The sequence below is a fragment of the Triticum urartu genome, chromosome 7A (assembly GCF_056163025.1).
Source record: "Triticum urartu cultivar PI428250 chromosome 7A, HENAU_Tu73, whole genome shotgun sequence".
NCBI lineage: Eukaryota > Viridiplantae > Streptophyta > Magnoliopsida > Poales > Poaceae > Triticum > Triticum urartu.
Window position 1 is genome coordinate 711102054 of NC_141879.1, and position 142537 is coordinate 711244590.

The 142537-nt window shown below is 46.9% G+C and overlaps 9 protein-coding genes, 1 long non-coding RNA gene and 3 pseudogenes across 10 annotated transcripts; 5 read left to right on the plus strand and 8 right to left on the minus strand.

Annotated features, from left to right (window-relative positions):
• Positions 1 to 2351: 2351 nt before the first annotated feature.
• LOC125532225 (F-box protein At1g80960-like) lies at positions 2352 to 3872 on the minus strand. The gene is made up of 3 exons (XM_087537490.1): positions 2964 to 3872; positions 2665 to 2862; positions 2352 to 2579 (listed from the first exon to the last, which is right to left on the minus strand). The coding sequence occupies exons 1-3, from the start codon at positions 3870 to 3872 to the stop codon at positions 2352 to 2354; spliced, it is 1335 nt and encodes a 444-aa protein (XP_087393616.1).
• Positions 3873 to 16219: 12347 nt separating this feature from the next.
• On the minus strand, positions 16220 to 18101 carry LOC147961939 (uncharacterized; annotated as a pseudogene).
• Positions 18102 to 21582: 3481 nt separating this feature from the next.
• LOC147961940 (uncharacterized) lies at positions 21583 to 23180 on the minus strand (annotated as a pseudogene).
• Positions 23181 to 24092: 912 nt separating this feature from the next.
• Positions 24093 to 29175, plus strand: LOC147961941 (uncharacterized). The gene is made up of 10 exons (XM_087533997.1): positions 24093 to 24103; positions 24673 to 24756; positions 24893 to 24983; positions 26324 to 26408; positions 26855 to 27133; positions 27229 to 27384; positions 27592 to 27666; positions 27741 to 27830; positions 27921 to 28844; positions 28940 to 29175. The coding sequence occupies exons 1-10, from the start codon at positions 24093 to 24095 to the stop codon at positions 29173 to 29175; spliced, it is 2031 nt and encodes a 676-aa protein (XP_087390123.1).
• A 1581-nt stretch (positions 29176 to 30756) lies between these two features.
• On the plus strand, positions 30757 to 32217 carry LOC147961942 (uncharacterized). The gene has a single exon (XM_087533998.1). The coding sequence runs from the start codon at positions 30757 to 30759 to the stop codon at positions 32215 to 32217; it is 1461 nt and encodes a 486-aa protein (XP_087390124.1).
• A 5844-nt stretch (positions 32218 to 38061) lies between these two features.
• LOC147961943 (uncharacterized) lies at positions 38062 to 39700 on the minus strand. The gene is made up of 3 exons (XM_087534000.1): positions 38732 to 39700; positions 38440 to 38640; positions 38062 to 38370 (listed from the first exon to the last, which is right to left on the minus strand). Exons 1-3 carry the CDS (start codon positions 39647 to 39649, stop codon positions 38062 to 38064), a joined length of 1428 nt encoding a protein of 475 aa, XP_087390126.1. The 5' UTR covers positions 39650 to 39700.
• A 3577-nt stretch (positions 39701 to 43277) lies between these two features.
• On the minus strand, positions 43278 to 47004 carry LOC147961944 (uncharacterized). Its single transcript, XR_015612058.1, has 3 exons — positions 46506 to 47004; positions 46157 to 46429; positions 43278 to 43844 (listed from the first exon to the last, which is right to left on the minus strand). It is a non-coding gene; the product is annotated as an uncharacterized LOC147961944 (long non-coding RNA).
• Positions 47005 to 48446: 1442 nt separating this feature from the next.
• LOC125530104 (protein S-acyltransferase 24) lies at positions 48447 to 54910 on the minus strand. The gene is made up of 13 exons (XM_087533673.1): positions 54405 to 54910; positions 53724 to 53864; positions 53313 to 53425; positions 53084 to 53163; positions 52821 to 52984; positions 51925 to 52063; positions 51747 to 51846; positions 51255 to 51312; positions 51051 to 51128; positions 50853 to 50951; positions 50340 to 50418; positions 50107 to 50255; positions 48447 to 49453 (listed from the first exon to the last, which is right to left on the minus strand). Exons 1-13 carry the CDS (start codon positions 54684 to 54686, stop codon positions 49025 to 49027), a joined length of 1911 nt encoding a protein of 636 aa, XP_087389799.1. The 5' UTR covers positions 54687 to 54910; the 3' UTR covers positions 48447 to 49024.
• Positions 54911 to 57575: 2665 nt separating this feature from the next.
• LOC147961945 (pyrophosphate-energized vacuolar membrane proton pump-like) lies at positions 57576 to 62428 on the minus strand. The gene is made up of 7 exons (XM_087536372.1): positions 62020 to 62428; positions 59934 to 60508; positions 59459 to 59838; positions 59282 to 59368; positions 58867 to 59197; positions 58290 to 58700; positions 57576 to 58179 (listed from the first exon to the last, which is right to left on the minus strand). The coding sequence occupies exons 1-7, from the start codon at positions 62294 to 62296 to the stop codon at positions 57913 to 57915; spliced, it is 2328 nt and encodes a 775-aa protein (XP_087392498.1). The 5' UTR covers positions 62297 to 62428; the 3' UTR covers positions 57576 to 57912.
• An 11532-nt stretch (positions 62429 to 73960) lies between these two features.
• LOC147961946 (ER membrane protein complex subunit 7 homolog) lies at positions 73961 to 77205 on the minus strand. Its single transcript, XM_087535701.1, has 7 exons — positions 76989 to 77205; positions 76845 to 76888; positions 75892 to 75994; positions 75493 to 75556; positions 75294 to 75410; positions 75087 to 75195; positions 73961 to 74339 (listed from the first exon to the last, which is right to left on the minus strand). The coding sequence occupies exons 1-7, from the start codon at positions 77066 to 77068 to the stop codon at positions 74251 to 74253; spliced, it is 606 nt and encodes a 201-aa protein (XP_087391827.1). The 5' UTR covers positions 77069 to 77205; the 3' UTR covers positions 73961 to 74250.
• A 24264-nt stretch (positions 77206 to 101469) lies between these two features.
• On the plus strand, positions 101470 to 104795 carry LOC125524388 (phosphoenolpyruvate phosphatase-like; annotated as a pseudogene).
• Positions 104796 to 108337: 3542 nt separating this feature from the next.
• LOC125519671 (phosphoenolpyruvate phosphatase) lies at positions 108338 to 113497 on the plus strand. The gene is made up of 10 exons (XM_048684402.2): positions 108338 to 108542; positions 109175 to 109389; positions 109471 to 109671; positions 110126 to 110237; positions 110608 to 110831; positions 111304 to 111442; positions 112170 to 112390; positions 112576 to 112697; positions 112798 to 112959; positions 113095 to 113497. The coding sequence occupies exons 2-10, from the start codon at positions 109219 to 109221 to the stop codon at positions 113174 to 113176; spliced, it is 1434 nt and encodes a 477-aa protein (XP_048540359.1). The 5' UTR covers positions 108338 to 108542; positions 109175 to 109218; the 3' UTR covers positions 113177 to 113497.
• Positions 113498 to 122331: 8834 nt separating this feature from the next.
• Positions 122332 to 124222, plus strand: LOC125524944 (cytochrome P450 93G2). Its single transcript, XM_048689972.2, has 2 exons — positions 122332 to 123325; positions 123413 to 124222. Exons 1-2 carry the CDS (start codon positions 122408 to 122410, stop codon positions 124034 to 124036), a joined length of 1542 nt encoding a protein of 513 aa, XP_048545929.1. The 5' UTR covers positions 122332 to 122407; the 3' UTR covers positions 124037 to 124222.
• The last annotated feature ends 18315 nt before the right edge of the window (positions 124223 to 142537 follow it).

A 142537-nucleotide genomic window follows, 5' to 3' on the forward strand; every position in this document is an offset into this window, starting at 1 on the left:
GATATCTGAATTTTTTGCCTGGTACCCAAAACCCTGGTCTCGACATTGTGTCAGTTTTCAATGCCTTGAGCGCATCATCAGTTTCTTCTTCAGAAAAACAGAGAGCAAGAACCTCTTTGTCCAAATAGGAAACCGAACGAGCAAAAATCCAAAAACTAGTAGCCAATACAACCCTTCTGGAATCCTCCACCCCAATGAGATCTTTGTAGAAGCTATATATATGTGTGTTTATTAAGATCCACAACAGAAGAAATTTCTCCCTGGTTGGTAAGGAGACGTGGGATCATTGTCCTTCTTTTGTGACCATTAGCAATGGCATGAAAGAACTTGGTGTTAGCATCTCCTTTGATGTGCGTCAAGTGGCGTAATCTTGGTTCCAATAAATCTCTTCTTCTTTGTAAAGATTGATGGTTTTATTCTCCAGCACGGAATGACCTTGGCAGTTTGCTTTCGAGAGGCCCTCCAAGCGCCGAAATGCCCCCCCCCCCCCCCGAGAGATGCCATGAATTGGATCTACCGACATTGCCTTGGAACGGTTGGCCTTGGGAAACTCATTAGAGGCCACCAGTGCCTCTTTCAGCTTGTCAGTTGAGCGAGGTTTGGAGCTTGGAGACCCATCTAGGTCACTACTACAGAATGGGGCTATGAAAACACACCTATCGCACACCCTTTGATCGAACTATGTATTGTGTAACATCAGACACAGTTCGAGAACAAATCGTATGTGTGATGTCGTAATATCACATACAATTCAATAACGCAACTATGCAACAGTTTTTATAAAAGATGTGTGTGCGATGTGGCAGAGCCCTTCCTCTGTGCAAGGAGAAAGCATGGTACATCATGAGAGCGGATCACATGGGAACGGAGGAGTGGTACCCACTAGAGAGGTGACATGCTTAGAAGATTGCTTTATTTCTTTTCAGGTATGGTTGGAGCGTGGTGATTTAGTTTAGGTCAAAATAAGATCCAACGGCTCTTGTTTATCAATTAACTGACGTGCACTCAATTATAGTTCATATATTCCTTTTTTTTCTTGGATTCTGTAGCATACTCGACAGATGATTTTTTTTATCTTCAAACCTTAATGTTAAGTCCTGGAATCAATCTCCTATTTGTTTGATAAATCTTGATCAGTCAAGAAGCGATCTATATCGAAGATAAAAAAATGCAATACACCTATAATTATTTCAGATATGTCTGCCTATATATATCCATGATTAATAGGTTCATATTGACAAAATAGTGCCCCTAGTGTTTTGGTACATTGAAATGCTTGATCATATACACATATACCCAAATGAAATACCAGAAAAAAAATGATACATTAGAAAAGAGAGTAAACAGGAAATAAATATCAGTTTCAGACCGGAGTGGCATGTGACCTTTCACTGCTGCTCAGTTTACTTCCGGTGAAAACATGTAGTCCATCGGCACAATGAAGGATCACAAGTAGAAATTGAAATAGTAGGCTTAACATAATTACTAGCTTACAGTAATTGACTGGAATAGGTAGAGTGCATTAACTTAAATGACTGAATGGAAAGAAACCATTCAAGGGTAACTAAGAGCACCTTATATATAGCTAAGCTACTCTACCAAAAGAACACATCAGATGATAGACAATCAAAGCAACCAAGCAAAGTCTTGAGACGAGATAATAGTGTTGGTCAGCATGGGAAAGGATGTTCTTGTTGATGCGCACCATGAATCCACATATGTAAGGATGAGTATCACGTGGACGAGCAATTCTGGCTGTCGTGCATTAACCTTGCAGAAGATACAAAATGAAGCAAGCTCCGGTCACCATCGCAACTAGAAAATGTGGAGTAGTTGTTATATGTGTTAAGAATGTTGCCACTGAAAATAAAACACAATATGCTAAGAGCAGAAAAAAAAACCCAGTGGACAATGAAATTCAGACGAGACAACTAACTTGATGCAGAGTTTAACTGAACTAATAATTTGCGTCAAACCCCAAGGCATATAAATTCAGATAAGACAACATTGGCTAACCTAGAAACTTGGATACCACTGCAAAACAAAAGGGTACAATCTCAACAGAGAAGATTGCAAAATGCAAAAGAGCAAATTAGGTAAGGAAAACCACGTAAAAATATTAAATTGTGCTTATTATCCACTCCCCCATTTGGTTATTTCCATGAAATATGGGGGATAAACACAAAAATTCGGGAATATAGCATGTTTAGTTAGATAATGATTGGCATACATGCACAACTAAACTCTATGACTATGCAACAGTGCTCATGCTAATAATGCATGCCAAACATATGCTCACCAGAGTTGTGGTAAACATTGTAATGCACAGACGAATATGCCTTGAAGATGTTCTATATCTTTGCGCATTCATCATTACTTGCTGTGGTCTCCTCTGACAACATCATTGTCGTCTTTTTAAGCATTGGTGCACATTGGGATATCAGTTTCAAGAAATCAATCTCCTGACCGTATCCTTGAAACCCGTTGACCTCCACTTCCTCGAGAGCAGACAGGGAGATGGTTTGAGATCTCCAGTTCCAAGGCTCACAAAAACAATCAAATGGGCATTCTTCTTTCACCTAAAACCAAATATTATTACACTTTGGTGAACCACTACACATTGCATTATTATTATTAAGGTATATAACTAAGGCAGAGAATTACCGTTGATCTCTCTAGGATGACCTTAAGCCTGCGTACAGAACCACAAATTCGAGCCATCTTAAGGAGATGAAACACGAGCGCTCCAAAAGCATGTCCATTTGTTGTGAGATGTAGTTCCAAAACAGAAAATCCAGCAATCATGTGCTTCTCTATCTCCTGTGCAAAGGTGTGCTCTTCGTTGCCTAAAACACGCGAGGTCTGGAAAAACAATTTGATGGGGTATATATCATGCATTCACAGATTTAGTTAGTTTGATCGAAATTTTGCAGTAAATAAATTGAGCGGGAGAAGAGACGCACGGTGCGGGAACAAATCTTCAGTGTAGGGACATGTCCTTGTCTCTCTCCCATCTGTAGTGTCACCCGCTCTAGCCTCCAAAGACCAAACACAATAGACACAATAGACGGATCGTGGTACCTGCAGTCCCATGAGACCTTCTCCACCATTGGTGCCAAGACGGAGATGCTGCCACCCGAGGAGACAAAGGACATGCTCAATTGCTTGAGCATGGGGGCGACGATGTCGATACGGTGCTTCCTTTGGTACAAGCGGGCGACGAAGAGCTCCTGCAGCCACGGCGAGCTGACCCTCAGGTCGCCCCCATGGATAACATTGCGCAGCCGGAGCGCCCGCAAGGGCGGGCAGCAGGAGAGCAACGGGTCGAGATCGGGGACCCTACCTGACAGAGACAGCGTCTCTAGCGCCGGGAAGTCGACGCCGTCCGGCACGCGGAGGAAGAGGAAAAAGTTGACCAGGACGATGGAGGTGGTGCGGGGGAAGCAAGGCAGGTCGACGACGAGGGAACGATCGGTTAAGTCTGACGGGAAGCGGAAGACGAACTCCTCCGGCGCGAGCCGCGCGGCAGCGCGCAGCAGCGAGTTGAAACCGAGGCTGCCGACGTGGGTTTTGGTGCTCGGCCGGTGCACATAGGGGACGCGGATTTCCAGGAGGGAAACCGCGGGAGCGTTGACGCGGCCGAGCGCCGCTTCGAGCGAGGGGAAGGTAACGTCGCGGAAGACGATCTCGTGGAGGCGGGTCCAGATGCCGCCGCTGCCGCTCCAGCGGCGGGAGAGGACGCTGGTGCGCACGGCGGTGGCGATGCATCGGAGGCGGGCGAGGATCAGGAGGAGCAGGTCGTCGGGGAGGGCGCTGATGTGGTCCTCAGTCTGGGAGGAACGGAGGCTACGATGCCCCGATCTCGACTCCATCGAAGCTCAAAAACCCTACGTGCGTATGTTCGTTCCCCTCGCAGGTTGCTAATTACGTAAGCTGCAGCCAATTACGTATCTCTACTACTATTAAACAAGCAAACATATTCATCGCTAAACGCACCCAGCCTAATCTATACATAACATCCCTGATCAATTATAGCCTCACGATCCAAATCACTTGATTTCATCTAGCCATCCAGATTACACTAGAGTGCGGACGAAAACTCTGCCGTCCCGCTACGACGCGCGGCCGCGACCCAACTATCACGCACGAAAAAAGGAGGCCGCGACCCAACTATCACACACGAAAAAAGGAAAGAGATCACAATCGGATCACCTCATCCTCAACCGGGCGCTGCACCTCCGGCTTGCCATCGCATGCCCTCCCAGTGGTGTGATCCTCCTCCCCCTCCTCGCCAGTTTTCGTCTTTGCCATCGAGAGGTGTTCAAGGGGGGCGACGGCGGTGGACAGCAGCGGCGCAATGGCGGACAGCAGCGCATGTGCGGCACACAGCGGCAGCGGCCGTAGGGCCACAACAGGCGAGTAGGTGGTGCGGCTGAGGGCAGGAGAAGGGAGGCCGGGCAGCGCCGAAGGCGGAGCTTGGCCACGAGCATGGCGCGCAGAGGCTGTTGCTGCTGCTAGCCCCATGTTGGCAGCCCCGTGCTAGCGCCCTGCAGCCGCATCACCGAGCGGCAACCCCGCCGCCACACCCCCGCACGAGCGCAGCGTCACCTCATCGCCAAGCCACAGCCCCGCCATACTCGACCGGAGGTCGCCGATGCCTTCCGCAACTTTTGGGTCAACACCCAGATTGGACACCTCCTTTTTAGCTTCTTGTTGTGTTTGGTTAACATGTCTCTATGAAATTGTAGATTTCAGTAAGGTTCTGCTGTGTGTTCACATTAATTCAGAAATTGTATATATGTATCAATCGCCTGCATCCGATGTTGTGCTTCTCATGTTCCCTTGAAAAGATTGCTGGATGGAAAGAAGGTTTTGCTTTCAGGATTTCTGGTGTGTGTACGACCCTGTAAATAACTCTCTTTCATCTCATGCAGCAGCAGAGGCTTAGAGGAAGGCAATGCAGCGTGGATACACATGGGATGCTGCAGGTTGTAGTCCTTTTAGTTTGTTGATAATTTCTCTGACATAGATTGTAAGTTATATATTAGAAATAGATTTTAATTTGTGTATGGTATGGATTCCAAAACTAAACTGCTTCTACTGAAAAGCTCCCTTGTACTAGAGTTTTCCTAAAGCTAATGGAATTCCCTTGTACATACATTTGCATGATGACTATTTTTTCAAGATACATGTAACAAAGAGGAGGAGCTCAGGGAGCTGAGTGTGAAAGGATAAAGGAGTCAGGAAGGAGAAATCATATGTTGGCTTAATTAATTCTTCCTAATCAGTATGCTTTTCATATTGCCGTTTATTGAACTAATATAGTTTGCTTTTGATTAAGGATCTTGACATGGCACCTAGCTGTTTTTTATTTTCTGTAGCTTTTGTTGATCTTCTCCTTGTTCGGCTTAAATTTCTCATTGTTTTTCCTATTCCTTTGCAGGAACATGAACCTGATGATGACCCATAATTGGATGTATGTGAGAGGTACATGTGTTAGCTCATAAGCATATCAGAAGACAATCATGATGTTTATAATTATTCAGTTATATTTTTTATCCATGCCTCAACAATCGACGAAATTAAGCGATAGGATGAACATTCAGACTTTCTTGATGATTGGGATTCTAGGAAGACCATTACATACTCGACCAGCCCACCTGCCATCGTGAGACAAGCTAAAAGTGAAGCAACATAAAAATGGTTAGCCTTCCCAAAGGCGAATTTCTGCACAACATTCTGGGAAATCACCTATTTGTATCCATACATTTTCACCTTCACTATAAGTGGAAAGGTTTGCTATATTTATTTAACTACAATTCAAAACATTTAAGTACTGCACTATATGTTAATGCTACTCAAACTCCATTATTTATAATCAAAATATGTTTACATCTACTTTGTTGTCTGCCTGATGGCCTTTTTCTGAGAGTTTTTTAATTTTCTTGGTGGTGCAGTGATACTTTTTTCTTCGCCTGTAATCCCGGCGTCCTCCTCGCATCATTCTGCCGTCACTGACCATCATTATTCAGCCTTAATCCAGTCGTCCTCCTCGCATCACCCTGCTGTTCCCCTGGCTGATTGCCTGGAGATGCCATCCAAGCGCGCGTGGCTGAAAAAGTGCTTCATCATGGTCAGGCGCAGGTAGATGACAACAAGCAGCACAACGATGAGCAGCTCGACAGAGGAGTACGATGTAACGCTCGTCATAGGGAATCAGGAAGGTACAGTGATGGGTACTTTATCTTCCTTGGTCATCACTTTTTTCAAACTATCTTCGCCACAGAATGATTCTTGATAGCAGTACCTCCCATTTATGTTTTCTATTCAGCATAATCATATCCAACTGTGTTGTATATTCTTTTCTCCATATGAGGGCCTGCTGCATGACCAATTCATTTCTCCCTTCTATCTGATTGCCAGTCTGGTGATGACTTCCTAATAATTTGTATGTATGTCTTTTTGGACTGGTCATTAGTTTCTGAAATTAAGGTACTGTGACTTGGGAGGAATATATGTGTATGCACTGTTGTTACATTGCAGGAGAGTGAACTGCGATCATTTCCTATTGTGTATTCTCTGTTCTACATAATCAGATTTTCCTTTAGCATCTTAAAGATATTTCTCCACTTCTTTCTTATAACTTTGTTTGCAGCCTGATTATATGTTATATGTGCTCTCCCATTAATGTCTTAAGCCTATTAATCCATAAATTAATTGTTCCTGATTTTCTGCGGGCTCCCCTGATCACCGTATTTACTGGGAAGGTTGGCACATGACAATCTTAGTTTGGGCTAGATGCAACAATAGGTCTCTGCATTTTAACCGTGTTTTGACTGTTCATTTTGAAGTGCAGTACAAATGTCTTGTTTCATATTTCTCCAATAGCTTAATAATCTTTAGAGGTTCCGTACTTAACTCTTGCATTTTGGTTACTGTAGAGAAGTATGTTGATATGATCAAGGATGTTATCATTGACCCAGTGAAAATGATCCAAACTGTACTTCAATGTGCAGCAAGGTACAAATTCAGTTCTCTAACCATGTACTCCCTCCGTCCGGAATTACTTGTCGCTAAAATGGATAAAAATGGGTGTATCTAGAACTAGAATACATCTAGGTACATCCATTTCTCCGACAAGTATTTCCGAACGGAGGGAGTACTTTTTTGAGGACAATGCTGCATTGTGTCTGCACTTTTTTGTGTGCATAGAATATAATGCATGTCCCATATGACTGGTTCAAAGAAATACAAGCATAGTTTGAGGTAAACTGGCCAGAAAACTAAGATTACTTTTAAGTAAGGATAGAGCCATGGATTACATGATTGCTTTTCAAAACACAACATCAAATGTAGTTGAGCACACCGCTTCGGTTGGTGGAAGTTTTGAACTTTGTATTCATAATAACCCATGTATATGTTTACTAACGGTAACTATTTCATCTGATGGTACTGCTATTGTGTCACAAAGAACAAGTACTCTGATGATGCCAAGAAGCATAATGTCGCAAGAACTTTTATGTCACTGTTTTCTGTTCAATGTATTTCATCAGCAGGTGAGAGAGCCTGCTGAAACTTTATTTTATTTCATCTTTTTTAACAGTAGAAACAGCTTGCTTTGCGTATGATCAAACCTTCAAACTGATTAGGTTCCATATCATAAACAAAGCAGATGTAGCTGGTTCTACTTTTGTTGAATTATTATGGTTACAAGGATCAACATATGTATTTTTTTGATTTAATGTTTTGTTTCTGCCCCTTTTTCGACCCATTCTCAAAGGTGTGTTGCCGTCGAAGGCGAAGACTAGATGTTCTGCTCTTGTGTCTGAACAATCTTAGTTGGCAGCAAGTTTTTTCTTAACAGTGTTCAGTAAACCTGCCCATGTTGTATATAAAATATATACAATTCCATTAAATTTTCTTCTATGTTTTTTGTCAAAATACATCAGCTCATGGTCACTGAATAAACTGATGTTGACTATTGTTGGGGCAGGTGAAGATGCAAATATCTTTTCACATAATGATCGTAAGTCGAGACGTGCGTTGCACGTGCATGCTTACTAGTATAGTATAAGACCAATTGACATGATGGGCCTCCCAGGAAAAACATTGCCATACCATGCAAGAAAAAAGAGAGAGAGGAAAAACATTGCCATCGATGGTTCGGTCAGGTTTGGGATACTTAACAACTCTAGTCGGTTCCCTAAAACCAGGAGTAAAGAATCCGGTTCTCTAAACCGGAACCAGCCCATCCCCTATAACCGTTAGGTGAGTATAAATTTTACTTCAAGCGGCCGCCGAGGAGTAAAAATACTCAACCTATGGGCCGCAGAGTAAATTTTCCTCAAACACCTACCATCATCACCACCGCCCAATACACATCGCCGTTGCACGCACGCGGCACGCCCACTCCGTCTCCTGTGCGCCGGCGACAATGGCTGGATCAGGCCACCGCCGGTCCCCACCATCCATACGTAACGCTCGGCTGGCGGATGCACACCGCAGAGGTACTTCCTCCTCCCGCGCCGGCGCCGCACCCGCCTTCCCCGACCTCCCGGTGCCGCTGCTGGTGCCGAAATACATCGGTGTGCGGTAGCGCAAGTGGGGGACATGGGTCGCCCAAATTTTCGACCCCGACATCGGAAAGACCTATTGGATAGGCTCCTTCCATACGACATCAAGTCGGTGCACCTGTACGACGCCTGCCGCTGTAACTTTCTCTTTGGCTGCCTGCCGCCATTGAAGTTGGTGGACCCTCAGGTGGCCACCCCATGCGAGAGATGGGAGGATTGGGAGGCCCGCGAGCATCTTGAGCCGGAGCACGCCGACGAGGCGTAAATGGCGGAGCTCCACCAACGCTATCCGGGCACGTCGAGGCGGATCATATGCGGAGTACGCGGCGAGGAGGACCGGTGTCAACGACCTCTCGAAGGATGAAGGAGGCGACGACGACAATGACTGCCCCAATCCAATGTTCGGCAGTTTGAGCAGAAGGGAGTGGAAGGAGCTCTTGGAAGAGTCGGACTAGGTTATATTTCGAATTTCTAGCCTAAATTTTGAATGTCATTTAGTATTTTTTATGTAATAGTTTGAACCTAATTTAGCACCAAATTTGCGTTCATGTGGCTTTCACTTTTTTACTCCGTTAAGTTTTGGGGTTCGGTTAAAAATGACATTTCTTTAGAGGAGCACTTGATCCTCTAAAGATTACTTAGCCGTTTACTCCTCTAAAATTTAGGAGATCGGCTAGAGTTGTTCTAACATGGCACACCAGCGAACAATACTCATGTTAGGAATAAACCTCATCAGGGCTTGTAGGATCGTTTAGAGCATCTCCACTAGCAGCCCTATTTTTGGACACGAAAATTGGGTGTTGTAAAATATTCTGGGCACGAAAACACCTTTTTTTGGCACGAGCAAGCATCGTGTCCGACCACATCCCTATAATAGGGCACGAAATAGGGCACAACTGCTCCAATGGCTTGCTTAAAATAGGGCAGTCGCACGGCAGCTGCACCACAATTTGCATATGCTTTTGAATCACAACTATTCGTATTTAACATACACATTTTTATACCACAACTATGCAATATCACTACACACAATAAATGAAACAACAACATATAAAATTCATCTTCAAATTCACATATCAAGTTCAAATGCAAATCTGAAGCATAGTGAACCAACACAAACAAAACTGCATGACCAACATAAAGAAAAGATACATAGTCTCTCAACCATCCTTGCCACATGTGGTTTCTTTCTCCTCACCGTTGGCTTCATTATGATCACCGTATTTTCCTTCCTCGACTTGCTTTGTGCTATTCATGTCGCCGCACATAGCTCCCATGCTACCATCCATACATCCAAAGCCACCTCCCATGGCATTCATCATACCTCCAAAGCCACATCCCATCATGCTCATCAAAACCACCAATTCAGCCACCCATGCCTCCCATGCCTCCCATGACGCCCACGCCGCCACTCATTCCTCCTTCCATGCCACCACCTATCAAGTTCATCAAACTCATGGACTTTTTTCGCCAACATTTGACCTTCGCACATCCCAACAAATTCCTTTACCATGTAGCCACACATGGCTCCCATGCCTCCCATGCCACCTATGCCTCCTTCCATGCCACCCATGCCTCCTCCCATGATGCCACTCATTTCTCCTTCCATGCCACCGCCCATCAAGCTCGTCAAACTCATGACGGAAGGTCTATGCCTCTTCCCACACCTTCATATTGGGTTTCATCAAATTCTTGAGAGACAAATTGTTCATTTGCAACATTTGTATATCTTAAAAATGCTTCATCATCAACGCTACATGCACACAATTGAACATAAAAATACATCACTACATGCTCCTTATCATTGCATCCATCAACTACAAGCACAATCAAAACGAAAAAAAGCAATTTTTTTACCTTTCGGACATATCGTTGAGCATGTTGTGGGCACCAGTGGCTGTGGCCACGGGCGCCAATGGATCGTCCTCCATGGACACCGACGGGAAGGAGGAGGAGGAGGCGGTTGTGATGGTAGAGCAGCCACGGTAGCCACATCAGTCGCCTTCTTGGCCGTCGCCATGGTCTTCTTCGTCGCGGCAACGACCGTCGGGTTACTGGTGGCCGCTTCATGCCTCCTCCTCGAGGCTTGGGTGTAGTGGTGGCCTTCTTTGGCCGCTGACGGCCATCCTTTCCAGCAACGGCACCCAGTCACGAAGCCGCAAAACCACCATGGCGGCCATGGGCGGTGGCGGCAGCAGGGCCTTTGCTGGTCGTGGAGAGGAGGACGGGAGTGGCGGTGAGTGTATCGGGGTCCGCGGCGCTGGCCATGGCGCGTGGCAACCGGTGGGGGCATCTGAGGGTTTTCGGTTGCGGGCGCGAAATAGATGGTAGTGCTAGGGCGTAAAGATGTACCCTCACATTTTTGCGACCGCAACCAAAGTACTGTATATTTGCAGCACTCTGCACTGCATTTTAGGGATGACTCGCAAAACATTTATGGTTGGGTGATACGTCTCCAATGTATCTATAATTTTTCATTGTTCCATGGTATTATAGTATCAATCTTGGATGCTTTATATGCAATTATATGTATCATTTTTTGGACTAACCTATTAACCTAGTGTCGAGTGCCAGTTGCTATTTTTTCTGCCTATTTTTAGTTTTCCGGAATATCAATATCAAACGAAGTCCAAATGCCACGAAACTATTTGGAGATTTGTTTTCTAGACAAAAGAGACCCTAGAAGGTTCGGAAGGAGACTAGAAGATGAAGGAGTAGCCCACAAGGCACCAGGGCTCGCCCAGGGGGGCTAGGTGCGGCCTGGTGTGTTGTGGGGCCCATGTTCAGGTTTTTTGACCTAATTCCGCCTCTATAAATTCTCTAAAATCAGGAAACCAATAGAGAGCCACCCGAAACCCTTTTTCCACCGCCGCAAGCTTCTGTTCTCGAGAGATCCCATCCGGGGGCCTTTTCTAACACTCTGCCGGAGGGGGAATCAACCACGGAGGGGTTCTACATCAACCTTGCCGCCCCTCTGATGATGCGTGAGTAGTTTACCGCAGACTTACGGGTCCATAGCTAGTAGGTAGATGACTTCTTCTCTCTCTTTGATCTTCAATACAATGTTCTTGGAGTTTTATTCGATGTAATCACTTGCGGTGTGTTTGTTGGGATCCGATAAATTGTGAGATTATGGTCAGATTATCCATATTATTATTTGAGTCTTCTCTGAACTCTTTTATGCATGACTATTATAGCTTTGTATTTCTCTCCGATCTATTGTTTTGGTTTGGCCAATTAGATTATTTTTTCTTGCAATGGGAGAGGTGCTTTGTAATGGGTTCGGTCTTGCGGTGCTCAATCCCAGTGACAGAAAGGGACATGACACGTATTCGTATCATTGCCATTAAGGATAAAAAGATGGGATTTATTAATGCACGAGTTTACTTTGTCTGCATCATGTCATTTTGCTTAAGGCATTACTACGTTCTTTATGAACTTAATACTCTAGATGCATGCTGGATAGCAGTTGATGCGTGGAGTAATAGTAGAAGATGCAAGCAAGAGCCGATCTACTTGTATCGGACGTGATGCTTATATACATGATCATTTCCTTGGATATCTTCATGATCATTCGCTTTTCTATCAATTGCCCAACAGTAATTTGTTTACCCACTTTATGCTATCTTCAAGAGAGAAGCCTCTAGTGAAAATTATGGCCCCTGGGTCTATTTAAATCATATATTAGAATCCAAAATTACCTTGCTGCAATTTTACTTATGTTATTTTATTTGTATTTTTGTTCTATCTATCTATCACTACAAGATTTGATCCTTGCAATTAACCGCCAAGGGATTGACAATCCCTTGTTTGCGTTCGGTGCAAGTATTTGTTATTTTGTGTGCAGGTGCTGCTAACGAGGTGTTATGTGATTTTCCTACAGGACTGATAACCTTGATTCTTAACTGAGGGAAATACTTGTCTTTACTGTACTACATCATCCTCTCCTCTTTGAAGAAATCCCAACGCGGCTCACAAGTAGCATTGGGCAGCTGTTGGAGCATGACTTTTGCCCCCTCATGCCTAAACATGCCCCGTGCTCAGAAAATAGAGCTGCTATTGGAGATGCTCTTAGGCTAAGTCATGCAATTGAGCTATTTCACAAAAGAGGTTTACTTCAACTACCTTAGGTCATCTCGCGAACCCTCCGCCCGCAACCATTCAGATCGTGCGGTCTGGACGTGTTTTGCCATCCATGGTGGCCCTGTATCCGTCCACCGACTGGTCCGGACTTCCATTTTCCCGCAAACTAGGGGGCTTTACGGGAGTCCAGATAGCAGTCACGTAGCACTCTGACACACCAGACCCACCCAAAACACCTCCCAAAGCACATCTGAAACCCCGCGCTTCCATCCTTCCATCTTTTCCTCCATTTGTTTTCTCTCTTCCCGACGCTGCTGCTCCACCACCCTGGCAACCCTGCTAAACCCTTACCAGAACTCCGCAACACCATCACCTCCATAGCTACACCCAGGCTCCACGCCGCTTGTCCTCCTTAGCCAATGCACAACTCACCTCTGTTCACCGCACAAGTACCATCTGCCCCAATGGTAATCACCACACTTGGCAATTGTTCGGTGAAATGCCAGTGCTAAATTTATTTGTCCCTTTTTCTTTGAAGCAATAGATTGGATATGGAGTACATATATAAGCACTATGGTGAGTCGTCTCACGACTCGTCAGATGTGGAGGACTACACGGATGAGATGGCGATGATGCAGGCAGTCCTTGTAGACGCGGAGCATGCGGAAGAGCATGTTCGCAATTTCAAGGGATCGATCAAGGGTCATTGAGTGTCATCGAGTGCTCAATCGCAATAGGGCATATGGCCATTTGACACTAATGGATGACTACTTTACCCCAGATGCCCTATTCGCTATCAATTTTTGTTGGTTCTTTCGGATGTGAAAAAATGTCTTTGGTTGTCTCTACCATATATGGTGTGCGGTCCTTCGATGACTACTTCTTATTGAAGAAGGATGCTATAGGAAGGATTGGATTCTTTGATTACCAGAAGTGCAGGTCATATGGCAGATGCTTGCATATGGTATGGCCGCTGATTCGTGGGACGAATATCTACGGATGTCTGAGAGCACATGAGAAGATGCCATGATCAGATTTGTTACTGATATGGTCTCAGTGTTTGGACCTCGCTACATGAGAGAACCAACTGTCGCGGACATTGAGAGGATCTTGGCAATATCAGAAGCAAGGCGGTGGCCAGGTTTGCTCAGATCTCTTGATTGCATGCATTGGAGATGGAAGAACTGCCCAAAAGCTCTACAAGAGCAATGTCAGTGGCATGTTAAGAAGCTCACCATCATTCTTGAAGCATTTGCATTGCCGGTTTCTTCGGCATGCCTCGGTCTCACAATGACATCAATGTGCTGCACCGATCACCATTGTTTGCTAGGATGACTGAAGGGCAAGCTCCTCCTTGCAACTATAATGCAATTGGGCATGAAAACAACATGGACTACTATCTGGTTGACGTTGTCGATCCTCCGTGGACTAAATTTGTCAAGACCATCTCCGAGCCACTTGATCAAAAAATGTCTCACTCCGCCCAAAGAGGAGAAGCAGTTAGAAAGGATGTTGATAGGGCATTTGAAGTTCTCCAGGCCCATTTTGCAGTTGTTCATGGACCTACTAAACAATGGGATCTGGAGACCTTGTGTAGATGATGACATGTTGTGTGATCATGCACAACATGATCGTGGAAGACCAAGGTGAGGGATGCTTAAATATTTGAGAATTTTTAGCTAAAGTAAAACTTGATATGTTGAGCGAGTGCGGAATTTTTAAGGGGGGGGATGTATGAGGCTACGATTGGATGGCCAGCTCCGCATCAGTGTCCGCTGACTGCTACCCCCCCTGCCGTAGAGGGATGCAATGTTCAATTTAGGGGTCAGCATTAGAGATGCCCTTACGTCTTCTGTCGAGCACACACAATCATACTTTAGCTCGGAAGTTTCTAGCAACATGCATGGAGCTTGTGGATCGTGAGCTACATTGTAATCGAGAACAAAAGGGGGGAGGGAAATCAGAAAATTTGCAAGTTGAGCACTGCACAAAGAACTCCTTTTTTTCTTATTCGATATCTATTCTTTGTTTATTTTATTCTGCAATTTGTTATGTTGAATGTATCTTTGAGCTTATTTATATATAGATGGTGATGCTATAGCTGTCAAGAAGGCATTGTTTGTGGTATCAACCATCAGTCGACTTTGAAAACATCAATGATGTGAGCCTATTACATCAAGCTATGTGTTCTTCCTGTGTTAATCGCCTCCTGGTTGTTGTGCGTGTGTAGATCTCGAGCTGATTTCCGACAAGGAATTTTTTGGTTCGTGGCAATCACAATTCTGGATATTCGATGGCACTAAAACTTCACAAATTCGGTCTGTGCCACTAGCGCCTGTGTAGAAATTAGCTACATGCCCTTGGACGCCGTCTCCGCTCGTTACCGTTAGGTAGCAATCTTCTTTGGACCGTTTCCACATCTTTGGAAACCGCGTCAATCACGACAACGAGGAGACCTGAGAGGCGGCCGATTTTCTCCTCACGTCAGCTGACTGGCACTTTTTTTAACCCTTGATTGTTATTTTGTGATCTCGTCGACACATGATGTGGCGGAGCCCTTCCCGTGTGCAAGGAGACTGTGTGGTAAAGCGGGAGAGTGGATAAAAGAGGAACGAAGGAGGCTGTGTACAATACAGAGGTGTCAAGCTGAGAAGATTGCTTTACTTCTTTTCTGGTGACAGTTGGAACGCGGGCGTTTAGCTTAGGTCAAAAGATGATCCAATGAGTGTTGTTTATCACTTCATTGAGATGAACTAATTATAGGCCAGACATTCCTAGTTTTTATGGGATTCTGTAGCATACTAGATAGATGGATTTTTTTTCTCTTCCAATCTTAGTGGTTAATTCCTGGAATCAATCTTCCATTTGTTTGATAAAGAAGCGATCTATACCGAAGATTTTTTCTGGTAATACTCCTATAATTATCTGAGATGCATGCTTTAATATGCGAGAATAACATGTGCATGTTGAAGAAAGTGCCACTGCTGTTTTGGTACATGCTTGATCATGTAAACATATACCCAAACCAAATATCAGCAAATAAATTATACATTTGAATGTGTGAGTTTGTTCAAGACAAACGTGGCGGAAACTTGCAAGGTGAATCTTACCACTCTGGCTTGACAAAGTGACACAATATTCTGCTACAACATAGTGACACAATATGCATCTTCTATTTATCTTATAGGGTGTAGTAAACAAAAGATAGTTCTTATTTTAAGACCGGCGTGGGCATGTGATCCTTCACTGCTATTCAGTTTACTTCTGGTGAAAACGTGCAATCAATCGACACAATGAAATATCACAAACAGAAATTGAAACCGTAGGCTTAACATAATAACTAGCTTACGGCAATTGACTAGAATATGTAGTGTGCGTTGACTTAAATAATTGAATACCAGAGGAACCATTCAAGATTTAATTAAGAGTGCCTTATATATATCTGCCCAAGAACATAGATGATCAGTTGAAGCAACCAATTAGTCCTAAGACAAGGTAATGGAGTTGGTCACATGTGAAAGGATGATCTTTTAGCACCACGAATCCAGATGCAAGGATGAGCATCATGTCGATGGGCACTTTGGGCTGCCGTGCATTATCCTTGCAGAGGAAAATCACAATGAGAAAATGTGGAGTTTTTATGTGTTAAGAATGTTGCAACTGGAAAATAAAACACAATATGCTGTGAGCACAAAGAAACCCAATGGCAAATGAAATTCAGACAAGACAACCAACATCATTTAGTCTAGAAACCGTCTGATCCAAAACATATAGTTGTCATTGGCAATAAAACATAATACATGCTAAGCAGAAAGAAATGGCAAAGCACTTGATGCAGAGTTTAACTGGAACTAATAATTTGTACAACTAAACTCTATGATTCGCATGTCAACGCCACATTTTCGACAAAACATAAACAAGAAATAAGAGTTACATTTATGTTTCATCCACGAACATGCTAATAATGCATGCCAAACATATACTCACTAGAGTTGTGGTAAATATTGCATTGCACAGAGGAATATGCCTTGAAGATGTCATATATCTTCGCGCATCCGTAATTATTTCCCGAGGCCTCCCGTGAAAGCTTCACAATCATTTTTTTAAGCATCGGCACACATTTGAGTATCAGTTTCAGGAAATCAATCTCATGGCCGCATCCTTCGAACCCGTTGATCTCTACCGCGTCAAGAGAAGATAAGGAGATTACTTGAGATCTCCAGTTTGAAGGCTCACAAGGACAACCAAATGGGCATTCTTGTTTCACCTAAAACCAAAAATTATATGTGAATCAATTACTTTACAAATGTATCATTAGGGTATATAACTAAAACATAGAATTACCGTTGATCTCTGTAGGATGACCTTAAGCCTTCGCGTAGAACCACAAATTTTAATCATCCCAAGGAGATGAAACAGGAGTGCTCCAAAAACATGTACATTTGTTGTAAGATTTAGCTCCAAAACAGAAAACTTTGCAATCATATGCTTCTCTATCTCCTGCACAAAGGTGTTCTCTTGGCCAAGTAAAAAATGCGAGCTCTATGAAAACAATTTGACATGATATATATATCATTCACGGATTTAATTATTTGATAAGGTCTGCAGTAAATTGAGCTGGAGAAGGGACGCACGGCACCGGCATAAATCTCCAGCGAAGGGAGCTGTCCTGCAGTCTGCAGTGTCACCTGTTGGAGTCGCCAAAGACCAAATGCCCTGTCATAGTTGAAGTACCAGCAGCGCCGAGCCGATAGACCTTCTCCACCATTGGTGCCAAGACAGATATGGTAACGTTCGTGGCGATAAATGACATAGTCAATTGCTTAAGCATCGGCGCGACGATGTTGATACGGTATGTCCGTTGGTTTGTGCGGCCAACGAAGAGCTCCTGCAGTGACGCCGATCTGACCCTCAGGTGGACCCCGTCGTGCACAACGCTGCAGAGCCGGAGCGTGCGCAAGCGCGGGCAGCAGGAGAGCAAGGGGTTGAGATCCGGGACCCTGCCCGACAGAGACAGCGTCTCGAGCGCGGGGAAGTCGACGCAGGCCGTCACGCCGAGGAAGAGGAGACATGAGTCCAACTCGCGGCGGCGCACAGCAGCGAGTTGAGGCCGGCGGGAACGGGGACGGGGCTGGGACTCCAGTGGTAGGGGACGCGGATTTCCAAGAGGGAAACCGCGAGAGAGTCGACGCTGCCGAGCGCCGGTTCGAGCGACGGGAACGGAACGTCGCGGAAGACGATCTCGCCGAGGCGGGTCCAAAGGCCGGCGCTCCAGCGGCGCGAGAGGACGCTGGTGCGCGCGGCGGTGGCGATGCATCGGAGGCGGGCGAGGATCAGGAGGAGGAGGTCGTCGGGGAGGCCGCCGATGCGATCCTGTCCGCCGCCGCATGGGCTACCTTGCTGATGTTGGGAGGAACGGAGGCAGCGACCCGATCTCAACTCCATCTTCGGGAACCCTACGTATACGTGGGCTACGTGCATTCCCCTCCCAGCTTCCCATTTGATTGTCCCGACTCACGAGGGACGTTTCCAACAAAAGATTGGCATGATGGTTCGGTCAGGTTGGGACACTGAAGCAGCACGGATCATCCCGGGATCCAACTGGTGAAACCGTGAAAGAGTGGTTTCCTAAAACCCTAGACCTCATGTCCTTTCCGATGTCGTGACAAGCCTGGTTTCCTCTGCCCCGGCCTAAATGCCTCTCGATGTCCTCCTCCCTTGTCGGTGCCGGCGGCTGTCACGGTAGCACCATGGCTTACCTCCATGATGGCTTCCCAGCGGTGGCATGTGGATTTGCGGGACGCACACTTACGGCTTTGTCAGTCGGCGGGTATAGGACCTCGACAGTGCAGAGGCAGGAAGTCATGATTGTTTTTTAGAACAACTTTCTTCTTCTAAACTTGCACTTCCTCCGTTTGGAATTTGTTGTCGCTCAGACAGATGTATCTAGCACTGAATAGACGGAGGGGGTACTTATTAAGTGACCACTCGGCAATATAATGAACGGATGCATCACAGAAGACAACAGCGTAGAAAAGACAATACCTTTTGTTGTTTAATGTTTATTATTATCTGATACAATATATCAGGAAACATGGACAAAGGCGTGATTCGCACCATTTCAAATGATTTCATACCCAAATTATTGTTTCAGAGCGAAGCGAACATCTCATGGGTGCATTGAGCTTTGGTGTAGCCACAACTTTTCCAAAGTCTCAAATCTATACTCAAGATCGGATAATGCAATGCTTCAGCAGTTAATTGAGATGCCTCCATACAACAAACAAAATTCATGCTATGGTTTTGGTAAATTAAAGTGTTGAAAAAGACTTTCGCCTCGTTTTATGTATAAAGGAACACAACCGAACCGATACATGGTGATGAGGAGATCCTCTTACAAAGCAGATCAAAGAAAAAGAACATGAATATAGAGGAATCCACACCCTACCACAATAAAACCTAGACTACACACAAGGAGACTCGCTGCCAAGAGAGATTGCAAGACCTCGTTGCACAGCTCACTCCAAATTGCCTCCGAGAGGGCCCCTTGCCCTCGCGCTCTGGAGCATGGATCCCGAGCCTGCCTGCAGAAAACAAGGATTGCGAGGAGCAACAACGTGGGCCATGTAAATAATAGGAGGCAAGTGAGACCGCCCACACAAGAGCGAGGAAGCTTCATGCGAGGATTCGAAAATGTCCACCGATGACGACACGACATACTGGAAGAGACCTGGCCTCCATGACAATGCCCTTAGGAGGGAAACAACACTACACGTAGCCACTGTCGATACCGAGGAGACGATCAAGGGTTTTCACCTGAGGCCCTGGCTCGGCAACAGGGCCACAACAATGCCCTCAAGATCAAAAGATGCATCCATCACCGCCGCCACACGCTTGATGACAAGGCAATCTGAGTGAACGCCACCTGGAGCCGTTGCCCCGGCGTCCCGGATCACACCCTCGCCCCACAAAACGACACCAACCCCCAACGACCTATCTTGCCGGTGGGATAGAAAGGCTCCTCCTTTTCAGTCCCACGGCATACCATGATGAAGGCGCACACCACGCGGTGCCCTAATATAGTGCAGTGACCAGCGAACCCAAATCGGTCAACGGGGACAAAATTTGGCCAGTAGCAGCCGTCCACATCCTGCCCCACCCTGCAAAGACGGGCACGGTTGTCCACCCTGACGGTGCCCAGACCATCGAGGAAGACGAAGCAGTCCCGCCCCTGTCCATGGTCGCAAACTCCCAGGAGGATGAGCCCACACAAGTAAGAGGATCCACACACCGGATACCATCAAGCTCCACGGGCTGATGTGGAAGCATCCGGCGTTGCCATTCTCTGGCACGGCCGAAACTGTAGCTAGGCCAGCTAGAGCCATGCAGGAACTTGAGGAAGACACTTCGGAAGCGAGGGGAGGAGGGTAGGATCACCTAGGCCGCACAGTCGTCGTAGACCATTGCCCGACCACACCGCCATCGCCCCGGAACGCCGCCCCGCTGCCATGCCCTGAGCTAGAGTGAGACACCCCCATCGATATGTCGCGCCTGCGTCGCCACGAACCAGACAAGGTTCAAGACACCAACGCCGGTCGAACTTCACCTGGTAGCACCAAAGGGAATGGGGGAGATGGGGGAACGGAGGTTGGCAGCGCTAAAGGTTTCACCCGGTCTCTCGCGGGAGAGACACAGACGAAACGGGCTCCTACCAACACAAACATCAGCAAATTACTAGTACAATTGCATGCATGAGTTTGTACAATACAATCATGGTGGGAATTTGAGAGGATGCACCTTCTCTTCATCATATAGGGCCAACTAGTTAGAAAAGGAGAAGAAACGAAAAGTAATTCTCAGTTCAAGGCACTGAGCTACTACATCATAGAGGTCATTTGGCTCATCTAACCAGAAATACAAGCATAAAGAGATGTAAGGTGAAGAACATTCACCGTTGCCCAATTTACATCCGGTGAAAACATGTCGGGCATCATCAAATAAAAACAACACAAATAGAAATTGATACCATAGGCTTGCCAATAACTAGCTTAGAGTAATCACTGGCATACGTAGAGTGCATTAACTTCAATAATTAAATGGTGTAGAAACCATTTGAGATTTAGCTAAGAGCACCCTATATATAGCTACATTACACTAGCAAAAGAGCAAGTCAGAGGATCGGTTGAAGCAAGCAAGCAAGCAAAGTCCTAACTCTCCTCGGACCAGGTAATAGAGTTGGTCGGCATGGGGAAGTATGATCTCATCAATTCAAACCATGAATCCACGGACGTAAGGATGAGAATCATGTCGACGGGCAATTTAGTTGGCGTGCATCAGCCCTGCAGAGGAACAAATTCAAACAAGCTTCGGTCACTGTTGCAATTAGAAGCTGTAATATGTGTTAAGAATGTTGTCACTCGCAAATAAAACACTATATGTTGAGACTAGAAAGAAGCCCAACTGCCAATAATATTCAGATGAGATAATTAACTTCAAGTAGTCTAGAATCTGTCTTTTTGCTACAAGATACATACGGGTGCAAAACAGATTGTTGTTGTTGCCAGGTAAAACATAATGCATGCTGACAGCAGAAAGAAACAACAAAGTAAATAATTTAACAACTAAAAATTTGTGCCAAACCACAAGGCCAATAAATTCAGATGAGACAACTTCAGTTAACTTACAAACTCGAATACATATGCAATGCAGAAGGGCATGATGTCAATAGAGAAGATTGCAAAATGTAAAGTAGAGCAATTTATTAGGTAAGGAAGCTCGTGTAAAATATTGAATTTCACTGAAATTCTTCAGAAATAAAGTATATCTAATTAGCTAATAAATGGATATATGCACAACTAAACGCTATAATTGGCATGCCATCACCACAGTTTTGACCAATATTAGACAAGGATTATTTGTGTGTCATCTAGGAGTATGTTGATAATGCCTGCCAAACAGTATACTCACGGGAGTTGTGATAAACATTGCATTCCACGGAAGAATATGCATTGAAGATGTTGTATATCTTTGTGCTTGCAGAGGCCTTCCGTGACAACTTCACTGTCATCTTTTTAAGTAGTGGCGCACATTTGAATACCAGTTTCAATAAATCAAACTCATGGTTCTCTCCTTCGAACCCGTTGATCTCCACTTCCTCCAGAGCAGACAAGGAGATTGTTTGGGATCTCCAGTAGGAAGGCTCACAAGGACAACCAAATGGGCATTCTTCTTTCACCTAAAACCCAAATTGTATGTGAATTACTACACATTGTATCATTAGGGTATATAAGTAAAGCAAAGAATTGCCTGTGATCTATTTAGGATAACCTTCAGCCTCTGCATGGACCTACAAATCTGAATCACCCCTAAGAGATGAAACATGAGTGCTCCGAAAACATGTCCATTTGCTATGAGATGTAGCTCCAAAACAGAAAACTCGGCAATCATATGCTTCTCTATCTCCTGCGCAAAGGTGTCCCCTTCACTGTGTAAAGCATGCGAGCTCTGGAAAACAATTTGACGGGATGTATATATATCATTCACAGATTTAATTTGGTGGAAGCTTTGCAGTAATATAAATTGAGTTGTAGAAGGGACACACGACGCGGGCACAAATCTCGAGCTGTCCTTGTCTCTCTGCCGTTTGTAGTGTCACCTGCTCGAGTCGCCAAAGACCAAACACAATAGACGCCCTGTCATAGGTGCAGTACGAGCAGTCCCACCGAACCTTCTCCACCATCGGTGCCATGACGGAAATGGTGACATTCGAGGCGACAAATGAGGAAGTCAATTGCTTAAGCACGGGGGCGACGATGTTGACATGGCGATGGCGTGTCCAGTTGCGCGAGAGGTCCACGACGAGCTCGTGCAGCGATGCCGAGTTGACCCTCAGCTCGTCCCTGTCATCTGCAACCGCAATGCTCCCGAGCCGAAGTGTGCGCAAGCGCGGGCAGCCGGAGAGCAAGGGGTCGAGATCCGGGACCATGCCCGACAGAGAAAGCGTCTCGAGCGCGGGGAAGTCGATGCCCGCCGGCACGCGGAGGAAGAGGAGACGTGAGTCCAGCTCGATGGAGGTGGCCCCCTGGAAGCAAGACAGGTTGACGTCGATGGAACTGCTGTTTAAATGTCCGGGGAGGGCGAAGACTAACTTCTCTGGCGCGAGCCGCGCGGCGGCGTTCAGCAGCGAGCTGACGCCGGCGGGGTCGGGGCTGGGCATTCGCTGACGGGGGACACGGATTTCTAGGAGGGAAACCGCGGAATTGTCGACGTGGCCGAGCGCCGCTTCGAGCCAGCCGAACGGGACGTCGCGGAAGACGATCTGGCCAAGGCGGCACCGGAGGCCGCGCCACCAGCGGGCGAGGACGCTGGTGCGCGCTGCTAAGCGGGCGCAGCGGAGGCGAGCGACGACAAGGAGGAGCAGGTCGTCGGGGAGGGCGCTGATGCGGTCCAGTCCGGTCCACCGCCGCATGAGCTACCTAGCTGCTGCCCAGAGGAACGGTGGCGGCGCCCCGATCTCAACCCCATTGTTGAGGACGAAGCTTTGCAAAATAAAAACCCTACGTAGCTGCGAGCGTCGTTCCTTTCCCAGCGAATCTACTACCCCTATAAAAGCACGAGAGGGCGGAGAACCAAATCATCCTACCCAGGGCCGAGCCGGCAAAATCCGAGGCCCTGTGCCAAACTCAAAAAATGGGCCTTACCTCACTAAATTCTTGATTTTTTTTGTTTCTTTCTACGCTTTTTGTAACCAGATTCATGTTTTCTAATCAAAGACATGATTTGGATCTTGCAATACGAGACGCCTAATAGATGAAAAAAATAAATAGCTAGAAGATTTTTGCAGAACTAAATAGCGGACATAAATCGCAACTCACAATCAAGGCCTCACGTGATCGCCGGTTATCAAAGCGACGACGCTTAAGAAATTGGAGATCGGAAGATGGCTTGAACCTTCCATTCCTTCATGTCTTCCCTGCCGCGCTGCCGTTCGTGGTCCTGCTCTCCTGATGTAAGGAGGAGAACGAAGAATGGATATAACCCGCAATTTAGCTTAACTCGGCCGCCGGAGGAGAAAATCAAGAGTTGCCTTTGTTCGTCTCAATGGATCGTTGGATTTTTTTTTCTTAGGCAGATCGATCGCTTTTTTGGAGAGAAGGCAGATCGATCGCTGGACGAGGCGCACGTCCCAATCGGGGCCTGTTTCACCCAGAGGAAAGACGGAAGGAGGCCCGTGTACAAAGGATAAAAGACCCAGCCAATTGGACTTTGCCTAGCCGTGCGTACAAAATCTGAGGCCCCTAAAAACTGGGGGCCCTGTGCCGGCGCACAGGTTGCATCCCCATGGGCTCGGGCCTGATTCTACCCATCGAAACCTCCAATCTGATGGTCTACGTCCCTCCAGCTTACTAAACGTATTTTATACTTTAATTACCCACCATGCCATTACGGTAATTACTTACCCACCATTGCCATTGGGTTAACACCCCGTTCAAAAGAAAAAACCTCACTATCACGTCGCTGCCCCGACGGCGTGTGCAGTTTTTGCCCCATCTCTTCCCCAGATCCTCCCCGCCAGCCACCGCCCTCGACCTAGGCCTCCGTCTGCACGCCGCCGCCGGACCGCCCCGTCCACGCGCCTCCGTCTACACGCCGGCGCCGGACCGCCCTGTTCACGCGCCACCGCCCGGACCGCCCCGTTCACGCACCGCCGCCCGGGCCGCCCCGTTCACGCGCCCGCCGCCCGGGCCGACCCATCCACGACGCCGTTGACATCGTTCTCTCCTCGCACGGCCGCCTACAAAGGTCCATCTTCAATTCCTTCACCGGGTCTGCATGGCTACTCCAGGATGCGTTGTTTGTCCTTCTCTTCATGTCTCCTTTTAATGTGGATGCCCATGTCGTCGGGATCGATAAGTCTGGCCGTGAGCCGGCCGGCCTGCTGTACGTACGAATCATGTCCATACTCCCCTCATACCTGCTTCACGATCAACGAGATGTTTTTTGCTCTTTTTTTCAGAATCCCTGTTGTTATGCAGCAGCTGGCCATTGCTAAAATTCATTCTATCCATGTGCTGAAAGGAGCTGAGCTTAATTTACATATGTATCTGCAGGAGCACTAGCTAGAACTATGTATCTGACATGCATACACACAATGGTTGATTTCATACCTGCTTACATTCTGCACCTTTTCACTAACAATAAATTAGCTATGATATTCTATTCATTTTTGTTATCAGGAACTACAGCTACGACATAGTATACAACAACTTGACCGGGTCGCCGCGTCCACGCGCCGCCAGGACACAGCCCACGCTGGACCTCCACGCTGTAGGTGCTTTACCCTCACATTCTTCCTGCTTGCTGTCGCAATTTTTGGTTTAATTGTACCATGTTCAATACCTTCTAATCTTTGTTGGTGTTTCTGCTGCTCTCAGTTCTAGGCATTGTTTGAGCCGGGTCAGATTAATCACATACGTACATGAGCTAAGTTAAATATGGAGAATCGATCTGTTCTTCACCAGATGCAAATTCGTCGATGCTTGAGTTGGATCATGAATTTGCTTCAGTTGCATATTTTTGTAGTAGTATACTCCTTTCTGACAATCAAGTACTCCCTCCGTTCGAAAATACTTGTCATCAAGATGGATAAAAACAGATGTATCTAAAACTAAAATACGTCTTGATACATTCCTTTTTATCCATTTTGATGACAAGTATTTACGGACGGAGGGAGTATATACTAATCGTATTGCCAGTATCATAGGTATATACTCCATATGGTACTATATACTCTGAGATTTGTTGTATACACCCTCATTTGTAAAATAATGTAAGTATATACTTCTTGATAATTAGCATAGTGGGTTAAATATTTTTTGGTCTTCTAACTCTCTAGGATAATTAACATCTCTGCGGTAAGGCCTTTTCATTTTAAAATAACCTATTCATTTGATCAATACAACAGCTCTCTTTTTAAATAGTGGTAGTTTATCTGAAGTTCTACTTATTTAATTCATTATTTTGGTGTCCAGATCCAATAGCCTTGCTGTTAATTAAAGCTTTGTTTATATCTTCTTCTAATAAATCAATTTACAGTGCAAATATATGTATTGCTCGACTTTCAGTCCTGCACTTTATCTATGTTGCTTGCTCCGAACTCTGTAGTCGCACATTGCACATGATGTTCCAGCATCTGGTTATTGCATTTGCTTCTTCACCTCTTTCTGTACTTTGTTGATTCTTCTTAATATTTGTGTTTTTCCTATAAGATGTCGTAGAGTAATTCAGACAAAGTTCCACAAATGACTACGCATCGTTCGCCATTTACAGACATAACGAACTCGTCTACCATTGAGAATGAAAGTGTCACTACTAATAGTCAACAAGCAAAAAAGAATACATGGTATGCCCGACTGTCTGATGAGAAGAAAGCAGCATTCCTCGAAAAACGTCGTATGTCCCGACAAGAAAAGAAGGCTCAGACTCTGAATATTGTTAGTGGTCAACTAGCACCTGAGGCACATGCTTCGTTAGGATCCAAGGAATGTACCCCTTTGAGCAACATAACCAACACACACACAAATGGTATGTTCATACTCTGCATATCATAATTATTGAATGACCATTTACTCATTTTGCTTGTACGTCTGACTCCTTCGTTATGTCAGATGCAAGATGTACAGGGGACTCCACGACTACTGTTCGACATTCCGAAGATGCTAATGTTGGGCGAAAAAGGAGTGCCCATAATTGGTATGCTCGACTAACAGACGAACAAAGAGCAGAACACTTACATAAGCTGCGGTTGGCTCGCCTGCAAAAAAAGCTGTAGCTGACAGTGTTACTGTCGAATTACCTCATAGCTCGTACTCGCGGTCTTCACCTTGTAATACCACCTTCAAATACCACTGTATTAATGACACATCTTCATCAGGGTTTATGAGTTTGTCTGCTCTTCTTCAAAACAGGTTCAGCCATTACGGTACAAATCTCCGAGGGTACTTGTCTTCCCGTGGCATGACACAAAGCGACAACTGCAACCGGTGCTGCGAGTGTCAAACAGCGCCAACCATCTGCCGAGGAAGCGTCACCTGGTCAGAGCGCCAACATTTGTTTTTAGTTCATACTTGCAATGTCACATAAATTGTGGACTGAAGCTGGAATGCTTATCATCCCACAAGTTTCTACATCAACTGTAGGTATCACACATTATGGATTGGCACATTCCAGTATCACCCATCTGGGACACACGCTGGTTGGAGAGCCAAAGACAAAGGAGGACGATTCTGATGATTGGTTGCACAGGAATCCAACTTACGTACGGGGAGCGAGGTCGACTGAACACAATAGTAACGTCTTACGGACTGGATCAAGGTCGGCTGAACACAATAGTAACGTCTTACAGGCAGGAGGAGAGCACGGACAACATGACTTTGTGCCCACGAGTTTTATCTTCAGTCCGTCTATTGAACCACAAGGTATGCTGAAACTTACCAGCAATTATTCATTCTGTTATATTACAGCACAATGTCCTTTCGATATGACATGGAGACTTCTACCTTACGTTATATAGATCCAGCTGCCCGCTACGAGAAGGAGCGCATTCGTAAGAGAACGAAATACTCGGAAATGAGCACGGACCAGAGAGATGCCTTATTATATCGGGTTCGCGAGTACAAGAAAAGAAAGTGGACGACTTGTGCCTCATCCGACCAGTACGACCATGCTGGTAAGACATCTGGATCCGTATGCCAGTCACCATGCACACCTGCCATACAAAACAACCATCTATGTATTTAACCGTCTGATTGAATTGCATAGTATGGTTTGATGGGGATCTTAAACGCATAAGCCGCTTGATATTCACACTGAGAATGCTATTATACATTTGACAACTTTGTTTACTCTCTTGGGTTGGTTTTCCTATGTCTTCCAGGAGTCAGCAACATTGACGAGGACTTTGATGTAGCCGGAATTTTCGAGCCAATGAGACCGGATGCTCAAATTGAAGGTGTGTTGTCTTCCCTTCCATAATGGTACCCACATTTATTATATTTAGCTGATTCAATCATTGTGTTCCCATAGAAAACATGGGCACCTCCCAGGAGGGAGAGACTGTGTATGATGATGATGATGATGAGGAGGAGGAGGAGAGTAGACGCTTCAGCGCACAAGGTTACTTATACCATGAGATTATAATTCATTACTGCTGTGAGTCACTATTCTTTGCAACCCCGGATTTAATTCTTGCTCGTGACTTTCCAGGTAATGACTTCGAATCGTACAGAGTGACAACTGATGGTTCGTATGCTTTTGAGACTCATGATCCTTACGACTACGTCTACCACAATATACCCACCAAGCATCATGTTTTGAAGCGAGTAAAAGATTGTATCCATTGTGGAGCAATTAGGTTCCAGTACGAAGGTCCAGCCTTCTGTTGCAGAAAAGGTAAGGTCAAGGTATTTATCCCAGAGGTTCCTCAAGAGCTGCAACGATTATTTTCAAGTCAGGTAGATGAGGATGCAAAGTACTTTAGGCAGCACATTCGATATTTCAACTCCCACTTCTCCTTCACAAGCCTTGGAGTTACCCTGGACAAACGGGTCAACACCGCGGCAAGAACCGGTGTATACACCTTCCGTGCTCATGGTCAGTTGTACCACCGTCTAGACCATCTTGTACCAGGTGATCACGGCCCCAGGCATTTGCAGCTATACATTTATGATACAGATGAAGCCTTAGAACATAGGGTGAAGCGCTCTCCAGATCTAGATATCAACCTTACACAGAAGATTCTGCGTATACTGGAGAACAACCCATATGTCGAGACTTTTAAGAGCCTTGGTTCAGTTCCAGACCTAGCGGAATATAAAATTACACTAAACACAAATATAAAATTGGACCAGCGGAGGTACAATGCCCCTACAGCTTCACAGGTGGCTGCAATATGGGTTGAAGGTACTGACCCTCAACACACTTTTGAGAGAAGTGTTATTGTGCATGCAAAAGGGGACCGTCCTTTGTACATCAGAGCCTACTATGGATGCTATGATCCTTTAGCGTACCCATTATTTAACCCAGCTGGGAAGACAGGATGGAACCGTTGCCTGCCATATGAGGGACCAACACCGGCTCAGGCAGGCAATAACGATGACGATGACAACCAAGACGATGAACGAGAAGCAGGTAATGGTATCGTAACAATTGGTGACCCATCCATGAATTCCTCTAATCTTTAGTAGTAGCATTATTCATAATTCTTTGCCGCAACCATCTTGTAGATGACAACGAAGAACAAGATGATGATGAAGCCACTGAGTCTAAAAAATATGTTAGTGTGAGGGAGTATTACTGTTTCAAATTGCAGATCAGGGAAGGAATTTTTAACATCCTATTGTTTGGGGGGCGTCTTCTCCAACAGTGGCTTGTTGACATGTACATCAAAATGGAGACTATGAGGCTTGATTTCTACTCGAAGCCTCAGAATCAAAAACTCATACGTGCTGAGCTATACTAGGTAACAAAAATCTCCCCAGTCTCATCAACATACTATGACAACTTGACACACACTGGTATGTTAGTGAATTACTATAATTAAACGTGAACCAAATATGAGCCTAATGTATAGTCTTGTTGGTTATCGGCATGCTTGTATTCTAAAAGCAAGAACCAATTATGAGCCTTATTCATTTGTTTCATAGGGTGTTGTTGACACCATTGCTTCTGGAGAGACGCGTGCTGCTCAGATTGGAAAAAGAATCGTGCTCCCTCGGACTTTTCCGGGAGGTGATCGAGACATGCAGCGAAGATTCCTTGATGCGATAGCCGTTGTTCAGAGATACGTGAAGCCTGATTACTTAATCACTATGACTTGCAACCCTTACTGGGAGGAGATAACTTCCAGACTTGCACCCGGACAAACACCACAAGACCGTCCTGACCTGGTGGCCAGAGTATGCAGGGCCAAGATGCGGAGTCTGAAAGATCTTATGATAAAAAGGAAGTACTTTGGTCCGGTTGCGGCGTATGCTCATGTTACCGAGTTCCAAAAAAGGGGTCTACCGCATGAGCACTTCCTATTGATCATGGCCTCAGATAGTAAGCTGACAAATCCAGACGCCTATGATAGGGTAATCTCGGCAGAGATCCCTAGCCGTGACAAGTACCCTGTGTTGCATGGACTGGTTATCAAGCATATACTCCACGGCCCATGTGGTACTCTCCAGAAGAATTGTCCTTGCATGATAGATGGAAATTGTCGTTTTCGTTACCCTCGACAGTTTTGCCTGCAACACAACAAGGAAAGGACTCATACCTTATATATAGGAGACGAGATGATGGCCGCCGAGTTAAAGTTAGGAATGCGGTGTTGGACAACAGATGGGTTGTCCTGTACAACCCCGGACTGCTTATGAGATATAATTGTCACATTAATGTTGAAGCTTGCTCGAGCATAAAATCAGTCAAATATTTGTACAAGTACATATACAAGGGGCATGATCGTGCTTCCTTCTCAGTTGACCCGGCGGCAAATGATGGTGTTGTGAAAAATGAGATTCGGCAATACAGGGATGCAAGGTTTGTAACACCCCCAGAGTCTATGTACAGGGTATGTGCTTTCCGTATGTTTGGTGTCTCTCATGCTGTATTGCAACTACAGCTGCATTTGCCCAACATGCATATTGTTGCATTCAATGGTACTGATAACCTAGAGGATGTTATGAACCGACCGTCCTCTTCCCAAACCATGCTCACAGAATACTTTAGGACGAATGAGGTGGACCCTTATGCACGAAACTTCTTGTATAAAGAGTTCCCAGAATTCTTTCGATGGATTAAGGGTAAGAAAAAGTGGCAGAAAAGAAGCCAAAGGGGGCGCGGGCAAGTTGGAAGGATTGTTTATGCACATGCTGCTGATGGTGAAAGGTACTTTCTGAGAGTGCTTCTGAATCATAGAAGTGGTGCCACTTCATATGAGGATTTGAGAACTGTAAATGGAAGGCTTTGCTCGACTTTCAGCGAAGCGTGTGAGCTCATGGGCCTAATAGAGACTGACAAATCTCTTGACGACTGCTTGACCGAGTCTGCTACTTTCCAGATGCCATGTGCTCTAAGAAGGCTTTTTGCAACTATTCTTGTATTCTGTGAGGCGACCAACATCCGTGCATTGTGGGAGAAGCACCTGGAGTCAATGTCTGAGGATTACCGTCGTACCCAGTCCAACCAGGCTGCGCTGGAACAGATGGTCCTTAGAGACATCTGGGATTTGGTGCATTCGATGGGCACATATATTAAAAGCTATGGCCTCCCGGAGCTGGTTGAGACCGGTGATGGTTCCGGCGACCTCCTAAGGGAGGTTCGAGAGGAGTTGTCGGTCGGTGTGGATCAAGAGCATTTAGATCTATATACATCCCTGAACATTGAGCAGAGGGCTGGGTTTGAGGAAATCTTGGATCACGTGGTGAACAATAGGAAACAGGTTTTCTTTGTTGATGGTCCTGGTGGCACGGGTAAGACTTATCTCTACAAGGCGCTTCTTGCTAAAGTGCGTTCATTGGGTAAAATAGCTATTGCAACCACGACATCCGGAATAGCCGCATCAATCATGCCCGGTGGACGTACCGCCCACTCCAGGTTCAAAATTCCGGTTAAGCTCATGGATAATAGCATCTGCAGCTTCACCAAGCAGAGTGGTACTGCGGAGTTGCTTCGGAGAGCATCTCTCATAATTTGGGATGAGGTTGCCATGACGAAGCGTCAAGCAGTTGAGGCACTTGATAGGTCACTACAGGATATCATGGGATGTGTTATGCCATTTGGGGGGAAGGTTGTGGTGTTTGGAGGGGATTTTAGGCAGGTCCTTCCCGTGGTCCCGCGTGGGACAAGAGCACAAATCACTGACGCCACACTGCAAAGATCATATCTATGGGAGAGAATTAGACAAATACGCCTCACGCGTAATATGAGAGCACAGACTGACCCGTGGTTCTCCAAATACCTCTTGAGAATTGGCAATGGAACGGAGGAGACGATCGGTGATGATTATGTGCGTCTGCCTGATGACATTGTGATAGGTTACACACCTGGTGACGCACCAGTCATGAAGCTTATTGAACACGTGTTCCCATCTCTTCATGAGAACGCATCATCCGATGCCTACATGAGCACACGTGCTATTCTGTCTACCAAGAATGAGCACGTGGACAACCTAAATGCAAAGATGATTGGCAGATTTCCCGGCCAAGAAAAGGTATACTATAGCTTTGATTCTGTCGATGATGATACATGCAATAACTACCCAATTGACTATCTAAACAACCTCACTCCAAATGGCTTGCCTCCCCATATTTTGAAAGTTAAAGTTAATTGTCCTGTCATTCTGCTCCGGAATCTCGATCCTAATAATGGACTTTGCAATGGAACGAGATTGATGATTAGAGCTTTCCAAAATAACGCAATCGACGCGGAGATTGTTGGTGGACAACATGCTGGAAAGAGAGTGTTCATCCCTAGGATCCCGATGGCACCCTCGGAGGATATTTCACTTCTTTCAAGTTGAAGAGGAAGCAATTCCCTATTCGTTTGAGTTTTGCAATGACCATAAACAAAGCCCAGGGGCAAACCATCCCAACTGCTGGCATTTACCTTCCGGAGCCTGTATTCTCTCACGGTCAGCTTTATGTTGCACTGTCAAGGGGTGTTTCAAGGCAGACAACTCGGGTTCTGGCAAAGCCAAATAAAGAAATAGATCAAATTGGTAAAAGCACCAAAAACATTGTGTATAGAGATGTCTTGGAGGGATGAAGCAGGTTTGTCATCCATAAATATTGCTGTGGATTTCTACTATTGGGCGTGTATTTATAATGTTTCTTAGAACTAACATCATATGTTTCTAAATGCAGATTTTCATCAGTACACATCCTGTTGGCAGGATACAGAAGCCATCTTCTGTAAGTTGCATTGCGAAACATTTTATCGTTCAAAGTTAGCTCTTAACTATTTGTTGGTGTACCTAGCAGTCTCATTTATTCATGGTTGAAAACCTTTGTTGTGATCACACATGCTCCATCCTACATGATTATCATTCCTGAATTAATCATTAACTATCCTGTTATGACGAACGCTTGTCTCAGTAACACTTATTATTTGCTCTAGCAGCATTGCCAAGTTGTTTTTTTATATGCAAATTTGTACTTTCGCTCTTGTCAGTCCAACATTTTTTAAATCTACCTCTACATACATATTTAAAAGGTTCATCTTATCTTATGTCCAGTTTGCACTATACAGAGCAGTTGCACACATGACTCCTTGGGGAAGTTTAGAATTTTTGAATTCATATTGCTGGAGTGTAGATGTAAGTTTCAGTGTGATATGGTGCTTCTAATTACTGTATTGGACTGACAAGACCTGACGGTCTGTGTTGCGACTAATGAAGATGTACATCATGTGGTGGGGAGATGCACAAGAGTTCAAGCATTGTGTATGACTATTATAATTTCTCGGCACTACAAGATCTGCAGCATTTTATCTATTCTGGTCCTCATTGGCTTCTTTGTGATGACATTATTTTTTAGAAAGCCCAGGCTTCTATTGATTCCTCTGTTCAGTTCTTTTTTATAGGAGAAGGTTAATTTTTCAGATTTGTCCCTGCTTGCGTGCAGGGGACTTTGTTTTCTTATTTAAGAATTATGGTTAATATTTAATTTCATTGGCAGAGAAACTTTGTTATATAAATGTACATGTATCGATGTAGTAAGTATTGGAATATTGCTCTTTTCCTCTGTCAGAAGTGAATAACCCCAAAGAAAGAAGATTACCCCCAGCACGACATTTGTATCTACATATTTTACATATATATTGTTCGAGCATGATTTTGAGGCTCTGGCTAGCATCCTGATTGCCAATTTTGGTACATTATTGCCAATTTCTCCAAGCCAGACCTGATATCAGCCAAGTGATGGAGAAATGTGCTCCAGATGTCATCCTGGTGGAGAAAACAGTTTCGCGGGGCATACAGGAGCTTCTACTGAAACAAGGTGTCACTCTGGTGCTTCATATGAAGCTCGACCGGCTGCAGAGAATTGCACGCTGCTCTGGATCTCCTATAGTCTTCTATCTCTAAATAAAAAAAGGCTATATATGCAAAGGCAGGCTTGTTTGTCTTTTCTTGATTTGTAATATTTTCTGATGCAACCAAACTATCTTTATATGCATATTATTCTCACATATATACTTGTATATTAGTCGAGACGTGCATTTGCACGTGCACGCTTACTAGTTACGTAAGCTGAACATGTAAAAAAACAAACAATTATACGTAAGACAAATTGTCATGACTGACAAGGGACCATCCCATGTAAAGACGATTGTCACAAGGATTCCGTCAGGTTGGAAAACCTGAAGATAGTCGCTTTTTTTTGCAACGAGGTGGTCCAAGTAGTGAAACAGTGTCTTCGTAAAACCCTACACCTCATGAAAGCCCAATTCCTCTGCCTGCCCTAATGGCTCCGATTTCCTCCTCTGTCCTCGGTGCCGCCGACGGGCAGCACCGTGGCTTATTGATGTCAATAAGATTTTGGAGAGTTTGTTGGCGAATTTGTCTGTGTAAGGGTGATTATTGATGTCAATAAGATTTTGTAAAGATTTGTGTGGATCACCAAGAGTCGGAAGACAAAATACTAGGTAGCATGTGCAAGTTGAGAAGCTCCTGACTTTTTTCTTTTCTTTTGTTGGTTGTTGGGAACCTCCGAGAGACTGATCCGGCACATCATCTTGAGATTGATGAAGTCACATAGATGTCCTTGTAGTCGACGGAAATGTCTCCTACCACGGAACACACATCGCCAACAGACCTGGAATAAATTCAAGAAAATGTGAGCATCAATGTCAAGTCTGGGACTTGAACTCTGGTGGGCAGGGGATACCACTGTCCTCCTAACCATCCACCACAGGTAGGTTCGTGCATTAGAGAGATATTGATGAGTGTATTTTATACCCATATTTTGCTTGAGTTTAACCCTAATATTCTTCGGATTATAACACTAATTGTTACCATGTTAGTTCATTTCCTTTGTTTCACATTTTGTAGGGTTTTTAGGTTGATTATATCTTTCATGGACTTCTCCTGATAATTTGACCCATTCGTGGCATAGAACGAAGAGGAACCAAGAGCGGATTTCACCTAGAGGAGGGGGGGGGGGTCAGTGAGAGATTAGTCCCGAGCCATTGTCAATGCAACTTGGGCCACTAAATCTCCTTTAATGCCGATAATAAATTAAGCAACACATACACTTTGGTCACCGCCCCCTTATGTTGGGCACAAATTACAATGACGGGATTCAGTTCACACGATCCACCGGTGGGAGCCAGTTTGAGGCAGCCGTCTCGATGATCATCAGTGAGGCATGTAATCATGCAAAGTTGGTCGGGCACACCCTTGGTTGATTGCACTCGCAATGTTCATGTTGAACTCCATACATGGGTCCACAAGTTTCTCAGTAGCACAAATCGACATATTGACAATTCAGAAAGAAGCTTGAGAAGGTGCGCTCTAGGCCATACACGATTGAGCACGAGCAAATTTGATATAATTCCATATTTCTTACTTTTTGTGGGTAAAAATAAAAAAGTTAAGAAGAGATATATTGGCTAGAGAGCAAATTCGTTCTCCTTTTCCCCACAATGCAACAACACCATCTTGAAACCAACTCAAATTAAGAAACTTCTTGATGATTCTGATGTTTCGCGTGAAGGTATGGAACAACTGAAAAGTCATACCACTTGTTATTTTACTAAATTGTTCTCTTCTGATTAACCCATTCTCTTTTAAATTGATTGATCTAGATCAAAGTGTTTTATCTCGAGTTAAACGGTCCATGACATCACGATTTGAATGACGCCTTACTGGCACCATGCTCCACTGAGGAGATTCTTGAAGCTCTATTTGATGTTGGTGATTTGAACGCACCATAATAGGGTGGTTTACACACATTGTTTTCCATAAAAGGGTTTGTCCTATGTTGGCAGAGGATCTAACTGAAGAAGTATTGGAGTGGGATTCTTGTTCAATTCTCGAGGGATGAAACACCAAAACAAATTGTCATGACTGACATGGGTCGACCATCCCAAGTAAAGATTGTCATGATGATTCCGTCAGGTTGGGAAACCTAAAGATAGTCGCATGTTTTCTTTTTGCAACGAGCGGGGTCCCAGCCCATCCTGATCGCGCAGTTGTGCGTGCGTACGCCCACACCCTCCCCTCGCCGTCCCCGTCGACGCCACTACCAACCGTGAACGCCGACAGGAGGAGGAGCTCATGAGGAAGGTGCTCCAGGAGTTGAAGATCGAGTACGAATGCAGCCAGTGAGACAGCCTTGAGGAGCAGCTCGCACTATCGGCCACCGGTGATATGGCCATCCCGGAGCCACAGGAGGACTAGGGATGGTTTTGGAGCCTCCGGTCGCGCCCTGGGATCCGGCATTGGGGGCAGTCATGGACATGGACGTCCACTCTGCCCTACACGCTAGACATCATTTATGCCCTGGCCTCGTGGGTGGGCGCCGAGCAGTGGTGCAGGCGCTGCCCGCTCAACCATGGTAGCCACCACAGGCTCCGCCCGCGCACCTTTCGTAGCCGCCACAGGGACCGCCCACCCACTTTTGGCAAGCACCGCCGTACGTCGACCTCACCATGGACGATGATGACGAGGACCTCGGCGAGGATATGAACTAAAGAAGGCCCGCACGGCGACGACGGCCGATCTAGGGTTTCTTTTTTTAGTTATTTTATGTCTTATTAGTTCGAGTCTAATTTTAATGTTCCGGGACTTGGACTTTTTGATGTAGTATAAGTTATCGTTTTTAATTATTTTGTGCCTTTTTGTTTAAATTTAAGTCACGACGGGCAGACACAATTTGAAATGTGCCGGCCGGTTGGGTGCACTGACGGATGGATGACCGCAAACGGACGCTCGTGTTCGTTTTGATTGATGCAAACGGACAAAAACCACGTCTGTTTGTGGTCATGCGATTGAAGTTGGCCTAATAAACTTGCTTCACAGGAGTGAAAGACATCAGCTTGGCGGTGCTGAACTCAGCGTCATCCTGCTCCATCCTCGTGTGCTGGAGGGTGGGGATTTAGTATAGATCAAAAGAAGATCCAATGGTTGTTGTTTCTTGGTTAACTAAGGATGCACTAAATTACTGGTAGACATTCATATTTTTATCTTCAAATCTTAATGGTTAATTCCTGGAATCAAACTCCTCCTTCTCTCATAAATCTTGATCAGTAAAGAAGCGATCTATACCAAAGATAAACAAATGTAATACTCCTATAATTATTTGAGATGTCTGCCTATATCCAATATTAGCAGGTTTGTATTTAAAAAAGTGCCGCTGGTGTTTTGGGACATTGAAATGTTTGATGGAAACTTGAGAGGACATTCTCATCACTGACTTTACAAAGTGGTACAAGATTTTGCTACAACAAAGTGACACAGTATGTTCTTCTATTCATCATATAGGGTGCAGTAGTAAGAAAAGAGAGTAAACAAATTATAAATCTCAGTTTAAGACCGGACTGGCATGTTATCTTTCACTGGTGCTCCGTTTGCTTCTGGTGAAAACATGCAGTCCATCGGCACAATGAAGGATCACAAATAGAAATAGAAATTGTAGGCTTAACATAATAACTAGCTTACAGTAATTGACTGGAATAGATAGAGTGCATTAACTTAAATAATTGAATTGCAAAGAACCATTCAAGATTTAACTAAGAGTGTCTTATATATAGCTACATTGCACTGCCAAGAGAACACATCAGGTGGTCAGTTGGAGCAACCAAGCAAGTCCTGAGACTAGGTAGTGGAGTTGGTCAGCATGGAAAAGGATGGTCTTGTCGATGTGCACCATGAATCCACAAACATAAGGATGAGTATCGTGTAGACGGACAATTTTGCCTGTCCTGGATTAACCTTGCAGAGGATACAAAATGAAACAAAGCTCTGGTAACGATCACAATGAGCAAATGTGGAGTTGCTATATGTTTTAGGAATGTTCTCACCAGCAAATAAAACACAAGTTGAAATTGCACAAATGCGCAAGTTTTGGGGCTAAGGTAACATAGAAGCACAACTCTAGGGGATTTTGACAAGGAAGCCTACGTAAAATATTGACTTATTATTCGCTCCACCATTTGGTTTCTATTTCCAGAAAAAATATGTGGGTGGAGCACACAAATTTGGAAATATAACATGCTTAATTAGCTAATAAATGGGACGCATGGACAACTAAACTCTATAGTTGGCATGTCAACGCCACATTTTCAACAAATCTTCCACATGAAATAACAATGGGACGCATGCACAAATAAACTCTATGATGCTTAAGTTTCATCTGGGAGCATGCTAATAGCACATGCCAAAGATATACTCACCATAGTTATGATCCACATTGCATTGGATGGAGCAATATGACCCGAAGATGTTGTATATCTTTAAGCATCCATCATTACTTGTTGATACCTCCTGTGACAGCTTCACAGTCATTTTTTTAAGCATCGGCACACATTTGAATATCAGTTTCAAGAAATCAATCTCATGATCATATCCTTCAAACCCGTTGATCTCCACTTCCTCGAGAGCAGACAAGGAGATTGTTTGGGATCTCCAGTTTGAAGGCTCACACTGACAATCAAATGGACATTCTTCTTTCACCTACACCCGAAAGTTATATGTGAATTACTACACACATCATTAGGTTATATAATTAAAGCAAAGAATTACCATTGATCCCTCTAGGATGACCTTAAGCTTCCGCACAGAACCACAAATTCGGATCATCCCTAGGAGATGGAACACGAGTGCTCTGAAAGCGTGTCCATTTGTTGTGAGATATAACTCCAAAATAGAAAACTCGGTAATCATATGCTTCTCTATCTCTTGTGCAAAGGTGTCCTCCTCTTTACTGCTGAAAACATGCGAGCTCTGGAAAAACAATTTGACAGGATATACGTGTCATTCACAGATTTAGTCAGGTCTAAGCTTTGCAGTAAATTGAGCCGAAGAAGGGACGCACGGCGTGGGCACAAATCTCCAAGCAAGGGAGCTGTCCTTGTCTCTCTGCCATCTGTAATGTCACCTGCTCTAGTCGCCAAATACCAAACACAATAGATGCCCTGTCATAGGTGGGGTACCAGCAGTTCCACCGGACTTTCTCCACCATGGGTGCCCAGACGGAAATGATGACATCTGAGGTGATAAAGGACATGGTCAATTTCTTAAGCACGGGGGCGACGATGTTGACGCGGCATGTCCGCTTGCTTGAGCGGTCCACGACGAGCTCCTGCAGCGACGCCGAGCTGACGCTCAGGTCGCTCGTGTCGTCTGCAATGCTTCTGAGCTCGAGTGTGCGCAAGCGCGGGCAGCAGGAGAGCAAGGGGTCGAGATCTGGGATCCTGCCCGACAAGGTCAGTGTCTCGAGCGCGGGGAAGTCGACGCCGGTCGGCACACGGAGGAAGAGGAGACATGAGTCCAGCTCGATGGAGGTGGTGCGGTGGAAGCAAGACAGGTCGACGTCGACGGAAGGGCTGCATAAGTGCCCGGGGAGGACCAAGACGAACTCCTCCGGCGCGAGCCGCGCGGCGGCACGCAGCAGCGAGTCGACGCTGGCGGGGTCGGGGAAAGGGTTGGGCATGCACTCGTAGGGGACGTGGATTTCCAGGATCGAAACCGCGGGAGAGTCGACGCGGCTGAGCGCCGCTTCGAGCGAGGAGAACAGGACGTCGCGGAAGATGATCTGGCGGAGGCATGCCCAGAAACCGCGCCACCTGCGGGAGAGGACGCGGGTGCGCGCGGCGGCGCTGGCGCAGGGGAGGCGGGCGAGGAGGAGGAGGAGCAGGTCGTCGGGGAGGGCGGTGATGTGGTCCGGTCCGCCACCTCCTGGAGGTGGCTGCTGCTGGGAGGAACGGAGGCGGCGCCGCGATCGCAACTCCATCGGAGCTCTTATACAAAACAAAACAAAAACCCTATTTTTTGACAATCTACGTTCCCCTCCCACTTTTTTTTTTGACAATCTATGTTCTTCTCCCAGCTATTTGGAGTTTGTACGACACAAATTGACGTCATGGACATTTTTTTCACGAGAAAAAGGTTCGCTCCAGGTTTTTGGAGCTATATATTGTAACGTTTTCACGTTCGATCACGCAACACCGTATGTCATCACGTCGCGGCTTCGACAGTCAGCGGGTATGGAAGCGTGGTAGTTGATGTGGGGAAGGGAAGATAAGACTTTTTTGCAAGAAAAAAAAACTCCGCACTGGACGCATATACTGGCAACCAGGGTTTTTTTTGGATGTGTCTAGGGCACATCTAGATGTGCTCTAGTTATTGCACATCTAAGTGAGTGAATCAAGTATAAAGAGAAAAAAAAGAGAAAGAAAATATTCATACGAATCTTAATGTAAGATCAATGACATATGACTTAAATGTGCAATACTTATGACACATCTAGATATGCTTTAGCAAAACTGTTTTTTATTTCGGGTAACAGATCGGTTATCGGGGTCCATGGAAGCGGTCGATTGACTTGTGCTGGATCATGTGCATGGACAAGCTAGTTCGTGTGGATCTATATTGTTTTGTCCCCATCATCGCCGGCGTGTGGAGGGTTTGGCGGTGTGCAGGAGTGTCAGTGCGGTAGCAGGGCTAGCCTGCTGCAGCTCGTCTCTTGGCGAGACGCAGGCTAGCTTGGCTTCTCGGATTTGGGGTGATGGCTTCGGGTGGTGGGCCGTGGGCGTGGCTGTGTTGGTGCTAATCTTGTTACAAGGTCTCTGCCAAATATTGTATTAGACTTCAGCTCCATGCATTAGTTCATTATAGGCTAGTAGTTTGTACGCATGTGTTTGTACGTGCATGCATTGGTTTTTCCATTTAATTAGGTTGTATGTACATCTAGATACATCCATTTCTGCAACAAGTAATTTAGAACGGAGGGAGTAGCAAATAACTGAGTAGGACCAGTCACGTGTGTGTGCATGCACATGATTAGATCGAGTCGTAGATGAATTGATCAGCCTCCTGGCGATCCTCCGTGGGATGGCACGGGTGAATAGAATAGTGCGGAGACTTAGCATGTAATGGCCACGTGTTGTTGGGCGTGCAGCCGAAAGAATAAAGGAAGGAAAAGAGAAAAGACGCAGAAGTTGCGCATCGCAAAACGCTCTCCGTGTGACTGTGTTGCTCCTCTCCTACCTCATGTGCGTGTGTTGAGTTTCAGCAAGAAAATTCACAGAGAGAGAGAGTAGATCATAGCCTTAAAACTATCAGGCAGTATACCCGGGCATACCTCGGGCCCGGCCGGGCTTCGGGCCAGGACAAAAAAAGCCCGGTGCTGAAAACCCAGCCCTGAGCCCGGCCCGGCCTGACCGTTGAGCCTACTAAATCAGGCCCTAGCCTGGCCCAAGCCCAAAAAAGCCCGAGATGGCCCGATCGGCCTGGCCCAACTATGGCTAAAATCCTGTTTCGTGCAAGCCTGGGCCCGGCCCGACCTGTCCGGCAGGCTCGATTTTCAGGCCTAAGCCCGGCCCGATGGCACGCTCGGGCTCAGCCCGGCCCGAGATTTTCGGGCCGGATCGGGTCGAGCCGTCCGGGCCGGGCTGCCCATGGCCAGGTATACATGGCAGTCACTGCCGGCTGCTGCTTTTTTTTTTGCCAAGGCAGGGCATCGTCTTCATCACTCCTTGAGTGCCTATGTGCGGATGTCGTTGGTTTATAGGCTGTGAGGGCGGCTAGGTTTCTTGCGTGAGGGCACTCGTGTGGCCGGCGTTGGCATCAAGGCAACTCTGGCCAGGGCAGGGCGCCGTCCTCATCACTCCCCTTCTACCGAGCCTCTCTGCTGGCCCTTTGGGTTGCATTTGAGGTCCATCCATCTGCTCTATCTAGATGTCTAACCGTTTTTCTGCAATTAAACTACCCTTGGGTGCAGAGGCAGCAAGGCATGACTTTAGTCTTCACATCAATCTTCCTTCTCCAAACGTATGCTTTACCAAGTCACTACCCAGCAATATAATGAACATAACATGTCACGCGTGCATCACAAAAAAATGCAACGGCGATTCGGAGCATTTCAAATGATTTCATAGTTCATATATACCCACTCGGACGCAGCACCAAGCATGTAAGCAGTACACATACATCAAATTGTTGTCTCACAGCGAAGCGGACATCTCAAATCTGTACCCTGATTCAAGATCGGATAATGCAATGCCCCTACAATTAATTTGAGATGCCCGCATACACCAAACAGAACTGATGCTGCGGTTGCTTGATTATATATATCAACATGAATATTAGCAAGTTAACAGTACAACTAAATTTGTTGGTGTGCGCAACACAATCATGGCAGAAACTTGCGAGGAGAATCTTTTGTTCATCATATAGGGTGCACTAGTTAGAAAAGAGAGGAAACGGGAGATAATTCTCAGTCCAAGGCACTGAGCAAGCATAAAGAGCTGCATGGTGAAGAACATTTACCGCCGCCTTATTTGGCTCTTTTTTAAAATCCGGTTCCCTATTTGGCCCTAAAAATTTTATTTTTTCCTTTTTGACACCACAAATTCATTTCATTTCTTCCATGACACTACCGTCACTTTTTGTTGTTAACATCATCAAATGTGACTTGAAAAATCTTATTTACCCTTACTGTAGCAGGTTAAAAAAACAGAAAAATCTAGTTTGACCGAACCGTACATATCCTCTCCCGATTCCCCTTAACCCTACCGCGCAGCGCGAGGCATGGAGGAGCGTGTGGCCGACGCTGCTACGGATGGCGCAGGGAAAGGCGATGGTGGGGAGGCGGTGGGCGGCCAAGCAGTGAAGGACGGGTGATGGCGCTGCGCAGGGCAAGTCGCGGTGCCGGAGGTCCGTTGGTGGCAGGGGCGAAGCGGTGACCAAGAGCGGCCGTCGCTGGCCTTCTCACACTGCCGGCTGGACGACCACGTGGTGCGCCCCCGCCTTGCCCGACCAGCGTCCCCCAGCCGTGGTGCAAGTGAGTGCTTGACCGGCTTCCCACATGATACTCGTGCTTGCCGTGCCTCAGTGATGGGCGTGCTAGCTGGGTCGCTGTGGGTGCGTGCTTTCCATGCTTTAGTGTGTGCGTGATGTGATGTGTGTGTTGTGTGCAAAGACAAAAAAATTGAGACATGGATTTCTTCTGTGCGATGTGCGTGAAAAGAGAAGCCGTGAGATTGTTGTGCGTGTGTGTACTGTTCGTACATGTTAGTGCAGTGGTTAACATGGGTTTCTCAGTACAATCTTGTAATAGTATAATTTTGTTGCAACTCCAATGCGCTGACACATTGTGTCCGCGTGCCGCCGTCGGCATTGCTTTTGACTTTCAGTTCATAATTTTGGTTCCCAAATACATCAGGGGTAAAATGGACTTTTCATGTTGTATTTAACGGTGTTAGTTGCCAAAACTGATGGAAATGTCATAAAGGTAACAAAATTAAGTTTGAGTGTCAAAACAGGAAGAAACCTTTTACTAGGGCCAAAAAGGGAATCAAATTTCAAGGAAAGGCCAAATAAGAAATTCTCTCGATTTACTTCCAGTGAAAACATACAGGGTGTCGTCAAAATAAAACAGTGCAAATAGTCATTGATACCATAGGCTTGACATAATTAGCTTAGAGTAATTGACTGACATAGGTAGAGTGTATCAACTTTAATAACTGACAGGCGTAAAAACCATTCAAATGTACTCCCTCCGTTTTTATTTACTCTGCATATTAGAGTTGACTGAAGTCAAACTTCATAAAGTTTGACCAAGTTTATAGAAAATAATATAAACACTTACCATAACAAATTTATACTATGTGAAAGTACATTCAATAATAAATCTAATGATGTTGATTTGTTATTGTATATGTTAATATTTTTATTTATAAAATTGATTAAAGTTTACAAAGCTTGACTTTGATCAAAGCTAATATGCGAACTAAATAAAAACGGAGGGAGTAACTAAGAGCGCCTTTGTATATAGCTACTACAGTACACTGGCATAAGAACACGTTAGATGATCAGCACAATGAAGCAAAGCCATGAGACCAGGTCATGGAGTCGGTCAGCATGGAAATGGAATCAAAGGATGTGAATCACGTCCGCCAGCACTTTTGGCTGTTTGTGCATTAACCCTGCAGAAGAAACAAGTCGAAATAAGCAAATGTGGAGTTGCTAAGGTGGCACGACGAAGTATGTGTTAAGAATGTTGTCAAATTCAGATGAGACAACATGGGAAAACAGATTGTTGTCATTGGAAAATAAAACAGAATACATGCTGACAGCAGAAAGAAATAACAAAGCACGTATTTTAACTATAACTAATAACTTGTGCCAAAACCCAAGGCAAATCAATTCAGATGAGTAGCTTATAAACTCGAATACAAATGCAAGTCAAAAGGGCATGATTCCAATAGAGAAGACTGCAAAATGCAAAAGAGCAATTTAGGCAATGAAGCCTGTGTAAAAATACTGAATTTCTCGTATTGTCCACTCCACCATCCAGTTTCTATTTCTATGAAAAGATGACGGTGTGAGCACACAAATACGGCAGAAATATAGCATGTTTATTAGCGGATGCCTGCAGCATTCCTTGCCCGGTTCTACAGTACGCTGACGACACTCTTATCATTCTACAAGCTGACCATGAACAACTTCAAACTCTAAAATCTATCCTTCTTGATTTCTCAAACGCCACGGGTCTGGTGATTAATTTCCACAAAAGCACTTTTGCTCCGATTCATGTTGATCCGGAACTTGCATCTCAACTTGCAACTAGTTTTGGCTGCACGGTTGCATCGTTCCCTCAATCCTACCTTGGCCTTCCCCTCTCCACTCACAAAATAAACCTAAAAAATTTCTTCTTTATCATTGACAAGATTGATCGTCATCTCGCGGGTTGGCGAGGGGTTCTCCTCACCCTAGCAGGTCGTGCTGTTTTGGTTAGGGCAGTGCTTCGAGCCTTACCAATCTATGCCATGATCGCTCTCCTGCTACCTATGGGTATTGTCCAGGAAATTGATAAACGTTGTAGGGCCTTTTTCTGGGCGGGTCAAGATAAAGTTTCGGGCGGACAGTGTAAAGTGGCTTGGGAATTTGTGTGTGCGCCGTTCTCTCGAGGGGGTCTAGGTTTTTCTTCTCTGCATCACTTAAACTCTTGCCTACTGCTTTCCCACCTAAATAAGCTTCACTCAACTTTTGATACTGGGGCTCGCTCCCACCTCGCTGTCAAGTATGGATGGTTTGATAACCGGGACCTTGATACTCCTCACCCCTTTGAATCTAATGTTTGGCACGACATCGCCAAGGGGCTTCAATTTTTCCGATCAATAACCAAGGTGCATATTGGCAATGGTATGACCACCGCCTTTTGGCTGGACCTTTGGGTTCATAACTCCACCCAAAATCTCGCAACAATTTTCCCTGCCATTTTCTCCCATTCGCTCAAACCCTCGGCCACAGTTGCCCGGGTTCTAAGCATTCCTACTTTTAATCTAGATTTGGCTCCGCGCCTTTCTCATGTCGCTGAGCTGGAACTAGAAAACCTACGCGCTATGCTAGCGACTGTCTCCTTGAATGTGCAGGTACATGACAAACGAATTGGACGTATCGACGGCAAGCCGCTGACTTGCAACTCGGCTTACAAGGCTATTTGGAGCGACAAGCCTATCGACTACTTCGCTCCGTCCATTTAGAAAAATTATGCACCCAACAAATGCAGAATTTTTCTATGGCTCGCAAGTAAAAATCGACTCTTCACCAACGAAAGACGCTTCAACAGGGGCCTATCTGACTCCAACCGCTGCCCGTTCTGCCCAGCCTCTGAATCAACGAGTCATCTATTCCTTCAATGCCCCGATCTCCGCCCTCTTTGGCAGGAACTGAGCTCTCTTTCTGCTACAGTACCGTCGGACTTTCAGCATCTTTGGGGCATGCACCTGGCAAACAGACCACGATCAACGGTCATCGTTGCTATTCTCTGGAGTATCTGGAAAAGAAGAAATGCAAAAGTTCTTAGGCAGGATGTGCAACCTATCCACCTCATCACCCGCTCAGCTGCTGACGACCTCATGCTTTGGTCCAACAGATGCTCCAACGAGCAGGCCGTGAACCTTCTGCGTGATTGGTGTACTATGTTGTTCCACTTATCTATGAGATTGTAACCCAACTATTTTTGTAATCTCATCCTCACCCCCAACTCTCACCTTTGTAAATGTACTCTATCTTATAATGAAATGGTTCAGGCCAGTGTAAGCCCGCCGTAGCTCCGTCAAATATAGCATGTTTATAATTAGCTAATAAATGTAAGGATACATGCACAGCCAAACTATATCAACCATTAGCATGTCAACACAAGATCTTCGAAAAATCCTACAGGAGAATTAACAATTACATCTCTGTTTCGTCTAGCAGCATTGCAAATTATGCAGTCCAATCATATACTCACCAGAGCTCTGATAAACATCACATTCCACAGAAGAATGCACCTTGAAGGCGTTGCATATCTTTGTGCATCCATCATTACTTGCCGAGGCCTCCGGTGAGAGCTTCACGATGATTCCTTCAAGCATCGCTTTAACATCAGTTTCAAGAAATCAATCCCATTTTCCTCTCCTTCGAAGCCGCCGATCTCTGCTTCTTCAAGAGCAGGCAATGAGATAGTTTGGGATCTCCGGTTCAGAGACTCGCAAGAAGAAGGTGGCGGGCATCCTCCTTTCAACTAAAACCAAAAATGTACACCTGAATAACTAAACAATGTAGTACTATTGAGGTACACAATCAGAGCAGAGAATTACCCGCTGATCTCTGCAGGACGACCTTAAGCCTATGCACGCAGCGGATGACAGAGGAAAGGTTCAGCACCAATGCACGGCGAAGGTGGCGCGGCGGAAGCAAGACCAGTCGGGGACGAGGGAGCCGTCGATTAAGCCGGAGTGGAGTTCGAGGACGAGCTCCTCCGGCTCGAGCCGCGCGGCGGCGCGGAGCAGCGAGCTGACGCGGGCGTTGTCCACCCGGTGCTCCTCGGGGACGCGCCCGCACCCATGGTTGCCGGTGACGCAGATGTGGAGGAGGGAAACCGTGGGCGGGAGGCGAGCGCCGCTTCGACCGAGGGGAGCGCGACCTCGCGGAAGACAAGCCGGCGGAGGCGGGCCTAGAGGCCGCGCCACCGGCGGGAGAGGACATTAATTTTTTAGTTTCGGGAAAGAAATTGGTGTTGGATGTTAATTTACTAAATATTTTACAATGTTCTGTAAATAAATTATATATTTTTTTTCTTGTTATTGTTTTCTCCGCTTTTGCGATCTATAAAGATACACTATTTATACTACCGTTGTTTCTAAATGTGAAACATTTTGACAGTTTAAATTAAATTGTCGAAACGTGTTATATTTAGAAACAAAGGGTGTGATCAGTTGTATGATTTTTTATTTTTTACTTTAAGTCATCAAATGCACATTTGACCGAGAGAGGACAACCATGTATCGAGGAACTTCTATCTCCTAGATTAACTCTATGATTATGAATAAAACTATTGTATCCTCGCAAAATGAAAACTTGCACACACAAAATGTATTTCAAAGTTTCAAGCAACTGAAAATGATAAACAATACCTTTAGGATTGGCCGTTAGTCTTCCACCTCGAGAGCATTCCCCCACACATCTTTAAGTTCTCATTTCCTTTCTCCTATATAATTTTCCTCCTACTGATGTCTCGCCTCTACTCCCCGTTCCTATCACACTTTACAAGACGCATAGCTTGTTCTCGATGCAACGATGGCGGCGACCGATTCACCGGGGAATGGGGATGGTTGGACATGACATGATGGGACTGTTGGAATATGGTATCAGTTCGGACTTTTGAAGCAACTATCTGATGTATGAATTCAATATGGTATCCAAGCCAAAACGTTTTGAATTCAAGACCTTGCCAACGCAATATTAAGAAAAGATTTCATGACCTACATCGATCCTGCGTCTAAGAACTAAAATAGCATAGACTTGAGAGGGAGGGGGAGGGGGGGTTGAGATATATTGCCCGCCTCACTCAAGCATGAATTCAATAGAGACAGGAGCCCAATGAAGCTACTTCCTGTCATCGAAAGAATGTACAGGTTAGTGATGGCAATACAAAGGCGGGGAAGGCAATAACCCAATTGTTGATGGCGGGACAAACTCGGGGAATATACATGGGAGGCCAAGTCATTTGTCACGTTGAAGCAGCAACGGTGCCCCTAGCCGGTGGCTGATGACTTTTTCTAACAATATGCGATCCTCAAGGCGATATTTCAACTATCATACTCACTGAAAAATATTGTTTCAAATAGAACTAATTTCACAATGCAAGAGTTACATTTCACAAACGAATGAATATTTATTTTAAATCCGGCTTGGTGTTATCGACGTCTCGACATTATTTTTCTTCTCCAACAGCAATAAAATCTAGAAACATTTGACTTGTTGAATTCTAAAACGACCTACATTGCGGTGCAAAATGTTTGGCTGGCTGATTTATTTTTGTGTGTGTTATCCCTCTTTCGGTTGGACGGTCTTTTAGCTTTGGCAGGCAACACAGCTATTACATAACTCGGCGTTTTCATGTACAGCAGAAAAAAAACATAGTCGCGTGAACATATATCTGAATGTAAGCAAAGGATGATAAGACAAAAGAAAAGGAAAAAAACAAATGTACAGCCCATGAATAGCACCTCAAAAGAAAAAGAAAAAAAATGCAGAAGTGGAAATATTTTCTTACAGCCAGTCAGCTTCCTTCATCACCACTCCAGAATACAGTTTATACAAACACCAGTGCATCAGAAAATACCAAATGGGTGTCATATAAGGCAACACCCGCAAAACCTCTTGTCGTCCCGTATAACGATATCCTCCGCAAAATGAATGAGAAATGAAGAAGAATGCAGCTTAAGCCACAGTGAAGCTACTAATCAATTTACAATTTCCCTGAAATTTACAAATTACAGCTACATTTTCCCAAGTGTGTATATGATGCCGAATAGCTCGATTGTACTCCCGCCGATCCTGACGGGTACAGGAATGTTGAAGACTGTCACGCCACTGCACGCCTGCATATGCAAAGAATTTGCTATCCTGTTCTACATAGTAACATTTTCGAAATGCAGACTAGCGGATATCCGTGAGCCCATTGTTACAACCCATCTCCTGTATAATATGAACACCTAGCGCCCAAAGATATGAGCATGTCCGAACATGTCCACAGTAGGCTAAATGGACGATGGAGCCTGAGCAGTGAGCGTGTACGATCTACTGCGACAACTCACAATCTCCAAGCGACGAATCATAGTGGAAGAAGATTCCGGATATACTGCCGGGAAGCACTGTTTCGTCCAAGGCCGAGCCCTAGGCCGAATGGTGTCCTCTCATTCTTCTTGCTGTGGTCGCAACACTGAGAGGAACCACCTTGACTGTGAGAGTTTGAGTTGGCATGTGAATCAGCACAAGCATGGTCATCGCAATTACCATGATGGGAATGGCCCTCGCCATTCTGTGAGACTGCACTTGTCATCTGTATCATTCCTATTTCTTCGTCAGTGCGCGATGCATGCTCGAGCCGCTCAACGTCCTCATTGTACCCGTTTACCAAGAAGTCTGAGCAGTTCTTGCGCACCCCATGGTCGAACGGATTTCTGAATCTGCCAGCTGGACCTCTTAGATAAGTGTATCTCATGGAATTGGCCATCTCGTTGGTTGTGATGTTCTTTGCTATCTACAAGGGAGAGAAATAAGGCATGAAGAAGAATACATGGTACAGATCAACATGTCCCTCCTGTAGTCCAGCGAGGCTATAACTACTGGACGGAAAACATGGTCCCACACACAAACCTCACAGATAGCTTCATAAATCAAATAAGCAGACAATGATGTTTCGCATCTGGCCTTGATTTTAGCTCTGTTCAGTAATTGCATTCTTGACTTTGCTATTGAATTCCAAACATGATCCAGTTTTATTGACAAATGTTTAACTATATTGCCTGACCTATAATGTTGTCTTCATACTTAATAGGTCATTACTCATGAATGAACTGACAACGACATGCCAATCTGACATATCCAGAAATTTCCATTAAAAAATGATCCAGCAAGGCACAAATATCTGGGAAAACTCTAGTAAAGGTGTTACCACAGTAGCGTACTCTCCGTAAAAAAAAGATACAGCAAGGCACAAATAACGTTATGTTCAGGATGTTTTATGCAAGTTCATGCCTTAGTTTAGTTAGCAATCAAACAATGTTGAAGATTGTGCTTGTGCACACAATGCACAAGCCTATCAGTGGCTTCACGATTTTAGAATAAAATAACAAATAACTTGGTTTTCTTAGGTAAAAACATCAAGATTTATAACATTAAAACTTTAAATACCTGGTATGCTTGAACTCCAGTTAGACATGCAACACCAAAGAAAATGAAAAGGTCCATCATGAAAAAAGAAACAGCTCCAGTATGGTAAACAACAGAATAGCCAAGCCAATCACCAAAGGATGCTGGAGAAGCTGGGTCACTGACAGTCCCTGCCAACAAACACAGTAATGAATCATACGGAACATTTCCAGTCCATGTTGCAAGGAAAAGCCACAGAAGACTTAAGACTATACTTATGATGGCAGCAGAACCAGTAATGATCATTGCAATTACTTCTAGAGTGATGAACATGAAGAATTCCCATTTGTTCTTCTGCAGTTACATTCCACTATAGATCAGACTGAAGAACAAGCAGATATGAAGAGAATAACAAAATTCAAACAAAAAGTAAAGAAAGAATCAGCAAGTGATAAGCACGGGCTCTTCATAGCGTTACTTTCTTAAAAGTAAGGTGGTATCATAACCTTCTGTCTACATAATATTCATCAAGCAACATAAACTGTCCAGTACATCTTCAGAATAGGTGATAAGTTTTTTTTCTTTTTCGAGAAAACGCAAGAGACCTTTGCGTTTCATTGCATTGAGAAGAGAGAGTTTGTTGTTACAATCCTCCTAGGAGGGAGGTTACGGAGCACAAGAAAGAAACTAATGCACATCCCAGGTCAAACGCAGAATGGCAAGAGGTGATAAGTTGATAGCTACATTTGATCACATGTAGGCACATATGACATGACTGAAAAGCCTACCTTGCCGACGCAATTAGATACCCAGGGGCAGTGATGGTCAAACTGCTCAACACAGCGATCACATGTAGAACAATGTTTCGAACGAACAGGTCTGACAATCTGTAGAACGACACGTTCAGAAATCAGAGACCTAAGAATATAATTCTAGGACAGAGACAACTAATTCATCACTGTATAATGTAGTAATGTACCACTTACTTTGCAGGTTATACAAAGCTGTGACCAGTTACCAGTCAGAAGTGCAGGATTGTCTAACTCCATCTTCAACAAGGGTTCCTAAAGCAAAATGGGATTGCAACATTTTGGAATATGCTTAAACCTTAAATTTGGTAACGCGTCTAGAATAGCAAATGACCATAAAGGTGCTTGCAGCAAACCAAATTACTAATCTTTCAAACTTACATCATCCCTTTGATTATGTGAGTCTCTTGTATTCGCACTGATGTAGCCAGGGTCTTTCCTGCAGAAAGTAAAAGCAAATTTTAGATCATAGTGGTGTTGCTTAATGATAATTAGGTCGCTTGTCTCTAACTGGGTGGTAATAGGGAAGTAACACTGTATTTTAATAGAGAAAATTTGCAACACATATATACGTTGCAATGGCAAAAGAATAATGTTTAAATAATTTGCCATGTACGTAACACATACAAGAGTAATCTAAACAGGATGTCATATATGAGTGCAAATATGCAAGCAGACACATAATGAACTCTGCCACTGTCTGAAAGTATTGTCAAGAAAAGTGGTAACTGACAAGAACCAACATGCTTGGTGGATTCAACTTTTTCATAACTACTCCCTCCATTCCAAAATATTTGCCGTGGTTTTAGCTCAGAACTAAAACCACGACAAGTATTTTGGAACAGAGGGAGTACTAACCAAATGCTTCAGTACCTGCTACATTTATAGAACATGACCAAGCCAGCAGTTGCAACGAAAACTCCGGACCATGCAAATAGCCCAAATGCTGGTGTCATACCCATGTTATATTGTCCTGGTAAAAAGGAAATATAGTAAGCACCGCAGTACGGAAGAACAGGGCGAGTGAAAAGACATTAGAAACGCTACTTACCTGCTATAACAGAATGTATATATGTAGCAAGCAATACAACAGCAATACACCAAAGAAGAGGAGCAAGCCCTACTTTTGATAGCTTTGCAAATGTCGGATTCCCATTACATCCACTGTCATGTACCCTTCTAGCATTGTCCTGTAAGTAATCAAGCAAATCAAGTCTTCAGATTCTTCTTGGAAACAAGAAAATACATTTCCCCAGTTCAAATATCAGCAATACAAGCCCTTTCAACTCAAGATCAACATGATCGCTTTTTTGCACATAATATACATTGAGGGATAACTGAAACGGTTAATCTACAAGGCATCATAAATAATTAAAGTGAAGAAGTCTTAATCCATGAGTGCAATCAGCCAACCACATGTAAATACTAAACAGTTAATCATTTCAATTCCTAAGTTCAAATGGAATCTGCAAAATATCTGTGAGACAGTAAGAGGATAGGTCACAAAGAAGAAAATACATTTTTCTCCTCGGTTGCATCTATGCACATACAAGTACCAGTTTCTGGTATTTTCCAGCCAAACCAGTATCTGCTTTTTGTTGTAAATATAGCCAATTAGACATGTCATTTGACTGTACTTTTATCAAGTCTACACATAAAATTACCAGGTCCCAAAAGCATGTGCACCATTCAACAAATTCGCCAACAATACCTCATCATGAAACTCAGCCTTCCTTAACGATTTTAAACAATTAGAAAGCAGGCATACAAAATCTATAATGATGCAAATTAATATTGCTTATAGTTTTTGTCTTTATGCAAATCAAAATAATTACTAGACAGAATCTCTATTAGATGATAGTGCTTGTGCATTGAGCCTCCGAGGTGCTGGAAAATAGTAGCTCAAGTAGACTATAGAACAGAAATGACACGGTCCATGTTACTCACAAGAAAAAATGCAACTTGTCGATGATTCTTATCAGCAGCAAGCTGCGCTGGAGTTAAACCAGTTTTGTCTTTCACCATCAAGTCATCCTTTTTCCCAGCCTGAACTAGCACAGTGCATGCCTCTAGATTACCCCGGATAGCAGCCCAATGTAAAGGAGTACAACCTACGGCAGCATTTGTCATAAAGAAATAAAAGTCAAGCTCCATGGCTAAGTTGCTGTGTTCTATTTAACGGCAGATCAGTGAATAAATTTAGCACATGCCTTCCTTATCCTGCCGCACCCTATGAGCATCCAAATACAAAAGAAGACGTATCGAATCTGCGAACCCCTTGTAAGCAGCCCTACAAGGTAAGCAATACATAAGAAAACAGAAATGTAAATGTAAAAGCGGGTGCTGAAGTTCTGTTCAGACATATATTACATAATGTACCAGCAGAAATAATTGGTAGGCTAATGAGTTACTCAAGACTCAAGAGCATAAGGTACGAACCAGTGCAATGGGCTTCTTCCATCGTTGTCAGGGACATCTGGATCGGCATTCCATTTTGCAACAATGTGATAAATAAATGCTGTCTGACCATACTGCGCTGCAACATGTGTGGCCTGCAAACAACAGTATATATTGATTTAAAGAGTTGTAATTAATTCAATGCCACATGTGAATGCGTTGATTCTTGCCTTTCTTTTCATGTAGAAAAAATCTTATAGCCAAAGTTTTGTTTGTCTATTACAAATCTCTTATTGTGTATTGCAGACAGACAATATGAGAATAGTTGATTGATTTGGCCGGCAAATATCCAACGATTAGTTGTCTATCAGTTGTGAATGAACATTTGACACCCAAAACCAAACGCAAAGGCAAAACAAGGGCCAAAGACGCGGAAGAAATCAATATGCAGACCTGATAGCCATATAAATCAGCAGCATCCACCTTAGCTCCTTCTTTCAGAAGTAGTTCAGCAACTTGTATGTGACCACGTACGGAACTCCAGTGAAGTGCTGTCTGCCCAGTGTGATCCACGGCATTTACATCTCCACCATGCTGTCCAAAGACCACAAAATCGTCACCCAGCCAAATAAAGCACATTCAGGCAACTTCAACTACCAGGAACAAGCACTGCGTAGAAAGCCCGTTCACGCACTCAAGTACAAAACAGACATATTATCGATCGCCATGGGGTACACTACATTCTACAAGCAGACTATCTCGAGCCCACCATGCGCTCATTCGCTTATACGTACTTGAAACTGTGGAGGAATTAAAACGGAAACAAATGGCGAATGCGACAATGAACAGGCTGGTGCCCTCGAACGAATCCACGAGCCACAAATCCATGCGGTTAACCAACTCAAATATACGGCCTTGGGAAAATTCCCCTCGTTGCAAGCATGGCTGCCCAAACCTACCCAGCCACAGCACTAGGACATTCAATTATCCCCTCAACTGAGACACCAAATGAGCAGCTAAAGAAACTCCCGCCGCCGCATTCAAAGTTCACACATGCTCCATACAATCCTACTAAGGCGCATGTCCAATTCCAAGCGTGGTATCGCGGAAGTAAAGCTGGGAGGGTGCTGGCACCTCGAGGATGTACTGCGCGGCGGCGACGCGGTTGTTGAGGACGGCCCACTGGAGCGCGTAGTAGCCGGAGGCGTCGGTGCCGCCGACGGGGCGGCCCTCCGCCTCCACCAGCCGCTGCAGCTTCTCCAGATCGCCGTACGCCGCCGCCGTGTACACGTCGTCCTTGAGCGCCTCCTCCGCCGCCGCCGCGGCCGCCTCCAACGGCGCCTCCGCCGCGGCGGGCGCCACGGCGGAGGAGGCGGCGGCGGTGGTGTCCTCGAGCACCTCGATCTCCGACGCCATGGGTGGGATCGGGGCGGGGGTTTTGGGGAATTGCGAGGCCGGTGGGACGAGGGGAGCTTGGCCCGGGCTGCTGCGGTGGTTGGGGAGAGCGTGCGTGCGTGCGTTTGACTGGGCGTTGGCGGCGAGGTGACGGCCTCCGGCGACGCGGGCGGGCGGGCTGGTCTCTGGTGGTGGGCCGGAGGCGGAGAACGCGAGAGGGGGCGGGGGAGGGGAGACCCGGACCGGAGAAGGGGGACGAATGTGGGGAACTTTTGCGTGCCAGGACCTCTGTTTTTTCCTTATTTCCTAACCGGGCTACGAGATTTCAATTATTTTTTGAAAAGGATGAAATTCAAATTAATTTACAGCCTCAACGCTACATGTCTGATTTTCAAATCAATTTACAACTTCAATTAGTGATTGTTAGAGCTAGATTTACGCATAGGTGGAGACAAAAGCGTTTACCAAAGTGGGTTGCGCCGCGTTGATTTTGTGGTTTGGGTTTTTCCTTATACCTCTCGAACCACCTGTATTATTTGAATTTGAAATAAACTCGTCCGAGTTTAGATAGCGAATGCGTAAAGATGGGCATAGCGCCATCGCCTATGGACACTCTGCCCATATCCCTTTGCCATTCTCGTTTTTTCCAATGTTACCTATTCGCTGCAGCTTTTATTTACATGTCCACTCCATAGGTACAATTGGCTGAGACGTGGCCATAGCTGGCCAAATGGGCCGGGCCTGGCATGCCGACCCACAAGCACGCTGGCACAGCACGTGATGGGACAGGCCCGACACGCTCTAATCGGGCCGTGCCAGGCACGCGGCCCGCCTTGGGCCATGCCTGGGCCTGAAGGCTGGGCACACGGGCCGGCACGGCACGGCCCGTTTATCTTTTTTTATTTTTTTATCCAGATTTTTTATATATATAACACATAAAAGCAGCCCAGCGGGCCAAAATCAGCCCAAGAAACAACCTAGTAGGCCATCAGGCTAGTGGGCCAGCGTGCCTGGCGTGCCATCGGGTCGGCCCGTTTGGCTCCTGGGCCGTGCTTGGGCCGGAGGGGGCAGAACACGGGCCGGCACGGCACGGCCCGTTTATCTTTTTTTATTTTTTTATCCAGATTTTTTATATATATAACACATAAAAGCAGCCCAGCGGGCCAAAATCAGCCCAAGAAACAACCTAGCAGGCCATCAGGCTAGTGGGCCAGCGTGCCTGGCGTGCCATCGGGTCGGCCCGTTTGGCTCCTGGGCCGTGCTTGGGCCGGAGGGGGCAGAACACGGGCCGGCACGGCACGGCCCGACTAATAATCGTGCCATGGCGGGCCGGGCCGTGCCAGGCACGATTAAGATGGGTCGTGTCGTGCCGGGCCGGGCCGGCCCGTTTGGCTAGCTATGGACGTGGCCTTTTCGATAACTCGGCCTACTTGAACAAGGAGTGTTTTCTATATGCTCCACCTCAAAGTACATAAAAATTGCACTTGATCTAAGCATGGCCTAATTATCGCTGCCGGTTCTCCATGTTAAATTCGTGGTACATTTTTCCTTTTTTGAGAAGCACACCTCTTTTTTCTTGATTATCTTAGTTATGTAGTGTTTTTTCTTGATAATCTTAGTTGTGCAGTGATTTTCTAATAACGCTTTTTCGATGCAGTAACTGCTATTAATGTGAGATGAAGATATTGATATCATACTTTGTTTGGTTTCTAACTTGTTAGATGATGCTATTGAAAATTTGAAATGACATTACGATCCAGTTAAGCCTTAAAGGATCCTGATAAACAACTATACTCGGATGCCTATCCTTTTGTTTACTCCATTGACCCTGGGAAACAACACATGCTTTGACGCTTATCCTTTTGTTATACTCCAGTCATCAGTGACCCTGTGTGATGGCCTGGCTTATTAGGGATGATAGACTACTCATATTAATAAGGAATTCCTTCTTTTCCGGAAGCCCGTTCGGACAGAACTCCAAAGTTAAGCGTGCTCAGCTTGGAGTAGTGTCAGGATGGGTGACCATGCGCACGAGTGAGGGTTCACCACACCTCAATTGGAGCAATTTGACACAAAAACATAGACCACAATAAGTCTGCATTGCATCCACCCAATCATCTACACAATGATAAGAGTAACTCCCACTGAAAATTCAAGACATGAAGGTCCAAACAATTTCGCTTGGCCCGTGTGTCGTGGACATTTGAGGTGTCCGTTTTGATGTACCGTGTTGGAGTTGTGATTGATTGTTTGGCATGCATGCTTGGATTGGGGGTATTTCCTATACCTCCGCTCAAAGTAGACAAAAATCACACTCAACCCAAGCATGGCCTAATCATTGCTGCCAGTTGTCGGCTGTATAGTTTTCCATGTGTAAATGCACGCCTCGCACACCTTTTTCTTGATTGTCTTACTCGTGCAGTGTTTTTCATTAAGACGTTGCTCTCATTCCCAACTAACTAGGTGATGCCATTGAAATGACATTACGATCCAGTTAACTAAGGACCCTGGGAAACAAGATGGATTCTGAATCATGTCCTTTTGTTTTACTCCAGTCACCAGTGACCCTGACCAGACATTGTACCATCCTAGTCCCTGAAGCAGCTACTTTTCACGAAAGTGCTTTTCTAAGCTCGAGCGTTTGTGAGCTCGGGTGAACAGTAAAATAGAAAGAAAAAAAATGCAAAATTTCATCACGAAATGACATTCGTGAAAAACATGAGGGAAAATTTGAAGAAAAAATATATTATTTTACTGTTCACTCGAGCTCACATAAGCTCAGTTTACCCTCGTCCCTACTTTTATGCTTTCCGAGAAATTCAACACAAAAACATTCCCTCAAGAAAGAAATTCGACGCAAAAACATAGTCCGCACAAAGTCATATTGCATCCATCCAGTCACCCACAAAATGATAAGAGTAGCTCCCATTGAATTCAAAACATGAAATCTGCAATGTGCATACAAGATTCATCATCATCGTCATCATCATCATCATCCATCTACAGGCACAATAGAACCCCCAAGACACTCTAGTCCAAACCTGTCGAATGGCCATTCATTTCGCTACCCTCTGCTACCACTACTACATCTACCGGAACAAAAACTAGACAAGTTCAACATGATGGTGAAAGACCAGGAACAACGGAATGTAAAACACAAGAGGGCCATCATCTGAAGGAGCTCCATGACATGTAGATGAAGTAGCACGCTCCCCACTGGCAAAACTAGATAGTCAATCTTCTCGCTCTAAAGATACTTGAAGAGGATGCCTCCATAGGTGGCGAAGAAGGGGGCGAACACAAGGGACTCGACCGCCATGAGCTTGATGAGGATGTTGAGCGAGGGGCCCGAGGTGTCCTTGAGAGGGTCCCCGATGGTGTCGCCGATCACAGCAGCCTTGTGGCAGTCTGAGCCTTTTGGGCCCAGGCTCTTTGCGTGCTCAGATGCGCCAGCCTCAATGTATTTCTTCGCGTTGTCCCAGGCACCACCAGTGTTTGATGCTGAAATGGCAATCTGAATAAAAACAACACAGTTTTGAGTGGAACGTCAACATAGTTATGAATGCAACATGCTCCAAAAATACAATGCTAAGTATACTCCTGAAAACAGAATGTTCCACCAACCTGAACACCAGAAACCAGAGCACCGGCAAGGACACCAGAGAGGGTCTCAACACCGAAGAAGGTCCCGACGATAAGAGGTGTCAGCATGACAAGAGCACCCGGGGGGATCATCTCCTTGATGGACGCATCGGTGGAGATCTTCACACATGTCGCATAGTCAGGCTTGGCGGTGCCCTCCATGAGCCCAGGGATCGTGTTGAACTGCCTCCGCACTTCCTCCACCATCTTGAGAGCCGCGCTTCCAACACTCTTCATGGTCATCGCAGAGAACCAGTACGGGAGCATAGCGCCAACAAGGAGGCCAATGAAAACGTTTGGTGTCAGAACATCAACAGTTGTGATCCCAGCACGGCTCACAAAAGCACCGAAGAGAGCAAGGGACACCAAGGCAGCTGAGCCAATTGCGAATCCCTACAGGTAAAAAATTATGGTAAACAGAATTTAGTAGTCTGACATGAAATTTGTGGAAAGAAATTATAACTGAAGAAAGTATTTTAGTTACAATGGATTGGTAGTTCCTTGAATGTGATCTAGGTCATTCAGCTAGCAAATTGAAGTGGTAAGATAGGCATTGTACCTTTCCAATGGCAGCAGTTGTGTTTCCTGCAGCATCCAGAGCATCAGTTCTTTCACGAATTCTGTGGCTCATGCCAGCCATTTCAGCAATGCCTCCAGCGTTGTCACTGATAGGGCCATAGGCATCAATGGCAAGACCGGTCGCAATTGTGCTGAGCATTCCAAGAGCAGCCACAGCAACACCATACATCGCGGCAAGGCTGAAGCTGAGGAAAATACTGAAGGCAATGGCAAAGATAGGGATAATAACTGATTTGTATCCCAGAGCAAGACCAAAGATGACATTGGTTGCAGCTCCAGTTCTGCAGGAATCAGCGACATCCTGCACAGGACTGAAAGGGTCGAAGTGTCAGGAACTTGAAACTCATGACGTAGATCACAATCATTATTAATTATATGACCAAAATTGCAAGTACCTGTATGCATTGCTTGTGTAGTACTCTGTGATAAATCCAATGACTAGGCCAGCCCAGAGACCAACCGCCACACATAGAAATAGTTGCCTGTAAAATTTAAGGTGAAGTGAGATCATGAATTTAATGAGCAAGGTCTGAACAAAATTATATAAATTCGAATTGAAAAGATGGCAATACCAGCTATGCACCGTCTTCTGGGCACCAAAGTTGAATATTGTGAAGGTATATGGGAGACCTAACCAACTGACTAGTGCAATGCCAACGGTCATCACGGCAGTGGAGATAATAAGCTGTTTTTTAAGGGCAGGCTCTATTTGATCTACCTCCTTCACCTCAAAGAAATCGGTTGCAAAAAGAGTTGTTATCAAACAGGCTATTATGCCCACTGAGCTAATTAGGAGTGGGTACATCATGGGAGTGAATTCACGGTTGATTCCAAAGGAAGAGATTGAGGCAACAACAAGAGCAGCACAAGATGACTCGGCGTAGGAACCAAAGAGATCTGAACCCATTCCAGCAATATCTCCAACATTGTCACCAACATTGTCTGCAATGACCTGCATGAAGGAAGGAATGGTCATTCTCACATGTAGATAAAAAATACCTATGAAAATTTTAATAGTCTGTTCAACAACAGAGGATGGACACTTACGGCCGGGTTCCTCGGGTCGTCTTCAGGGATGTTCCTTTCTACTTTCCCAACAAGATCAGCACCAACATCAGCAGCTTTGGTGTAAATCCCACCGCCTACACGGCCGAAAAGAGCCATGGAAGAACCGCCAAGACCATAACCGGTGATAGCCTCGAAAAGACCCTCCCAGTCATCGCCATAATAAAGCCCAAACAAGTTGATTGCGACGTAAAGAACAAAAAGGCCACTTGCAGCAAGAAGGAAGCCCATCACAGCACCAGAGCGGAAAGCAACGATAAACGCCTTCCCAACACCCTTCCTTGCCTCGAGAGTTGTCCTGGCATTCGCGTAAGTCGCGATCTTCATTCCAAGGAAACCAGACACCAGAGAGGTGACCGCACCCAGCACAAAGGCAATTGTGCTGAACGCGGCATTAGCAAGAGCCGGCTTGCATGTCTTGCCCACGCTGTAATGGCAAGGCTGACTCTTTGTGCTGAACCCCTCGATGGAGCCAAGGAAGACGAAGATCAGGACCGCGAAAACGGTCATGAACCCTCCGGCATACTTGTATTCAGTGAAAAGGAAGGAGGTTGCCCCTGTTTACAAGAGAGCACGAGTGTTCAGATCACAAATGCATATAGAACAAAGGTAGATACACATTTTCAGGAGGGAGTTTATCAATAATAAAACATCGAGGCAAATACAAAATGCCAAAGGTGGGAGTAATGACAATGTACTGTGGCACACATCAACTCATCAGATCCAAGGTATTGTCAGCCATACAGCAATCTGTCGGCTTTTATCCAAAAAAAACACCGACCCGACACATATTGTAGATTATATTTAACCCTGTCAATCCCTCATTTTTATTTTACACCGGCAAGCTCTTAAAACAAACTTATATATCACTAATCATTAAGAATATAGTCTGCTAACAACAACCCAGGAGCCTTGTGCAAAAACAGAGCACTGAAATCAGCAACACCTAACATTCCTCCCCAACTGCCTTGCATGAAAACACTCATCAACAGGACACAAAGATCCGGCCCATCCATGTGCGCTCCTAGGATTCCTTCCAAGTTAACAAGCATGAATATGCATGTGCGGGAGCTAACTACAGCCTGCTGCTATAATGCAGGTACACAGAAAATTTGTCGCCGTGTCTTACTAAGATGGCAGCTGGGAGGACCACGGTTGCAATAACTTGTCCTCTTCTTCATGCGGTTAGCTTATCCTATCTATCCCTGCAGGCCAGCGTGGTCGCTGCTGGGCTTTGTTGGGTCCGGGGACCTCACTTCTCAAGCAAGAACAAATCACTTCCACTAGTTTTTTTTCCTAAGTTGAACCAAGAAAAAACACTTCTGATTTACTGTCAAGTGTCAACCATCCCCACAGGTCTGCATCCCCACTCGTTCCCACAAGAAATATCTCCAGGAAGAAAAATCTTGTCGGGAGCGACGGATGGTTAATTAATTTAACCACGATTAGCGCACGCTGAAGCAAGAACTGCTATTATAACGCGTGCTGCGCAAAGCGGGGACATCGATATTATAATGTCTGCTACTACTCCTAGTAGATAGATCACCTAAAGCGCAGGACTAATACTTTAACAGTTGGTACAAGTACATAACCAAGCACAGAACAAATTCAGAAACAACAGTAAGACTCGGTAAAACAGTACAGAATTACGAATCCATGTATCAAAATATGAACAAATTACTGCTACAGAACACACCAAAAATATGAAATTACCGCTACACGACACATCAAAATATGAAATTACCGCTGCAGAACACACCAGTATTATGCTGGATTATGATGCTACACGCTACGCGCCGCGGCGGATTCAGACGGGAAAAGTCTCTGACGGGTTCACGCCGCAAGCGAACAGAAAGCAGTCAAACCGGCAGAGAAACTACTCCTGGCGCCCGGTTCCTGCGCGCTCGGAAGGCCAGAGCCACCGCCGAAATGGCCGAGATCTACCTACCCACCCAGCCTCGGAAGTCGGATCGATCCACGGCCGCCGCCGACCGGAGCGCGAACTACTACTACCAGCTACGGCCGCCGAGCCGAACCATCTGTGTGTGTGTGGGCGGGCGTGGCTCACCTTCGGAGATGGCGGTCTGGATCTCGGCGCACTTGAGGACGACGTTGTGGTCGTTGAGGCCCTCCTCCTCCTCGATGAGGTACTCGCTGGCGCCGTCCTTGCCCCCGGCGCCGGCTCCTCCTCCGGCCGACCCGCCCTCACCGCGCGGCTCGGGGGCGACCTTGACCTTGGAGACGAGCACCCACTGCAGCACCGCGAACGCGATGCCGACCGCCGCCGCCACCGGCACCACCAGCTGCGTGGCCAGCTCCGGCAGGATCGCCGCCGCCACCACCATCTCCGCCGGCGAGATCAGGACGCGCGCAAGACCGGTTATTTTCCGTTCCGTTCCCCCACCTTCAGCGGAGGATTAGGTAGTGCGAGAGCGAGGGAGGGAAGGGAGAGCGGAGAGGAGCGCAGGTGCGGGGAGCGGCGGGTTTTATAGGCGGGGAGGAGAGGAGAGGAGAGGGAGGCCGGGACTGGGGAGAGGAAGAGGATGGAGTTAGAGTGTAGGAGGTGACGTGGAGGGCCGGAGTGGCAGTTCCGTGATTTGCGGGGTCTTTGGGCTACCGCTCTGTTCCGTTTCACCTCCCTCCCTGGTCAAGAGGGTGAAAAAAAATCGCCTCCGAGTCTTACCCTATCCTGGTCAAGAGGGTGAAAAAAAATCGCCTCCGAGTCTTATCCTATCCTGGTCAAGAGGAAGTGTGAGCATTCTTCTGGATAATATGGCGGTAAAAATATTAACATGAATATTTTACGGTTTTGCGGGGTTGTTGGCGGTTGAAAGTCAGGTTGTTGTTGCTTTGGATTTCTGAAGGTTAACAGCGGTGGTTATGCGCCGTTCGCCAAAGGGTCAAAGTCTTTTGGCTTGGTGTCTCGGGTGCTTCGCGATGAGCTGGATTTTCTTGCATGGCGGACAAGGGGAAGGTGGGGTGACTTCGTCGGTCTTCGGACCTCGCGACTCCCGAGAGTGGGTGGGCGGCGGATGTCGTGTATGCGCTATACTTGGCAGTTGGGAAAGCGGTAATGAATGATAGCTGCGAGGCCGTGGTAACGTCGGATAGTTGTTGACAGTTGTTGGCACGATGCGCGTAGAAGATGTTTCTGACTTTCATGGAAGGAACCGAGAGCAAGCACAACCATATAGGTTGATCCGGTGTTCTTTGCGGTTAAAAACATGAGATCGGTCAGGTGCTCAGTATCGGTGATTATCATTGTTCACTCAAGGGTCAAAGTCTTGGCTTTGACATCTCGAGTGCCTCACAATGTGCTAAAATTTTCTTCAATGATGGACGACGCGTTGTTGGCAACAGGAAGTTGTGGGGACTCCATCAGTCTTTAGACCTTACAACTCCCGAGAGTGGGAGAGCGGCGGACGGCGTGTATGTGTTTACTTAGTGGTTGTGAAAGCAATAATGAATGCCAGCTGCAAGACCTTAGTAACGTCGGGGTTTTCTTTGTCGTGACACTTTAAATAGTTGCTAACAGTTGTTGGCATGATGCACATAGTAGATGTTTTGACTTTCGTGAAAGGAACCAAGAGCAAACACAACCATATTAGTTGATCTCGTGTTGTTCGCGGTTAAAAACCACGATATCAGTCCTGCGCTTACCTATGATTATGTGTCGTTCGCTCAAGGGTCAAAGTCTTGGCTTTGACATCTCCAGTGTCTCACAATGAGCTAGAATTTTCTTCCATGATGGACGACGCGTTGTTGGCAACAAAAAGTTGTGGAGACGCCGTCAATCTTCAGACCTCACAACTCCCGAGAATGGGAGAGCAGCGGATGGCGTGTATGCGCTTACTCGGCGGTTGTGAAAGGCTTTTCTTTGTGGTGACCCTTAGGATAGTTGTTTACAGTTGTTGGCATATGATGCACATAGAAAATGTTTTGGCTTTCGTGAAAGGAACCAAGAGCAAACACAACCATATTAGTTGATCTCGTGTTGTTCGCGGTTATAAACCACGATATTGGTCCAGTGCTTATCGGTGATTATGCGTAATTCACTAAAGAGCCAAAAGTCTTGGCTTGACGCCTTCGAGTGTCTCACAATGAGCACGATTTTTCCCCATGGTAAATGGCGCGTTGTTGGCAACGGGAAGATGTGGTGACTGAGTCAGTCTCCAGCCCTCACGACTCCCGAGAGTGGGATGACGTAGATGGCATGCGCATGCTATACTTGACGGTTGTGGAATCAATAATGAATGTGAGCTGCGACACCGTAGTGACATTGGGATTTTCTTTGTCGTGACCTTTAGGATAGTTGTTAAGAGTTGTTGGCATGACGTACAAGAGAAAATGTTTTGACTTTTGTGGAAGGAACTAAGAGCAAACACTAATACATTTTAAGTTGATCCGATGTTGTTAGTGAAGGAAATATGCCCTAAAGGCAATAATAAAGTTGTTATTTATATTTCCTTATATCATGATAAATGTTTATTATTCATGCTAGAATTGTATTAACCGAAAACTTAGTACGTGTGTGAATACATAGATAAAATGAGTGTCACTAGTATGCCTCTACTTGACTAGCTCGTTAATCAAAGATGGTTAAGTTTCCTAGCCATGGACAAGAGTTGTCATTTGTGAACGGGATCACATCATTAGAGAATGATGTGATTGACTTGACCCATCCGTTAGCTTAGCACTTTGATCGTTTAGTTTACTGCTATTGCTTTCTCCATAACTTATATATGTTCCTATGACTATGAGATTATGCAACTCCCGAATATCGGAGGAACACGTAGTGTGCTATCAAACGTCACAACGTAACTGGGTGACTATAAAGATGCTCTACAGGTGTCTCCGATGGTGTTTGTTGAGTTGGCATAGATCGAGATTAGGATTTGTCACTCCGTGTATCGGAGAGGTATCTCTGGGCCCTCTCGGTAATGTATATCACTATAAGCCTTGCAAGCAATGTGACTAATGAGTTAGTTACGGGATGTTGCATTACGGAGCGAGTAGAGAGACTTGCCGGTAACGAGATTGAACTAGGTATTGAGATACCAACGATCGAATCTCGGGCAATTAACATACCGATGACAAAGGGAACAACGTATGTTGTTATGCGGTTTGACCGATAAAGATCTTCATAGAATATGTAGGAACCAATATGAGCATCCAGGTTCCGCTATTGGTTATTGACCAAAGATGAGTCTCGGTCATGTCTACATAGTTCTCGAACCCGTAGGGTCCGCACGCTTAACGTTCGGTGACGATCGATATTATGAGTTTATGTGTTTTGATGTACCGAAGGTAGTTTGGAGTCTCGGATATGATCACGGACATGACGAGGAGTCTCGAAATGGTCAAGACATGAAGATCGATATATTGGAAGGCTATGTTTGGACATCGGAATGGTTTCGGGTGAGTTCGGACATTTACCGGAGTACCGGGGGGTTACCGGAACCCCCCGGGGAGTGTATGGGCCTTAGTGGGAGAGAGGAGGAGGCGGCCAAGGTGGAGGGCGCGCCCCCCTAGCCCAATCCGAATTGGGTGGGGGGATGGCCCCCCTTCCTTCCCTCTCTCTCCCCCTTCCTTTCTCTCCTACTCCAATAAGGGAAGGGGGAATCCTACTCCCACCAAGAGTAGGACTCCCCCCTTGGGGCGCGCCATAGAGGGCCAGCCCTCCCCTCCTCCACTCCTTTATATACGGGGGAGGGGGGCACCCCATAGACACACAAGTTGATTGTTTAGCCATGTGTGGTGTCCCCCTCCACAGATTTCCATCTTGGTCATATCGTTGTAGAGCTTAGGAGAAGCCCTACGTCGGTAACTTCATTATCACCGTCATCACACCGTCGTGCTGACGAAACTCTCCCTCGACCTCAGCTGGATCTAGAGTTCGTGGGACGTCACCGAGCTGAACGTGTGCAGGTCGCGGAGGTGCCATACCTTCGGTGCTAGGATCGGTCGGATCGTGAAGACGTACGACTACATCAACCGCATTGTCACGCTTCCGCTTACGGTCTACGCGGGTACGTGGACAACACTCTCCCCTCTCGTTGCTATGCATCACCTAGATGGCGTAGGAAATTTTTTGAAACTACTGCGTTCCCCAACCGTTAGCAGTTAAAACCACGAGATTGATCGGGTGCTTAGTATCGGTGATTATGTGTCGTTCATTAAAGGGTCAAAGTCTTGGCTTGACGTATCAAAGTGTCTCACAATGAGCTGAAGTTTTCTTCCATCGTGGACGGCGTGTTGTTGGCAACGGGAAGATACGGTGACTTCGTCAGTCTTCGAACCTCGTGACTCCCGGGAGTGGGATGAGTTAGATGACGTGTATGTGTTATACTCGATGGTCGTGGAATCTATAATGAACGCCAGCCACGAGACTCTACATCGGGCTTTTCTTTGTTGCGACCCTTAGGATAGTTGTTGACAATTGTTGGCATGAAGTACAAGAGAAGATGTTTGACTTTTGGGGAAGGAACTAAGAGCAAACACCAACACATTTAGTTGATCCACTATTCCTATTCTTACCAGGTTAAAACCACGAGACTGGTCTGGTGCTTAGTACCGGTGATTATACGTCATTCACTAAAGGGTCAAAGTCTTGGCTTGACATCTCGAGTGTCTCACAATGAGTTAGAATTTTTTTTCTATGTTGTCGGCGTGTTGTTGGCAATGAGAAGATGTGGTGACTCCATTAGTCTTTGGACCTCATGACTCCTGAGAGTGGGAGAGCGGTGGATGGTGTGTATGCGTTATACTTGGCGGTTGTGAAAGCAATAGTGAACGCCAGCCGCAAGACCGTAGTAACATGAGGTGTTTCTTTTTTGTACTAAGAGCAAATACCAACACATTTAGTTGGTCTCATGTTGTTAGCGCTTAAAAACCACAAGATTGGTCCGGTGCTTCGTACCGGTGATTAAGTGTCATTCACTAAAGGGTCAAAGTCTTAGCTTGACGTCTCGAGTGTCTCGCAATGGGCTAGAATTTTCTTCCATGGTGGACGGTTGTTGTTGGCAACAAGAAGATGCGGTGACTTCTTTGGTCTTCGGACCTCACGAATCCCGAGAGTGGGATGAGGTAGATGGGGTGTGCATGCTATACTTGGTGGTTGTTGAATCAATAATGAACGACAGCTGCAAGACTGTAGTGACATCCGACTTTTCTTTGTCATGGCCCTTAGGATAGTTGTTGACCGTCGTGGCATGACGTACAAGAGAAGATGTTTTTACTTTTGTGGAAAGAACTGGAAGCAAACACCAACCATGATTTGGTTTTGATAGCAGTTAAAAACCACAAGACTGGTCTGGTGCTTAGTCCCTTGATTATGCGCCGTTCACCATAGGGTCAAAGTCTTAGCTTGACATCTCGAGTGTCTCACAATGAGCTGGAATTTTCTTCCACAGAGGACGGTGCATTGTTGGCAATGGAGAGATATGGTGACTTCGCAAGCCTTCAGACCTCACAACTCTCAAGAGTGCGATGAGGTAGATGGCGTGTACATGTTATACTCGATAGTGGTGGAATCAATAATGCATGCCAGCTGCGAGACCGTAGTGACATTGGGCTTTTATTTGTTGTCACACTTAGGCCTTGTTTGGTTCAGCTTTTATCGACGGATTCCGCTACCGCGCAGCAGAATCTGAACCAAAGGACGAACCTAGCAGAATCCGATTTCAGAAATCCGCTGCCAAAATCTGAACAAAAAACGGAAGCAGCTCAGGATATGCTTTCCAAAATCTGATTCCGCTGCGAGCCAAAATCTGAAAAAGTTGTATCAGCTGGTTTGTCAAATGACCTACATTTTTTTCACATCAGATTTTCCACAGCTGTTTTTTCACAGCAGATTTTTCACAGCTGCTTTTAGAAATCCACAGCCGAAGCAAACAGGGCCTTAGATAGTTCTCTACAGTTGTTGACATGGCGTACACAAAAGATGATTTGACTTTCGTGTAAGGAGCCAAGAGCAAACTCAATCATATTAGCCGATACATGAGAAAATAGCATTATACAGAATGGTAATATTTAACGTAATTTTACAGAAGACAATCACATCTCCCACTATAATGCCATGGCATTGCATATATTGTGATTAATCTTGTACTTTGCAACGAGCTGGACTTTTCTTTCATGGAAGACAGTCTTCAGAACATACGATTTTCGAGTGGGAGGGGAATAGTGTGCACATGCTATACTCAACGGTTGTGAAAACAATAATGGATGACAACTGCGAGACTGTAGTGACGTCGAGCTTTTCTTTGTCGTGACACTCATGATAGTTGTTGACATGATGCACATATAAGATGTTTCGATATTCGTGGAAGGAACCGGGAGCAAACACAACCATATTAGCTAGTACATGAGAAAATAACATTTTGCAAATGGTAATATTTGGCATGAGTTTCAATCCTTGTAATATTTGGCGTGAGTTTCAATCGCCTCTCCCACTACGATACCATGACATTCCATGGATTGTTATTAATCTTGAAGAAGATAATTCTCCCATTGAAATCTCGGACTAATGCGGTAAGAATAGCTAACATACAATGAGTGATATCCATCAGCATGCGTTCCAATTGAATCCAGCTATACAGCTTCTAATGCATGTTTAAGTGATCAAAGAAATTATTTTGTAACATATATAGTACACATAAAAGGCAAATAATTAATATGGCAACTGGGCAATTGAATGGCAATTGAATAATATGTAGCTCGTGCTTGAAAGCCAAGCAACTCCTATGATACTTAGTCAAGAGATGGCCGTACGCCATCCACCCATGATCAAAAGTACCGATTTGACAGTGAGCTAGATAGTTGTGATTACAAGTCAAATCGATGGATATTAGGTATGAGCCTATATCATTTGCCCCGTATTACATACTAATTATTTTCTCTCGGATAAAAAGCAAGTACAAGTATAAACCAGTATTAAATAAGAATCTATGGCATCCAAGAAACAAGATAATATACGTATAGTAACAAAGTTCTTTAGTGAAAGCTCAACTATACAACTATACAATGCATTTTATTATATCAACCGAAGGGCACATCAGTATCTCTGAAACATCATCAATCTCTAATCAGATGACTCATCGCTGACTCATGTTAATGGAGAATCGGCAAGAAGCTATCTCAAATCGTTTGGATAAAGGTTCTCCTGACCGGTAAGAATTATAAATTTGAACAACATAGTTGACCCATACCGTGTTTATGCAGGGAGAGGAAATATGAAGAAAAAACTTAACAAAAGGGGGAAATGAAAATAACTGTAACACAATTATGTTTAGTTAGGATTAACATTTTCTATAAAAAGAATAGAGTAAACCCTTGATACATTACACATAGTAACTAACTCCTTCAACAATCCCGGAAAAAAAACTAACTCCTTCAGCAAAAGGGTTAAGCAGACATCAAAATCAAATGATGTTAACATTTCGTGGAGTGACGGGGCAGTGGCGAAGCAGGCATCCGAATCATACTTCGACCCGTTGGATGAACACGAGCAAAAAGCATGGAAATATACTTTTTAGCTAAAGAAAAGGCAGGAGAAAGGTATATGAACGAAAGACGGACGAGGTGAGCCGCCACATGACACTCCCCTCTTCCATAATTCTGTTTGCTAGATCACGCTTTTGCGTAACTAATTTAATTAGTCACGGTGTTAAGAAAATGAGTACGTGTGGTACATGGTCACATTCTATATTAATCACTCTTGTAAGCTTATTAAATGAGAGTTGTTGGTGGCTCATGTGTACATCACCTTGCTCTTATCTTTCTAAACACTTCTAAAAATAACAAATGAACTAACGGAAACACTCCTAAGCTCTTTCAACAAAAACAATTTAATCACTTACTTAAAATTCTCTAAGAAAACTAGGCATAACAAATGGGGGAAAAAATGCCTGCTACTCAACTCAAAAGAAAGCGACGCGAGAACTGAGATATTGAAAATGATTTAACATGAATGGTTGTGTATGTTTTTTCTAGCATAACATGGATTCTTAGTTTATTGGGCTTAGGTGATATCTGTTTAATTATGATTAGGCGTAGGTGATCTCTCTCTTAGTAGCATTCTTTTTTCCCTCTTTTTTTACGTTTTTCTTGGGGGGATTTACATCACTGTTCCAGCTAGATATGCATGGTCCTGGCTAGCCTAGCAGCCTGCATTATGGCTTCATCTGCATGTGTTTTGCTTCTGTTATGTCTATATTGTTTGCACCTGGCAATAGGTCACAAATCGATGTCGGTGCCACCTTGTGCAGTACCTAAAATCTGTCTGTATTTGCAGCATTTTGGAATGCACATGCATGCATATTTTTAAGCCAATTAGAACTGGATCTAGCATGATGCTATTTCAGCATTTCTCATAGCAGTGTCCATGTCTTTGTTTCAATCAAGAAAAGAAAAAGGCAGTGTCCATGTCAACAATAAATTAGTTGCATCATATCGAATCAAATGTTGCCTGTGCTTTAAACGCTCTTATATTTCTTTACGGTGGGAGTAGTATACATCATAGTTAAGTACAGTAGTTAACTATATTATGTATGGGCAACTGCATGTGGCCTGTGCTTAGTAAAGAGTAAGACAGTACAGTGGACAACGATTTAATAGGTAGCCGGTCACACAGCGCAGTGGTGGTGATCACTGTCTGTCAAATGAGTTAATTAGTTGAGAGTGGCTGCCACTGGTGGGTCTAGAGGAGACATCAGCTGCATCACTGGAATAGAAACACTTGTCCTAACATTAGGTGGGGATCTAGATCCAGATATGTGGCCAATCTGTTTAGATCATAACTGAAGTCAGGAACATATGTCTGCTGCCCAGTGATCTTGCCAAAGCAAAAAAAGATGGATATCAAGCATTTCTGATAACTATAAAGAGCAGTGAAAATGCTAAGGGTATGCCTGGCTTTAATATTTGTGGCCCTGTTGATAAGTAAGCAAATGTGGTGGGAGAAATATGTAACTCTGGAACAACTATTGGGAACTTGAACTTTAAAAAAAAAAGCATTGCTCAGTCAAACTACACCTTTATATTTTTCCCCGCAAAGGGAAAAAAACTCCACCTTATATTTTGAAACAGATGTAATGAGTAATAACGGTGCAACATTTGCACAATAAATACACCCAGGAAGAAATGGGATCAAGAAGATTGATCCCGTTGCAATCTAGTGCCCCTTGAAGGTTTTGGAGATTGTTGGGCAGACGCTACTGAACATGTGAATGTCCAACTCACATTAACATGTGGGCAGAGGCTACTCAACATGTGAATATCCAACTCACATTAACACAGAGTAATTAATCCTAGGCCATGCTAATTCATCTATAAATTCATATGGTGCACACATGTCCAAATCAAGGTGGTTCCTCACACACCCCACCATGATGGATGGTATGGTAGACAGGTCCACAAGATATTTTCCCCCTTAATTTCATCAAATGTTAATCTTTTTCTTGTCTTGACTTAATGGTAGGTGAGACCCTTGATGCTGATGTTCTGTCTACTTTCTAGATTCATGGGAGCAACACATTTCCATCACGGTACTGGAGACACTTTTTCTTCTCTGCAATGAACAATAAACAAAGATACAGAGGGGAGGGTAGATACAGCTCAGAATGACAGAAGTTTGCTAGATTTGGACACTGGAGGAAGGCCTAACTGCAATAGTTTAGGTTAAATAAGATCTGCATCTCCATGACCCAACAGTTACCAGGCAGCTTCCATATGCAGCTTAAAATATATAACCAATTCCAGCTATTACTGCCATGTTGTCTGTTACTAGTAAGCAGCCAAGAGGCAATACAAGTGACATGTCCAACTCACAGTGATAGAGGAAAATAACAAATGAATTACTGCTATTGATGTGCATTGTCAGTAGTGCAGCAAGTGGCCTGCTGCTGGTGCAGCTAAAATACAGATTGCCCCAATTACTCCATCTCCGTATCATAGACTTCACTGCCGCAAGTGGGCTTCGATTTTGATATATTCCTCTTTATCTTCCCAAGAACATATTCCAACAGAAAAAGAAGAGTGGGTAGTTTGGGATGCGAAAAAGAAGGACGAAAAATTCCAAAAATCTCTAGCTTGTGGGACGCGTTGTATCGAAGAAGACGATATCCCGCAGCTCGCAGCGGCTAGCACCGGACCACCGGAAAAGATCACGGTCCCGGGCATCATGGCTCGCCTTAACTCCGAGATCCGACAAAAAAAGGGCGAAAACAAACCGGTTTCCGCGCTCGAGAAACATGAAAAATTTGACAACCCACACACACCCACACAAAATATCCTAATGCCAGGAGGCCAATGATCTAGAACCCCAAACAATGGAGTTTACAGTAACATACACATATATCATGCATTATCCAGCAGGAAAAAGTGTGTGATTCTGAGGGTGGAACATATCACCTCAGGCTTTCAGGCTCACCCTCCCAAGGTGTGATCTGGTTCAGGCATTTCCTGCCCCCCATTGACAGGCCTTATCCTTCCCCAGGCCAATGGAGGACACAGATTCCCATCCCCTCTTATTAGGTGGTGAGTGTGACCAGCTGTGTGCAGTTATAGTGAGAGGGATGCAAAGTTTGTAATCTAGCATAACATGTTATGTGGCTCTATCTGGTGACCACATGGTGCCCAACTGTCAAACCAAGGAGGGTTTTCAGCAAATAATTCGGTTTCTAGCTTACTTCCAGCTTGCCATTTAGAGGAGACTTTAGTCCTAGGCGTATATTTCCGGGGTTATTATGCTATGGACTTCGGTCGGGGATGGCTGCAAAAAATATGATAAATTTCCCCGGTTGAAATTGATTTTCGCCGCAGGTTCAGAGCACGTGTCAGGATTGATATATTCAGGTCCATTTCATAGGAGTAATATACTATTCATGTCAAATTCAGCCTACTCCTATATGACTAGACTACACCAGATGGACACCAAGTCATGGTGATCTACTTAATAATACTTAAAAAAATGGGGAGATACTAAGAAGGGTATTCACATTCAGAAAGTCTCTCTTATGATTAGATAATTTACCGAATTCGCAGTCCAAATTGATTTTTACTACAGGTTTTAAGGCACGTGTCACGAGACTGATCCAGGTCCATTTCATGATAATTCTATACTTACTTTTCATGTCAAGATCTACTTACTCCTGCATGACTAGACTACAAAAGTATAGGTGTGTTGCTTGTAGTCTCTAGATGATGGACACCAAGTCAAGGGTAATCTACCTAAACAAAAGCAAAATGAGGAGGCATCAAGAAGGGTGATCACATTTACACACTGTGTACAACAGATAAATTATAGTAAGCACTAGGAGAGGCGTGGACGTCTGGATCTTAAAAAACCTCTTCATGCCTATCTGTCTTGCCTCCAAAGTATGTGGTCATTTTCAGTATCCAGAAAAGAGGTGCAGATATCCAATGGAGCTGGTGGCAGACCAACCTTTATTCTCTCTCTCTGGGAGAGATGCACACATGTCCTAAAATTACGGTCATCCGAAGTCTCTCTTATGATTAGACAAAAGGTTTTACAGAACTACCAGGAATCAGTTTCTAGTCACTTTCGTACTTTGCAATTTGCAAAATAGGTTCCATATCATGCTATCAAACTACTAGGGTGCACCAAGAACCAACCAAGGTGAGGCGCAATCATGCCCTGCGAGTGAGACACGTCATCTTCCCGAACTAAAAATAATAGCTTCTGGAATGCATCATCATAACAGATTGAAGTTTTCAAAAAGGAAAAGAGAATGACAGATCCATAACATATTGACAAGGTTGGATGTGGACTCTACTTTGTCTGACTGACCACACAGCTAGTATCATCCATAAATGAAGAGGGTCAAATTCGTACCCACGAAATGTTATCAGGAAACCGAGTCCTACATAGCCCTGGAGAAGAGTTCAACCTCATGCCTGCCATAGTATCAGTTAACATATCTGCTTTTCTTTTCATATTCTGGCGGTGTTTGTGATCAACCAAAGGTCAGCATCAGGATCTGTGCCGATAGTCAATGACTCACCAAGGCATTCATTCAATATTCAAATGGTTAACAAGTTGACACACTGTACTCGACGTGAGCTATAAATCAAATATTTCATGACTAGTTCAGCCAGGTGTTTCAGACGGTTCTCCATTACAAACCTATTACATCTTAGAATACAGTAGAATACATTAAAAGTGGGCAAAAGAGTTTCCACCTTATCCCAGCCTCCCATGACTCGAGTGTGAAGCAGTTTGGCAAGGATGTTTGTCGCATCATAAACTTAAGCGACGTATTGTCCACATGTTCTACATCTAGCTGTTTGCTCTGGCTAGCAAGCCAGAAAAGGATGGAACAGGTGAGTTCCTCATTTGCTCTTGAGCTTGCTTTATCTCCTCGGGATCTTCAAGAATAAAACAGACGGGATGTGAGGAAGGTATACGAGTGAAATCGACAGAAAATCATTGCCAGGAAGTATCGTTGAAGCATATATATTACAGATATTAATAAACTACTCCCTCCGTTCCAAATTACTCGTCATAGAAATGGATGTATCTCGAACTAAAATACATATAGATACATCCATATCTGCGACAAGTAATTCGGAACGGAGGGAGTAGATAACATCTCTTAGTTTCTGTCAGTATGTATTTTGCATAAAGTAAAACTGATTAGAGAAACAAACAGCTATGATTGTAAGTGTCACTGCTACAAAACCATATATAGTATTAAAACGAAACAAACAGCCTGACACAAAAAGTATTTAGCAGCAAGCAATGTACTGTAGATAGATCAGCTGAAAAGGCAGGTACCGTGTAGTGCACATATATTATAACAACATAGATTCAGACACACTAAATACAAATCAGCACAGGTTACTTCTTTCTATTTTGAAAACATTATTACCAAACATGTCATTTAATGTTGCTATTAACTCTGAATGGGCTCAAACTATAACAAATGGAACATGCACAGCAAAGTTGAATTTTATATCTTGGCTTGTACGTTTATAACAGTTATATGTGGTGTATAGAACTCATTAAGCATGGGCCTTGATCTGCTAAGCTTCTACTTGCTTAATATACAAACATGAAGCTTTCTAGTTTTTTCTTGGATGTAAAAGGTTTGAAATGTGTTTATTGCCACTTACCTATGTTCTCCATCATCTTGGGCATAACGACGACCATTAGGACCATAAAACCGACCATCATACCCATGGGGCTCTTCAAAAGGGACAAAATGTTGAAAGGCTCCCTCGGCTGGGGAAAATAGATAGACACATAGGTTGGTTAAGAAAGGATTTAATAACAGCAAGCAGCGAGGAAATAGGTTAACAAAAAACTATAGCATTAGACACCTCATAGTATTGCTCTTCTTTCAGAGGTTCCAAAACAAGCTCATTTAGAACTCTTCTGTTTTCAGTCAATGCTGCTTGAATGTGCCCTGGATTCCTGGCACTGATGTCCACTCGAACCTATCACACAACAGAATAGAGAATCAACTGTTTAGTGCCCATTCTGCTCATATTACAATGAAATTTTCTAATGAATACTCACTGGTGAAAAGAAGTAGCCAAGTGAGGAGACTTCTATCAAATGTGTCCCAGCAGGCACGTTGTGGCTTAAGGATATTAGGTCAAGGGGTAACAATAAGCACAGGAAGATCTGCTAACATTGCACATAAGCTGCCAACAGTGAAACATTTATACAAACACAATAAACTATAATTAGACACATAATGACATCAACAAATTCTTCACATATCACTCTCGCAAGATTCTCTTGTATCTTTTTTTCAAAAAGAAAAGTATTCTTAGAAAAATGGACAATTTTAAAACAATGATGCATGAAAGAACAGACTAAATTGATTAAATTAAAATAAAAGTAATTTACCCCTCATAAGAGAAGTCGAAGTAGTTTGGAAGGGCATGGTATAACATGTTTTTCGTAGGATACAAGGCAAAGTAGCCGTCTGGCCTGGCGAATGTAACTTTCTGACCACCATTAAGTATCACTTTCGTGTTTGATGTCTTGGCTGGAAGACCAAAGCCCCTTGCAGCTATAAGCACAACAGATAAAAACAACATCAGGTGGACCTCACGGGAGAACATTAGTATGTATCGGCTCCACAAACATTGAGAACTTATAATCTCTAAGTGCACTTAAAAAGCAAGATGCATGACAAGATCTGACTGAAATCCTAATCAATTATCCAAATGCAAGGAAACCAACATAGTAACCCGCCTTAGCAATTTACAATGAGCTGAAATAACACGGCGCCAAAATCCGATGGTTATACACATGCCAAGAATGCTCTTAGTAAGACAATACTTCCAAAGAAACGCCATGCAGCATTCATTCCTTTGTGCGCTTTCAGATACCCCAAATCCTGGCCAAGAAGCATTGGCTTTGAACACTTGCGGCAGCACGTTTATCAACAGACATGTATTCTAGCAGACAGGCATTTTGATGTGCCTGTGTGGATCTGGACAATTCGTCAATTCCCCTCTCTCTAAGACAAGCTACTGAATAAACATGTTCCTACATCTGTCGATTGGTTTTGATACTCAGAACAAAAGGATGCAGCACATAAACAAACAGTAGCCACAGCGCAGCTCCAACGCGGCTCAGATTTCAAAGATGAAGTTGGATAAAATCAGCTACTGTGATGTGCCTGTAGCATGCTGCCTAAGCAACGGCGGTGCATGGTGGTGTAGCAGAGAGATCAGTAGCATCGACACGCTTGGCCCTACTTAGATCACGCGCCCATCCATGTACAGGCCCCAGAGACAATTCCACCAAATTGGCCAGGTTCGAGCCGAGCACGAAGCTGGATCCCGCCCGCCTACCCACGCACGCACAAGTTACCAGATGCATCTAATTCGAACCATGGGGGCGAGGGCACTGACCGTCGATCTTGATGCGGCCGGCGATGGTGTATCCCTCGACGGATCTGCATCCACAGGGCGAGGCGAGAGAGGGGGTCAGCTACAGCCTCCTGCCGATCGGATCGGAGAGGAGAGGAAAAACGGGCGGGGACGAGGGGGGCCTACCCGGGCTGGTCCGCGGCCGCGGGGCCGAGGCACGCCGCGAGGACGGCGGCGAGGACGAGGAGGGCGCGGAGGGGGCTCATCGTCGCCGCGGCCGGGGTCGTCGTCGTCGTCGTCGCGCGAGCACGGGAGCTTCGCTTTCTCTTCTCTCCTCCGTCTGCTGTGCCGTCCGTCTGCTCTCGGCCGTGGGCTTCTGAGGAAGGAGCCGCCCACTTCGATCGGGCCTGGACTCATCGGGCTTCATTCGAGCCGGCCCGCTCTCTCCCGAGCTCCCGGCCCACCACAGAATCTACTACGTGGGTCAGGCCATCAGATGGGGCCCACCACCAACGGGTCCAACAGCTCAAGAGGTGCCACCGAGCCCATCTTCAAAACAGGAGCAGAAAAGAAACAAACCAAGCTTGACTACTAATGAGAAGAACAACGGAAAGAACATGGTTGCAAACAAACACTCTGATGCGCGTTTGGCAGGCTCCCTAGGGGTGTCCCGCCCAGTGCAATGAGTCTCTTATGTTGGAACTGCCGCGGTGCTGGCAAACCCGCGACAATTCGAGAGCTTCGTGATCTAACGAAGCAGTTTGCCCCTTCTGTACTATGTATCTTGGAAACTCAAATAGAGGGAACTAGAGTCGAGAACATGGCTAGTTCTTTAGGTTTTAATAAAAGTTTTGCTGTTAGTAGTTCTGGTAGAAGTGGTGGTTTGGGAGTTTTTTGGAATGAAGAAATAAAGTTGGAGATTGTTGGTTATTCTCAGTACCATATTGATGCCGTGATTGATGATCTAGCAGATGTGAAAATAAGGGTTACCTTCGTCTACGGAGAAGCACAAGTAAGCGCAAGACATAAGACTTGGGACATGCTTAGGGGAATCGTGGGCGCTAGCGATATACCCTGGCTTGTTCTAGGAGATTTCAATGAAGTTCTGCATGCCCACGAACACGATGGAGTTGGAAACAGGAGCCAAGCTCAGATGGATGCTTTTAGGGACGCGCTTGATACTTGCGGTCTTATGGATATAGGCTATTCTGGCATAGGATGGACCTTTGAGAAGAAAGTGACTGGAGGCACATATACGCGTGTTCGACTTGACCGGGGAGTGGCGAACCCGGTCTGGACCATCGTGTTTCCATCAACCATAGTCGAGCACAAAACAGCGGCCACAAGCGATCACTTACCCGTCTACGTGAGGCTGGTGCATGGCGCATGCAGGAGGGCCCCTCGCTCTTTTAAATATGAAATCGCTTGGGAGCGCGATCCGGGGCTGCAGCCCGTGGTCCAGGGTGCATGGGCGAATGGAGCGGGGGATTCTGTTCTCTCAATCAGCGACAAGCTCCAGTCCTTGTCTTCCGATTTGTCTGCATGGGATAGGACCCACTTCGGGAATGTTCGGCGCGAGATCCAACGCATGAAAAGAGAGCTACAGGAGTTGCGCGAATCCCCAAATAGATCTGGCCCTGTGCATATTGAGCTCAAAATAATAGAAAGGCTCACCGAACTATATCACAGAGAAGAAATTTTATGGCGCCAACGAGCACGTGTTGAATGGTTAATGCATGGAGATAAGAACACGTACTTTTTTCATCTAAGGGCGAGTCGCGGAAGAAGGAAGAACCAGATCAAGGCCCTTCAGAGACCCAATGGCGAGCTCACAGAAAATGTTTCAGAGATGGAAAACTTGACTAACACTTTCTATAGGGACTTGTACACCTCGGAGGGAGTGCATGATATGGAACGGGTTCTTGAAACAGTTCCTACCAAAGTCACCGCAGCGATGAACGAGTCTCTGAATGCTCCATATAGCCAAGAGGAAGTCAAGGTAGCTCTGTTTCAGATGTATCCCACTAAGGCTCCAGGTCCGGATGGTTTCCCGGCGCATTTCTTTCAGCACCATTGGGACACGTGTGGGGGAGATGTCACCTCGGCAGTCCTCCGGATTGTTGAAGGAACGGAATCAGCAGAGTGTATTAATGATACTATTTTGGTCTTGATCCCAAAGGTAAAAAACCCCACGCTACTTTCCCAATTTCGTCCAATTAGTTTGTGCAACGTCTTGTATAAGATTGCGTCAAAGGTGATCGCCAACAGATTGAAGCTAGTCCTTCCTGAAATTATATCTGAGGAGCAGTCAGCTTTTGTCCCGGGACGTCTGATAACAGACAACATCATCACAGCATACGAGTGCTTGCATTTCATGAAGAGGAATAAGGCCAAGAAACACCAGTCCTGTGCGCTCAAATTGGATATGATAAAAGCATATGACAGGGTGGAATGGCCGTACTTGCAAGCTATAATGCTTAAACTGGGCTTCAGTTCCAGGTGGGTTGATATAGTAATGAGCCTGGTATCCACAGTTACTTTCTCGGTGATGTTCAATGGAAAGAAACTTCAAAGTTTTAAACCTTCACGTGGTATCCGACAAGGGGATCCGATTTCTCCATACTTGTTCTTGCTTGCAGCAGAGGGCCTTTCGTGCTTGTTAAAATCCAAAAGTGAGTCATCCAACTTGAGTGGTCTACAGGTTGCTCCTACGGTGCCGCCAGTGAGCCATCTCCTATTCGCTGATGACAACCTGCTGTTCTTCAAGGCAAACAGTGTGGGGGCTAACGAGGTGTACCATGTTCTGGATACTTACTGTCAGGCGACGGGGCAACGGATAAACAATGCAAAATCATCCATATATTTCAGCAAGGGTGTTCCTGACTCGGTAAGACAAGAGGTTAAAGATATACTTCAAGTCCCAAATGAGACTCTCAATGAGAAATACTTGGGGATGCCTTCTGACATAGGGTGTTCAAAGAATGGAGCTTTTAAGTACCTTAAAGATCGACTGTGGAGCAAGGTCCAGGGCTGGATTGAACGCACGATCTCCTCGGCCGGAAAGGAAGTGCTAGTCAAGTCTGTGGCCTAAGGAGTGCCGGTTTTCTCTATGTCCTGTTTTAAGCTTCCCAGAGATTTATGTGAACATCTCAATATGCTTATCAGGAAGTTCCGGTGGGGAAGTAAGGAAGGAAAACGAAAGCCTCATTGGGTGTCATGGAAAACGATGACACAACCCAAGGGCATGGGGGGCTTAGGATTCAAAGATTTTGAGCTCTTTAACCCAGCAATGTTGGCAAAACAAGCATGGGGACTATTGCAGAATCCCGAGACCTTGAGTGCACGTATTCTCAAGAGTATTTATTATCCCAACTCGGACATTCTCGAGGCTGCGCTGGGTGGTCACCCTAGCCAAGTGTGGCGCGCCATCATTGAAGGCAGGGACACCCTTCGGCAGGGGTTGATTAAAAGAATCGGGAACGGGGAAGCAACCGATATATGGAACCAGAACTGGCTCCCTAGAGAGGGAATGTTCCGCCCATATGGTAGTACAACACCGAATCCACCGGTCAGAGTTTCCGAGCTCATCATAAGCGCTACGGCCTCCTGGAATAGACAGGTTATTCAAGATAATTTCATGCCAATCGATGCACCTTGCGATTCCATTGTGTACTCGTAACATACCTGACTTCTGGGCGTGGCATTATGAGAAGCACGGAGTCTTTTCGGTTAAGTCAGCTTACAAGATGCTGGTCACAACAAAGTTAAGAAGGGAAGCATGGCTTGAGGGAGCGGCCGGAACCTCAAATGCAGTTGCAGAAGAGGGATCTTGGAAAAGATTGTGGAAGACGGAAGTTCCGGGGAAGATTCGAATGTTTTTATGGCGCCTATCAAAACACTTTTGCCAACAAATGATGTGAGGGCACATCGCCACATGGCTGACTCCGATCAGTGTAGCTTATGTGGAGCGCGGGACTCTTGGCGCCATTCTGTGACGCCCCCGATTTAATCGTACACTAATCATACACGCAAATGTGTACGATCAAGATCAGGGACTCACGGGAAGATATCACAACACAACTCTACAAATAAAATAAGTCATACAAGCATCATATTACAAGCCAGGGGCCTCGAGGGCTCGAATACAAGAGCTCGATCATAGACGAGTCAGCGGAAGCAACAATATCTGAGTATAGACATAAGTTAAACAAGTTTGCCTTAAGAAGGCTAGCACAAACTGGGATACAGATCGAAAGAGGCGCAGGCCTCCTGCCTGGGATCCTCCTAACTACTCCTGGTCGTCGTCAGCGGGCAACACGTAGTAGTAGGCACCTCCGGTGTAGTAGGAGTCGTCGTCGACGGTGGCGTCTGGATCCTGGGCTCCAACATCTGGTTGCGACAACCAGGTAGAAGGGATAGGGGGAAAAGAGGGAGAAAGCAACCGTGAGTACTCATCCAAAGTACTCGCAAGCAAGGAGCTACACTACATATGCATGGGTATATGTGTAAAGGCCATATCGGTGGACTGAACTGCAGAATGCTAGAAAAAGAGGGGGATAGCTAATCCTGTCGAAGACTACGCTTCTGGCAGCCTCCGTCTTGCAGCATGTAGAAGAGAGTAGACTGAAGTCCTCCAAGTAACATCGCATAGCATAAACCTAACCGATGATCCTCCCCTCGTCGCCCTGTGAGAGAGCGATCACCGGTTGTATCTGGCACTTGGAAGGGTGTGTTTTATTAAGTATCCGGTTCTAGTTGTCATAAGGTCAAGGTACAACTCCAAGTCGTCCTGTTACCGAAGATCACGGCTATTTGAATAGATTAACTTCCCTGCAGGGGTGCACCACATAACCCAACACGCTCGATCCCATTTGGCCGGACACACTTTCCTGGGTCATGCCCGGCCGCGGAAGATCAACACGTCGCAGCCCCACCTAGGCACAACAGAGAGGCCAGCACGCCGGTCTAAACCTAAGCGCACAGGGGTCTGGGCCCATCGCCCATAGCACACCTGCACGTTGTTGGAAATATGCCCTAGAGGCAATAATAAATTGGTTATTATTATATTTCCTTGTTCATGATAATCGTTTATTATCCATGCTATAATTGTATTGATAGGAAACTCAGATACATGTGTGGATACATAGACAACACCATGTCCCTAGTAAGCCTCTAGTTGACTAGCTCGTTGATCAATAGATGGTTACGGTTTCCTGACCATGGACATTGAATGTCATTGATAACGGGATCACATCATTAGGAGAATGATGTGATGGACAAGACCCAATCCTAAGCATAGCACTAGATCGTGTAGTTCATATGCTATAGCTTTTCTAGTGTCAAGTATCATTTCCTTAGACCATGAGATTGTGCAACTCCCGGATACCGTAGGAATGCTTTGGGTGTATCAAACGTCACAACGTAACTGGGTGGCTATAAAGGTACACTACGGGTATCTCCGAAAGTGTCTGTTGGGTTGGCACGAATCGAGACTGGGATTTGTCACTCCGTGTAAGCGGAGAGGTATCTCTGGGCCCACTCGGTAGGACATCATCATATGCGCAATGTGACCAAGGAGTTGATCACGGGATGATGTGTTACGGAACGAGTAAAAGAGACTTGCCGGTAACGAGATTGAACAAGGTATCGGGATACCGACGATCGAATCTCGGGCAAGTACAATACCGCTAGACAAAGGGAATTGAATACGGGATTGATTAAGTCCTTGACATCGTGGTTCATCCGATGAGATCATCGTGGAACATGTGGGAGTCATCATGGGTATCCAGATCCCGCTGTTGGTTATTGACCGGAGAACGTCTCGGTCATGTCTGCATGTCTCCCGAACCCGTAGGGTCTACACACTTAAGGTTCGGTGACGCTAGGGTTGTAGAGATGTTAGTATGCGGTAACCCGAATGTTGTTCGGAGTCCCGGATGAGATCCCGGACGTCACGAGGAGTTCCGGAATGGTCCGGAGGTAAAGAATTATATATAGGAAGTGCTATTTCGGCCATCGGGACAAGTTTCGGGGTCACCGGTATTGTACCGGGACCACCGGAAGGGTCCCGGGGGTCCACCGGGTGGGGCCACCTGCCCCGGGGGGCCACATGGGCTGTAGGGGTTGTGCCTTGGCCTATATGGGCCAAGGGCACCAGCCCCAAGAGGCCCATGCGCCAAGAGAAGAGAAAAAGGGGAGAGTCCTAAAAGGGGAAGGCACCTCCGAGGTGCCTTGGGGAGGATGGACTCCTCCCCCCCCCTTGGCCGCACCCTTCCTTGGATGAAGGGGCAAGGGCTGCGCCTCCCCCTCTCCCTTGGCCCTATATATAGTGGGGAAAAGGAGGAGCAAACCAATCTAAGGCCTGGCGCCTCCCTCTCCCTCCCGTGACACATCTTCCTCCTCCCGCAGCGCTTCGCGAAGCCCTGTTGGAATCCCGCTACTTCCACCACGCCGTCGTGCTGCTGGATCTCCATCAACCTCTCCCTCCTCCTTGCTGGATCAAGGCATGGGAGACGTCTCCGTTCCGTACGTGTGTTGAACGCGGAGGTGCCGTCCGTTCGGCGCTAGGATCATCGGTGATTTGAATCACGACGAGTACGACTCCATCAACCCCGTTCTCTTGAACGCTTCCGCGCGCGATCTACAAGGGTATGTAGATCCAATCCTCCCTCGTTGCTAGATGAATCCATAGATTGATCTTGGTGATACGTAGGAAAATTTTGAATTTATGCTACGTTCCCCAACAGTGGCATAATGAGCTAGGTCTATTGCGTAGATTCTATGCACGAGTAGAACACAAAGTAGTTGTGGGCGTTGATTTTGTTCAATATGCTTGCCGTTACTAGTCTTATCTTGATTCGGCGGCATCGTGGGATGAAGCGGCCCGGACCAACCTTACACGTACTCTTACGTGAGACCGGTTCCACCGACAAACATGCACTAGTTGCATAAGGTGGCTAGCGGGTGTCTGTCTCTCCTACTTTAGTCGGATCGGATTCGATGAAAAGGGTCCTTATGAAGGGTAAATAGCAATTGGCATATCACGTTGTGGTTTTGCGTAGGTAAGAAACGTTCTTGCCAGAAACCCATAGCAGCCACGTAAAACATGCAAACAACAATTAGAGGACGTCTAACTTGTTTTTGCAGGGTATGCTATGTGATGTGATATGGCCAAAAGGATGTGATGAATGATATATGTAATGTATGAGATTGATCATGTTCTTGTAATAGATGATCATGGAGCCCCAAGATGGAGATCAAAGGAGCTACATGATATTGGCCATATCATGTCACTATTTGATTGCATATGATGTTTATCATGTTATGCATCTTGTTTACTTAGTACGACGGTAGTAAATAATATGATCCCTTACAACAATTTCAAGAAGTGTTCTCCCCTAACTGTGCACCGTTGCGACAGTTCGTGTTTCGAAGCACCACGTGATGATCGGGTGTTAGATTCTAACGTTCACATACAACGGGTGTAAGACAGATTTACACACGCGAAACACTTAGGGTTAACTTGACGAGCCTAGCATGTACAGACATGGCCTCGGAACACAGAAGACCGAAAGGTCGAGCATGAGTCGTATAGAAGATACGATCAACATAAAGATGTTCACCGACGTTGACTAGTCCGTCTCACGTGATGATCGGACACGGCCTAGTTCACTCGGATCATGTAATCACTTAGATGACTAGAGGGATGTCTATTTAAGTGGGAGTTCATAAGATGAACTTAATTATTCTGAACATAGTCAAAAGGATTTTGCAAATTATGTCGTAGCTCACGCTATAGTTTTACTGTTTAGATATGTTCCTAGAGAAAAATTAGTTGAAAGTTGATAGTAGCAATTATGTGGACTAGGTCCGTAAACTGAGGATTGTCCTCATTGCTTCTTAGAAGGCTTATGTCCTTAATGCACCGCTCAGTGTGCTGAACCTCGAACGTTGTCTGTGGATGTTGCGAACATCTGACATACATGTTTTGATAACTACGTGATAGTTCAGTTAAACGGTTTAGAGTTGAGGCACCGAAGACGGTTTTGAAACGTCACGAAACATATGAGATGTTTTGAGGGCTGAAATTGGGATTTCAGGCTCGTGCCCACGTCAAGAGGTATGAGACCTCCGACAATTTTCTTAGCCTGCAAACTAAGGAGAAAAGCTCAATTGTTGAGCTTGTGCTCAGATTGTCTGAGTACAACAATCACTTGAATCAAGTGGGAGTTAATCTTCCAGATGAGATAGTGATGTTTCTCCGAAGTCATTACCACCAAGCTGCTAGAGCTTCGTGATGAACTATAATATATCAGGAACATATATGATGATCCTTGAGATATTCGCGATGTTTGACACCGCGAAAGTAGAAATCAAGAAGGAGCATCAATTGTTGATGGTTGGTGAAACCACTAGTTTCAAGAAGGGTAAGGGCAAGAAGGGATACTTCATAAAACGGCAATTCAGCTGCTGCTCTAGTGAAGAAACCCAAGGTTGAACCCAAACCCGAGACTAAGTGCTTCTGTAATAAGGGGAACAGCCACTGGAGCAGAATTACCCTAGATACTTGGTAGATGAGAAGGCTGGCAAGGTCGATAGAAGTATATTGGATATACATTGTGTTGATGTGTACTTTACTAGTACTCCTAGTAGCACCAGGGTATTAGATACCGGTTCGGTTGCTAAATGTTAGTAACTCAAAATAAAAGCTACGGAATAAACGGAGACTAGCTAAAGGTGAGCTGACGATATGTGTTGGAAGTGTTTCCAATGTTGATATGATCAAGCATCGCACGCTCCCTCTACCATCGAGATTGGTGTTTGCGTTGAGCATAGACATGATTGGATTATGTCTATCGCAATACGGTTATTCATTTAAGGAGAATAATGGTTACTCTGTTTGTTTGAATAATACCTTCAATGGTCTTACACCTAAAATGAATGGTTTATTGAATCTCGATCGTAGTGATACACATGTTCATGCCAAAAGATAGTAATGATAGTACCACCTACTTGTGGCACAGCCACGTAAGTCATATCGGTATAAAACGCATGAAGAAGCTCCATGTTGATGGATCTTTGGACTCACTCATTTTTGAAAGTTTGAGACATGTGAACCATGTCTATTGGTGTGTATGCATGAAGAAACTCCATGCAAATGGACCGTTTTGTACTCACTTGATTTTGAATCACTTGAGACATGCAAATCATACCACATGGGCAAGATGACTGAAAGCCTCGTTTTCAGTAAAATGGAACAAGAAAGCAACTTGTTGGAAGAAATACATTTTTGATGTGTGCAGTCCAATGAGTGCTGAGGCATGTAGTGGATATCGTTATGTTCTTACTTCACAGATGATTTGAGTAGATGTTGAGTATATTTACTTGATAAATCACGAGTCTGAATTATTGAAAGGTTCAAGTAATTTCAGGGTGAAGTTGAAAGATCATCGTGACAAGAGGATAAAATATCTATGATATGATCATAGAGATGAATATCTGAATTACGAGTTTGGCACAGAATTAAGACATTGTGGAAATTGTTTCACAACTAATACAGCCTGGAACACCATAGTGTGATGGTGTGTCCGAACATCATAACTGCACCCTATTGGATATGATGCATACCATGATGTCTCTTATCAAATTACCACGATAGTTTATGGGTTAGGCATTAGAGACAACCACATTCACTTTAAAAGGGGCACTACGTAATTCCGATGAGATGACACCGTATGAACTATGGTTTAGAGAAACCTAAGCTGTCATTTCTTAAAAGTTTGGGACTGCGACGCTTATGTGAAAAAGTTTCAGGCTGATAAGCTCGAACCTAAAGCGGATAAATGCATCTTCATAGGACACCCGAAACAGTTGGGTATACCTCCTGTCTCAGATTCGAAAGCAATAAGGGATTGTTTCTAGAATCGGGTCCTTTCTCGAGGAAAAGTTTCTCTCGAAAGAATTGAGTGGGAGGATGGTGGAGACTTGATGAGGTTATTGAACCGTCACTTCAACTAGTGTATAGCAGGGCACAAAGAGTTGTTCCTGTGGCACCTACACCAATTGAAGTGGAAGCTTATGATATTGATCATGAGACTTCGGATCAAGTCACTCCCAAACCTCGTGGGATGACAAGGATACGTACTACTTCAGAGTGGTACGTAATCCTGTCTTGGAAGTCATGTTGCTAGACAACAATGAACCTACGAGCTATGGAGAAGCGATGGTGGGCCTGGATTCCGATAAATGGCTTGAGGCCATATAATCCGAGAGAGGATCCATGTATGAAAACAAAGTGTAGACTTTGGAAGAACTACTTGATGGTCGTAAGGCTGTTGAGTGTAGATGGATTTTAAAAGGAAGACGGACAATGATGGTAAATGTCACCATTAAGAAAGCTCGACTTGTCATTAAGATGTTTTCTGACAAGTTCAAGGAGTTGACTACGGTGAGACTTTCTCACTCGTAGCGATGCTAAGAGTCTGGTGGAATTATATTAGCGATTACTGCATTATTTATGAAATCTTGCAGATAGGATATCAAAACATTGTTTCCTCGACGATTTTCTTGAGGAAAGGTTGTATGTGATACAACCGAAAGGTTTTGTCAATCCTGAAAGATGCTAATAAGTATGCAAAGCTCCAGCAATCCTTCTGAGGACTGGAGTAAGCATCTCGGAGTTGGAATGTACGCTTTGATGAGATGATCAAAGATTTTGGGTTTATACAAAGTTCATGAGAAACTTGTATTTCCAAAGAAGTGAGTGGGAGCACTATAGAATTTCTGATGAGTATATGTTGTTAACATATTATGGATCAGAAATGACGTAGGATTTCTGGAAAGCATATAGGGTTATTTGGAAAGTGTTTTCAATGGAAAGCCTGGATTAAGCTACTTGAGCATTGAGCATCAAGATCTATAAGGATAGATCAAAATGCTTAATAGTACTTTCAAATGAGCACATACCTTGACATGATCTTGAAGTTGTTCAAGATGGATCAGTCAAAGAAGGAGTTCTTGCCTGAGTTGTAAGGTATGAAGTTAAGACTTAAAGCTCGACCACGGCAGAATAGAGAGAAAGGACGAAGGTCGTCCCCTATGCTTTTGTCATAGGCTCTCTACAGTATGCTATGCTATGTGTCGCACCTGAAGTGTGCCTTGCCATGAGTCAGTCAAGAGGTACAAGAGTGATCCATGAATGGATCACAGGACAGCGGTCAAAGTTATCCTTAGTAACTAGCGGACTAAGGAAGTTTCTCGGTTATGGAGGTGGTAAAAGAGTTCGTCGTAAAGGGTTACGTCGATGCAAGCTTAACACCTATGCGGATAGCTCTGAGTAGAGATGCCGGATACGTATAATGGAGCAACAATTTGGAATAGCTCCAAGTAGAACAGTTATTTGGAATAGCTCCAAATAGAACGTGGTAGCTACATCTAGGAGATGACATAGAGATTTGTAAAGCACACACGGATCTGAAAGATTCAGACCCGTTGACTAAAACCTCTCTCACAAGCAACATGATCAAACCTAGAACTCATTGAGTGTTAATCACATAGTGATGTGAACTAGACTACTGACTCTAGTAAACTCTTGGGTGTTAGTCACATGGCGATGTGACCTATGAATGTTAATCACATGGCGATGTGAACTAGATTATTGACTCTAGTGCAAGTGGGAGACTGTTGGAAATATGCCCTAGAGGCAATAATAAATTGGTTATTATTATATTTCCTTGTTCATGATAATCGTTTATTATCCATGCTATAATTGTATTGATAGGAAACTCAGATACATGTGTGGATACATAGACAACACCATGTCCCTAGTAAGCCTCTAGTTGACTAGCTCGTTGATCAATAGATGGTTACGGTTTCCTGACCATGGACATTGAATGTCATTGATAACGGGATCACATCATTAGGAGAATGATGTGATGGACAAGACCCAATCCTAAGCATAGCACTAGATCGTGTAGTTCATATGCTATAGCTTTTCTAATGTCAAGTATCATTTCCTTAGACCATGAGATTGTGCAACTCTCGGATACCGTAGGAATGCTTTGGGTGTATCAAACGTCACAACGTAACTGGGTGGCTATAAAGGTACACTACGGGTATCTCCGAAAGTGTCTGTTGGGTTGGCACGAATCGAGACTGGGATTTGTCACTCCGTGTAAGCGGAGAGGTATCTCTGGGCCCACTTGGTAGGACATCATCATATGCGCAATGTGACCAAGGAGTTGATCACGGGATGATGTGTTACGGAACGAGTAAAAGAGACTTGCCAGTAATGAGATTGAACAAGGTATCGGGATACCGACGATCGAATCTCGGGCAAGTACAATACCGCTAGACAAAGGGAATTGAATACGGGATTGATTAAGTCCTTGACATCGTGGTTCATCCGATGAGATCATCGTGGAACATGTGGGATTCATCATGGGTATCCAGATCCCGCTGTTGGTTATTGACCGGAGAACGTCTCGGTCATGTCTGCATGTCTCCCGAACCCGTAGGGTCTACACACTTAAGGTTCGGTGACGCTAGGGTTGTAGAGATGTTAGTATGCGGTAACCCGAATGTTGTTCGGAGTCCCGGATGAGATCCCGGACGTCACGAGGAGTTCCGGAATGGTCCGGAGGTAAAGAATTATATATAGGAAGTGCTATTTCGGCCATCGGGACAAGTTTCGGGGTCACCGGTATTGTACCGGGACCACCAGACGGGTCCCGAGGGTCCACCGGGTGGGGCCACCTGCCCCGGGGGGCCACATGGGCTGTAGGGGTTGTGCCTTGGCCTATATGGGCCAAGGGCACCAGCCCCAAGAGGCCCATGCGCCAAGAGAAGAGAAAAAGGGGAGAGTCCTAAAAGGGGAAGGCACCTCCGAGGTGCCTTGGGGAGGATGGACTCCTCCCCCCCCTTGGCCGCACCCTTCCTTGGATGAAGGGGCAAGGGCTGCGCCTCCCCCTCTCCCTTGGCCCTATATATAGTGGGGAAAAGGAGGAGCAAACCAATCTAAGGCCTGGCGCCTCCCTCTCCCTCCCGTGACACATCTTCCTCCTCCCGCAGCGCTTCGCGAAGCCCTGTTGGAATCCCGCTACTTCCACCACGCCGTCGTGCTGCTGGATCTCCATCAACCTCTCCCTCCTCCTTGCTGGATCAAGGCATGGGAGACGTCTCCGTTCCGTACGTGTGTTGAACGCGGAGGTGCCGTCCGTTCGGCGCTAGGATCATCGGTGATTTGAATCACGACGAGTACGACTCCATCAACCCCGTTCTCTTGAACGCTTCCGCGCGCGATCTACAAGGGTATGTAGATCCAATCCTCTCTCGTTGCTAGATGACTCCATAGATTGATCTTGGTGATACGTAGGAAAATTTTGAATTTATGCTACGTTCCCCAACACACGTTGCGTACGCGGCCGGAGAGCAGACCTAGCAACCTCCATTACAAAGGAAGTCACGTTACGCGGTCCAACCCGGCGCGCGCCGCTCAGTCGCTGGCGTCACGAAGTGCTTCGGCTGATACCACGACGTCGAGTGCCCATAACTGTCCCCGCGTAGATGGTTAGTGCGTATAGGCCAGTAGCCAGACTCAGATCAAATACCAAGATCTCGTTAAATGTGTTAAGTATCCGTGAACATCGACCAGGGCCAGGCCCACCTCTCTCCTAGGTGGTCTCAACCTTCCCTGTCGCTCCGCCTCAAAGTAACCGTCGGGGGCCGTCGGGAACCCAGGCCCATCTCTACCGGGATGGAGCCACCTGCCCCTTCAGCCCCCATCTCCGAACAGTATCACAGGTAATGTAACTGTGTAAAGTACATTGTATATGCCCGTGATCACCTCCCGAAGTGATCACGGCCCAGTAGTATAGCATGGCAGACGGACAAGAGTGTAGGGCCACTGATGGAACACTAGCATCCTATACTAAGCAGTAGGATAGCAGGTAATGGTAACAACAGTAGTAGCAAGGACAGGCTATGCATCAGGATAGGAATAACGGAAAGCAGTAACATGCTACACTACTCTAATGCAAGCAGTATAGAGAAGAGTAGGCGATATCTGGTGATCAAAAGGGGGGGGGGCTTGCCTGGTTGCTCTGGCACGAGAGAGGGGTCGTCAACACCGTAGTCGTACTGGGTAGCGGTCAGAAATTAATTTAATTCGAAAACGTTTATTGCATCATCATGACGTCAGCGGTCAGCGTTGACTGTTGACTGGTCAAACAAGGCAGTGGGGCCCAACTGTCATTCACTGTTTACCTAATCAAATAATTAAGGCTAATTAATATAGTTAATTAGATTAACTAACAGGATTAACTAAGTTAATTAATTATCTTAACTAATTAATTATTATTTTTACTATTATTTTTATTCTTTTTTTTAAAGTTCCAGGGGGTGGGGCCTGCCTGTCATTGGCCCCAGGGGGCCTAGCGGGTTCGGGCGCTGGAGCGGACAACCGGTCAGGGCGACCGGGAGCCCCGCCTAGAAGGGCGCGGCCGCGCTGGCGGGTGCCTGGCGCGCCGGCGGGTGCCGGCCGCGGCGGCAGGCGGCGAGCAGTGGCTGCGGTGGCGGCACGGGCCGGTGCACGCGGAAGGGCGCAGACCACGCTGAGGAATGGCGAGGCGCAGGTGAGGGGCGCAGCCGGCGCGAGCGGTGCCCGGGGCGAGGCCGTGGCCGGAGCGGTGCGCTGCCCGCGGTGAAGCGGCGAGTAGGGGCCGTGGCAGGGGAGCCTAGTGGCGTGGAGCGTGAGACGGATGAGGCCACTGAGGGCGGGCGGCGCGAGCTACGGCGCGGGCGTGCGAGTGCGACGAGCGGCCGGAGTGGGCGGGCACGGCGTCGGTCGCGCGGACGAGGCCGTGGCGCACGGGGCAAAGGGAGGAGGAGGGCACGGCCCTCACCGGCGTTGGAGAGCAGAGGGGTCGGCGAGGCTCGTTGGAGCCGTCGTGGTGGAGGCGAGGCAACGACGGTGGAGCGGCGCCGGGCGACGAGGTCCTCGGGCAGCAGCGCGTGGCGGCGCTGGGAGCAGAGCGCCGTCCAGATTGAGTCGAGCGAGGAGTCGAGGAAGGGGCTGCGGGGACGAGGCAGGGCGGCGGGGTCTGGCGACGGCGTGGTCGGGGCTCAATCCAGAATCGGGTGAGGGAGAGGGAGCGGAGTGGATCGAGAGGTGGGGAAGTGGGGATCGTGGGTTAGGGTTTGGTCGCCCAGGGGATAAGGGAGTGAGGGTCCGGGCGCAGCTGGGCCGGCCTGGTTGCTAGGCCAACTGGACCGTGGCCCGGGGGGTTCTTTGATTTCTTTTCTTTTTATTTACCCTTTTCTGTTTTACTTTTAGTCTCATCTTATTTAAGTTTTAAAAAAAACCTAAAAGTTATACCAAAATCAGTATTACTAATTATACCTTTGTTACAAAAGTTTAAACCCCTAAATAAAATACTTTAACATTTTATAAATAATAAAGGCATTTATTATATTGGTTATGTTGCTGTTTCATTCACATTTAAGCATCTAAACATTTTATAAAAGTGTGGTTTCTTTACCATAATTACCTATGCATTATTTGGCTCACTCCGAACATTTTTAGTTTTAATATTTAAAAACTTTTATTGTTTGCTTGACTTTGAATTTGAATTCGAACCGGTTTTGAACTAACGTGAGATTAGCAACAGTAACCGAGGTGACGTGGCATCGTTAACATGGATTACTGTAGGTTAATTATCCGGGCGTCACAATTCTCCTCCGCTACAAGAAATCTCGTCCCGAGATTTAAGAGGGAAGTAAATGGGAAAGGTTCGGGTTACGAAACTCCAGGGAGTGTTCTTGGTCTTGGTTGTTCTTTTCAAAGAGGTTGATCCATTACATTGTTGTCTTCATTTTGCTGTTTCGGTCATCATGATGAAGTCGGGGTTCCATCGTACTAATGAGAGAATAAGGGGGGGTATTCCGGGAGAACGAACCTCTACAAGGTTGACTATCTGGTCGATAACATCGGGGAAGGTGGCGGAAAGTAACTCTCGAATTGAAACTTAAGTAAATATCGAGAGCAAGTAATGAGGTTTCATGGGAAGTTTCGAGCGAGCAGGCAACCGTTCGATGCCTGAAACGGGGCTTGAAAGGGGCTCAAAGCAATCGGGATTAAGTATTGCGTCCGGTAACAGATTTGATGATCTCTCGAAAGGTGGCTCGTGAATTACATACAAGGCCACACGCGAGGAAGAACCTTGGGAACAGGGGGTGCAGGAGAGTCAAGTTTCGATCCTGTGGAACTGTGGGTTATGGGCCCACCATGTGGTTTTTTTTAGAGTAGTGACATCTGGCACGGTCATGATAGCAAGGCATGTCAGGGAGTACCATGTCAGCTATGTCGGCAACAACGTTGGTACCAAGGGCGAGGGACGAAGAGAACCATTTTCCTGCTCGTTGCAACGAGGCGGACCAATAGGCAAAGTTCTCGTCCATCAGTGGTTATCGGAATGTCATCAACAAAGGTAACAGGGTCTTACTGACAGAATTGTACACCGAGGGGTTTACATAAGCAGGGAGTTAATATTGCTTAGACCATAATGATCACCAGAAAGGTTAAACCAAAAAAAATGAAAGGAAATTATGATTATCAGATATTCCAGGGGTATATCCTTCCCAAGAGCAAGCAGAGCATGATATCCATGACGGGATATAACGTAGAAAACCCTTTAGGAAAAGGGAGAGAAATTTCATGCCATTACCCATACAACGGTGTTTGGATAATTGATAAAGAAAATTTGGCATTGTGCTTCAAATGTTCTTATTGCAATTCGGAGTACCACAGTCATGTTTCGAGATAGCATTGACATGGTCACTGGGTAAAGATCCGACTTTGGATACTCTAAGGATCCATCAGGAACAACTTACATAATAAGTCTTACAATTTCCTCATGGAAAAATGGCTAACCTTGCCAAAAAGGAAACTATAAAAATAGGTCCTCCAGCCAGGTGTGCTAGGCATGACATCACCTTACCAGGTCACATGTAGACCAATGTTATAACACTTGGAAAATGTTCCAACCATCATACATGACCGAGGTTCAGATCTGATTGGTGTCAGGATACCTCAGACTTAGGATGCCTGAGAAGAAAAGGTGCAACACAATTTGACAAGATGACATTATATCGGGGAATGAACTATAGAAGCAAGTTCCGAAACAAGAGTTCATCATTAAATCAAGGAGAGGGTTAGGAGGTGGCTGAGGGACTCAGCGAAAATTCATTGAGATCACAAAAGATGGATTTCCACGATCATGCGGACAAGGAGATAACATTTGTCAGATCAAATGATATAATGAGGTATGCTTGAGGAAAACATACCCAATTAAGCATTGGTTGACAGGTGCACCCGAAATATGGCTGGGTCGCACAAATAATGTTAGAATGGTGACTTAATGAACAAAAGAATTAGAATGAAACTATCAATCATTCACTTCAAAGCATTAGGGTTGCTAGAAGTTTTGAATTCACACCTCAAAGTTCAATTGTCGGTATTCTGATTCGAATCAACACGGGGACCAAGAAAGGAACGAAGATGGCGAGAAGTACTAATATAACAAGAATCCTGAAGAGGTGGGGGATTCCCATGACATTCTCGACATAACAGATGGTAATACTCCAAGATAGAACACAACATAAGCTGGATGGCAAGGAACCCAAGGTGTAATACAAAACACGAACAAGTTTGTGTTGGAGAGAAGGCAAGGATGTTGTCGATGGTAGCTCAAATTACCAAGGAACAAGGGTGGTACTTATCATCATGAACTCGATTGGTATCCTGGAAGGATTCAAAATGTTGATGATGACCACGACAATGTTTGTCGAGAGATTTTATGAGGATGTAATCGATGAGCGATGACATCAAGTCAAAGGGATGATGAAGCAAGAGGTCAATGGAAGCACAGGTACGACACAAACTTGAAATCAAGCTTGTTGTTCAAGGTGAAATGATATGAGAAGGAAAATCGACGTAAGCTTAGCTCATCGTCGAAAATTGTGCTCCGGGAAGGACCAGGTAGTATAGCTAAAATTGGCACAATAATGATGTAGCCGATCAGGCTAGGAATGAGTTGAAAGATTATTAAATCATAAGCAACGAAAATTACTTAGATTCATTGAATTGGAGTGCGGAATCGATTCACTTAACGGTGTTCTCGAGTGACTATTAACTCAGAACCCGGGGGAAATTGGAATTGGCGAGAATAATAGTTGATGAAGAACTCATAAGAAGTTATGTAGTTCCATGGTATTCTTGCGGTACCAGAGGGTATACTCAAGGGTAGAGCGGGATAGAGGTGGACAAGTGAAATCATTTGCAGAAGGCAAGCACTTAAACTTGTCCAAGAAATGGGATCAAATAAGAACAATATGGTCGAATCCACGGTCGCAAAAGACCAAGCATAGATAAGAGAAGAAGCTATAACAAGGGGATTATTATTACTACGAGAAGCTTCCATGATAAGTTCCACCTCGGGTCCATGGGCATGAACACAAAGTTCAAGGTCGACTCCCACTTCTCCAAAGCATAACCTTACATTCACTTCTCGTTTTGATAATGGCATTAGTGTTGAAAGTTTTACCTGGTGAAATACCAGATGAGTATGACCCGTGAAAACTTCCGAGTTCACACATAGTAAGGAAGGCATAGGTTCAACCCATCAGGGCATCTTATGAACATATACCACAAACTTCGAGGTAAATAATACAAGCTCGACAGTAGAGCATTGTTCAAAAGAAGATGATACAATTTACCAAAGGCATTATATACCCATGGAAAGGCTCTCAAGGTTATTCAATATGAAGGACACTGTCGGATAAAATCCAAAAAAGGAACCGATGGTCCACAAGGGATCTGAGGTGAGCATCGGTACTCAACCAGAGGAAGAAGAATGCACGGGCATCATATTATAGAACATCTGAATAATTCGATGCTTATATAACAAAGGAATTCCGATTTCCAAAACAAAGGATCAGAAGCAGTCGCTCTGATCAAGGATGGATAAGTTCAATAGGCTTAGGGGCAAAATCGACGACAATTAAATTGGCGAGAACCAGCTCATGTTCAAAAATGATGTCTGAGCCAGAAGGATAATTTAAAAGGATCAACTGACGATTGCGTGCATTCGCACTCATGTTGAATCAATAGGATCAAAATCACGGTGTCTAAGGATACTAACGAATATTACCAGACTTATGGAAAGCATCCATCATGCGATCAGACAAGTATTGCAGAGCAATAAGCTACTAAGGATTTTTGGGGGATCGAATAATATTTTGAAGACCATTGTGAAACACATGAACAACTAGGGGATGAGCGGATACTCGATAAGTGCGAGAATTATCCGTAGGGGTATTCAGGTGACAAAGAACAACAAGGCAGTAAGCTCAAAGGATTATCGAAACAACGACGAGTATTTCGGGGTATCTTGTAATAACAAGACCAACTGGGATGAATGTAAGAATAACAACTGCAAGTAGTTATCCATAAGGGTTGACGGTGGAAGGGGAATTGCAAACGCGATTGGCACAAGGTCTCAAGAGAATATCGGAAGGTATCTTCAGAATCCTTCGGTGCACCAAGTAATCGTCCGGACTGAAGAGGCTCTCCGGGAGAAAGTATTATCGAGAACCTAGAGTCAGGGTTAGTAAAAATCGTTTAACCCGAGTAGAAGAGAGTTCAGAGTCCCAGAGTAAAGATCGAGGAGTAAAAGATCCTAATACCACCCAATGGCGACGTGGGCCCGTAAGCCACACAGCCACGCAAGTAAAAGTTTTGCAATTAACTAGACTCGACTTCGGCCAAGGAGTTTGGAAGGGGGGATTCCTACAGGCAGTCGGCTCTGATACCAACTTGTGACGCCCCCGATTTAATCATACACTAATCATACACGCAAACGTGTACGATCAAGATCAGGGACTCACGGGAAGATATCACAACACAACTCTACAAATAAAATAAGTCATACAAGCATCATATTATAAGCCAGGGGCCTCGAGGGCTCGAATACAAGAGCTCGATCATAGACGAGTCAGCGGAAGCAACAATATCTGAGTATAGACATAAGTTAAACAAGTTTGCCTTAAGAAGGCTAGCACAAACTGGGATACAGATCGAAAGAGGCGCAGGCCTCCTGCCTGGGATCCTCCTAACTACTCCTGGTCGTCGTCAGCGGGCAACACGTAGTAGTAGGCACCTCCGGTGTAGTAGGAGTCGTCGTCGACGGTGGCATCTGGATCCTGGGCTCCAACATCTGGTTGCGACAACCAGGTAGAAGGGATAGGGGGAAAAGAGGGAGAAAGCAACCGTGAGTACTCATCCAAAGTACTCGCAAGCAAGGAGCTACACTACATATGCATGGGTATATGTGTAAAGGCCATATCGGTGGACTGAACTGCAGAATGCTAGAAAAAGAGGGGGATAGCTAATCCTGTCGAAGACTACGCTTCTGGCAGCCTCCGTCTTGCAGCATGTAGAAGAGAGTAGACTGAAGTCCTCCAAGTAACATCGCATAGCATAAACCTAACCGATGATCCTCCCCTCGTCGCCCTGTGAGAGAGCGATCACCGGTTGTATCTGGCACTTGGAAGGGTGTGTTTTATTAAGTATCCGGTTCTAGTTGTCATAAGGTCAAGGTACAACTCCAAGTCGTCCTGTTACCGAAGATCACGGCTATTTGAATAGATTAACTTCCCTGCAGGGGTGCACCACATAACCCAACACGCTCGATCCCATTTGGCCGGACACACTTTCCTGGGTCATGCCCGGCCGCGGAAGATCAACACGTCGCAGCCCCACCTAGGCACAACAGAGAGGCCAGCACGCCGGTCTAAACCTAAGCGCACAGGGGTCTGGGCCCATCGCCCATAGCACACCTGCACGTTGCGTACGCGGCCGGAGAGCAGACCTAGCAACCTCCATTACAAAGGAAGTCACGTTACGCGGTCCAACCCGGCGCGCGCCGCTCAGTCACTGGTGTCACGAAGTGCTTAGGCTGATACCACGACGTCGAGTGCCCATAACTGTCCCCGCGTAGATGGTTAGTGCGTATAGGCCAGTAGCCAGACTCAGATCAAATACCAAGATCTCGTTAAATGTGTTAAGTATCCGCGAACATCGACCAGGGCCAGGCCCACCTCTCTCCTAGGTGGTCTCAACCTGCCCTGTCGCTCCGCCTCAAAGTAACCGTCGGGGGCCGTAGGGAACCCAGGCCCACCTCTACCGGGATGGAGCCACCTGCCCCTTCAGCCCCCATCTCCGAACAGTATCACAGGTAATGTAACTGTGTAAAGTACATTGTATATGCCCGTGATCACCTCCCGAAGTGATCACGGCCCAGTAGTATAGCATGGCAGACGGACAAGAGTGTAGGGCCACTGATGGAACACTAGCATCCTATACTAAGCAGTAGGATAGCAGGTAATGGTAACAACAGTAGTAGCAAGGACAGGCTATGCATCAGGATAGGAATAACGGAAAGCAGTAACATGCTACACTACTCTAATGCAAGCTGTATAGAGAAGAGTAGGCGATATCTGGTGATCAAAAGGGGGGGGGCTTGCCTGGTTGCTCTGGCACGAGAGAGGGGTCGTCAACACCGTAGTCGTACTGGGTAGCAGCGACGTCGGTCTCGGTGTCTAGCGGAAGAAGAGGGAGGAAGAAACAACGAATATAATGCAAACAGATGCATAATGATACATGACAAGACAAGTAATGGTGCTAGGGGTGCCCTAACGCGGTATTAGGTGATACCGGTGAAGGGGGATAACATCCGGGAAAGTATCCTCGATGTTTCGCGTTTTCGGACAGATGAACCGGAGGTGAAATGTTGCAGGTTCACTATGCTAGGGACGCGTGGCCGACGAACGGGCTGCGTATCCGAATTCGTCTCGTCGTTCTGAGCAACTTTCATGTACAAAGTTTTTCCATCTGAGCTACGGTTTATTTTATATTAATTTTAAAAGATTTAATCATTTTTAGATTTATCAGAAATTAATTTAATTCGAAAACGTTTATTGCATCATCATGACGTCAGCGGTCAGCGTTGACCGTTGACTGGTCAAACAAGGCAGTGGGGCCCAACTGTCATTCACTGTTTACCTAATCAAATAATTAAGGCTAATTAATATAGTTAATTAGATTAACTAACAGGATTAACTAAGTTAATTAATTATCTTAACTAATTAATTATTATTTTTACTATTATTTTTATTCTTTTTTTTTAAGTTCCAGGGGGTGGGGCCTGCCTGTCATTGGCCCCAGGGGGCCTAGCGGGTTCGGGCGCTGGAGCGGACAACCGGTCAGGGCGACCGGGAGCCCCGCCTAGAAGGGCGCGGCCGCGCTGGCGGGTGCCTGGCGCGCCGGCGGGTGCCGGCCGCGGCGGCAGGCGGCGAGCAGTGGCTGCGGTGGCGGCACGGGCCGGTGCACGCGGAAGGGCGCAGACCACGCTGAGGAATGGCGAGGCGCAGGTGAGGGGCGCAGCCGGCGCGAGCGGTGCCCGGGGCGAGGCCGTGGCCGGAGCGGTGCGCTGCCCGCGGTGAAGCGGCGAGTAGGGGCCGTGGCAGGGGAGCCTAGTGGCGTGGAGCGTGAGACGGATGAGGCCACTGAGGGCGGGCGGCGCGAGCTACGGCGCGGGCGTGCGAGTGCGACGAGCGGCCGGAGTGGGCGGGCACGGCGTCGGTCGCGCGGACGAGGCCGTGGCGCACGGGGCAAAGGGAGGAGGAGGGCACGGCCCTCACCGGCGTTGGAGAGCAGAGGGGTCGGCGAGGCTCGTTGGAGCCGTCGTGGTGGAGGCGAGGCAACGACGGTGGAGCGGCGCCGGGCGACGAGGTCCTCGGGCAGCAGCGCGTGGCGGCGCTGGGAGCAGAGCGCCGTCCAGATTGAGTCGAGCGAGGAGTCGAGGAAGGGGCTGCGGGGACGAGGCAGGGCGGCGGGGTCTGGCGACGGCGTGGTCGGGGCTCAATCCAGAATCGGGTGAGGGAGAGGGAGCGGAGTGGATCGAGAGGTGGGGAAGTGGGGATCGTGGGTTAGGGTTTGGTCGCCCAGGGGATAAGGGAGTGAGGGTCCGGGCGCAGCTGGGCCGGCCTGGTTGCTAGGCCAACTGGACCGTGGCCCGGGGGGTTCTTTGATTTCTTTTCTTTTTATTTACCCTTTTCTGTTTTACTTTTAGTCTCATCTTATTTAAGTTTTAAAAAAAACCTAAAAGTTATACCAAAATCAGTATTACTAATTATACCTTTGTTACAAAAGTTTAAACCCCTAAATAAAATACTTTAACATTTTATAAATAATAAAAGGCATTTATTATATTGGTTATGTTGCTGTTTCATTCACATTTAAGCATCTAAACATTTTATAAAAGTGTGGTTTCTTTACCATAATTACCTATGCATTATTTGGCTCACTCCGAACATTTTTAGTTTTAATATTTAAAAACTTTTATTGTTTGCTTGACTTTGAATTTGTATTCGAACCGGTTTTGAACTAACGTGAGATTAGCAACAGTAACCGAGGTGACGTGGCATCGTTAACATGGATTACTGTAGGTTAATTATCCGGGCGTCACACATTCTCTGTTGGAATGCTCATCTTCAAGAAGTGTGTGGGCTCTAATGGAGGAGGATATCACACATAAAATCATAGAGAACAAGGAACCAAGCGCAAGACAATGGTTGTTTTCACTGATGCAATTGTTATCACATGAGCACTTCGTCCTTACTGCTGTCACTCTTTGGGCAATCTGGCACGCACGTCGTAAGGCTATCCATGAGTCCATCTTTCAGAGTCCCCAAGCTACCCACGGTTTCGTCATCAGTTTCATTGCTGAACTAGATGCACTGAAGCCCAATGATAAGGGGAGGGCAAACGCTCCGGGATCAGGCCACCCTGGCCAACGTCGGCCTAAGAGGCCACCAGCGGGAAGTTGCAAAATTCACGTGGATGCTGGAGTATTGACAAGACGAGGAGGATCAGCAGCGGCTGTATGCAGGGACGAGTGGGGAAACTTTATGGGCAGCTCTGCCTTGGTTATTGAAGGGGTGGTAGACCCGGCCACCCTTGAGGCAGTGGCATGTCGGGAAGCACTATCCTTGGCTGAAGATTTGGGCATAACGAGCTTTGTTATGGCGTCGGACTGCAGCCAAGTTGTATCGGATATCAACAAGAGATCACACGGGATTTACGGAGCGATTATTGAGGAGATAACCATTAGATCATCCAATTTTCAATGTAATTTTACATTTGAGAGTCGTGCTGTGAATTATGAAGCACATAGATTAGCCAAGTTCTCACTTGCTAAAAGTCCGGGGCGCCATGTGTGGTTTGGAGTGCCTCATGACCAAAGTTGTATCCCACATCATGTGGATTTTCATGAATAAATCTTGGCTTTACCCCTAAAAAAACCAACGGGTGAGTAGAGTATACCGACGGGAACGAGCCGGCTTGCCAGTGTGTGACAGTCCCGCATGCCCCCCGCCCCCCCCCCCCCCCCCCCCCCCCCACGCCACGCCACCTCCTATTTAGCCCCGGTCGGTCTCTGCCTCTCCGCCGTCACTCCATCGCTCCAACGTCCGCCCGCCCCTCTCGCACATCTTCTGTTTGGTACAATTTCCAGGGGCAAGGGGGTGTTGGCGGCGCCATCATTCTTCCCAAATGAGGAGCCGGGGCTCGCTGGTGCTGCTGACGCACGTCCTGCTCTGCCTAGTAAGCGGCGTCTACTCTGGCCGCATGAGCTCCTACGTGCGTGATGAGTTCCCGTCCGACGACATGCATTCCTCTAGATCACGAGTCCCTTACGGTTTCGAAAGGCCACAACGCTCCACAACAAGTCCGTCCATCATTTTAACAAATTTGGGGCGATGTACTCGGTGTTTGTAATCGCTGCCTATTTGGCCGTCAGGTTCATATCGCTCAAGGTGACTACGACGGGAAAGCCGTCATAATCTCATGGGTTACCGCGTTGGAACCCACACGGAGCGAGGTGTTTTACGGTAAAGAGGAGAAACGGTATGATCGGAAAGCCAAAGGGAGGATGACGAATTATACGTTTTACAACTATCGATCTGGATGCATACACCACTGCCTTGTTGATGGCCTTGAGGTAATATACCTCTTTTTTTCTGTTGTGTCCTTAAGGTTTCCATTGTATTCTTATGCAATTTTATCTTCTTTGCTGTTGTCATAATTTACATGGCCAAACATTGTGGCTCAAAATGCAATATTTTGACATGTTTTATTTATGTAAAGTTGGAGTGATGTCATATGCAAAATCACCAAATCTCAAATATATACAGTCAATTCTTTTTTTCAAGGGGAGTATTAGGTTTATTCTATTGGGACATGATGTCCACTACACAAATTGTTTCATCCATTTCCTAGTGTACGTGGAGTGTAGACGCAGAGTTTGTTTATATTCCGGTGAATGAAGACGATACTATGTTTTGTACCCAATCTTGTACTACTAGTTAGTTCCAACATAAAATTCTCTACTTTATTGGTTTGCAGTATAACACTAAGTATTACTACAAGATTGGAATAGGAGATCCCGCTCGAGAATTTTGGTTTCGAACACCTCCAGCTATTGATCTAGATGCACCCTACACATTTGGCATCATAGGTTTGTGTTCTCTTCTTTAATTACTTTCTATTTATAAAAATCAGGACATGTTGTCCTTACACTATTTTAGATCTCTACAACATTTTTCTAAGACCTAATGGGAAAAAGTATGAAAAAGGTTACGAGACTACGCAGTAGGTTTTCTTAAGTAATACTTCCTTTGTCCGGAATTAGTTGACGCTCAAGCGGATGTATCTATAGAGTCTCAACTAATCCCCGGCGGAGGCTACTAAGGAACTGGAAAAACAGTTTGGAAAAATAGCACAGAACCTTGGGTACATGAGCCGGTAATTTGACTAGTTTTTTTTCTCTTTCCCCATGAGCACTACTCAAACAATTTAGTCCAAGTTACGCAATAGTTCCTGGTCATGCATATGCATTCTCTCTTCCTGTCCAAATTATAGACTGTTGTTGTATCACATTACAATAAAGAAACAAAACGAAAGTCCCTCAAGAAAAAAGAAATAAAACAAAAGATTAAGAAAAATGTTTCAGGGGTAGCATGCAGCTCAGTAGGTGACGCATGGTGGGCTTAGTAATGTAGCAATTTAGGCAATTTTGCCTCGTTTTTTCTGGCTCACTGTGCTAGGTGATCTGGGGCAAACATTTAATTCACTCTCAACTCTCCAACATTATGTGAAAAGTGGAGGACAAAGTGTTTTATATGTTGGGGACTTGTCATATGCTGATAAATATAAAGACAATGATGGCGGTCGGTGGGATTCTTGAGGTCGACTTGTTGAACGTAGCACTGCATATCAACCATGGATATGGAACTCTGGGAATCATGAAATAGAATACATGCATGATCTGGTATGTTATCTCCTCAACTCCGCAATTTTCTTCCAATAACCTCACAACTGATATAACTATATGTTGAAATGGATTGCCAAAGATGTTGACAATGTTTCAATACTCTCATGTTCCATGCATATACGCATAACTTTTTTATTTATTATCTTCATTTGTACAATATACTTCTCTTGAGTCTTGAACTAGAAATAGCAATGTGGCCATTTTGTAAATCAGAATGCAATTGCCAGATCATGTGTGTGTGTTGGGTTTGAGCTTTATTTTGCTCTATTCCTGTTTTCAAAAGGATCATGTTGCCTTATCAATTCTTGACTATGGTTTAATTATGTTTGGTATTCCAGGGAGAAACTTCTACATTCAAGCCATATCTATACAGATATGCAACACCATACCGGGCATCGAAGAGCAGCTCCCCAATGTGGTATGCAGTCAGGCATGCATCTGCTCATATTATTGTTCTCTCTAGCTATTCCCCATTCAGTAAGTTCCCTTTATTACTTGCATGCATGATTGGACATCTCGATGTTCTTCTCTAGTGTAGAGGATTTTATTGATTGTGCCGATTCTGATGCAAGTTTTTTTTTGGTTTTGTTTTGTAAACTTGCATGTGGTATCATCAGTAAAATTCACTCCTCAATACAAGTGGCTGAAGAAGGAACTGAAGCGCGTGGACAGGGGGAGACACCTTGGCTTATTGTTCTCATGCACGTCTCCATGTGCAGTAGCAATCATGCACATTACATGGAGGGTGAGAGCATGAGGATTGCTTTCGAGGAATGGTTTGTCAAATATGATGTGGACTTGGTATTCGCGGGTCATGTCCATGCTTATGAGAGATCGGTAAATTCTTCACTTCATTCTCGAGCATTATATGAATAAATCGATGAATTTGATCTGATTTTTGTATACTTGATCTTTCATGGCCTACCCTGACCTGATGACATGTCAGCACCGAGTGTTGATTTGCAGCACCATGTATCCAATGTGGACTACAAGGTAACATTGGGGACTCGATACCCGGTGAGAGACGAATTGGCTTCCGTGTACATAACAGCGGGTGACGGGGGCGACACAGAAGGACTTGCTTTGAGGTAAGAAGAGGGACATATTGACTAGATAGGTGCTTGTGGAACTCGTGCAAGGCTTGCTCGTCTGGCCAACCTCGAAAAGTTGCTTGCAGGTTCAACGACCCGCAACCGGACTACTCCGCGTTCAGGGAGGCCAGCTATGGCCACTCGACCTTGCAACTGAAGAACAGGACACACGCCGTCTACCAATGGCATAGGAACGATGACGACAAGCATGTGCTAGCAGACAAAGTGGTATTCCACAACCAATACTGGTGAGCACGGTAGCACCCGGTGGTTTTACAGATAGTCCCACCCAAAGGAAGATGGATGATTCGTGTTTCTAACCTTGAAGATAGTCCCACGCAAACCAAATTCGAACGTCTATCCGTGTTTCTAACCGGACCGTGTCTCGCAGGGAGAGTGGCACTCGCCGCGGGAGGCTAGAGAAGAGGAGGCACCTGCGCTACGAGAGCCTATGAGTGCCTCGTCTGTCCATGCTCTAGGAGGAGCTCTTCTTGCTCAATCTCATGTCATGGAGGTATATAGAATAAGTATGTGGCATTTCACTCCTGCTCGCCTGATCCTAGTCATCTAGGCTAGATGCATGGGCAACTGTACAACAACAACAACAACAACAACAACAAAGCCTTTAGTCCCAAACAAGTTGGGGTAGGCTAGAGGTGAAACCCATAAGATCTCACAACCAACTCATGGCTCTGGCACATGGATAGCAAGCTTCCATGCACCCTATCCATAGCTAACTCATGGCTCTGTGGTCCATGCATGGGCAACTGTATTGTCCTAAATTGGTGCATTTAAATGAATTAAATAAATAAAAAAGTATGAAATGGGATAAGTAAATATTAAATGTCAACGACGCTTTTATATTATGGCATGGAGGGAGTCACTAGTAGAAAAATGACCTAATGTGAGACACATTAGTCCCGGTTTGATTTTGATTCGATACTAATGGTACCATTAATGCCGGTTCGAACGGCTATGCATTAATGCCGGTTCGTGTTGAACCTTTAGTACCGGTTCGTGCCACAAACCGGTACTAAAGGGGTGGTGGCAGGCTGGCATCAGGCCTGGGCCCCACGATCACCTTTAGTACCGGTTCGTGGCACAAACCGGTACTAAAGGTTAGCCCTTTAGTACCGGTTCGTGTCATGAACCGGGACTAAAGGGGTCTGACCTATAGTCCCGGTTGGAGACACAAACCGGGACTATAAGGCAATTTTCAAACTCTACCCCCCTCCCCGTGTATCGCCATTTCAGTTTTGAAAAAATCAAAAGAAAATGATAAAAACTTCAAAAAATAAAATCCTTCGAGAGGTAGTTATATTACCACATCTACTAGTTAGGAAAATTTGAAAACTTAAATTTGGACATGTTTTGCAAAAAGTGTAGGGAAAATGTAAAAACGGCTATAACTTTTGCATACGATGTCGGAAAAAAACGTATAATATATCAAAAAATTCAGCACGAAAATCCGCATCCGATTTTGACAGCCTATGGCCTGTTTGCAATTTTGTAGAATCCTCAAATTCCAAAAGGAAAAAAATGCCCAAATTTCAATTTTTTTAATTTTGGTTAAATCTGATCAAACTATGGTCAAACTACTTATTCAAGAAGTATTAATATTACTACATAATTAGTCAAGAATATTAGTGTTACTAAATAATTATTTCGATTTTTTGAATTTTGGTCAAATCTGGTCAAACTTATTCAAGAAATATTAGTGTTACTAAATAATTACTGTTTTTTAGAATAATAGTTTCAAACTCAAACGGTGAAACGTGTGACCTAATGCTCAAGCTAAACTGCTGAGGGTTAATAGGATTGACATCTTACATTTGTCAGGAAAACAACAAGTGCAGACTTGAAAATAGGGGGAGTAAAACTCCAAAGTTAAGCGTGCTCAGGCTGGGGGAGTGAGAGGATGGGTGACCGGCCGGGAAGTTAGACGATTTGGAATGAGTGATCCACACTTTAAGCAGTTAAGAGGGGTGATTAGAGACTAAATCATTAAATAATTCAGAAAATCAAAAATTGAAAAAATCAATTTTTTTCAAAATTCTAAAAAAAACAAAAAAAAAAACTTTAGTACCGGGTAACACCAACCGGTACTAAAGGTCCCCCATGCCACGACGCGAGCTCACGCCACGTGGTGGGCCTTTAGTAGCGGTTCGTGCCGAACCGGTACTAAGGGGGGGGGGGGGGGGCTTTAGTGCCGGTTGCAGAACCGGCACTAAAGGGCCTTACGAACCGGTGCTATTGCCCGGTTATGCACTAGTGAGTATAATCTAGTAATTCCATGCATGTCCAATGGTGTGTGCTAGGACTGTGTTTTTCGGCAACGAATCCACTTTGAACTTGATAAATGTATATTGTTTGTGAAGTATGTGTTGCGGTGGCGATGATGGCTGGTGGATCCACACACCAGCGATAAGGCCAATCGATGGAGTACTTCGAACAAGGAAGTAGGGGTAGTTCAGAGTCACTACTCGCATGGACCTGTTGCTATGCATAGTGGTACGCTGCAAAGAGATCGCTATAATGGACAATCTTGGCTAACAGACATGAAAACCTTGAAGATAATCCCACCCATAGGTGGAGCTGAAACTAAAGTCACCCCAATGCACCACTTTAACATGACATATTTTTTTGAGCAACAATGTACTAAATAAAAATGTGATTCGTAATGTCTAGTTAAGAGAGGCATCCCACGAGGAACTTCAAAAGTTATGGAAGTGATGAATGTACTTCACAACACTACAGACCAAACAATTAGCCCTAAAATCCAGAAAAGGCTGGAGAGAGAATTATTCCAACTTATTCAAGATTTAAAAAAACTCAAGAAGATAAGATAGTTGGATGGAAAATATCACACTCATAATGTACAGACTGTCGAACATATAAAAGTTTATGCATGAATATAAAAAACATATATATATATATATGAAAATGTAGCAATAAAATACACTTGCTATATACTCCCTCCGTTCCTAAATACTTGTCTTTCTAGGCATTTCAACAAGTGACTACATACGGAGCAAAATGAGTGAATCTACACTCTAAAATATGTCTACATACATCCGTATGTAGTAGTCATTTGAAATGTCTAGAAAGACAAGTATTTAGGAACGGAGGGAGTACAAACAGACTTCAATACAAATTATGCACAAAAATAATTTTTTTAAGTTAGGAAGCCTAGAAAAATAATTTTTACACTAATTATAGAATTGCGAATCAGGGTATGCAAATTTGTGGTACCTACACACCAAAGTTTGGATTGTGGATCATGGTGGCTAATCACGTCGTCGGTCCGCGGAAGGTCTACTAAGGGTCTAGGGTAGAACGTCGCCGTGTCGGCTGGCTGCCCACCATGGTTGGCGATCGCGAGGGGGTATGGGAGGGGTGTCATATGACTAAGAGTTACATTAATATCTGCTGGAGACATGGTATCATGAAGCTCTACAAGACGAAATGCTCTCAGTAAAGATGTTGCAATTGGCTAAAAGGGCGATACAACTGCTATTTCATCCGCATGGACTTGATTACTAATAAAGGTATTCGAAAGGCCCTTGAGTCGCTCATCCAAAAAGACGGTAAGCCCTGAGCGGTGAATGTACTTGTGCCGAGGGGTGTTCCCTAGAAGCGCAAGGCCATCGGACCACCAGGTCTTCGCCATGGCTTCGAGGTAAAATTCCAACTCCGCAAAAAACCAAACCAATAAAAACAACATAAACTCACCGGATTCGAATAATCGGATCTGCAACAAGGGCACAAACCTACCTCCTACGACGCTGGCAAAATAAAACACAAAACTTTGGTGAACAGTTTCTTTTTTGCGAGACACTTTGGAAAACAGCTATGTTTGGGCCAGCCCGCTTTCTCCCGAGCAGCCGGGTAGCCCAACAGCGGAACCAACGCGGGCCGGGCAGGATGGACACGCGCAGGAGCCAGCCCGGACGTCATCCGACGGGGCCCGCGCAACAACCCTGACGCAGGAGTCCGTCCTTCGTCGGTCTGTCAGTGTCACAGCCGTCGCCTTCTCTCCTCCACCGGACTTGCTTGCCTCGCCCGGCCTCTCTCCCCTGCCACACGCTCCGACGAGGCGACGCCGCCGCCACGCCACCACCTCGTCCTCTACAACCCCCGCCGCCACCCTCTCCCCGCTCCCGCTCCAGCGCCTCCCTGCCCGCTCCCCTCCCTCCGCGACGGTAAGCGAACCCCCTGCCCCCGTCCCCTCCTCTCGCGCCGCCCGTCTCCGGTAGGTCCCGCTCGCTCGCTCGCGGCGGGGCGGGGCGGGTTGCCCGGATCACGCGTGGCGGGGCTCCGGGTTCCCCCTCTCCGTAAGTTCCGTGTCTCCGCGCGGCGTGCTGGCGTTCGATGGCTTGATTGGTAGGGTAGGCCCGCCCGCTCGATTTGATGGCTTTGGGAGAGGGTGAAGGACGGGGGCGGTTACCCGGATCAGCCGATCCGCGGAATTAGCATTAATCGATGGCGCGGCGGGGGACACGCGACATCTTGGTTTTAGCATCTCGCAGGTTGTTGACTTTGACTTGGTACTTGGCAAGCAGACAAGTGAAGTGAGCTCATTATTATGCTAGTAATTTATATTATTGGAGACGAGTGATTGTTTGTAGTGGTTTGGCAAGTGAGGAGCTGGTGTTGGTTTCGGTTTATATCGACCCGCGGGTTTGCTCTAGATCCACAAGCGCAGCTGTGATGTCAAATTGACTGAGATCTTGCAAGATGTCGTGACTGTTTTGTTATTCTTTTATGCATCTCAGCTCTCTGTCGGTCTGTCATTGTTCAGATCACGGGAATCTCATACGTGCTCTGTTTGCAGGTGAGTTTCCACGCTGAGGGCGGCATCCGCGTTGCTCTGAACAGATGAGGGGATTGGGCTTTGCGGCGTTATCGTTACATGTTCTGTTGTGCCTGGTTAATGGCGTTTCCTCTCGCCGCACGAGCTCCTATGTGCGCTCGGAGTTCCCGTCTACCGATATGCCTCTAGACAGCGAGTGGTTTGCGACTCCCAAGGGCTACAATGCTCCACAGCAGGTACGCAACTACGCTAATAGATATACCAGTTCATCATCACTAGTGCTCGGGTAATGTACTCACCGCTTGTTCTGCTTTCAGGTTCATATCACGCAAGGTGACTATGATGGAAAGGCTGTTATAATATCATGGGTCACTCCATCGGAGCCTGCGCCAAGTCAAGTGTTTTACAGTAAAGAAGAGAACCGCTATGATCAGAAGGCCGAAGGGACAATGACAAATTATACATTTTACGACTATAAATCTGGATACATACACCATTGCCTTGTTGATGGCCTTGAGGTATTTTGATGTCCTTTTTGGTTTGCTTTGTATTCTTATATGAAATTTATTTCCCTTACTGTTATGATATATGTTCTGCCAAATATGGGAGCTCAAGTTGCAACAGTTTTCTCCGCTGTACACCATTTATCTTGTTCATCAAGAGTGCACATATCCAAATTAGCCACCTTTAAGAAAAAAAAGTTTCATAAGAGATGTACTTTACCGACAACCATTAAGCAAAACAGGAGTGGCCAAAGAATGGACACCATATTTCAACAGTATTGGGTTCTTCTATTTGAACATGATGTCCTCTATAGAAATTTATTCACCACATCTTCTTGTACCTGTGGACTGTAGGCGTGCCAGCCCAGTTGAGTTATGTTTGTACCTAATCTTGTACTATTTTGGTTTGGGCAAACAATCTTGTATTAATTGTCTGATGCAAAATTCTAATTACGTTTTTGGTTTGCAGTACAACACTAAATATTATTACAAGATAGGTACCGGAGATTCAGCTCGAGAATTTTGGTTTCAAACACCTCCAGCAATTGACATAGATGCATCATACACATTTGGCATCATAGGTTTGTCTTCTGTTCTTTAATTTTTTGTCTCATAGCTGTCTTGCATTACTTTGGACCTCCACAGCATTTTCTGTAGCCAGGGTTCTAGGGCGCTTGAGCAGGGAATTCAGCTAGTTAGCTCTAAATTCATGCTTTTCACTTTACACATATGCACTACTAACATTTTAATTCAAGTAAGCATAGTCTGTGCTCACCATATATCTCTTAATGTCCAAATTCTAGAGAACTGTTGTGTCACTGTCAGGATAAAAGAAAAAAGCCACAGTAGATCAAATGATTATTAGGGATGCCAACCAATAGGTTAGATATATACCTAGTAGTTAGTGACTCAGGCAATTTTATCCTATTTTTTCTGGCTCTATTTTGCTAGGTGATCTGGGGCAAACATTCAATTCTCTATCAACTCTTCAACATTATTTGAAAAGCGGAGGAGAAAGTGTTCTATTTGTTGGGGATTTGTCATATGCTGATAGATATCAACATAATGATGGTATTCGTTGGGATTCTTGGGGTCGATTTGTTGAACGTAGCACTGCATATCAACCATGGATCTGGAATTCTGGAAATCATGAAATAGAATACAGGCCTGATCTGGTATGTTATGATGTTATCTCCTCATGTTGGCAAAATTTTGCTAGTGAAAGCTCAAAATGTATCTACAAGACAGAACTGATTGACAAAGCCGTTGGCATGTTTCATGCATCTACATTTTTTTCTTTGCAATATACCTCTATTGAATTGGGAACAGGAAACACTGTCCATTTCGTGAACCATATTGCATATTCCCAATATTTATGGAATTACCTTTTGCGAATATATGATTAGATTCAGCTGGCACACAATGTTGGTTGTAGCTGTCTTGCTACATAATTATGGCTGTGTGGGTCCACAGTATCAAGGCTATATGCTTAGAACCTTAGCCTTTTTGTTCAGAACAACATTGTGTTTCCCTTTGAACTTTTAATTAGCTGAGCTTAACAAGTCTTGAGCTTTTGCTTTATTGACGTCTCTGAAAGGACCGAGTCACACTTCTCACTTCATAACTCTGGCCCTATTCATATTTCAGGGAGAAACTTCTACATTTAAGCCATATCTGCATAGATATTCAACACCATATTTGGCATCGAAGAGCAGCTCCCCAATGTGGTATGCAGTCAGGCGTGCATCTGCTCATATTATCGTGCTCTCCAGCTATTCTCCTTTTGGTAAGTTCCTTCCTACTTGCTCTGTTTCATTTCTGCATGAAGTTTCTGATAAAGAACGAGGATGTGATGTTGGCAGTAGCGATTGGGATTTCCAAGTGCTTGGCCTTTGTCCAAAGCATGGGTCAAGCAGGGGTAAAGTCAATAATATGGTCTTGTCATGTTCTAATTTTTTTGACGGGTTATCGTGTGCTTAATGATACAACTGGTAATGTAAATACCAGTGAAGTAGTCATTTGCCTTTCGATACACTTGAAACTTTTACTGTAGCTCAATACACAGCGATAGAAGGTAGAAATCTAAAAAGCGTCTCTACTTTCAAAGTCTGAAACTGCCATTGACCATTTTATTCTCTTCATGATACAGTTCTTGTAGCAAATAAGACGTTCGTTGAAACTTGTAGTACAGTTACCAGAGTCGTGGTTCGAATGAGTCGTAGTACAGGGAATGGGGTCACACCATTACCACCTTTTCAAAACTCTGATGTAAATGTCAATCGTATATCCTAATCGGTCCGGGTTTGGCAACTTTGATTTGAGATGCTATGCTTAATGGTTAGACGCACAAGTTCTACACTGACAGCATGTTCTGACCATTATATATTATATTTTAGAAGCGTACTTTATTCGACAACTGAATGTTCCTTTCAGAGTGTATACCGTTGATGGTTTTGTCGGATATGCTATTCTGACACAAGTATGTTTTGTAAACTTGCATGTGGTGTTTATAGTAAAATACACTCCCCAATGGATGTGGCTGAAGGGCGAACTCAAGCGCGTGGACAGGGAGAAGACACCTTGGCTTATTGTTCTCATGCATGCTCCCATGTACAACAGCAATGATGCGCATTTTATGGAGGGCGAGAGTATGAGGGCTGCTTTCGAGAAGTGGTTTGTCAAGTACAAGGTGGACTTGGTATTTGCAGGTCATGTCCATGCCTATGAGAGATCGGTAAACTCTTCAGTCTGTTCTCGAGCGCACCCTCCTTTTTGAACAAATTGCCGACTTTGATCTGAATAATTTTACATTTTCATCTTTCATAGTCGAATCAGATGAAATTACGCAAGTCTATTTGTTCTATTCAAAGAGATCTGAGCTTTGATTTCTCATGATACTTCTATATGTACCACTTGCAGTACCGGATATCTAATATCAACTACAACGTAACATCGGGGAACCGATACCCCGTGCCTGACAAATCCGCTCCTGTGTACATCACGGTCGGCGATGGAGGCAACCAGGAAGGACTCGCCTGGAGGTAAGAGGACCGAACACATCACCCCAAAGCTGACGCACCTTGGTAGTATTAGACTCTGCTTACCGCACTCTTACAATGCTTTCTCATTGAATGTTCGTAGGTTCAGTGATCCGCAGCCGGACTACTCCGCGTTCAGGGAGGCGAGCTACGGCCACTCGACCCTGCAGTTGATAAACCGGACGCACGCCGTGTATCAGTGGAACCGGAACGACGACGGGAAGCACGTGCCCACGGACAACGTGGTGTTCCACAACCAGTACTGGTGAGCGCGGCAGCACTCCGACAGTTGCATAAACACGTCCACACTAGTGATGCACCCATCCTGATACACAGAGCATCGCTCTCCTGCATCCATCCACCTTGGTGTTTCTAAGCAGCTGGGCTGTGGTTTTGGCAGGGCGAGCAACACGCGGCGCAGGCGGCTGAAGAAGAAGCACCTCCGGTACGAGAGCCTCGAGGGCCTCATGTCCATGCTCTAGGAGCTCCTTGTTACCAGCACTACTACAGAACATTGGCAGCAGCACGAGAGTTTCAGAGGCCCCGGCGGAGCAGCAGCTTTGCTTCTGCTTTGCTTTGTGGCCGCTGGCAGCCCTGGCCGGCCGGCAGCTCTGCTTCTGCTTTGCTTTGTGGCCGCTGGCAGCCCTGGTCGGCCGGCAAGGCGGCACCGGCGGATCTCGTCGTGCCGCGGCCGCCGACACGGAGGCATATGGTAGAAACCTGGGCATTCATCCATTCCACACACTCTTGCAGACTCTGTGCTAGTACTGCTTTATGATGAACACGGTCCGACGCTTGTAAAATCCCGGTCAGCTAGATGGCCACCAGCTGCGTTGTTGAAGTCGATAGACGCTCAGAATAAATAAATTAAGCAAAACACTCGTAGTACAATCTAGTATAGTGATACGCCAATCCTGTGCCCAACGGCCCGACGCGACGGCGGCCAAGGCAACTTTTGTCTCTTTGCCTGGACGTCGCCGTCCGCCGACGGCAAGCAGCCGACGGCCGCGTCGGGCCATCGTCGCCCGGTTCGGTATGGAGCTGCCCTCCCGTCCTCGTGCCACCGCGTACGGCGCGTGGTTGGTAGGTAGTAGGTGGTACCACGAGTGCTTTGGGTTTTGGGTTTTCAGTGTAACGTTCTTCAGCTTCCCTGCCATGTTTAGAGCATCTAAAGCCGACCAGTCAAAAAAAAAACCCTGACCCACCTGCACGTCTCAAACCGGCCTGGGCAGACCGACACCCTTTATATTCAGCCCAAATATGGAATAGATATAGGGCGGCTCGGACGTGTCTGTCATGTCGTGCTTGCAGTCAGGCTCCACACGCAAATGCTTGGAAACTCAACGGTCCGGTGGGCGTCTTCTCTAGCGGGGGGTGTGAATGCCGCGCCGCGTCGCTACTGCTCGCTACCTGAGGGCCAGGGGCTCGGCTATTTAAGTCGGACGACATCCCCAGCCCTAGCCACATCCGCCCCCCTCCTATTTGCGCCGCCAGCCCAATCCCATCCATCCACTTCTCGCCGCTGTCCACACTCACTTCCGCTCTCCCTTTCACAGTTCGGCTCCGCCATGCCCTAGCAGAAGAATACGACCTACGCTATGCTTAAGCCCAAGCATTCAGTTGCTAAAGGAGATCTGAGCTAGGCGCGCCGCTCGGTTGGTAGTGGGCCTGCCTCCGGATTCGTCGAAGCCAGGGGAGAAGGAGGAGCCGGGGCAGGAGACGAAGCAGAGGAGGAGTAGCAGGAGCCGGTGCCAGTTACTGGCTTCGCCATGGCGGATGCCTTGGCGGAGTACGAGGTCGCCCAAGTGGAGGAAATGACGGAGCAGACTGCCATCCTGGAGTCCATCTAGGATGAAGCCTATGCCGAGGCCAACCGACAGTTCATTCGGCAAGAACGGGCGGCGATCGACGCGCTTTTCGCCGAACTGGAAGCGGAGGAGGAGCTGAAGCCGGAGCAGGAGGGGGAGTAGCGGCTGCCACCCATGTACTCGGAGCCCGGCACAGAGACCGCGGACATCTTCGACGAGGACAACGAGTAGGACAGTGTAGGGTAGTTGATCTACATCGTATGTAGATCAATCCTTTGCATGTTTTATATGATTTTAAGATCCAAACTATAAGATATGTGGATGCAGAGAACAAAATTTGAGGGCTGCCCAATCAATACCCGCTTTTGCGGGGACGCGGAGTTTCTGCACCCGAGCTTAAATGAGCCCGGGTGAACAGTAAAATCAAAACTAAATCAAAAAAATTTCAAAAAAACCAAATTTTTTGGGAGAAACATTGACAAAAATTTTAAATGCTTGCAAAAATTCATCATAAAATCACATTTCTAGAAGGCGTGGCAAAAAAAACAAAATCAGTACTCTGAAAAAGCTACTTTTAACAGCATTTTGGAGCACTGAATTTGTTTTTTTGCCACGCCTTACAGGAATGTAATTTCATGATGAATTTTTGCAAGAACTTAGAACTTTTGTCAATGTTTCTTCAAAAAAAAATTGAAATTTTTTGAATTTTTTTTGATTTTTTTTCGATTTTACTGTTCACCGAGCTCAAATGAGCTCGGGAGCAGAAAGGCACTTTCGCTTTTGCGGCCCTATTTGCTGTGTCTTGCTATAGAGGCTCTCAAGAGAAGCTCTTCTTCTAGAGCAGAATCTGTCTCACGTCATGCAAAAACTCCTCCTGCTCACTCTGTACGTATGAAAAAGGAAATGCAGGGTTTGTAGATGCTCACTCTGGCTGCTCTCGAACACGAGGAGAAAAAGGACATGCAGACATCATGAGCCACTTCAATCAAACGTGAAAAAAAATACATGATTTGTATCACCAGCAAGCCATTTCCATGGGCACGACTTACCGTTTTGAACAGGCCAAGATAAATATGAACCGCGAAGCCTCTGTACGCGTACCTCTATCGTGTGGCGGCTCTAGCGAATAAGAGCATCTCCACCTGCGCCCTCAACAAGTCCCTCAGGCAACTTTTTCGGTGCTGGCGTCAAAAAAACGTCCCAGTCGCGTTCCCAGGACGCCGAAATCCGTCGGCTCAGCCCGTTCTTGGGCTCGGCGATCGCAGGCCGAATCCGGCACACTGGGGGGCGCTCGGGGGATCCGGCGCAAGGGAAAAGCACGTCTGGCCCACACCGTCAGGCGAAAAGTCAAATCTTTTTTCCAGATTCGCCTCCCACCCCCGCGCGCTCGGCCGCCAACTGGCTGATCCTGGCACTACCCATCGCCCGCCACCGCTAGATAGCCCATCCCCGCCGGAAAAAGAGCAGAGGTTTCACCGAGGCAGCCTCTCCACCACCGGCTGGGCGATTTTTCCGGCGTTTCCGGCCGCGGAGGGGCGGTGTAGCGACGGGTACGTGCCCACGTGTCTGCAAGGTGTTCGGCGATTTGCCTGCCTGGGCAATGGACTCGGACGACGAGAAAGCGCTCGCCGCGCTGCTGGAGGAGGAAGCCGAGGCCGACGTCCAGGAAGAGGAACATCGCATGGTTCTCGCCGCCCTTGGCGACCTGCTGGCGAGCAATGAAAAGCCGCGGCGAGGTGGCTCGGCGTCGGGGCGGATGAAAGCAAAGAACCGGCATCTTCTCGAGGGCTACTGCATGCTCTACTCCGACTACTTCGCCGATGCTCCACTGCACGGCGGCAAAACATTTCGGCGCCATTATCGGATGAGCTGAAAGCTTTTCCTAGGGATTGTGAATTTCATCCGGGAGTTCGACAACTACTTCAAGTGCAAGAAGGATTGCACTGGCAAACTTGGACTCACCTCAATCCAGAAGTGCACGACAGCAATGAGGATGCTTGCACACAGAGCTCCCGATGATTTACTCGACGACTATGGGCGCATGGCCGAGTCCACCACCATTGAGTGTTTCTACAAGTTATGTCGGGTAGTGGTGGCAGTGTTTGGACCGCAATACTTGCGAACACCCAATGCGGAAGACACTGCTCGGATCCTAGCATAGAATGTAGCAAGAGAATTTCCTGGGATGCTTGGAAGCATCGACTGCATGCATTGGAAATGGAAGAACTGCCCATTTGCTTGGCAGGGGATGTATAAAGGCGCCAAAAGCGGTTGCAGTGTGATCCTTCAGGCGGTGGCAACACAGGACCTCTGGATTTGGCACTCCTTCTTTGGTATGCCGGGAACTCACAATGACATCAACGTGCTGCAGTGCTCCCCTGTCTTTGCCAAGCTTGTTGAAGGTCATTCTCCTCCAGTGAACTTCGAGGTCAATGGACGGCACTACAACAAGCGGTACTACCTAGCTGATGGCATCTATTCGAGATGGTCTACATTTGTGAAGATTATCTCAAAACGCCGTGCCAGGAGGCAAGAAGTCCCACTTTGCCAAGGTGCGGGAGGCTTGCAGGAGGATGTCGAGCGGGCATTTGGTGTGCTCCAATCTCGATTTGCTGTTGTCCGATACCCTGCTCAGACCTGGTCGAAAGATCAAATGTGGGAGATAATGACTTGTTGTGTCATCTTGCACAACATGATCATCGAGAGCGAGTAGGAAGAGCTAGTGTTTGACACTGAACCATACTACAGGCAGGGTCCTCTAGCCGAAGTTGATCACCAGCTACCGGCAATCTAGACTGCCTACCTCAGTATGCGTCAGGAGATCCGAGACCCACAAGTGCATCATCAACTGCAGCAGGATCTGGTGAAGCACCTATGGAGGATCAAGGGCGACGCCGGGCTCGAAGTGTGATGAAATATGAGTTTTTATTTGTTGAACTATATAATTTGTATTGAACTATTTGTTGTTGCACTATTTTGTTGAATTATTTGATTTTTTTATGATGAACTATGTGATAAAAAAATTATTTATGCTGAGAATTCAATGCCGAACTACGCCGAATATGGGTCGTTTCTCGCAGATATCGGGCCATTTTTCTATTTATCTGGGCCGTAAAGCGGTCGCGAATGGGCCGATATCGGCGGCTAGGGGTGACCTGGGGGCAACGGCTGGATGCCCAACCGCCCCCAGCGCCGATTCTACCGCCGGATCGTCCCCAGGCGGCGATTTTTATGTCTCCTGAGGGGGAAGGGGGAGGGAGGGGGGGGGGGGCAACGGCTGGAGATGCTTTAAGACGATTAGGGTAGCTGACACCCGTCGACGTTGCCGCCGGTGTGCCTCATCCCGGGTGGCCTTAAGGCATCTCTATCTGATCTTCTAAATTTGAGAGTAAGTGGTGGATTAATCGTTAGTGAACTATTTTTATTTTTTTAAAATTTTGAACATTTTTAGCCGTTTCATAAACTTAGTGAAGTACAAAACCAATTCGAAGCAAAGAAACACAAATTCAATTCAAAGAAGTACTTATTCAGAAAAACTTAGTGTAAAACTTACTAATTTAACCAAAACTACGTGTAGAACTTACTAATTTTAATGGCTACCTTTGGCGATCTCTTTCCACTCGACTCTGTACAACCCACCAATCATGGGGTCTAGGCCTTGGCCGTCGTCTGGGTCGTCAAAGATGTTGTTGCCGCCGAAGATGCTGGTGACTTCGTTCCTGCCGCCACCGAAGATGCTGGTGACTTCATTCCTGCCACATATGTTGCCTCTGTTGCCACCTTCGTTGCCTCCGTTGCCGCCTCTGTTGCCACTTGCCGTCTTCGTCATTGTTGGACATGACGATGACCTTCGCCCCCTGCCGCTAGCTGCTTGTACAGGCGGCGCTCTGCCTCCACTTGCTCTAGGTAGAGGCGGCGAAGCTCCACCATGTACGCCTCGTCGGAGACCTTCGCCGCCAAGTGATGCCTCACCTCCCGGTACTCCCTCACCTCCCGCGCGGAGACCATCATCGGGTTGACGGGATCCAGCCGCGGCATCTCTCTGAAGTCGAAGTTTCGCTGGCTGTAAGCGCCGTGCAGACGCACATATCAGATGTCGTACTCGTGGGCGGCCTGCTCGGCGGAGTGGAAGCTCCCAAGCCACAACTTATTGTGGGTGTGCCAGTTCATAATCTCGGCCACCGACGTCCCCAAGGCATGCTGCCGCTCACCGACCGTACGACCTTTGTGGCAGTGATGGAGGGAGCTTAGGGAAGTCGGGCAGGCGGTTGTGGGAGGCAAATGGGGCAACACGACTGGAGGAAGCGTCGCAGCGGGGGGAGGTAGATGGGTCAATGCCGCGCTCGTGGTGGCGCGAATCCGCACTGCAAATGGGCGACGGGGAACGAGGGCCGCGAGATCCAGCCATATCAGCGTGGGCGGAGGTGCGTGGATCGCCGGCGAGGTGTGGGCGCCAGAGGATTGGGTTGGGGGAGGCGGAGAGGTGTGCACGTCTTTTACTCAGTGGAGGAGTACCTTTAGTAGCTCGGGGCGGCGTGGAGTAATTTTTTTTACTTCACTAACCGCTTTACGTGTTCGATAGGTCTCGGTTAGACTAATAAAATTGGAATTTTACTCCTCTAACCGTTTTTAGGGATCAGCTAGAGATGCATTAGGGCCATGGAGAGGCGCGGTGGACCCAGGTACTTGCTGGTGGGAGGGATGTTGCTCTGTTTTTAGTTATAATTTTGAGTTTGGGTAGGGTCTGTGTCCCACTCAGCAAGCCTAGGTGAAGCGGGGGCGTATCTTTGAAGATGAAATAAGATGTTTCTGACTAGCTTTCGTCCCGTTGATGCATCTAGTATCGTGGGAGGGCGCATGAATGTGTGTTTTTGATGTAATATGTCCGCGGATAAATAGGGTATGGCGTTGGACGATAAAATGCGCCCGGACAACTTTTTTTTTTGACAGAACATCTCCTCCTCTATTCAGAAGCAAGTACAGTGGTATCGTTTACAAGAAAAGAGAGCACCGCAGGAGGCGCTGAATCCATTCAGCAACTAGAAGGAGAAAACTTAACTAGTCTAGCAAGCTCATGGGCTACTTTATTACTCTCTCTATTACAATGATCATAAGTAACATGGTTGAAATCAGAGGACATGAAAAAACAATCGTCAATAATAGCAGAAGCAACCGAAGAAGAGTTGTCGTTTTTTAGGGCTTCCACTAATTCCAAGCTGTCCGAGCTTACCACAATCCTGCTACATCCGACTGTTCTCGCAAGGTTCAGCCCAAACCTGACAGCCAGAGCCTTTGCAGTGAAGGAATCAAAACAAATGCCTATTTTTTCATTCGCCGCAGCAATGAATTGTTCACTTTGATCACGAATGATTGCCCCCACGGATCCTTCAAGTAGATCTTGATCAAACCCCGCATCAACATTTAATTTCATGTATCCCTTTGGTGGCTTTTCCCAAATGCCCGGCCGGAGTTTGGCTTTTGGTGAATATGCGATGCTGAAATTTGCCGCCAGTCCTCGAACAGCTAGGGCGATCCGAGTGGGTGTTTGAATTTCTTCTCCATGGTAAACTTTACGGTGTTCAAACCATAAATACCAAGCTGCAGTGGCTACCATCTCTCTCGGTTTTAGAAATCTCAAGATATAGAATTCCGTATCTTCCATATGCAACAGCTCGTGCATCACTTCCTCTCCGGACTTGTATTTTGTGCACTTCTTCTTTACTATCTAACACAGCCCCAATTGTCTCTAAACCTGTACTGATCTTGGACAATCAAACAGTAAGTGTTGTATACTGTCAGGTCCCAGCCTGCATTCTGGGCACTGAATTTTAACCTTCATGTGCTTAGAAGCAAGGACTGCTCGACATGGGAGAGCAGCATGTAGGAGCCGCCATGTAAATATTTTAATTTTTGCTGGGCATTCTAAGCTCCAAATCAAATTCCACTTCTTATCAGGTGATGATGGACCCGCATTATTATGATTCAGAGCACCAAACTGGAAATTCCATTCAATTTGATAAGCTGATCGCACTGAGAAGATACTGTTCTTGGTAGGGCTCCATGCAATAAAATCTGACATTTCATATAAAGGTAAGGGTATAGCCAGGATCCTGTGAACGTCCACATTCCAGAATGTTTGGTTCACCAACTGTATATCCCAATCTCTAGTCACCGGATCAATGAGGTCGCAAACTCGGGATATTAAGTTACTACCCCTGATAGTTAGCACTTTTTTCGTTGGGCGATTGAGGAATCCACGAATCCTCCCATATATTCACCTTTTGACCACCTCCAATCCTCCAAATATACCCACGCCTCAATGTGTCTACCCCGGCCATAATGCTTTGCCATGTGAAAGATGATTTTGGCTTTAAAGTTGCCTCCGGTAGGTTTCCTTCTGGGTAGTACTTAGCTTTCAGAATAGTTGCACATAATGAATATGGGCTATCAATAAGACGCTAGGCTTGTTTTGCAAGAAGTGCAAGGTTGAAACAGTGGATGTCCTTAAATCCCATACCTTCATATTTCTTTGGTATGCACATCTTTCGCCACGCGAACCAATGCATCTTTCTATTCGTTGCATCATCACCCCACCAAAACCGAGACATCGCATCTGTAATTCCTTTACAATTTTTTTTAGGAATTTTGAAGACAGACATCGCGTAAGTCGGTATGGCTTGAGCTATGGATTTCAAGAGCACTTCTTTTCCTCCAGAGGAAAGGCATCTCTCCTTCCACCCCATTAATCTCTGAACCAATCTATCAATCAGGTATTGGAAATTATCACTTTTATCAACACCCAGAGTAGATGGAAGACCCAAGTATCTATCATTCAATGCCTCGGTCATAATATCTAGAATTGAGCAAACTTCGGCCTTAACCAGTGGCGGAGCTTAGTGAAGATCAAGCTAGGCCATCGCCCCCCCCCCCCCCCCCCCTCACAGGAGATTTGTTCATATTATCATGAGTAAATTGCCCATAGATTCATAGAAATCTAGCCTAAACCTGATGTTGGAGCTTAGTGAAGATCAAGCTAGGCCATCGCCCCCCTCACAGGAGATTTGTTCATATTATCATGAGTAAATTGCCCATGGATTCATAGAAATCTAGCCTAAACCTGATGTTGGTTGCCCCCCCTCCCTCCCCAACCCATTTGCCCCTCCTAAGATGTGTCCCAAGCTCCGCCACTGGCCTTAGCATTAGTCTCCGTACTTGGGTTGAAGAAAGTACTCGATTTTTGCACACTGACAAGTTGGCCTGAAGCAGAACAATAAAGATCTAGAATTGATTTTTGCGCCCGGACAAACTTGATCCAGACCTTTGCGAAAGAGTAGAGTGTGCGTGTTCGAGACGCCTAACTTTCAGCCATCCATCAGGTGGTTCGGTCCGTCTAGACATTCCTACCTGGCCTGGTCCGGTCGACACCTCAGAGGAACAGTAGCAGCAACCAACCGGCTTCTTTCCCTTATCATCAATAATATTCAATAATTTTCCTCTAAAAATCAATAATCAACAAAGACAAACTCGCCTGAAAAAGCTACAGTATAGTTCTGTAGGAAATCTAGCAGAAATCCAATACGGAGCGCTCTTGTCGGCCGGCCATTTCGTCGGACAGTGAAAGTGTGGCCTTCACAAGCGGTAAAGGGAGACAATGGAGACTGCTGAAGCGAGACAATGGAAAGTGAGACCAGCATATGCATGGCTAACCTTTCTAATCTCTTCCCACCACGGGCGGGCGGCGCGTGCGCGTGCTTGTTTGGTGCGTCGCGTGGCGTGGGTTTGCAGCGGCCAGCGACCCACCGCCGGCCGAACGGGCCATAAATGGCCGACCGATAGGCGCTACATTTGGCAGCAGGCGCACGACACGGATCACACGACCGCGGACGAGGTAGTGCAGTGGGCGCCATGGCGTCAGTGGGAGTGGGAGTGGTCGCCGACAGCGCAGCGCCACTGCTCGTCGCCGCCGTCGTCGCCGTCTTCCTGGTCGGCACGCTGGTCAGGAGGCATGGCGGGAATGCCAAGCACGGCCGCCTTCCCCCGAGCCCCGTGGAGCTGCCGCTCATCGGCCACCTCCACCTGATCCGCGAGCCCCCGCACCGCGCGTTCCACCGCATCCTCGCCCGCCACGGCCCGCTCGTCTACCTCCGCCTCGGCCCCTCCACGCACTGCGTCGTCGTCGGCTCCGCCGACGCCGCCCGTGACGTGCTCAAGTTCGAGGGCAGCATCCCGGAGCGGCCGCAGACGGCCGTCACGCGGCAGCTCGCCTACGGCTCCTCCGGCTTCGCCTTCGCGCCCTACGGCCCGCACTGGCGCTTCATGAAGCGCCTCTGCATGTCCGAGCTGCTCGGCCCGCGCACCATCGACCTGCTCCGCCCCGTCCGCGCCGCCGAGCTCGCCGGCGTCATGGGCGCGGCCGCCGCGGCGGCCGCGAGCGGCGAGGCGCTGGACGTGAGCGCGCAGCTCATCCGGCTGTCGAACAACTCCATGATGCGGATGGTCGCCAGCGCGCTGCCTGGCGACATGGCCGACCTGGCCCGCGACTGCGCCAAGCAGGTGGCCGAGCTGGTCGGCGCCTTCAACCTCGAGGACTACGTCGCGCTGTTCCGCGGCTGGGACCTGCAGGGGCTGTCCCGGCGGACCCGCGGCGTGCACGCCCGGTTCGACGCGCTGCTCGAGTCCATCATCCGGGCCAAGGAGAAGGAGTGGCGCGACGGTGCCGACGGGGGCAAGACCAAGGACCTGCTCGACATCCTCATGGACGCCGCCGCGGACCCGGCCGCCGAGGTCAAGCTCACCCGGGACAACATCAAGGCCTTCGTCCTCGTGAGTACTCCCTTGTCCTCTCCTCCCTGTTGTGCATCCATCCGAGTGAGGTGAGCTTGAACCCATTGTGTTGAATGAAACGAACAGGACATCTTCACGGCCGGGTCGGACACGACGGCGACGACCGTGGAGTGGATGCTGGCGGAGCTGCTGACGCACCCGGACTGCATGCAGAAGCTGCGGGCGGAGCTGGACGCCGTGGTGGGGAGGTCCCGGGTGGTGGGCGAGCCGGACGTGGCGCAGATGCCGTACCTGCAGGCGGTGCTCAAGGAGACGCTGCGGCTGCGCCCGCCGGCGGTGATCGCGCACCGGGAGGCGGTGGAGCCGATCCGGGTGCGCGGCTACACCATCCCGGCCGGGACGTCCGTCTTCTTCAACATCTACTCCATCGGGCGCGACGCGGCGTGGTGGGAGCACCCGCTGGAGTTCCGGCCGGAGCGGTTCATGCCGGGCGGGGCCGGCGAGGGCGTGGACCCCAAGGGGCAGCACCCGCAGCTGATGCCGTTCGGGAGCGGGCGGCGCGCGTGCCCCGGCATGGGCATGGCCCTGCTGGCCGTGCCGGCGTTCCTGGCGGCCCTGGTGCAGTGCTTCGACTGGGAGGTGCCCGCCCCGCCGCTGGACATGGAGGAGGGGGAGGGGCTCGTCATCCCGAGGAAGCAGCCGCTCCTGCTCCGGCCCACGCTGCGCCTCGGCCATCTGCCCCTGCCCTAGATGACTCCATTGATGCACCATGCATCCACCCAGCTCCTAGGGCTAGGATCTGATCAACTCGTATCGAGCATTTCATCTCGTGATCCAGTGTGTGTGCATGCTGTGCTCGCCATGGTGGAAAAACAACCGAGTTTTCTGTGCGTACTGTTTTGTATTGTACCCTGAGTTATGTGTTCTACTTGTTTCTGTTGTGCGTGCAATATGCTAGATTTTCAAAAATTTCAATCATCTCATTACGTTGCAACATTCACTAGCTAACTGGCTAGTGCCTGCAACATAACACAACGCTAAAACCTGCAAGTAACCCGTAGATCCACATTAAACCTGGAGAGGTTATCTTATCACAGACTCCCATGTTGAAATATATTGGCCACATCTCTCCATCCGGACTTTTGAAGCTACTGGCTGGCTGGAGTATGAATTCATTATGATATCCGAGTCAACAGGTCTTTAATTGAAGAACCTGCCAACACATTATTAAAATAACGGAAATGTTAACGCCATGTATATGATGTAGTTGGTTCTGGTAAGTTTCCCGGATACTTGGGAGTTGAGGCTGAAGGTGGTTACGGTTGAATAGAAACATAAGACTAGATAGAAGATTAAACAGAGAGAACTCCTAACTAATCTATGGAAAACGCTATCCCTCAGCCGGCCGACTGATGCACGCGGAGCGTCCGCCGCCTGCGTAGCCGTCAGATCGATTTTGATTAAGCGCTCACGCTGGCCACCAGTCCCATGCAGGCAGTTTTTTTTGCAACAGGCGTATTGTTTCACAAGGTTTCTGCAACAGAGGTCTTGTTTCAAAAAAAAAACGGTACGATGGTGAAGTTTTTTCAGCAACGGGATCTAGTTTTTGAGTAGAAGGAACCAGTCCACCATAAACAAGTGGTGGTTCTACATGAGCAAAGATGCCGGTGCCATTTTTACCACTATAAGATGGAGCCTTTTCACTACTAGCTTCCCCCTTGTCGGGGATAACATTCGTCACCTTGTTGGTGGGATCACCCACTTTCAACGGTGCGGTGGAAAGTTTAAGCCCCTCAAGAAATTTAGTAAACATGCGTTCAACCTCAGTCGTCATGGAGGTCTTCAATGTTTCTAAGGCCACATTGAACTCCTCACGAGAGACCAAGGTTCCCCCATCGCCCGTAGACGAGATCGGATTCACACCGGAGTGTTCCTCCACACCGTCTACGGTATCAACCATATTCTTTGGACGGTAAAGTCCTTAATAAAGAGACGAGGCTCTGATACCAATTGAAAGGATCAATATGGTTGACTAGAGGGGGGTGAATAGGCAACTACCAATTTTTACTTTTCTTTACCAAATTAAACTTTGCATCAAAGTAGGTTGTCTAGATGTGCAACTAGGTGAGCAACCTATATGATGCAATAACAACAAGCATACAAGCAAGCAAGAGAAGTAACACTAAAGAGCTTGCACAAGTAAAGGTAAGAGATAACCAAGAGTGGATCCGGTGAAGACGAGGATGTGTTACCGAAGTTCCTTCCTTTTGAGGGGAAGTACGTCTCCGTTAGAGCGGTGTGGAGGCACAATGCTCCCCAAGAAGCCACTAGGGCCACCGTATTCTCCTCACGCCCTCACACAATGCGAGATGCCGTGATTCCACTATTGGTGCCCTTGAAGGCGGCAACCGAACCTTTACAAACAAGGTTGGGACAATCTCCACAACTTAATCGGAGGCTCCCAACAAAACCACGAAGCTTCACCACAATGGAATATGGCTCCGTGGTGACCTCAACCGTCTAGGGTGCTCAAGCACCCAAGAGTAACAAGATCTGCTAGGGATGACTGGGGGAATCGAAAATCCCTTGGTGGAAGTGTAGATCGGGGCCTTCTCAACCACTCCCGAGCAAATCAACAAGTTTGATTGGCTAGAGAGATAGATCGGGCGAAAATGCAGCTTGGAGTATTTAATGGAGCTTGAGCAATAAATGGAGCTTGAGGGGGGAAGAGGTAGGTCAAAGGGAAGAAGGGGACCCCTTTTTATAGTGGGGGCAACAATCCAACCGTTACCCCTCACCAACCAGCCCCGCACAGGGCGGTACTACCGCTAAGAGGGGGCGGTACTACCGCTAGGTCAGCGGTACTGCCGCGCAGAGGAGACTAGTAGGGAATAGGACCCAACGCGGTACTACCGCGGTGGTAGGGGCGGTACTACCGCTCCTGACACGGTACTACCGCCTCTACAACCGCAACTAGTGCCACAAAACCCGACACGGGAAAAAGACCCCTCGAGTCGAGGCGATAGGAGCCAGACAGCCCAGCGGTACTACGGCAGCGGGGTCACGGGCGGTACTACCGCTGTGGAGCGGAACTGCCGCTTGTGACCCTTCGGCCGTACTACCGCTGGTAGTGCGGTACTACCGCTGGGACACTGAAGAGAGAGAGAGAGAGAATCTCTCCAAAGATGCTGAGGACGAGGCGGTGGTGCCAGGCACCCCAGCGGTACTACTGCTGTGGAGTCACGGGCGGTACTACCGCTGTGGAGCGGTACTGCCGCTTGTGGCTCCTCAGCGGTACTACGGCTGGGTTGCGCGGTACTACCGCTGGGACCCAGACAGGACAAAGAAAAGCGGAGAGATCTCTTCAATGGAATGGAAAAGCTCGGAGGGTGAGAAGCTGATGTGTACGTGTTGATTCCACCCATGCAATACCCCAGCGGACCCCCTCTTGATAGTATGGTGCCCTCTACGCAACTAGTCCACCGAGAGAGAAACGAAAGAGCTACACCGTCTTGAAGGACACTCCGAAGGGAAGAAAACGTATCGTGCCAGGGGTGAATCTGTGAACTATTCAAAGCACATGATTAGTCCGCAAACATGTTGTCATCAATCTCCAAAACTACCTTGAGAGAGATATGCCGTAACAATCTCCCCCTTTTTGGTGGATTGATGACAACTAGGGATTTGCGCAAGGAAAAGAAATAAATGTAAGAAAACTAAGAACTACAAAATATAGACGGGCTCCCCAGAATGTGTGCACCTAGTTAGAGGAGCATTCGGAAAGCAAGACACACACATCCGGATCAACACTCCCCCTATGTTTTATAGTCCAACAATTCTAAGCACAAGATATATGAGAGAAGAGTATAAAACAGGATAAGCATGCAACTCATAATAAACTACAGTACTGAATAGACATAAGTAATAAGGTAGCGATAGGGAGCATATGTCTCACACCATATGTCTAGAACTCCAAACCAAACCAAACAAAGACACCGAGAGAACACACAAGAAAACACAAGACGACAAACTCAAAGCATGGCAACACAAATCCCTACACTCTCTCCCCCTTTGGCAGTGAGACACCAAAAAGGGAAAAGAGCGACGCTACGACTCCAGGTGATGGCAAGCTGAGGATCTCGAATCATCATATCTCAGCGTGATCGTCTGCATCTCCGTCGTTGGTTGAAAACTGCTCGGCGTCGGAGTCGGTCCAAGGGCAGTGTTGATGAATCCACTCCTCCTCTTCAGTGATCTGACCCTCAGATCCACTGGCAACTGTCGCTCCCATCTGACGCATGAGCTCCTTGTGGCGCACCCTGGCATGCTTCTCCGCCACATGAGTCATGTACTGACCATGAGACTCCATGCAGAAAAGCTTCTTCAACTTGTTTTTAAGCTTCTTCGCCCATGAGGGTTCAGCACTAGAGGGCCCAATATCCTCCTCGTGATCATCAATGGCTGCCCCACCCTCGGTCTCCATGGCAGCAGCAGCAGCAGACGGACCCCCGGATTGAGGTGCTGGGGGGACCCAATTGTCCTTCTTCCTCAGACGCTTGATCTCATGGGAAACCAAGTCTCCAGTTTCCAGCAACACTCGGGGATAGATCTGTGCCCAGGCCCTCTCAATGAGCCTCATGATGAATGGACCATATATCAGGCACTTGCGCTCAGACACGGCAGAGAGAAGTTCAGACCACATGACATGAGAAATATCCAGGCTCTCTCCAGTGCTTGCTTCCTTCTCATGCTGACAGAAAAGGAGCATGTCCATGAGGTAAGAGTGGACCATATCCAGATTCCCGATCCGAGGGAAGAGAGTCTCACGAAAGATGCGATGAAGAATGTCCAGATACGGAGATAGCTCATAGGTTTTCTTCTCAGTCATTGGGTGAACTTTCACAATGCAGTAGGGCCAAAGGGCTTGCTTGTGGGTGGGCGTAGCATTGCGGTGAGGGCGGAAACCGACAGGAGTCTCAAGCCCGTGATCCACCACATCAAGTAACTCCATGAAAGCCTTCCACTTGACGGAAAGCAGCTTGCCATTGGTCATCCATGTTAGAGTTCTGTCGACATTCGTCCCAAGATGGACGGTGGCATAGAATTGAGCCACCAAATCTGCATCGAAATCCTTGTTGAATTGCATGATCATGAGAATGTTCAGCTGAGTGCACATCTGAAGGGCTTCGCCAAAGTACTCCGGGTCCTTCTCCATAGCATCAGTGTCAATGGAGCGAACATCAACAAATAGATTCTTCTTGGCCTTGATCACATCAAAATAGATGGCAAACTGAAATCGGTTCCAGAACGGGCGGTTGACCAAAGTGGGTTCTTGGTCCACCTCATAGGGATTGCGGTGACGCTTTTCCCAAAACTCCTTATTGGTCATCTCAGTCACAGTCTTCCCTTTTGTCTTGTTGGCGGATCTCTTCGTGTGCTGAGGAGGTGGAGGAACACTTGCGGATGCACTTGCTGGAGGCGGTTGGGTGCTAGAGGAACCACCAGCTGGCTCAGAGGTGCAGTAGCGTTTTGATGTAGCATGCCCGGGGTTGATACGGCGAGCTTGATGCTCAGAATGGTCATCACCTGGAGCCAAACACAAGAACACGCAAAACAACCAGAAAGAACGAGCATAAGCCAACAAACACAACAAAAAGGATCAAGGTAAGGTAGGAATATGATGGAATTTGGCATGCAGCGGTAGTACCGTGACATGCCCGCAGTAGTACCGCCCCAAAGAGAGCGGTAGTACCGCTCGAGGTCAAGCGGTAGTACCGCTCCAACGAGAGTGGTAGTACTGCTCGAGGCGGAGAAACAACAGTTTCCTACAGCACGAGGCGGAGAAACAGCGGTTTCCTACTACCGTGGTCAGATCCGGCACTACCGGCCAGCCAAATTCAAAAATATTCCTACCAAACTCTAATCGAGATAGTCTAGTTGCCTTCTCCAACCAACTCAAGCCTAGATTTAGCCAAAAATCTAGAGATGCTACCACCATTGCCCCTAAGAAACAAGATCTGAAAACGAGACAAAAGGAGAGAAGGAACGGGGGCAATACCGGCATCCATGGCAAGAGAACGGGGTAGGGATCGACTCCACCAAAGGAAATGGAGAGGGACGCCCCGGAGACGGAGATCCGCCGGAGCCCTCCCGCGGCGAGTTGAGGCCGGAGAGAGGAAGAGGAAGGAGGGGGCGAAGCGAATGGGTATGGGGGAGAAGAAACCTCCCCCTGCCCCGATATAACCCCCTGGTCCCGTCCCTCAGCGGTAGTACCGTGCTGGGGGCGGTAGTACCGCTTATGAGCGGTAGTACCGCACACCACCAGCGGTAGTACCGCCCAGCACGCTGCGGCAACCAAACGACATGGCTTTTGCTCGAAGGAAAGACAAGAACGGCAAGAAAAGAGAGCACACCAGCAAACGACCAAGACACACCTCTTCAAAAGAGGGCGGTGTGACGCCCCCGATTTAATCGTACACTAATCATACACGCAAACGTGTACGATCAAGATCAGGGACTCACGGAAAGATATCACAACACAACTCTACAAATAAAATAAGTCATACAAGCATCATATTACAAGCCAGGGGCCTCGAGGGCTCGAATACAAGAGCTCGATCATAGACGAGTCAGCGGAAGCAACAACATCTGAGTACAGACATAAGTTAAACAAGGTTGCCTTAAGAAGGCTAGCACAAACGGGGATACAGATCGAAAGAGGCGCAGGCCTCCTGCCTGGGATCCTCCTAACTACTCCTGGTCGTCGTCAGCGGGCAGCACGTAGTAGTAGGCACCTCCGGTGTAGTAGGAGTCGTCGTCGACGGTGGCGTCTGGCTCCTGGACTCCAGCATCTGGTTGCGACAACCAGAAAGGAAGGAAAAGGGGGAAAAAAGGGGGAGAAAACAACCGTGAGTACTCATCCAAAGTACTCGCAAGCAAGGAGCTACACTACATATGCATGGGTATCAAATGGAGTAAGGGTATCATATGTGGACTGAACTGCAGAATGCCGGAATAAGAGGGGGATAGCTAGTCCTATCGAAGACTACGCTTCTGGCAGCCTCCGCCTTGCAGCATGTAGAAGAGAGTAGACTGAAGACCTCCAAGTAGCATCGTATAGCATAATCCTAACCGATGATCCTCCCCTCGTCGCCCTGTGAGAGAGCGACCACCGGTTGTATCTGGCACTTGGAAGGGTGTGTTTTATTAAGTATCCGGTTCTAGTTGTCATAAGGTCAAGATACAACTCCAAGTCGTCCTGTTACCGAAGATCACGGCTATTCGAATAGATTAACTTCCCTGCAGGGGTGCACCACATACCCCAACACGCTCGATCCCATTTGGCCGGACACACTTTCCTGGGTCATGCCCGGCCTCGGAAGATCAACACGTCGCAGCCCCACCTAGACCAACAGAGAGGTCAGCACGCCGGTCTAAACCTAAGCGCCCAGGGGTCTGGGCCCATCGCCCTTAGCACTCCTGCACGTTGCGTGGGCGGCCGAAAGCAGACCTAGCCTAGTGGCGTTCCAGTCCAATCCAGCGCGCGCCGCTCCGTCGCTGACGTCAAGAAGGCTTCGGCTGATACCACGACGCCGGGATACCCATAACTACTCCCGCGTAGATGGTTAGTGCGTATAGACCAAATGGCCAGACTCAGATCAAATACCCAGATCTCGTTAAGCGTGTTAAGTATCCGCGAACGTCGACCAGGGCCAGGCCCACCTCTCTCCTAGGTGGTCGGAACCTGCCCTGCCGCTCCGCCTCAAAACTCCACTCGCGGGTGCTCCTCAAGCCGACCCGTCTTTAGTCACCACACGTATCATGTATAAAGTATATAGTATTTACCCGTGATCAACTCCCGAGTGATCACGGCCCGATAGTATAGCATGGCAGACGGACAAGGATGTAGGGCCACTGATGATAAACTAGCATCCTATACTAAGCATTAGGATTGCAGGTAAAGGTAACAACAGTAGTAGCAAGGACAGGCTATGCATCAGGATAGGATTAACGGGAAGCAGTAACATGCTACGCTACTCTAATGCAAGCAGTATAGAGAAGAGTAGGCGATATCCGGTGATCAAAGGGGGGGGCTTGCCTGGTTGCTCTGGCAAGAGAGAGGGGTCGTCAACACCGTAGTCGTACGGGGTAGCAGCGGCGTCGGTCTCGGTGTCTAGAGAGAGAAGAGGGGGAAGAAACAATAAATATAATGCAAGCATATGCATAGTGATGCATGACATGACAAGTTACGGCGTTAGAGGTGCCCTAACGCGGTAGTAGGTGATACCGGTGAAGGGGGATAACATCCGGGAAAGTATCCCCGGTGTTTCGCGTTTTCGGACCGGTGAACCGGAGGGGGAAAGTTGCGAGTTTGATAGGTTAGGGATGCGTGGCGGACGAACGGGCTGCGTATCCGAATTCTTCTCGTCGTTCTGAGCAACTTTCATGTACAAAGTTTTTCCATCCGAGCTACGGTTTATTTTATATTAATTTTAAAAGATTTAAATCATTTTTAGGATTTATTTATTTAATTTAATCAACATTATCCAGAATAGTGTCTGCTGACGTCATCATGACGTCAGCATGACGTCAGCAGTCAACAGGGAGTTGACTAGGTCAATCTGACGTGTGGGTCCCGCATGTCATACACTGTTTACTCTTAATTAGGATCTAACTAATCTAATCACAGTTTAATTAACTCACAATACTTAATTAGGTTAACTAAACAAGATTAATTAAGTTGATTAATTCACTAATTAATTAATTAATTATTAATTATTATTTTTTAATTCCTTTTTTTTCACTCTCTTTTTTTTTAACGTTCTGGGGCTGGGGCCCCCCATGTCAGTGGCCCCAGGGGGCCTTAGCGGGCGCCGGCGCTAGCGGGTAGCGGGTGTGGTGCCCGTGCCCGAGGCCGTAGCCTGCCCGGGCGATGGGGGGGAGCCGGGTACGGGCTCCGGTGGCCAAGGGCCGCGATGGCGCTGGCCGGAACAAGGCGGCAGGGCGGAGGCGGGACGGCGCGGCAGCAGGTGGGCGCTGTGGTGGCAGGGGAGCAGCAGCGGGGGGGGGGGGGGGGGGACGCGGCGCGGCGGCACAAGTGCAGCCGCACGCATCGGAAGGGGCCGCGGGCGGCTAGCGGTGCGCGGGCTGGCACGGCCGCGGGAGGAGAAGAGGGCGGCCGGTGGGCGAGGCCACCGTGGTTGGCGGCGCGAGCAGAACCGAGACGCGGCGCCGGGCGCGTGCAGCCGCATGCGTGAGCGGGGAGGCGCGGTCGGGGAGGCTGCACGGGGGTCGCAGGGGAGCGCCCGGGCGACGGCGGCCATGGGCGTGGGCGGCTCGAGCGATGGCAGGGGACGTGCCGGTGGGGCGCCGCGAGCGCGGGTGCGGGATGCGCACGGGCGCGGAGAGGCATGCGCGAGCTCGGGCGCGATGAGGAGGAACAGGGGAGAGAGGGGGGGCGCGAGGCATGCTCACGGGGGGGGGCGTAGGGTCGCGGCAGCGGCTCGAGGAGGAGTCGAAGTCGCGTCCGGCGAGGAGGAACGGAGGACGACGGGGCGACGGGCGATGGCGGGGTGCGGTGATGAAGAGGACGGCAGCGGCGGCGGGGTTGGGGCGCCGTGCGGGAGCGAGGGAAGTGAGGGAGGGGGGGCTCGCCCCGATTGGATCGGGAGGGGAGCGGGGGGGCGAGTGGGAATCGGGTGGGTTAGGGTTTGGGGGGGGATGGGTAAGGGGAGGGGGGAAAGGCCGGTTGGGCCTGCGCCCGAATGGGCCGGCCAACTGGGCCAGTAGGCCGTGGGAGGGGGTTCCCTCTTTTTTTTTTGGTTTTGTTTCCTGTTTTCCTTTTTTTTATTTTCTCTTCTGTTTTAATTCATTTTAAGTATTTAGGTCTTTTATAAAGGCATGGATCCCACACCATAAATTCCTAGGCATTTATTTGCACACCCCGAACATTTTTGTTTTAAATTTTGAAAAGGTTTTATCCTTTGGTTGATTTTGAATTTGAATTTGAATCAGTTTCAAACTAGCACGAGATTAGGAATAGAAATCGAGGTGACGTGGCACTATTAGCAGAGGTTCACTGTAGCTTAATTACCCGGGCGTTACAAAACTCCTCCACTACAAGAAATCTCGTCCCGAGATTTAGGAGGTAGAAGGAAACAACGCGGGGTATTCATCACGCAGGCGATCCTCGCGTTCCCAAGTGGCTTCGTCTTCAGAGTGATTCGACCACTGGACTTTGAGGAATTTGATCGCCTTCTGACGTGTGCGGCGTTCAGCTTGGTCAAGAATGCGGACCGGATGCTCTTTATACGAGAGGTCCTGTTGCAATTCGAGCACTTCATGATCCACCGCTCGGATTGGATCCTTGAAGCAACGGCGAAGTTGTGACACGTGGAACACATCGTGAACCTGAGAAAGGTTCGGTGGAAGCTCCAGTTGATATGCCACCTTTCCACGCCTTTCGAGAATAGTGAAGGGACCGATATAGCGAGGAGCTAGCTTGCCCTTGATCCCGAAGCGGTGAGCACCCTTCATTGGTGTAACTCGTAGATAAGACTTTTCGCCAGGTTGATAGACCATGTCTTGGTGATGACGGTCATACTGACTTTTCTGACGTGACTGAGCAGTCTTGAGATTCTCGCGAATAATGCGAACTTGTTCTTCGGCCTGTTGGATAACATCCGGACCGAAGAGTGGGCGTTCCCCAGTTTCTGACCAGTTCAGAGGGGTTCGACACTTTCGTCCATATAGCACTTCGAAGGGGGACATCTTCAGACTAGCTTGATAGCTATTATTATAAGAGAACTCGGCATATGGAAGAGATTCCTCCCATTTCTTGCCGAATGAGATTACACAAGCTCGAAGCATGTCTTCGAGAACTTGGTTGACACGTTCAACTTGCCCTTGCAACTGAGGATGGAACGCAGTACTGAACGACAGATGAGTCCCCATAGCTTCTTGGAAACTCGCCCAAAACCTTGAAGTGAATAAACTGCCACGGTCTGAACTGATAACCAGTGGGATACCGTGAAGTGAAACAATTCTGGCCATGTAGAGAGTAGCAAGCTGACTAGCAGTGATTGTCTCTTTGACCGCCAGAAAATGGGCAACTTTGGAAAGCCGGTCAATGACGACAAGAATAGCATCATTACCTTTCTGCGATTTGGGAAATCCAGTGACGAAGTCCATTTCAACATGGTCCCATTTCCATTCAGGAATAGAGATAGGTTGCAGAGTTCCAGCAGGCCTTTGATGCTCTGCTTTGATTCGGCGACAAATGTCACACTCAGCAACATAACGAGCAATGTCCTGCTTCATATTAGACCACCAGAATCTTTGACGAATATCCTGGTACATCTTTGTACTACCAGGATGGATGGACAGAGGCGTATCATGAGCTTCTTGCATAACCCTTTTAGTCTTATCCAGGTTTTTCTTCGAACATGGTACCACTAGGCGGCCTTTGAAGTACAAGGCGCCATCGTCGGCGATCGTGAAGAATGAGGGCTTTCCCCTTTTGAGGTCGCGCTTAATCTTGAGGACTTCATCGTCACATTTCTGTATCCATTTGATGGTGTCCACAAGATCTGGTTTCGCAACCAGGGTATTGAGAGAACCCTTGGAAACAACATGGAGGTTCTGTTTGGGGAAACCTTCGGGAGGGGGAGCGAGTGATCCCGGGGGAACAATATGGAGGTTCAGCCTTCTAAATTCTTCGGTAAGCGAGGGCTGAACTTTATGAACCTGGAGGTGGTTGCAGTAAGACTTGCGGCTCAAGGCATCAGCCATCACATTAGCCTTGCCGGGGGTATATGATATATCCACGTCAAAGTCTGCAACAGTCTCCATCCATCTCTGCTGGCGTAGGTTCAAATCTAGCTGAGTAAACAGATACTTCAGACTTTGATGGTCGGTGAAGATCTCGCAACGATTACCGAGAAGGTAATGTCGCCACTGCTTCAGTGCATGAATGACAGCAGCAAGCTCGAGGTCGTGAACCGGGTAGTTTTCTTCGTGAGGGCGCAATTGACGAGAGGCATAAGCAATCACTCTGCGCTCCTGCATTAGGACACAGCCTAACCCTTGGCGGGAAGCGTCGCAGTAAATGACGAAGTCCTTCTTAGTATCAGGTGGTGCAAGCACGGGGGCAGAAGTCAACTTGTCTTTGAGCGCCTGGAAACTTTCCTGACACTTGTCTGTCCAGTCAAACTTGACACCCTTATGCAACAGATTAGTCAGGGGCCTGGCAATCTTGGAGAAGTTCTCGACGAATCGACGGCAGTAGCTGGCGAGACCGAGGAAACTTCGGACTTGCTTCACATTCTTCGGAGGAGTCCAATCGAGTATAGCCTGAACTCGTTCAGGGTTGACGGCAATACCATCCTTGGAGATGACATGCCCAAGATAGGTTACTTCGGGGAGCCAGAATTCACACTTGGAATACTTAGCATACAGTTGATGTTCTCGAAGCTTCTCTAGCACAAGACGCAGATGTCCAGCATGTTCTTCCTCGTTCTTGGAAAATACAAGGATATCGTCCAGATAAACCACGACGAACTTGTCGAGGTAATCCATGAATATATAATTCATCAGACGAGAGAAGGTGGCTGGAGCATTCGTTAAACCGAATGACATGACGGTGTACTCGTATGATCCATACCGAGTCACGAAGGCAGTTTTTGGGATGTCCTCTTCACGAACACGGATCTGGTGGTAACCCAACCTCAAGTCGAGTTTGGAGAACACTGATGAGCCAGCCAGTTGATCATAAAGATCATTGATCCGAGGAAGAGGGTATTTATTCTGAATGGTAGCTTGGTTTATAGGACGGTAGTCTTGGACTAATCGGTTTGTCCCATCCTTTTTCTTAACAAAGAGAGAAGGTGCTCCCCAAGGAGAGCAACTAGGACGAATGAAACCTTTGTCAAGAGATTTGTCGATTTCCTCCTTAAGCTCAATGAGTTCATGCGGCGGCATCTTATAGGGTCGTTTGGCTATAGGGGTGGTGCCGGGTTTCAAGTCAATGATGAATTCGACAGCTCTAGCAGGGGGAATCCCTGGAAGTTCTTCTGGGAAGACATCTTGGAATTCACGAACGACGGGAATGTTTTCAATGCCCTCGAGTGGTGCAGCGTTCAACGCATTCAAGGCATAAAGTCGTGCCTCGGCGTTCTGAACTAGATGAGCTCGATAAGCTATTATTTCATCAGAAGGGTGTAGCAAATGGACGACCTTAGTGGCGCAAACTATAGAAGCAGTATGCGCTTTTAACCAATTCATTCCCAGAATGAGATCAATGCTACAGGACTTCAGTACGATGGGAGAGACAAGGAATTCCAGCCCTTCGATTTCTACAGGGACGTCGTTGCAAATCATGGAGGTTCGACATTGGCCCGCAGGGGTGTGTACTAATAGTGAAGCATCCATGTTCTCACATTTAATGTCGTGCAAGCATGCAAAACCTTCTGACATGAATGAATGCGATGCACCTGTATCAAATAAAACGGATGCTGGTACTGAATTTACGAGGAGGGTACCCATCACAGTAGCAGGCTGGTCTTGAGCTTCGCTCAGATCAACGTGGTTGGCATGAACACGACCATAAGACTTGGCATTGTTGCTGCGGGGCTGGTTGCTTCCACGGCCAGTTGCTGGAAGGGCCAGTTGATTCGGGTTCTGGTTGCATTCCCTAGCACGATGCCCTGGTTGTCCACACCTGAAGCACAATCCATTATTGGGAGTGGGAACAGGAGCTTGTGGTGGTGGAGCTGGGAGTCTTGGCCGCCTAGTCGGAGGAGTAGGCAGACGAGGTGCAGCATAGGTCTGCCTTGGGGTAGGTGCATCCGGCTGGTACAAGCTATTGGGAATCCATATCTTGCGCTTCTGCGAGGACGGGCCCGAAGATGAGCCCGTGTCACGGTTGCGCCTGTGAGAGCTCTGGTATTCCTGCAGACCAGTTTCGACATTGATGGCTTTGTTCACCAGAGTGGCGAAATCAGCAAAATCATGCACTAGAAGTGCGAGTTTGATGTCAGCTTGAAGGCCATCCCGGAACTTCTCCTGTCTGCGTGCATCAGTTGCAATGTCCTCTTCAGCATAGCGGGACAAGTCCAGAAACTCCCGCTGATAAGCTTCCACAGTTTTGTTGCCTTGGGTGAGGTTGCGGAACTCACGCTTCTTCCGGTCCATAACTCCCTGAGGAATGAAGCGAGCACGGAAGGCAGCTTGGAAGTTTGGCCAGGTGATGATTGTTCCAGCTGGCAGTGTACGCCTGTGGCTGTCCCACCATTGAGCTGCGGGTCCCTTCAGGAAGAAGGAAGCAAAGGTGACATAGCTGGCAGGGGCTACATCAGCAGACTCCATCTCATAGGTGATGTCACGGAGCCAGTCATCAGCATCCAGAGGCTGGGTTGAGCTGCGGTACACTGTTAGGTTCAGGCGTATGAAATCCTGCAGAGTTACTAGGGTTGGCTGCTGGTTCATATTGGGGCGAGGGAACTGAGCCATCATATTCTCCATGAACTGGCGATTCATCTCAAGCTGTTGGATCATACCAGCCATGTACTCAGGCGGTGGTGGGGCGCTGCCACCACGACCACGACCACCTGGTCTAACCATCCTGCTAATATTTAACAGGGGTAGTTCAGCATTGAGGAATTGTAAAAACAAGAATCATTCAAGATGAAACATGCACAACGAAAGCAGCACAATAGATACCACATAGTAGTCGGCATATCTTACAAAAGGGATCATGCATAGAGTTCGTTACACAGTGTTCAATACATAGACTAAGACATCATAGGCGGCACACAGGCTCGCGGCGAATGCATCTAACACTAATAAGCAAGTCTACGTCAGTCCCATGCGGTACTGCGGAGGTAGGTGTAGCCCGACAGCTGGTAGTGACGCGAAGGGAAGACCTCCACGCGAGTAGCCTGGGGTCCACGGATACTCTGGTGCGGAACCCGTTGCGCAGGTGGCAGGAGAGGGCCCAATGCAGGAGAGTAGCCTCCCACATCTGGCCAGCCGACGCCCTGGGGCATCACGGTCCGGGCAGGGTAGATCGTAGAACGCGACAGATTACCAGAGCGGACAGAGGGGTGCAACAGCGTCAGAGCACGATACAGGTGCTGACGGGTGGTGTACAACTCGTGGCGAAGAGCTCGGTTAGCTCTATCCAACCCATCAGCATGCAGAACCAGGTTCTGATGGTAGAATGGCTCTCGGGTGACAGTGGAGTAGGCAGCAGTGTAGTAACCCTCCGCACCAACATCGGATGCAATAGCAATGTGCCTGAAGGGGGAGGTGTCCAACTCCTGATACTCTCCACGGAGACGTGTCAGAGCAGCATAAGCAGCATCGTGGACCGCCATATCGATAGTCACTCCAACACCATGAGCAGTGTGCAGCACGGTAGTGGAGTCATACTCTCGAGAGTAGAGGTGGACGATGGCACGGTACTGCTCCTGGTTGAAGTCCTGGTACTCCTCATAGACGGTGTACTCAGGGTGCCAGCGATAACCCAGATAGGTCATCATCTCAGCCAACACAGCAGGTAATCCTGAGGCACCAATGGCCGTCGTGTGGCGCACGACCTGCCTCGTGGGTTCCATCTGAAAACAAAGTTGTTTTCACAGGAGTCAAATGACAATGTGGATAATGTTCAAGTACTACTCTAAAGAATAACTAGGGCTTATCCAACTTTGGGGTGAATGTCGTAACGGGATCCTAATGTCAGAGTTAGTAAATTCGTTTAACCCGAGTAGAAGGGAGTTCAGAGTCCCAGAGTAAAGGTCGAGGAGTAAAAGATCCTACTACCACCCAATGGCGACGTGGGCCCGTAAGACACACAGCCATGTTAGTAAAAGTTTTTGCAATGTCTAGACTCGACTTCGGCCAAGGAGTGTGGAAGGGGGATTCCTACAGGCAGTCGGCTCTGATACCAACTTGTGACGCCCCCGATTTAATCGTACACTAATCATACACGCAAACGTGTACGATCAAGATCAGGGACTCACGGAAAGATATCACAACACAACTCTACAAATAAAATAAGTCATACAAGCATCATATTACAAGCCAGGGGCCTCGAGGGCTCGAATACAAGAGCTCGATCATAGACGAGTCAGCGGAAGCAACAACATCTGAGTACAGACATAAGTTAAACAAGGTTGCCTTAAGAAGGCTAGCACAAACGGGGATACAGATCGAAAGAGGCGCAGGCCTCCTGCCTGGGATCCTCCTAACTACTCCTGGTCGTCGTCAGCGGGCAGCACGTAGTAGTAGGCACCTCCGGTGTAGTAGGAGTCATCGTCGACGGTGGCGTCTGGCTCCTGGACTCCAGCATCTGGTTGCGACAACCAGAAAGGAAGGAAAAGGGGGAAAAAAGGGGGAGAAAACAACCGTGAGTACTCATCCAAAGTACTCGCAAGCAAGGAGCTACACTACATATGCATGGGTATCAAATGGAGTAAGGGTATCATATGTGGACTGAACTGCAGAATGCCGGAATAAGAGGGGGATAGCTAGTCCTATCGAAGACTACGCTTCTGGCAGCCTCCACCTTGCAGCATGTAGAAGAGAGTAGACTGAAGACCTCCAAGTAGCATCGTATAGCATAATCCTAACCGATGATCCTCCCCTCGTCGCCCTGTGAGAGAGCGACCACCGGTTGTATCTGGCACTTGGAAGGGTGTGTTTTATTAAGTATCCGGTTCTAGTTGTCATAAGGTCAAGATACAACTCCAAGTCGTCCTGTTACCGAAGATCACGGCTATTCGAATAGATTAACTTCCCTGCAGGGGTGCACCACATACCCCAACACGCTCGATCCCATTTGGCCGGACACACTTTCCTGGGTCATGCCCGGCCTCGGAAGATCAACACGTCGCAGCCCCACCTAGACCAACAGAGAGGTCAGCACGTCGGTCTAAACCTAAGCGCCCAGGGGTCTGGGCCCATCGCCCTTAGCACTCCTGCACGTTGCGTGGGCGGCCGAAAGCAGACCTAGCCTAGTGGCGTTCCAGTCCAATCCAGCGCGCGCCGCTCCGTCGCTGACGTCAAGAAGGCTTCGGCTGATACCACGACGCCGGGATACCCATAACTACTCCCGCGTAGATGGTTAGTGCGTATAGACCAAATGGCCAGACTCAGATCAAATACCCAGATCTCGTTAAGCGTGTTAAGTATCCGCGAACGTCGACCAGGGCCAGGCCCACCTCTCTCCTAGGTGGTCGGAACCTGCCCTGCCGCTCCGCCTCAAAACTCCACTCGCGGGTGCTCCTCAAGCCGACCCGTCTTTAGTCACCACACGTATCATGTATAAAGTATATAGTATTTACCCGTGATCAACTCCCGAGTGATCACGGCCCGATAGTATAGCATGGCAGACGGACAAGGATGTAGGGCCACTGATGATAAACTAGCATCCTATACTAAGCATTAGGATTGCAGGTAAAGGTAACAACAGTAGTAGCAAGGACAGGCTATGCATCAGGATAGGATTAACGGGAAGCAGTAACATGCTACGCTACTCTAATGCAAGCAGTATAGAGAAGAGTAGGCGATATCCGGTGATCAAAGGGGGGGGCTTGCCTGGTTGCTCTGGCAAGAGAGAGGGGTCGTCAACACCGTAGTCGTACGGGGTAGCAGCGGCGTCGGTCTCGGTGTCTAGAGAGAGAAGAGGGGGAAGAAACAATAAATATAATGCAAGCATATGCATAGTGATGCATGACATGACAAGTTACGGCGTTAGAGGTGCCCTAACGCGGTAGTAGGTGATACCGGTGAAGGGGGATAACATCCGGGAAAGTATCCCCGGTGTTTCGCGTTTTCGGACCGGTGAACCGGAGGGGGAAAGTTGCGAGTTTGATAGGTTAGGGATGCGTGGCGGACGAACGGGCTGCGTATCCGAATTCGTCTCGTCGTTCTGAGCAACTTTCATGTACAAAGTTTTTCCATCCGAGCTACGGTTTATTTTATATTAATTTTAAAAGATTTAAATCATTTTTAGGATTTATTTATTTAATTTAATCAACATTATCCAGAATAGTGTCTGCTGACGTCATCATGACGTCAGCATGACGTCAGCAGTCAACAGGGAGTTGACTAGGTCAATCTGACGTGTGGGTCCCGCATGTCATACACTGTTTACTCTTAATTAGGATCTAACTAATCTAATCACAGTTTAATTAACTCACAATACTTAATTAGGTTAACTAAACAAGATTAATTAAGTTGATTAATTCACTAATTAATTAATTAATTATTAATTATTATTATTTAATTCCTTTTTTTTCACTCTCTTTTTTTTTAACGTTCTGGGGCTGGGGCCCCCCATGTCAGTGGCCCCAGGGGGCCTTAGCGGGCGCCGGCGCTAGCGGGTAGCGGGTGTGGTGCCCGTGCCCGAGGCCGTAGCCTGCCCGGGCGATGGGGGGGAGCCGGGTACGGGCTCCGGTGGCCAAGGGCCGCGATGGCGCTGGCCGGAACAGGGCGGCAGGGCGGAGGCGGGACGGCGCGGCAGCAGGTGGGCGCTGTGGTGGCAGGGGAGCAGCAGCGGGGGGGGGGGACGCGGCGCGGCGGCACAAGTGCAGCCGCACGCATCGGAAGGGGCCGCGGGCGGCTAGCGGTGCGCGGGCTGGCACGGCCGCGGGAGGAGAAGAGGGCGGCCGGTGGGCGAGGCCACCGTGGTTGGCGGCGCGAGCAGAACCGAGACGCGGCGCCGGGCGCGTGCAGCCGCATGCGTGAGCGGGGAGGCGCGGTCGGGGAGGCTGCACGGGGGTCGCAGGGGAGCGCCCGGGCGACGGCGGCCATGGGCGTGGGCGGCTCGAGCGATGGCAGGGGACGTGCCGGTGGGGCGCCGCGAGCGCGGGTGCGGGATGCGCACGGGCGCGGAGAGGCATGCGCGAGCTCGGGCGCGATGAGGAGGAACAGGGGAGAGAGGGGGGGCGCGAGGCATGCTCACGGGGGGGGGCGTAGGGTCGCGGCAGCGGCTCGAGGAGGAGTCGAAGTCGCGTCCGGCGAGGAGGAACGGAGGACGACGGGGTGACGGGCGATGGCGGGGTGCGGTGATGAAGAGGACGGCAGCGGCGGCGGGGTTGGGGCGCCGTGCGGGAGCGAGGGAAGTGAGGGAGGGGGGCTCGCCCCGATTGGATCGGGAGGGGAGCGGGGGGGCGAGCGGGGTGGGGGCGAGTGGGAATCGGGTGGGTTAGGGTTTGGGGGGGGATGGGTAAGGGGAGGGGGGAAAGGCCG

Bases quoted from the DNA above. Each gene is read 5' to 3' on its own strand.
- LOC125519671 (XM_048684402.2), top strand. From the start codon at position 109,219: ATGAGGGGATTGGGCTTTGCGGCGTTATCGTTACATGTTCTGTTGTGC. The intron at 110,238-110,607 runs GTTTGTCTTCTG...CTATTTTGCTAG, and splicing joins ATACACATTTGGCATCATAG to GTGATCTGGGGCAAACATTC. The intron at 111,443-112,169 runs GTAAGTTCCTTC...TGGTGTTTATAG, and splicing joins CTCCAGCTATTCTCCTTTTG to TAAAATACACTCCCCAATGG.
- LOC147961941 (XM_087533997.1), top strand. The intron at 27,134-27,228 runs GTATGCTGAAAC...TACGTTATATAG, and splicing joins TCCGTCTATTGAACCACAAG to ATCCAGCTGCCCGCTACGAG. The intron at 28,845-28,939 runs GTAATGGTATCG...ACCATCTTGTAG, and splicing joins AGACGATGAACGAGAAGCAG to ATGACAACGAAGAACAAGAT.
- LOC147961946 (XM_087535701.1), bottom strand. From the start codon at position 77,068: ATGAGCCCCCTCCGCGCCCTCCTCGTCCTCGCCGCCGTCCTCGCGGCG. The intron at 76,889-76,988 runs GTAGGCCCCCCT...CTGTGGATGCAG, and splicing joins GCGGCCGCGGACCAGCCCGG to ATCCGTCGAGGGATACACCA. The intron at 74,340-75,086 runs GTAAGTGGCAAT...TTATTCTTGAAG, and splicing joins CAAGATGATGGAGAACATAG to ATCCCGAGGAGATAAAGCAA.
- LOC147961942 (XM_087533998.1), top strand. From the start codon at position 30,757: ATGCCATGTGCTCTAAGAAGGCTTTTTGCAACTATTCTTGTATTCTGT.
- LOC125524944 (XM_048689972.2), top strand. From the start codon at position 122,408: ATGGCGTCAGTGGGAGTGGGAGTGGTCGCCGACAGCGCAGCGCCACTG. The intron at 123,326-123,412 runs GTGAGTACTCCC...TGAAACGAACAG, and splicing joins ACATCAAGGCCTTCGTCCTC to GACATCTTCACGGCCGGGTC.
- LOC125530104 (XM_087533673.1), bottom strand. From the start codon at position 54,686: ATGGCGTCGGAGATCGAGGTGCTCGAGGACACCACCGCCGCCGCCTCC. The intron at 53,865-54,404 runs GTGCCAGCACCC...GTCTTTGGACAG, and splicing joins CCGCGCAGTACATCCTCGAG to CATGGTGGAGATGTAAATGC. The intron at 49,454-50,106 runs GTATTTAAAGTT...TCTCCCTTGTAG, and splicing joins CTGGAGTTCAAGCATACCAG to ATAGCAAAGAACATCACAAC.
- LOC147961943 (XM_087534000.1), bottom strand. From the start codon at position 39,649: ATGGAGTTGCGATCGCGGCGCCGCCTCCGTTCCTCCCAGCAGCAGCCA. The intron at 38,641-38,731 runs GTGCGTCCCTTC...TTGTTTTTCCAG, and splicing joins TGGAGATTTGTGCCCACGCC to AGCTCGCATGTTTTCAGCAG. The intron at 38,371-38,439 runs GTAATTCTTTGC...TTTCGGGTGTAG, and splicing joins TCATCCTAGAGGGATCAATG to GTGAAAGAAGAATGTCCATT.
- LOC147961945 (XM_087536372.1), bottom strand. From the start codon at position 62,296: ATGGTGGTGGCGGCGGCGATCCTGCCGGAGCTGGCCACGCAGCTGGTG. The intron at 59,369-59,458 runs GTATTGCCATCT...TAAATTTTACAG, and splicing joins CAGAAGACGGTGCATAGCTG to GCAACTATTTCTATGTGTGG. The intron at 58,701-58,866 runs GTACAATGCCTA...TTTTACCTGTAG, and splicing joins CAACTGCTGCCATTGGAAAG to GGATTCGCAATTGGCTCAGC.
- LOC125532225 (XM_087537490.1), bottom strand. From the start codon at position 3,872: ATGGAGTCGAGATCGGGGCATCGTAGCCTCCGTTCCTCCCAGACTGAG. The intron at 2,863-2,963 runs GTGCGTCTCTTC...TTGTTTTTCCAG, and splicing joins TGAAGATTTGTTCCCGCACC to ACCTCGCGTGTTTTAGGCAA. The intron at 2,580-2,664 runs GTAATTCTCTGC...ATTTGGTTTTAG, and splicing joins TCATCCTAGAGAGATCAACG to GTGAAAGAAGAATGCCCATT.